Source organism: Oryctolagus cuniculus, chromosome 2 (assembly GCF_964237555.1).
Source record: "Oryctolagus cuniculus chromosome 2, mOryCun1.1, whole genome shotgun sequence".
Classification (NCBI taxonomy): Eukaryota; Metazoa; Chordata; class Mammalia; order Lagomorpha; family Leporidae; genus Oryctolagus; species Oryctolagus cuniculus.
The window spans coordinates 12,501-133,449 of NC_091433.1; the positions used below are offsets into that span (position 1 = coordinate 12,501).

Consider the following 120,949-nt stretch of genomic DNA (forward strand, 5'->3'; position numbering starts at 1 on the left):
CGCAGTCCCTCTGAGTGGTGCAGAACCAGTCCTGGGGGCAAGGTTTGATGAGAAAGAGCACGTCTGACCAGCAGTGGACAAGGCGGCAGCTGACGGGGTCTCAAGAACGGTGCTGCTCAGTGAGTGGCCTGCGCCGGGCTGCCGAGGACCTGACAGCAGGGCAGCAGCACAGCGGCCAAAGTGGGTTGTGCATCCAGTGACGGGTGTCGGGCTGGGGCTCGGGTTCAGGTTTGGGCTGGGGCTAGGGCTAGGGCTAGGATTCGGGTTCGGGATCGGGTTCAGGTCAGGGTCAGGAGTTAGGGGATAGAGGTAGGGTCAGGGGATAGGGTTGGGGTAGGGTCAGGATCAGGGTTAGGGGTCAGGGTTAGAGTTAGGGTCAGGGTTTGGGTCAGGGTCTGCATTCAGATTGGGGCTTGCAAGGGAGTAGGATCTAGGTCTTCCCACTGCTCCTCCTCACCACCACCCCGCCCCTGGCACCCCTTCTCCTGGACAGAGGGCTTGCTGGGTGTGAGTTGGGTCAAATTCTTCCCAGGGTTTATCATCCAGGGTTATCAGGCTGGGCAGCCCCCTGCCCAGCAGAGAAGATTCCTGCCTTGGGGGAAGGCTGTGAAGGCTTTCATGTCCAACTGTCACAAGGTGGTGTTGGCTACGATAGGGAGTTCACTACGCAGCAGGGAGTCACACATTTTAATTCACACAACCACCGGGTAAACCAACCTCTCACGGTTCCCAAAGTACCTCTGGTGCTCCTCACAGCGTGTCTCAGCTGCAGAGGGCGGATTCGTCCGGCGACCACAACCCGAAGGGAGTTCGCTCTGGGAGTCTGCCCCGGTGATGCCGCTGAGCCAGAGAAAGCGGGTCTCACAGGCAAAGTGAAGTGTCCGGCGGCTGGCCGGGAGGCTCGCGGGGGAGGGTCTGAGTGCAACTGGTCAACGCAGAGGGGTCGGGGCAGAGCGTGCGCTCCGCCGCTCTCAGTCTGCCGGGAGGGTCCCTTTGAGGCTGCTCCTGTGGCTTCCCCGCGGCCCTGTCGCCGCGTGCAGTCCTCCCTGGGGGGTGTCCTATCTGTGGGAGCGGGTCAGGCTCTGTATGCCCACTGCACTTCGCAAGGCGGGTCAGGTTTCCTGCGCTCCTGACACAAGGACTTCGGACAGCGGAGCCCCTGGCACCGGGCCGAGGGTTCTCCTGACTTCCCCTGCGGAGGGCTCCTGGGGCCTGGGCGGTGCTTGGCGGGTGGAGTGCCGGACTGCTCTTTCCCTGCCTTTCCGCAGTTTGCCTGTGCCCCGCGCGAGCACGCACACCACTCCTAGCGCGCCGCCCAGCATCGCCATCTCCCCTAACAGTGGGAGCAGATGTTCACGGCCTTGATGGTGGTGGTCTCTGGCGTAGACCAGCACTTACTCTGTGCCTCACGTATTCGGGGCTCTTTGGCTCAGCTGCTGTGCGGCGGCAGCCTAGACTCCAGCTACCAGAGCTCCGGGCGACCGCCTGTTGTGATCACATTTAAAGCAGGGAGCCACAGCACGGTTTTTCTTCAAAAAAAATTTTTTTATTTGAAAGAGTAACAGAGACAGACAGAGGTCCTCCACCCGCTAGTTCGCTCCCCAGATGGGCTGGCCTGGAGCCTGGAGCCGGAGCTTCTTCCGGGCCTCTCACGTGGTTGCAGGGGCCCAAGCACCCGGGCCACCAGCAGGAGCTGGGTCGGAGGTGGGACAGCAGGGACTGGATCCCACGCCCAAGCGAGACGCGGCTTCACCGGCAGCCACAGCGCCGGCCCCAGGAGGCCGCGCCACGGGATCTCCCCGAGCCCGGACGGGGATGTGGGCGCCCGCAACGGACGGAGGCAGGTGCGGGGGCAGCGGTGGCGACAGGCGCGGCCTCGGCGTCGCCGGCTTCATCGGCCCCACGGAGAGCTCCGAGGCCGCGCTCCCGCAGCACCGTCCTCACGCGTGGCCTCAGGGCTTCGCAGCGCCCCGTCTCGGCGGCTTTCCGGAGCATGCGGCGCCGTGGGCGAGCCCGCCGTCACGCCCTGCCGCGGAGGGCGCGTTGCCCCGGGTCGCGGGCGCTGGGCTCCCAGCCGGGCACCAACGGCGCCCTCGGCACGGACCGCCAGAGAACCCAGGGCTTATGGGTGCCGAACTCCGCCGGAAATGGGGCGCCGACAGCTGCCTGGCGCGAGGCACAACCGAGGCAGCGCACGCGGCGGAGCCCCGGCCCGACAAGGCCCGCAGCTCCCAGCCTCCGCGGCGGCGGCCACTGGCGCAGGCCCGAGAACCGGAAGCACCGCCCTGCGTCATTTCCGGGCGCCGCCGGACGTGACGTCACGCAGGCGCCGGCGGCTGTCAGGCCCGGGAGCTCGGGGCCGAGGCGGCTCCCCGGGCCCGGAAGCGGAGCGGCGGGGCGCGATGCGGCTGGGCTCCGGGACCTTCGCCGCCTGCTGCGTAGCGATCGAGGTGCTCGGGGTCGCGATCTTCCTGCGGGGCTTTTTCCCGGCTCCCGTCCGCTCCTCGTCCAGCACCGAGCATCGAGCAGAGCTCCCCGCGCCCGAGCCTTTGGCGGGTACGGACCCCTTCCCGGACGTCTCCGCTCGCAGGACCCCCCTTCTCCCGGAGCAGCGCCTGTGCCCGCCGCCGGCCCCTTCGGCCTCCGCCCTGAGGGCCACGGAGTGGGCTCTGCCCGCCCGGTCCCGCCGCCTGCGGCTCTGCGCGCTCCCGAACGGGCTCAGGGTCACCGCCTGCCCGGTGGGGCGCGGCAGATGCGGTTCCCGCTAGCCCCTGGCTTTTATTCGGGTGCGTCTTCTTCCCTCGAGGCGTCACGCGGCCTCCCAGCCCTCACCCGCGCGGCCCTACAGCGCAGGCTGCACCCGACGGTGGGCGCCCACCCGGCTCTGCCTGCCGAGCTGTTTCGGGTCCGACTCCTCGGTGCTCCGCGCAGGGGCTCCCCTGTCCCAGGAACTCCCGGTCTCCCCGCGCCGCCGCTGGGCGGAGTGCTGAGTTTAAAATTGAATAAATTCAATTTCCTTTTTTTCTCTGTTCAAACAATTTTAGGAGCCACTTCCAACTGGACCGAGCGCCCCTCGCCTCTCTTCAGTAAAGTCGTCGTTGTGCTGATAGATGCCTTGAGAGATGATTTTGTGTTTGGGTCGAAGGGTGTGAGGTTTATGCCTTACACAACGCATCTGGTGGAAAAGGGAGCGTCTCACAGTTTTGTGGCCGAAGCAAAGCCACCCACAGTGACCATGCCTCGGATCAAGGTAAGCTGCACACGGGTAGGCGTTAGAGTCCCGCTTTTAACGGAATGAGTTTGGCGCTGCCACCTGGCTGGAACACAGCGCCAGAGGGGCTTCCCAGGGTCGGGATTTTTGTGAAGCAGCCAAAGCCCATGCCTCACAGGAAGGCTAAGGGTTTGTTTTTCGTTCCAAAGATGTATTTGTCTGTTTGCTTATTTATTTATTTTGAAAGTCAGAGTTACAGAGAGAGAAATCTTCCGTCTGCCGGTTCGCTTTCCAGGTGGGCGCGGTGGCCAGCTCTGGGCCAGGCTCAAGCCAGGAGCCAGGAACTTCCTCCTCACACGTGGGTGGCAGGGACCCAGGTACTTGGGCCAGCCTCCATTCTTTGTCCAGGCCACCAGCAGGGAGATGCATCAGAGGAGGAGCAGCCAGGACACAGACTGGCGCCACGTGGGCTGTTGGCGCAGGCAGGGGCTTCACCTGCTATGCCAGCGCCAGACCCACGTCAGAGGTTAGAGCCAGACTCCAACCTGGAGGCGCCATCCTCCTTGCAGCCTGTTCCCTGTTTCTTTGTTTCTGTTTAATTTACGGAAGAGTCAGAGAGTTCCTGTCCTCTGTCTCACTTCCCAGATGCTTGCAGTGGCAGGGCTGGTGCCGTGAGCTGGGAACTCAGTCCAGGTCTCCCGTGTGGATGGCAGGGACCACAAGTGCTTGAGCGCTCACTGCTGCCTGCGTATCCCGCGTCAGCAGGGAGGTGGAAGTAGGAGCACAGGTTGGAGTTAAGCCCAGCACTGCAGCGTGGGACACAGGCATTTTAATTGGCATCTCAACCCCAGGCCAAATGCCTGCCCCGTTGCTCCCCCCCTTTTTTTTTTTTTTTTTAAGATTTATTTATTTACCTGAAAGTCAGAGTTACAGGGGGAGAGAGAGAGAAAGGGAGGGAGGGGTCTTCCATCCACTGCTTCACTCCCCAGATAGCTGCAACATCCGGGGCTGGGCCAGGCCACAGCCCAGAGCTTGCTCCAGGTCTCCCACGCGGGTGCAGGGACCAAGCACTTGGGCCATCCTCTGCTGCTCTCCCAGGCCATTAGCAGGGAGCTGGATCAGAGGTGGAGCAGCCGGGACACAGATGAGTGCCCATATGGGATGCCGGCATCGCAGGTGGTGGCTTTACCTGCTACACCTCGAAGCTGGCACCTGGTTCCTCCTGTAGTCATCAGCAGGTTGGTTACCATCCTGGAAGGAGCCTCTAGGGTTATCTAGTCTAGTCTCTGGACTTTTTAAGAAGGAATCAAATTCAGATAAGTTAGAATCTTGTCCAAAGTTGCAGTATGTATAATGACCAGACCAGTGCGATCTTGACAGTTACTGCTGCTGCCACCGTTTGAGCCTTCAGGTGTTCAGCCTGCAAGAGCCGTGGGTAAAGAAGACAGTAAAATGCCGACTGGCCCAGCTGCCGTCTGCTGGTCCTTCACTGGGTACAGAGCTGGGGAAACACTGTCTCGGCGGTCATGGGGCTTTCAGGTCAACAGGTTGGCGTCCACACGGTGCACAGTGAGGAAGTGCAGTCAGCATAGGCAGAAGAGGAAAGGGGGTGACGCTCGGTGCCAGGGAGGCCTGGGAAGCTCGGCTGAGGACCGCCCACTCGAGTGGGGCCTAGAGGAGCAGAGGAGTGCAGTGTCTGCTGCTGGCTGGGGCGCCTCCCCTCCTTGGCTCGCCCTGTTTCCTGAGAAGGAGCTACTGCATACGAATTTAAGGCCTTTAAGATGGTCAGCAAGTGCTCACTGGTGAACAGGACAGTCTGGATGGAGGTTCCCTGACACGTTCCCTGACTTCCTGCTCGGCACTTGTGGGCGTGGTGTGTTCCTCGTGTCGTGATGCTGAGCACTGCTGTGTCCCACATGGTATTCTAGACAGGGACGATTTCACTGGAGGACAAGACAGCAGTGTCCTCCTGGACAGAAGGTCCGTAAGTGTGTGAGTCAGCGACCAAGCCACAGACGAGAGGGGGAGCAGACCCAGCTGCGGGAAAGCCAGAACTTGTATGTGGCAAAGATGTGATCCACAAAGCACACTGAAAAGATTACTTACAGGGATGTAACAAACAAGACGTTGACGCCTCGATCCATGAAGAGGACCAGCTGAGGGACAGATCAGTCCCGTGGGAAATGGGCGAAGGACCCCAAGAAGTCCACACAGGGGGAAAGTGCCTGTAACGTAAGAATAAGAACCAGATACAGACGAACGAAGAGCAGCAAGGTCAGGTTATAACACAGTGCAAAGGTTGGTGATGTCCACTCTTCCCAAGAAATGAGCTGGACAAGTGCCCTTGATACCAGGGCATGAGTAGAAGCTGATGAAGCCCCTTGGTCCAGTCTGCCATGCCTTTCCGCCTGGACACCAGCATCTCCAAATCCTGCCTGGGCCCTGCTGCCTCTGGGGACCCACCCACAGCTCGTCTTCTGCCCCGTGTGGATGACGGACTCCCTAGACCCGGTGTGGCCTTGCCCCTGCTCCCCTCTGCTCCCTCCCTCGCTGTGTCCTCGTCTCCACTCTTGGCCGAGTTCGCCGAAAGCCCCACCTCACCTCCACAGCCCTTCTGTGGTACTTCCATAGGAAGCCTTTTAAACTGAGTGTCCGTTGCAGTGGTGCAGGGCACGGGCTGAAGTGCTTGTAGCTTTATGTTTCCTGGTATGTCATTGATGCATAGTAGTTTAATACCATTCTGGTTAAAAAAAGAAAGGGCATCTTTGTGATTATATACATACAGAAGAGTACAAAGATCCTCACCAAAAGTCACTGGTTACCTGGAAGAAGCAGAATTTTGGAGTGAGAGACTCAGTGAAAACATAACCTGAGATACAGTTTTCATGCACTTACCTTTGTGTTCACCGTATGATGAGATCACACATGCAGGCTCCCCACCCCTCTGGGCTCTGATCCACACCCCAGGGTTGTGTGTGTGTGGAATCGTGATGACTGGTGCAGACAGCAAATGATGTTTCCTCTTAGGTGCTCTTGTTTGCGTTTTGAGCCTATCTTTCCTTTCCACCATAGCTTAGCAGTCAGAGGTTTTGTCTCAGCACATCACGTGGGGAGGGACCCACCTTCCACGGGGGACCTGTGGTTGGGACACTCATTCGGTGTGCACACAGTGTGAGGGTCTCCCCTGACTTTCTCCTGTTGGAGCAGGGCCTCAGACTTGTCCAGGAGGAATGAGTGACCAGGGCCCTTCTTGGTCTCCTGAGTGTGCCTTCCAGACTCCCATGAACATGCAGGTGTTTATCACCCAGCTTCTTACCACTGTCACACAATACCTGAGGCTACCTAACTTTATGTACAGAAGAGATTTCTCTTGGCACATGGTTTCAGAGGTATGGATTGGCACAGAGCAGCACACGGCCTCGGGCAGGGAGATTCTGTGTCTGTGTCTGTGTCTGGTTTCTCTGCCCCTTCTTAGAAAGCCACCGGGATCAACCATAGAGGCTCCACCCTAGTGACATAATCCAGCAGCCGCAGCAGAGAGCTTACAGATGTCTCCTACGGTTGCCTCATACCCCCCCCCCCCCTTTTTAACAATGGTTTATTTGAATGACACAGGAAGAGACAGTTTCCATCTGCTTTTTCACTCCCGGGTGGCCTCAACAGTCCCGGCTGGGCCAGGCCAAAAGGAAGAGCTCCGTCCAGGTCTCCCACGTGCCTGGCAGAGGCCCAAGCACTGAAGCCACCTGCTGCTGTCCCTGGCCGTGAGCAGAGTTGGACCGGAAGTGGAGCAACTGGGACATGACCTGGTGCCCATAGTGATGCTGGCGTTGCAGACACTGGCTTGGCCCACTGAGCCACAACATCGTACCCCCCACCCTTTTTTTTCCTTTAAATTAAAGATTTACTTATTTGTTCGAAAGGCTCCTGGCTTCAGTCTGGCCCAGCCCTGGCTAATGTGACTTGGGCAGTGAACCACAGATGGAAGGCCTCTCTCTCTCCCTCCCTCTCTCTATCAGATGAATAAGTAAATCTTAAAAAAGCAAACAAACTAAACAGAAAAGACAAACTCAGGGGGTCAGCGTTGTGGTGCAGCAGGCTCTGCTGCCGCCTGTGACACCCGTGTCGCGTGTCCGAGCAGGGGCTCTGGTCCTGCTGCTGCCACCCGTGACACCCGGGTCACGTGTCCGAGCAGGGGCTCTGGTCCTGCTGCTGCCACCCGTGACACCCGTGTCACATGTCCGAGCAGGGGCTCCATTCCTGCTGCTGCCACCCGTGACACCCGGGTCACGTGTCCGAGCAGGGGCTCCGGTCCTGCTGCGCCGCCTGTGACACCCGTGTCACATGTCCGAGCAGGGGCTCCGGTCCTGCTGCTGCCCCATGTGACACCCGTGTCGTGTGTCCGAGCAGGGACTCCGGTCCTGCTGCTGCCACCTGTGACACCCGTGTCACGTGTCCAAGCAGGGGCTCCGGTCCTGCTGCTGCCACCCGTGACACCCGTGTCGCGTGTCCGAGCAGGGGCTCCGGTCCTGCTGCTGCCTGTGACACCCGTGTCACGTGTCCAAGCAGGGGCTCCGGTCCTGCTGCTGCCCCATGTGACACCCGTGTCGTGTGTCCGAGCAGGGACTCCGGTCCTGCTGCTGCCACCTGTGACACCCGTGTCACGTGTCCAAGCAGGGGCTCCGGTCCTGCTGCTGCCACCCGTGACACCCGTGTCGCGTGTCCGAGCAGGGGCTCCGGTCCTGCTGCTGCCTGTGACACCCGTGTCACGTGTCCAAGCAGGGGCTCCGGTCCTGCTGCTGCCCCATGTGACACCCGTGTCGTGTGTCCGAGCAGGGACTCCGGTCCTGCTGCTGCCACCTGTGACACCCGTGTCACGTGTCCAAGCAGGGGCTCCGGTCCTGCTGCTGCCACCCGTGACACCTGTGTCGCGTGTCCGAGCAGGGGCTCTGGTCCTGCTGCTGCCTGTGACACCCGTGTCGTGTGTCCGAGCAGGGGCTCTGGTCCTGCTGCCGCCTGTGACACCCGTGTCACGTGTCCGAGCAGGGGCTCTGGTCCTGCTGCGCCGCTTGTGACACCTGTGTCACGTGTCCGAGCAGGGGCTCCGGTCCTGCTGCTGCCACCTGTGACACCCATGTCGTGTGTCCAAGCAGGGGCTCCGGTCCTGCTGCTGCCACCTGTGACACCCGTGTCGCGTGTCCGAGCAGGGGCTCCGGTCCTGCTGCCACCTGTGACACCCGTGTCATGTGTCCGAGCAGGGGCTCCGGTCCTGCTGCCACCTGTGACACCTGTGTCGTGTGTCCAAGCAGGGGCTCCGGTCCTGCTGCTGCCACCCGTGACACCTGTGTCGCGTGTCCGAGCAGGGGCTCTGGTCCTGCTGCTGCCTGTGACACCCGTGTCGTGTGTCCGAGCAGGGGCTCTGGTCCTGCTGCCGCCTGTGACACCCGTGTCACGTGTCCGAGCAGGGGCTCTGGTCCTGCTGCGCCGCTTGTGACACCTGTGTCACGTGTCCGAGCAGGGGCTCCGGTCCTGCTGCTGCCACCTGTGACACCCATGTCGTGTGTCCAAGCAGGGGCTCCGGTCCTGCTGCTGCCACCTGTGACACCCGTGTCGCGTGTCCGAGCAGGGGCTCCGGTCCTGCTGCCACCTGTGACACCCGTGTCATGTGTCCGAGCAGGGGCTCCGGTCCTGCTGCCACCTGTGACACCTGTGTCGTGTGTCCAAGCAGGGGCTCCGGTCCTGCTGCTGCCACCCGTGACACCTGTGTCGCGTGTCCGAGCAGGGGCTCTGGTCCTGCTGCTGCCTGTGACACCCGTGTCGTGTGTCCGAGCAGGGGCTCTGGTCCTGCTGCCGCCTGTGACACCCGTGTCACGTGTCCGAGCAGGGGCTCTGGTCCTGCTGCGCCGCTTGTGACACCTGTGTCACGTGTCCGAGCAGGGGCTCCGGTCCTGCTGCTGCCACCTGTGACACCCATGTCGTGTGTCCAAGCAGGGGCTCCGGTCCTGCTGCTGCCACCTGTGACACCCGTGTCGCGTGTCCGAGCAGGGGCTCCGGTCCTGCTGTGCTGCCTGTGACACCCGTGTCGCGTGTCTGAGCAGGGGCTCCGGTCCTGCTGCCGCCTGTGACACCCGTGTCGCGTATCCGAGCAGGGGCTCCGGTCCTGCTGCCGCCTGTGACACCCGTGTCGCGTATCCGAGCAGGGGCTCCTCCGGTCCTGCTGCTGCCGCCTGTGACACCTGTGTTGCGTGTCCGAGCAGGGGCTCCAGTCCTGCTGTGCCGCTTGTGACACCCGTGTCACGTGTCCGAGCAGGGGCTCCGGTCCTGCTGCCGCCTGTGACACCCGTGTCGCGTGTCCGAGCAGGGGCTCCTCCGGTCCTGCTGCTGCCACCTGTGACACCCGTGTCGCGTGTCCGAGCAGGGGCTCCTCCGGTCCTGCTGCTGCCACCTGTGACACCCGTGTCACGTGTCCAAGCAGGGGCTCCGGTCCTGCTGTGCCGCTTGTGACACATGTGTCACGTGTCCGAGCAGGGGCTCCGGTCCTGCTGCTGCCGCCTGTGACACCCGTGTCGCGTGTCCGAGCAGGGGCTCCGGTCCTGCTGCTGCCGCCTGTGACACCTGTGTCGCGTGTCCGAGCAGGGGCTCCAGTCCTGCTGTGCTGCTTGTGACACCCGTGTCACGTGTCCGAGCAGGGGCTCCAGTCCTGCTGTGCCGCTTGTGACACCCGTGTCACGTGTCCGAGCAGGGGCTCCGGTCCTGCTGCCGCCTGTGACACCCGTGTCGCGTGTCCGAGCAGGGGCTCCGGTCCTGCTGCTGCCCGTGACACCCGTGTTGCGTGTCCGAGCAGGGGCTCCGGTCCTGCTGCTGCCACCCGTGACACCTGTGTCGCGTGTCCGAGCAGGGGCTCCAGTCCTGCTGTGCTGCCTCCTGCTGATGCAGCAGGGAAGGGTATGGGGGTGTAAGGACTTGAGCCCCTGCCACTCAGGTGGGAGACCCAGATGGAGCTCCTGGCTCCTGGCTTCAGCCTGGTCCTGCCATGGGTGTTACAAGCATTTGGGGAGTGACCCAGTGAATGAAAGGTCTCTATCACTCTGCCTTTCAAGTCAGTAAATAAGCATGGGCCTCTGTGTGTGGTGTCAAAATCCCCTGTGGGCACCTGTTCGTGGCCTGGCTCCTCTACTTCCGATCCAGCTCTCTGCTAATGGCCTGGGATAGCAGTAGAAGATGGCCCACGTGTTTGGGCCCCTGCACCCGCGTGGGAGACCTGGAGGAAGCTCCTGGCTCCTGGCTTCAGATAGGCTCAGCTCCAGCCATTGCGGCCATTTAAGGAGTGAACCAGAGGGTGGAAGACCTTACTCTCTTGTGCTTGCTCTCTATAAACTGCCTCTCAAATAAATAAATCTTTAAATAAATAAGTAGTTTTTTTTTTTTTAAAGTCCTGCTTAGAGACTGCTATCTTCCTGTGTTTCCACTCTAAGGGACAGTAGCGTTGCTGCATTGTTAAGTGTGGTGTGTGTGTGTCATGTGGTGCAGACTTGAATCACAAGTTGGTGGGAACCTACCTTAGGATTCACACACAGGAGGGTTTGCATGTGCCCCGACCCTGGCCACAGCTGTGATGTAGCTGTCCCAGCCGCCTCCCTTGTCCAGGTCCCCACTGTGGCCACAGCTGTGATGTAGCTGTCCCAGCCGCCTCCCTTGTCCTCTTCTTAGGTGGGAGGACTGCGGTGAGCCCCAAGTGTCCATCTGTGCGGCTGAGTCCTCTTTGCCGAGCTTGCTGTCCCCTTCTGCAGTCTGCAGCTCATACTCCCATGGCTGTCCCGGCGTTCCTGGGGATGTCCTAGTGTCATGCTCGCCTGTGTCATCTGGACAGTGGTCTTCATCACCTTACTCCTGGTGTACGTTTGGATTCCTTGGTCTGATTCTTAAATGTTTCTTCGCACAGGCACTGATGACAGGGAGCCTCCCTGGTTTCATTGATGTTGTCAGGAACCTCAATTCTCCTGTGCTTCTGGAAGACAACGTGATTGGACAGGCAAAAGCAGCTGGGAAGAGAATGATCTTCTATGGAGACGAGACATGGGTGAAGCTGTTCCCAAAGCACTTTGTGGAATACGATGGAACAACCTCATTTTTTGTGTCAGATTACACGGAGGTCAGTCTAACACGAGAGAGGTATGTTGTGCAGGAGAGCCTGGTGTCTCCAGGACTTAGTGAGAGGCAGTGGTGTTTTGTGTGTGGGTTTTAATTTATGTAGTGTGAATTTGTGTTACACAAGTTGTTCAGTCGTGTAACAGGGACGGCCCAGGCTTGTCAGCCCTGGTGTGAGCAAGGCTCTGTGCAACCCCACGAGGGTGTCAGGCAGAGGAGCTGCGGCGCGCCTGGCTGAGTGGACAGAATGTGTGGAGCAGACCCGGGGCCCACCAGGGACCCTCCAGCTGCTTGGTCCTGCTGTGAGGACAGGCGGTGAACCGGGCAGAGCCTGGTCCCTGAGGGGTGCTGGCTGGCGGGGGTGGGGGGGTACAGGCTCCTCCACGTCAGAGTGGCCTGGGCAGAGGCAGGGTGCACGTGGCACATTCGTGCTGGGCCAGGTTGTAGCTTCTCACGCCTTCTGCAGTCTCGCTTGTGCAGACACGGCACTCGGGAGCCCAGAGCTGGGCTGGCTGAGGCCCGCGGCTGCCCCAGCTGATGGCCCTGTCCGGGGCTGCTGCACTGCTAACCTCGGGCATGTTTCTCTCAGAAACCAGTGGTCCTTGGGTCCTCCCCGGAGAACGGTCGTTCTCTGAGGAAATTCGCAGGCGTGCTCCGCGTCGCTGCCTCTGCTGCCTGTCGTTAGCCGACCTCCGCCCGAGGTAGCCTCCTGTCATTTGCTCAGAATCAGTAAAGGCCAGCAGTGATATCACAGGAAAAATGTCACCGGATAACTCTTGTTTGTATTGCCTGTACTGTATATTCTGCCCACAAGCTGATTAGCAAAAACTGAAGGTTAGCCTAGTTGCTGATGTTCATGGTCTTTCACGACAGTTGTTTCTGTCTTTCATCTTCCCAGAATTCTCAAAGCTCTAAATGAACCCCAGATTTGAAAATGACTCTGTTGCTTTGTCTTTGGAAAGTGAAGAAAAGGGAAAATTATTTACATGTGCATTTCCTCCCTTAAAGGTTGATAATAATGTCACGAGGCATCTGGATAAAGTGCTAAAAAGAGGAGACTGGGACGTGCTAATCCTGCACTACCTGGGGCTGGACCACATCGGCCATGTTTCCGGGCCCAGCAGCCCCCTTATCGGGCACAAGCTCAGCGAGATGGACAGTGTGCTGATGAAGATTCACACCTCGCTGCTGGCCAAGGTGAGGCCCACTGTGGCAGGCCTTCCCACGGGTGATGTTTCTAGGGAAGCAGCTGCTGCGAGGACTCGGTGACCCGTGTGAGCCTCACCCCCGTCAGCCTGCCAGCCGCACTTCAAGCTCACTTCCGGTGTCCCTGCAGAGAGTGGCTTTTCCCTGCCCACCTGGAGTTCACTGCCTGACTCCTCCGAAGAGGGAGAAACCAGGTGGCAGCAGTCCCTCCTGGAACTCGCGTTCTAGCCAGGAGACGCAGGAAGCGCACTAGATGAGTCTGCTGCAGAGTTGGGCTCAGGGCTAGGCAGGAGGCGGCACTCCTGGGCGGAAGAAAGGCCGTCATTCTAGTAGGGTGTTCACGGGCGCCCTTCCGTGAGCACCTGTGGGGGAGGGCGGTGCACACCGCTGTGGGTGTGTTCCGGGCGGAGATGCAGCTGGGGTTGGGACACACGCGTGCCTCCAGGTCCCAGAGCGAGAATGGTCGTGGCTGCTGTGTGGGGACCCCTGTGGTCCAGAGCCCTCTCCGTGTGCTGTGTGTTTCTTTGTTCCACAGATGGGGAAACTGAGGCAGGAAGCACCATGTGCCCAGGGTTTCACAGCTTGGAAGTGGCACTTTCAGAAACCAAATACGAATCTTCTCCCAGCAGACGCCATAAATACGGCCCTGCATGGAGCTGCATGCCGCTCGCTTGCCTTGTGAGGTCATTTCTCTGTGACCCTTTGGTCTGGCGGTGAGCTCGCTAGGGGTTGGGAAGACACCCATTCATGAAGGCAGCCTAGGAAGCATTTTCTTCACAATCAAGTGTTCCCTCGGGTCTGAGAGCAGCTGAATCGTCTCGCCTTTGCCTTGCAGGAGAGAGACAGCGTTTTACCCAGCTTGCTGGTTCTTTGTGGTGATCATGGCATGTCGGAGACAGGAGGTCACGGGGCCTCCTCGGCGGGGGAGGTGAACACGCCTCTGATTTTAATCAGTTCTGCATTCCAAAGAAAACCTGGTGAGAACTTGATTAACGTTTTGAAACTGTATTTTACTTCTGTTTTCTTTTGGAAGCTGTGTCAGTGTGAACCATCCTGAGCCAGAGAATGCAGATTGGCGAGATGAGGCGCAGTCAGGATCTGGAGCCCCACCCCTTGCCCTAACCCTAACCTTGGGTCACAGATGTGAATTCTCTGTAGGAGCTTGGTGTGAAGAGTATGACCTAGATACTCGGAACCCTGAAAGACAACTCCGGTAGCTCTGAGACGTCTGAGCCGCATGTGGGAGCTGAAGAGCTGTGGCAGTGAGGGCCGGGGGTCAGTGACAGGCCCTAGCACACACCTCTCCCCACGCCCCGCCCCTGCCTCAGCCGCTGCTCTCCGGCTTCTGCTCCGCGCTGCACGCCATGCTTGTGCTGGGCTGTGTGGTGTCTGCGCCACGGCTGAGCCGGCCGTGAGCTCTGCCCTCACCTACTCTTTAGTACCCTGGCCCCTCTCTCACTGCACTGTCGGTTCTCTCCGGTGGGCTGCTTCTTCGTGTCATTGCATCAGTCCTGAGCTGCTCTTCTTTGCTTTCGTGGTTGCAGTCTCTGCATGAGCCCAGGCACATCAGGTTTGTCCCTCTCTCTCTATGCTTTGACCTCCATACCCGTCCCCTGGCTGGCTACCTGACACCTGCTCGTCGATCTCACAGACAACGTCAGACCCGAACTCTTCTGTGCCACGTATGCCCTCCTGTGTCTGCCTGCCAGCAAATGGCACCACCGTTCCCATGGTGCCCTGCTCCCCGCATTCCCCCGTCGCCCTCTTCAGTAGCTGAACTCAGGAGAGAGAAAAGGTCCCGTGGGAGGTTTCTCGCCTGCCTCTGATCACCTGTGCTTGCTGTGTGTGGCCTCTGGCCTCCTGCAGGGGCTCCAACAGTGGGTGCTTCCTCACCCCTCAGCCTCCTGTGCACTGCACCACCAAGCTTGTCAGTCTGGTAGCTGGCAGCCATGCTATCGGTCGTCATCCCTGCAAACATCTTTTTACGGGATTCCTGGCCCGTGTGCCCCCTCGCTCCACACTGAGCCACAGGAAGCCAGGCCTTATCTGCTCTGCTCCTCCCAGACACCTGGGACCTGAAACGTCAGACTTGCCTGCTGAAGGGCTGTCCCATGTAGGTGAGGGGGCTCCACCTGTGTCTTTTCTTTTTTTTTTTATATTTATTTATGTATTTGAAACGAAGAGTTACAAAGAGGCAGAGGCAGAAGCAGAGAGAGAAAGTCTTCCATCTGCTGGTTCACTCCCCAGATGGCTGCAACAGCCGGAGCTGTGCCGATTCAAAGCCAGGAGCCAGGAGCTTCTTCCAGGTCTCCCACGTGGGTGCAGGGGCCCAAGCACTTGGGCATCTTCCACTGCTTTCCCAGGCCACAGCAGAGAGCTGGATGGGAAGGGGAGCAGCCAGGTCTCAAACCGGTGCCCATATGGGATGCCACACTGCAGGCGGTGACTTAACCTGATATGCCACAGCATCAGCCCCTCTACATGTTTCTATCAGCCTTTTCCTCAGTCTTCCTCCTCCTTTTCTTTTTTTAAAGATATATTTGTTTATTTGAAAGGCAGAGTTACAGAGAGAGAGGGAGAGAGAGGTCTTCCATCCACTGGTTCACTCCCCAAATGGCTGCAATGGCCAGGGCTGAGCCGGGCTGAAGCCAGGAGCCAGGAGCTTCCTCCAGGTCTCCCATGTGGCTTTCAGGGGCCCAAGCACTTGGGCCATCTTCTGCTGCTTTCCTAGGTGCATTGGCAGGGGCCTGGATTGGAAGTGGAGCAGCCAGGTCTCGAGCCAGCACCCATAGGGGATGCCAGCATCACAGACGGGCTTACCTGCCGGCCCCTTTTATGAAGAACGTGTCTGTGAACATGAACGCTTTTGTGTGCAGTGTATTTCTTTTCATCTGGTGTTATGTTCCTTCCTGTCTCCTCCATGCCATCTCCTAAAGTACTTTCATTTTTCCAGGTGGCATCCGGCGTCCACAGCGTGTCCAACAGACCGATTTGGCTGCAACACTAGCAGTAGGACTTGGTTTGCCAATTCCAAAAGACAGTGTGGGGAGTCTTTTATTCCCAGTTGTAGAAGGGAAACCAATGAGGGAACAGCTGAGATTTTTACATTTGAATACAGTACAGCTTAGCAAATTGCTGCAAGAGAACGTACCTTCCTATGAGAAAGGTGAGTCCCTCGACAGGCTCTGACTCTGGGCCCACGCGCCCCACTGAGCCCAGTGCTTTCCCGATGCATTTGTGTGTAGTTTGTGTAGGGACTTACAGTTACCTCTCTTGAATCATACATTTGGGATTCCCGTTTTCTTAGAACCTTAACTGCCACTTATCTAAATGAAGTTTTTTTTTTTTTCTTTTTTAGATATTTATTTGAGAAGCAAAGTTATAGACAGAGAGGGAGAGACAGAGAGAAAGGTTTTCCATCTGCTGGTTCACTCCCCAAAAGGCCACAATGGCTGGAGCTGGGCCGATCTGGAGCCAAGAGCCAGGAGCTTCTTCTGGGTCTCCCACGTGGGTGCAGGGGCCCAAGCACTTGGACCATCTTCCGTTGCTTTCCCAGGCCACAGCAGAGAGCTGGAGCAGAAGTAGAACAGCTGGGATTCGCATAGGCGCCCATTTGGGATGCTGGTGCTGCAGGCAGAGGCCTAACCTCCTACACCACAGCACTGGCCCCTAAATGAAGTCTTATTTGCACTTATCTAAATGAAGTTCTTTCATAAATTTATTCATCCAACAAATAGTTACCAAGTTCTTGTGATGGACCAGAGGGTGTTAAAAGCACTGGAGATCAAGCACTGAGTGGTACAAGGGCTCTGCCCTCATGGAACCTTCCAGAGGGATGAAAGGAAAAAGCACCAGGCAGATGCCAGACGGAGAAAAGCATGAACAGAGAGGGGTGGGCACCGAAGGTAGCCGGGGCCTCCAGAGCAGGCCTGGCCTCTGAGCACCAGGCAGGATAGCCCGTGGCTGTGACAGCAGAGAGGCCCTGGAGGGCTCGCACTTTGCTTCTGGGAAACCTGCAGGGATTCTGTGGAGCCTGAAACCTCCAACCTCAACCTTCAAGACCCTCTCAGGGACCCGTGAGGTGGGCTCCGCCTGGTGCCGCAGGAGGGGAGCAGTCAGGAGGCAGCCGCGGTGCCTTCAGGGGAGGAGGGGGAGGAGAGGGACAGGAGGTTGTGTTCTGAATCTGTGTTGGAGCTCACGCAGACGAGGTTTGCTGGCACACTTCTGTGTCTTGCCCTGGTACTCACCTGGCATGTGGTCAGTGCTCACTGCTGTTGGTTTAGCTATACGACAGCTGCCCCTGGGTCTCTGAATCTGTGGTAGGGACCCTGTGGAGTGAAGACGCTGTGACTTCCACGTCGCTGTGGCTCCATAGTAAAAAGGCCATGTGGTGTAGACGTGGAAGCCCCCTTGTCTCTGACTCCATGACAGAGAGTCTATGGTGTAGACGTGGAAGCCCCCATGTCTCTGACTCCATGCAGAGAGTCTGTGGTGTAGACACAGGAGCCCCCATGTCTCTGTGACTCCATTATATTGTCTGTGATATAGATTCAGGAGCCCCATGGCTGTGTCCACAGTTTAGAGATGCGAGTTATATGAGCAGGTGTCCCCTCTCTGTCATAGTAGGTGTAATGATTAGGCTACTAGTGCTGTCTCCTGACCACCAGAAGTTGACTGCTGCTCCAGCCACCTGTGTGACCGTATGGTGGTTTGGTCTCTGTCTCGGTTTTCTTTCTGGATAATGGACGTGACGCTCATCCCTGCCTCTCGGGATCATCAGGGAGATGAAGTGAATGAGCTACTTGGAGGGCTGCTGGCCACTGATGCTCCCTTACAGTCCCTTAGCGCCCAGCAGCTGGCGTGGCTTCCATGGTCTGTCCTTGCGTGATGGGGAGGCCTGGGCCTGCTAACAGTGTCCCTGGTCAGAGCTGTCAGGAGGGGCGAGGAGGCTGCAGATAGACACCACTGAGCCCACCCTTGCCGCAGCCCCACTGGCGCAGGAAGTGCACTTGAAATACCAGGAGGTTGGGGAAGGAAGTTGTTGGTTTGCAGACCAGTCTAGCCACAATGAGTGTGGTCTGGGCTAAGATGCCCAGAGCAGCCAGCCTTGGAAAGGAGGGACATTGGCCACCATCAGCTAAGAGGGCGGCGGCGGCAAGGCAGGCTGATGCAGAAGCAGAGCGTGAGCGACCTCAGCCGTCGTGAGCAGGGAGGCGCCGGCAAACTCATGAAGGGAGCCCAGGCTGCAGAATGGGTGGGGTCAGTGTGAGGGCGGAAGGTTCCACCCTGCATGAGGGCTCAGGCCTCTGCCTGCCTGGTCCCCACACGTGCTGTGTGACGAGGGTCCTGCAGAACACGGGTCAGCTGCCTGGTCCCCACACGTGCTGTGTGACGAGGGTCCTGCAGAACACGGGTCAGCTGCCTGGTCCCCACACGTGCTGTGTGACGAGGGTCCTGCAGAACACAGGTCAGCTGCCTGGTCCCCACACGTGCTGTGTGACGAGGGTCCTGCAGAACACGGGTCAGCTGCCTGGTCCCCACACGTGCTGTGTGACGAGGGTCCTGCAGAACCACGGGTCAGCTGGTGTGCATTTCAGGATTGTCTTTATATTGCACATTGAAGGAGAAAAGGGCAGAAAGAAGAGGGGAGGAGGTGGGACCGGCTGAGGGAGGCAGAGGAGGCAACCCGGCCTGGGGCTGTGGGTCTTGCTGACCCCGGTCCAGGCAGCGTCCGCAGGGGCAGACACACGTCCTTGGGCCATGTGGTTTTCCTGAGTTGTCTGCATCAGGTACCGTCCTGAAAAGGAAGGCCACGCAGTGTCATGCAGATCCCTGGATACTTTGAGATTAGGTGTGTGTAGGCCTGTGGGTAGGTGGGTCTGTAATCCTGTTTTCTCAATAGATCCTGGATTTGAGCAGTTCAAAATGTCAGAAAGGCTGCACGGGAACTGGGTGAGGCTGTACCTGGAGGAGAACCGCTCAGAAGTGCTCGTCAACCTGGGGACCAAGGTCATCAGGCAGTACCTGGATGCGCTGAGGACGCTGAGTGTGTCCCTGAGCACACAGGTGGCCCAGTACGACGTCTACTCCATGGTGGTAGGGACCATCATGGTTCTGGAGGTACGGCGACTGTGTTGTCATGGCTCAAATTGGTCGGATGACTCACCCAGGTGTTAAGGTATAAAATAGCAGTGGCACCCACCGGTGTCACTAGATGAGTTTCCCTAACTCTTAAGTGTGTCCTGGTACACACGGTATTGTCAGTCATCAAGTGCCTGCCCCCAGCGTTGCTGTGGGTGATCGGAAAGCCCGGCTGTGCACTCCGGCAGATGGTGGGGATAGTCCGTGACCGAGCTTGCTTTCCACTGAGCGGCCCGCCCGGGGCCAGGAGGTGAGCCTGCTGTGAGCGCGGGCTCTGTGGATTCTCTGTTCCAGGTGCTTGCCCTGCTCCTCCTGAGTACCCCACAGGCGCTGCGCACAGAGGCCGAGCTCGAAGTTCCTCTGCTGTCGCCCGCGTTCTCTCTGCTCTTCTATTTGACCTTCCTGGTTCTGTGGGCCATTCACGTCATCGTGTGCACCTCGACCGAGAGCTCCTGCTACTTTTGCAGCCTCTCGTGGCCGGCGGCAGGCGGAGTGATGCTGCTGCTCTCTGCTCTGCTCTGCGCAGCTGTGTCTGCTCTTGCCAAGATGTGCCGTGCCAGAAGCCTCCTGAGGAAGGTACGGGGCGTGCGGCTGGTCCTGGGAGGACCGCCCGGTCTTCCTGGTTTCTGTCATTTCCTTCGTCATGTCGTGGTTGAACTCCTGGTGCGTGCCAGACGCGGTGCTGGCGGGGTGCTGAAGGACACACAAAGCAAAGGGTGCGGCGGGGAGGGGCCTCCGGTGCTGGCTGCAGGTCTGTGACGTTGGGGGCGTGGAAGACGGGGCTCCCGCAGCAGTGACAGGGCAGTCCTGGACCCCCCTGCCTCAGGACTGAGATACAAGTCAGCGGTGGACACTCCAGAGGCTGGAGGAGGCTCGACGCCCTGCTCATCGGTTGTGCCTCCTGCAGTGCAGCTGTCGCAGGCCCAGTGTGTCCACTGGCTCCCAGTCCTCAGCTTGGTGGTGGAGGCGGGGCAGCGAGGAAGAGGCCACAGCTGGGTGCACGTGCCCGGACCCTGGGCTGGAGGGACTGGGGCCGCCTCTCTCACCACTCTCAGCACAGGGCCCTCAGGGTGCCTTTCGTGTCTGTGGGCCGTGAGTTTCTGTAGAACCTGGGTCACTCTTGGCATCTGCGAGGTCCATGATCTCTCTCTTGTACCTCATGGCACACAGTAAATAGGTTTTTTTTTTTTTTTTTTTTTTTTTTTAGAATTATTTATTTATTTGAAAGGCAGAGTTACAAAGAGGTAGAAAGAGAGAGAGAGGTCCTCCATCCACTGGTTCACTCCCCAAATGACTGCAACGGCTGGAGCTGCACTGATCTGAAGCCAGGAGCCAGAAGCTTCCTCCAGGACTCCCACGCGGGTGCAGGGGCTCAAGCACTTGGGCCATCTTCTACTGCTTTCCCAGGCCATAGCAGAGAACTGGATCGGAAGTAGAGCAGCCAGGACTCAAACCGGCACCCACATGAGATGCCGAAACCACAGGCGGCAGCTTTACCAGCTGTGCCACAGCACCGGCCCCAGTAAATAGTATTGAAAGGATAAATTACAGTCTTTGAGTCCTCATCTTTGTTTTTTAAAGATTTATTTATTTGAAAGTCAGAGTTAAAGGAATGGAGAGACAGAGATCTTCCATCTTCTGGTTCATTCCCCAAACAACTGCAATGATTGGGGCTGGGCCAGGCCAAAACCTGGGGCTCCATGTGGTCTCCCACGCAGGTGCAAGGGCCCAACACTTGGACCATCCTCTGTGACTCTCCCAGGCACATTAGTAGGGAGCCGGAATGGAAGTGGAGCAGCCAGGACTCAAACCAGCACCTCTATGGGATGCCAACACTGAAGATGGTGGCTTGACCCACTCTGTCACAACACCGACTCCCTCATCTTCAATTTTTAAATGTTTTAAGTTAGTATATTTAAGAGGTAGTGCTGTGCTACCAACTTTGTCATTTTAACAAAATGAGTCATTTTTTCGGGAACTCGTGCAGAAGTGAGATGTCTGGCTCGGTGGAACGTCAGGAATCTGGTTTCCAGCAGCAAGAGCTGGCAGCTGAGGACTGGGAGGCACGAGGGCTGGGCCCCAGAACCTCTGGGTGGTCACAGCTCACAGGGCCCAGCCACCACCCCACTTGGGACCCAGAGTCCAGGGTGCTGGCTGGGGTGAGGGTGTCTCGATTGCCCCGGGCCTGGCCCAGGAGAAAGGCTGTCGCACGCTGGCAGAAGGGACTGTTCTGGGCGGGGAGGGACCATGGCCGGCGAGCGCAGCAGCTATCTTCCACAAGGAAGCCCATGCAGCAGCATGCATGGGACTTTCCGCGGTTTTCCTTTTACAGAATCCTGCCCGGCCTCACTCAAAGTGGTCGGAGTTGGAGCTTCTCATCGTCTGTGGGACACTGGGCCACGTCTTGAGTCTGGGTGGCAGCAGCTTCGTGGAGGAGGAGCACCAGACCTGGTACTTTCTCATCAACACTCTGTGTCTAGCCCTGACTCAGGAAATCTGCAGAAACTACTTCCTGGACGATGGTGATGAGCCTCCTCGTCGCTTCCCCGTGGAGCAGGGCTTGGACTGTGCTGCCCCAGCGCTGCAGGACTCAGGGGGCTACTGCGTGCCCAGGCCAGACAGAGTATGTAAGAGGCGCCTCCCCTCAGCGGTGCCTGGAGGCCGCCAGAGGTGGATGGTGCTGGCGAGCCCATGGCTGATCCTGGCCTGCTGCCGGCTGCTGCGCTCCCTGAACCAGACCGGGGTGCAGTGGGCCCACCTGCCGGACCTTGGCCACTGGCTGACCAGGTGGGAGCACAAGGCCGTAGAGAAATGAGAAAATAGACCCTAGCTGATGAATCAGTGTTGGAAGTGAATTGATTCTGAGGCTTGTTAGGTTTGATTTATCAGTGCTGATTTACTGAAACTGTTGGATTGAAAATCTGTGTGTAAGGACGCAGTTCAGTGCCTGCCACGGCCCCTGCTCTGGGCTGCCTGACCCCAGGTTCTGTGCCCCATCATCACTCCCTGTGCCCTCACTGCCTGATCCCACGGCGCTGCTCCAAGGGGCGCTGTGTGCAGGGGGGAGGTGGAGCAGCCGCGCCCTCTGCGTCCCGCCTTTCTCCTCTCCTCCTCCTTCTTCCCTCCATCCTGGAAGGGGCAGGACCCTGGGGTGATTGCCAGTCGCCGGGAGCCTTCACCAGTGGCCGGAAGCCCAGTAGAAAGCACAGCGTGTTAACAGGGAGGCTTTGAGGGGGCTGCTCTCTGTTCTAGCTTGTAATTGTTGAAGCCAAAGTGAAACAGGAACAGCAGAAGGAGCCATAACAAGTTCAGTGACGAGGCGTGATCCTGTGACTATTAGGGGGAGAGCTGTGATAACACCCAGCCTCGGTGGGTCACTGGCACGGCCTTTGCCGAAGAATCCTGCACGTTGGAAGCTGCGACTTAGGAATTCCTCTGACCAAGTCGTTCTTGTGGGAAATTTCTCCGAGGGGTTGACTGACTTGGCACAGCCTTGGTAACCCCGCTTACCCCAGGGAGCCTGCACAGCAGCCTTGGAGACAGGACATCAGTCAGTCCACTCTGAATGCTTTGTTTCCTCTTTTCTGAGAGATCAGCGGAGCTCCCATCTGATAGTTCACTCCCCAGATGCCCACAGTGTCCGGAACTCTATCCAGGTCTCCCATATGGGTGACAGGGACCCAGTGACTTGAACTGTCACCTCCACCTCCCACGGTCTGCATGGGCAAGAAGCTGGAATTGGAAAGCAGGGCCAGGAATGGAACCCAGGGTCCCCAGTGTGGGACACAGGTATCCCAGCTGCCAGGCCAAATGCCTGTCCCAGTCCCTGTGAGAGGCCATGTGTGGCCATCCTAGGTGTTAGGGAGCTCCAGGAATCAGAACAGCATGGACGCCCTATTTCTGCAGAAAGTGGAAACGTGAGGAGAAAGTGTGCAGGCATGCGTGCCCATCGTGTCCTCTGGGGCGTGGCCGTGCTGCCTCCTGCTCCCCTGGACGCTCCTGCACCCTGCGTGATTCCAGTCAGTCTGTAAAGAGGCTGTGCCTTCGTTCCTCCCGGTGACTGTCAGTCCTTGGAAGGTTGTGGCCTGCCTCTCTGCTTTCCTTTCCCACTGTGGCATAAAAGTTAAGTTTGATGTACAGAGCAATAGCAGGCAGGCACCGGCAGACCCGCCCAGGCTGAGGGCCCTTCATCCTGGCTCCTCCATCCCATGCTGGCCACATCTCCCTCTGCATTTTCTTTTTTAAAGATTTATTTATTTATTTGAAAGAGTTGCAGAGAGAGAGAGTCTTCCATCTGTTGGTTCACTCCCCAGGTGGCTGCAACGGCCAGAGCTGTGCCGATCTGAAGGCAGGAGCCAGGAGCTTCTTTTGGGTCTCCCACACGGGTGCAGGGGCCCAAGGACTTGGGCCATCTTCCACTGCTTTCCCAGGCCATAGTAGAGAGCTGAATGGGAAGTGGAGCGGCCAGGTCTCGAACCGGTGCCCATATGGGATGCCGGCATGTCATGCCAAGGCATTAGCCTGCTGCACCACAGCGCCGGCCCTCCCTCTGCACTCTCTGAAGCAGCTGTTGCACGTGTGTGCCCTGCCAGACTGTCTGCTCACCTGTTTAGCAACTATGGCTGTGTAGCCTGCCCTTGGGAGCTGTGCTGAGCTTGGCACTGGGAGGAGCCAGCAGCTCCTGCACCCTCCTCCCCTAGGGCTGGGGGCAGTGGCAGCGGATAGGGGCCTAGAGGTCTCAGAGTATCCTGGTGAGCAGGGTGTACCCTGGGGGATACCAGGCTCTCCCAGAAGAGGGCGGCAGAGGGACGAGAGTCTTTTGGAGCCAGGAGTGGGGCCACCTGTGGGCAGGCAGGGAGGGTTCAGGTTGACATCTGCCACGCTTTAAGAACCTTTGGGACAGGCATTTAACCAGTAGTTAAGACACCCCATCCCGTATCACAGTACCTGACTTGAGTACCTGGCTGCAGCTCCTGACTTGACCTTCCTGCTAATGTGCACCCCAGGAGGCAGCTCATGATGGCTCAAGTACTTGTTCCCTGCCGCCACTCAGGAGACCTTGTTTGAGTTCCCAGCTCCTGTCTTCTGCCTGGCCCATTGTGGGCATTTAGGGGGCGAACCTGTGGGTGGAAGCTGTCTGTCTCTCAAAATAAATAAACAAAATTTAAAAAGACCTTTGAATTTAAATAACCAACAATTTTTTTTTTCAAGAAAACCAACTACTTCTCATACAGCTTAAGAAAAAAGATTAATTAATTTATTTGAAAGGCAGAGTGACAGAGAATGGGAGAAACAGCTAGCTCTTCCATCTACTGGTTTACTTCCCCAGTGGCCACAAGGCTAGGGTTGGGCCAGGCCAAAGTCGGGAGCCTGGAATTCCATCCGGGTCTCCCATGTGTAATTGGCAGGGACTCAAGCTCTTGGGCTGTCATCAGTTGCCTTCCCACGTGCGTTAGCAGGGAGCTGGATCGGAAGTAGAGCAGCCGGGACTGGAACTGGCGCTCAGTGTGGGATGTCACCAGTGTGGCTTAACCCACCGCTGCACAAGCTGACCCCCAGTTTTAGTCTGGTTCTTCCAGGACACTTGGTGCAGACTCCCTGGAGCCCTGCCTCCACTTGGTGGTGACTGCTTTTTCCATCTTTTGCAGCTCTGACCACAAAGCTGAGCTGTCTGCCCTGGCCGCCCTTTCCCTCCTTGTGGTTTTCGTGCTGGCCCAGAGGGGCTGCTCCCCCGTATCCAAGGGGGCCCTGGCACTCGGGCTGCTGGGCGTCTACTGCTACAGGGTGGCTGTTGGAAACGTGCTGTTCCCGTGGCGACCAGACAGCAGAGACATTTCTAAGTAAGTGCGCTGCAGACACGGGGTTCTGCTCTTCCGTGTATTCCGCTGTTTTCAGTACTCACAAATTTTCCACCAACAGCTGCTAGAACCCAAGAGAACCCCAGTTGGCAGTTTTGTCAGCAGTCTCTGGTTTGTAAGGAAGACAAATTGCTTCCAAATAAAACCTCAGGATGGAGCACAGGACAGCTGGGGTGTGGACTGGTGTCTTAGCAGCAATGTGCAGCTGCTGGGATTGGGTTTTGCCCAGGGCAGGTGCAACTGCAGTCGTGAGGTGCTGCTGCTGCTGTGCCCAGCAGCCGGGAGATGAAACCCGAGAGCTCTGTGTCCCCGAAACTCCAGCAGGCTCCTGGGGGGGCTGGAGCCCATGCCAGTAGATTCCAGAGGCTCCATCACGGACACTTCCCCATCGGAATGGTGATGTGGTGAGGCAGGTCCACTGCCATCCGGAGGGGTGGGGTGCCTGGAGGCCAGCTGGAAGGCCACGTGTAAAGTGTGGCTGACCCCATGCCACCCGCGCTGCCACTCTTCGTGTGTCTCAAGAGCACAGTGGAGGGGTGGCCTGGGTTTGGGGCACAGGCGTGCTCACTGAGGTATCCCTCACAGATGCAAAGAATACAAGGGTGATGTTCCAGCCGTCGGGCTGTTGCACTCAGCTGTGTTACAGCATTATACGGGAGCAGGCTGCTGCTGGGCAGTGTGTTTTGCGAGTGACCTCAGCTTACCGGGTGTGCTTTTTTATGTTGATAACAAAGACTGAATACTAAAATGCTGGTTGCTGTAGTCTTCCTGTTTTACCATTTTTACACCTTGCTGATGTCTAGAATTAACAAGGATTACTTTTCTTACCAGACTAAGGGGCTGTGACCAGGCTGTGTGGGTGGCTAGGAGCACAAAGGGCTCACCTGGAAGTGTCTGCTGACCAGCACGGGCAGTGGGGGGTCTGAGTGAACTGTCTCTGGGCAGGGAGGCCAGCTGGAGCAGCTGCAGGAGTTGGGGTGCTCTTTGGAGACAGGGGCTTTTGACGTCACAGTCAGACTTTGGGCAGGTGTCAGGGCTGGCATCGTGTTTGTGGGTGTTTGTGTCTCACGGTGCAGTGTAACATCAGTGCCTCATTTCCTCTCAGATCCTTACACCTAACTTCAGCATCATGTGTTGCAAGACTTTAATCATCACTTTCAAAATGTCTTCCTTCAATGTGCTCTGGCTGGTTCACCTTCCTCCTGCCCATCTGTCCTGACCTTGAAGATCATCCTGGCTCCAGGTCTGCTGTGACCAGAGTCATCCAGGATCCTAAAGTCCTTTGCATTCAGCCCCTTCTCTCTTCTCCCACAGAGCCCAGGCTTGGCTGGAATGGGTGTCGAGCGGGGTGGTGCTGGGTGGGCACGTACAGGCTTGGGTGCTTCAGGTGAGGAGGATAGCCAGCCGAGACATCTCACCCCCGGCCACAGCATCTCACGATGGCCCCTCTTGTCCACCCCTGACCTGCCCTCCCCTCCCTTCTGGGTACAGCCCACTCCATGTCCTTCTCTGGGACGTCTCCCTTCTTTGAACTTGCGTGGGGATGCCATTAGCTGTCCCGTAAGTGCACACCTTGACCTATGGCACTGCAGGTACCTGACCCTCGCTCCTCAGCCAGGGCCATGCCTCCGGGCGCAGGGCATGCAATGTTCACTGTTTGCACTAAAAAGGGGAATTTTTTTTAAGTGAATAACCTTTTCTATGGAATCTGATATAAGACAATTCAGTTTTTCGAAACAAATATATTATTATGATGACAATTTATTTAAACTTATTTACTTAGCACTGTTTTAAATGAGGAGCTTTTCCAGTAGATATAAAATATTTTGTTTACAAAATCAATTTAAGATTCTATGTTTTGGGGGTATGTGTGCTTCATAAGGTGCAGTTCCCTAGTGCGGTGTCACACCTGTTTCCGTGACACGTAACTCCAGGTGCAGTGCTCGGGTACCTGACTGCACACCCTAGTGTGGTGTCACACCTGTTTCCGTGACACGTAACTCCAGGTGCAGTGCTCGGGTACCTGACTGCACACACCCTAGTGCGGTGTCACACCTGTTTCCGTCACACGTAACTCCAGGTGCAGCGCTCGGGTACCTGACTGCACACCCTAGTGCGGTGTCACACCTGTTTCCGTGACACGTAACTCCAGGTGCAGTGCTCGGGTACCTGACTGCACACCCTAGTGCGGTGTCACACCTGTTTCCGTGACATGTAACTCCAGGTGCAGTGCTCGGGTACCTGACTGCACACCCTAGTGCGGTGTCACACCGTGACATGTAACTCCAGGTGCAGTGCTCGGGTACCTGACTGCACACCCTAGTGCGGTGTCACACCTGTTTCCGTGACACGTAACTCCAGGTGCAGTGCTCGGGTACCTGACTGCACACCCTAGTGTGGTGTCACACCTGTTTCCGTGACACGTAACTCCAGGTGCAGCGCTCGGGTACCTGACTGCACACCCTAGTGCGGTGTCACACCTGTTTCCGTGACATGTAACTCCAGGTGCAGTGCTCGGGTACCTGACTGCACACCCTAGTGCGGTGTCACACCTGTTTCCGTGACACGTAACTCCAGGTGCAGTGCTCGGGTACCTGACTGCACACCCTAGTGCGGTGTCACACCTGTTTCCGTGACATGTAACTCCAGGTGCAGTGCTCGGGTACCTGACTGCACACCCTAGTGCGGTGTCACACCTGTTTCCGTGACATGTAACTCCAGGTGCAGTGCTCGGGTACCTGACTGCACACCCTAGTGCGGTGTCACACCTGTTTCCGTCACACGTAACTCCAGGTGCAGCGCTCGGGTACCTGACTGCACACCCTAGTGCGGTGTCACACCTGTTTCCGTGACACGTAACTCCAGGTGCAGTGCTCGGGTACCTGACTGCACACCCTAGTGCGGTGTCACACCTGTTTCCGTGACATGTAACTCCAGGTGCAGTGCTCGGGTACCTGACTGCACACCCTAGTGCGGTGTCACACCGTGACATGTAACTCCAGGTGCAGTGCTCGGGTACCTGACTGCACACCCTAGTGCGGTGTCACACCTGTTTCCGTGACACGTAACTCCAGGTGCAGTGCTCGGGTACCTGACTGCACACCCTAGTGTGGTGTCACACCTGTTTCCGTGACACGTAACTCCAGGTGCAGCGCTCGGGTACCTGACTGCACACCCTAGTGCGGTGTCACACCTGTTTCCGTGACATGTAACTCCAGGTGCAGTGCTCGGGTACCTGACTGCACACCCTAGTGCGGTGTCACACCTGTTTCCGTGACACGTAACTCCAGGTGCAGTGCTCGGGTACCTGACTGCACACCCTAGTGCGGTGTCACACCTGTTTCCGTGACACGTAACTCCAGGTGCAGTGCTCGGGTACCTGACTGCACACCCTAGTGTGGTGTCACACCTGTTTCCGTGACACGTAACTCCAGGTGCAGTGCTCGGGTACCTGACTACACACCCTAGTGCGGTGTCACACCTGTTTCCGTGACACGTAACTCCAGGTGCAGTGCTCGGGTACCTGACTGCACACCCTAGTGCGGTGTCACACCTGTTTCCGTGACACGTAACTCCAGGTGCAGTGCTCGGGTACCTGACTGCACACCCTAGTGTGGTGTCACACCTGTTTCCGTGACACGTAACTCCAGGTGCAGTGCTCGGGTACCTGACTGTACTAGTCAGGTCACTAGTCAGTAGTCCTGACACTGCTGAGCGAGTGCTGAGTGTCAGACTTCCCTTGGTGAATTCCTAGCACTAGGGTGTGTGTGGTAAAAAATCCGTTTCTCTTTGCAAATGCTGAAGCCAAGTGTCAGACGTGTCAATTAGCTTGTCCCAAATAGCAGAGTGCAGACTGGGGGTCTGGACCCCGATATGACTGCACGTGCATACGGATAAATGCGCCAGCCCGTGTTTCAGTCTGCTCCGTCCCGAGCACACTGAGTTGCACAGGTGGCATTCAGGAACGTGAGGAAATCCCTGATAAAGTTGGGTCTTCTGGGGCGGTGGCTTTTCACAGCCGCTATGCAAAGCCGGTGGGCAGTTTTCCCGGCATGCCACAAGGGAATGACTCCTGTGTGCAGCCAGACAAGGATTTATTTCTGTCAAGAAGGTGCCCACCGGGAAGTGCCTGTTGGCTTTGCAGGTGCTGTGCAGAGACAGGCACGCCCGCCTGCAGAGCTGCCTGGGCTGGGTGCACCGGCACAGTCGTGTATTTCTTAGGTTTACATGTTTTTCATGGGAAAATGTGTGGGTCAGTTTCTCTAGCTAACATATCTAACTTCTTTTGTTTTTTTTTTTTTTTAGGGGTATCATTGAAGCCCGTTTTGTTTATGTCTTTGTCCTTGGCATTCTGTTCACGGGCACCAAAGACTTACTTAAATCTCAAGTCCTGGCTGCAGACTTCAAAACCAAGACTGTGGGTTTGTGGGAGATATTTAGTGGCCTGGTTCTTCTGGCGGCGTTGCTCTCCAGGCCACATAATCTTCCAGTGTTAGCGTCCAGCCTCCTGATCCAGATGGTCATGACCTCGTTCATCTGGAAGCCGCTGCGACACAGCACCGCCGAGATCACTGTCATGCACTACTGGTTCGGTCAAGCCTTCTTCTATTTTCAGGTAGGTTTGCATTGGCGTCCTGGGTGGAAGGCGGTGAACTTCGTAGGTGTCTGATCTTTTGGTTTTTCTTGGAGAAAATTTCTCAAGTCAGGAAATATACTTGTTTGTTGAAAGAACCGTCAGTCTGGCTTGGTTAATGTCGTGTGTGCTTTGTAGGAGAAGGTGCAGTCGGTCACCAGAGCGTGGAGGCATGGGTGTGTGGGACACTGGATTTGTCTACACGAAGCAGTGAAGGGGTGCACCTGCTTTCCATTTGCTCTGTGTGACAGATGTGCTCCCTGAGCCACAGTAAGTGGGCCGTCCCTACAGGGACCATCTCGTCAGAGACCCCTCGCAGACAAGCCCAGGCCCCTCTCCGGCAGGCGTGGCTAGAACAGCAGCTGGGCAGGGGCAGGCCTGGCGCCCAGGAGTGGGGCCAGGTCCTGTAGCAGTGCAGCACCTACCAGCCGACTCGGTCGCACTTTCTCTTCCCTGCAGTGAGGGTCTGCATTTCTTCTGGGCGCATCCGTGTCTACCCCTCCTCCATCCAGTCCCCGGAAGGCGTGTCCAGCTCCATGTGTCCAGACAGATCGGCCTCCTCCCTGTCCCTGTCTCCTCCTCTGCTGGCTTCCTGTGCCCCTGGCCTGACCCTCGCAGCAGCCCACAGGTGCATGGTTCTTCTCTGTGTGTCCCTCTGACCCTGGAGCCCAGCGTGGTGAGGGTGAAGCGAGAGAAATCCCAAAGCGCTCTGTTCACCTGACCCACCAGGCTCAGCCTGGCTGCTGCTTCCTGGCTGTCCTCACCCACTCAGCCTGCTGTTGAGGGTTCGAGGCACAGAGAGCACTGCCGGTGGCTGCAAGGTTGGGCCCTGCTGTCCAGCACTTGCCAGTGCCTCAGTTTCCTGATCTCTGGAGACAGCACAGAGACCGTCCTTTCGGGAGTTGCTGTGACCTGGGTTAAAAGCAGCCTCTGGCGTTCCCCTGGCTCCTTGGGAGGGTGTGGCCCAGGTTCCACAGTGGCCCCGGGGAGAAGCACTGGGCAGCGTGGGATGCCCCAAGATGGCCATGCACACAACCCCACAAAATGGTGCTGCTGCCTCAGGCACCATTCTGAGTGCTGAGTGTCTGTCCCAGAGCGAGACTGGACCCTCTGAGCTGCTGGAGCCACGTGGCCGTCCCCCTCTGCTTGGCCGAGCCTGCCCGGGGCCATCAGACCCGCTTCCTGTAGGCTTGAGGTTCTGCCCTCCCCCTACTCCACGCCCACTGCTGCCTCTGTGTTTCCTCCTCGGTCTCCCTCGGGGCAGGACGGGGCGGGTGGGGGGGTGGCTTCTAAGCCTGGGAGATCCCAGGGGTGGCACAAAGGAAAGTGGGTTTCAGGGGAGTCACTTAGTGCCAGTCCGTCAGAGGGCTTGGGCGAGGGGTGAGTGTGGAGGGGACACAGCACAGCATGGCGACTCCCTGGGCCCACGGGTGCTGCCGAGCCAGAATTGTCTGGCTCCATGAGAGGGAGACAGAACCCTGGGAGACCCTTTCCTCAGGTACCACACCTCCCACAAGGGTGTGCCACGTGGACACGTCCCAGGGCCAGTCACTGACCAGTCTCAGCGACAGTGCTCGCAGGGATGACACGTAAACAAGTGACCGAGCTCCATTTGTACCCCTCCTCGGTGTCTGCTGCCACAGCTGGGCAGGGAAGCTGTGCCTCCTGGAGCTAGCAGTTCTCGGTCGGGCTCCTTGGGGAGGTCCCTGTGCCGTGCTCGGTCAGCACGCTGAAGGTGGGCAGCTCTTGAGAAGAGCCAACACTTGTGTCACCTCATCTGATCCTCCCAGGCCTGCAGTGACCCAGGCAGATGGACATACAACTCACCCATGGCTGGCCTGGGGACCTGGAGGAGTGGCCGGGAGGCTGGCTCTCAGCACGGCCTGTGGCTCCTGTGGCTGTGTGTCCACACAGTGCTGTGCCCTGAGACCCAGGCGGCCGTGTTCTGTGTTCCAGGGCAACTCCAACAACATCGCCACAGTGGACATCTCTGCAGGCTTCGTGGGCTTCGATGCATACGTGGAAACCCCAGCCATGCTCCTGACGGCATTTGCAACATACGTGGGGCCCCTGCTGTGGGCCTGCCACTTGGTGCACTTCCTGAGCTCGGAGAGAAGCAGGTGAAACCCTCACAGATCCCAGCACAGTCTCACGGCAGGTGCCTGAGCGCTGAGGGCCAGCCATCTTCTCGCTGATTGCCCTGCTTTCCAGGAAGAAGGAACAAGCCTGATGCAGACCTGAGGGTCTCCCAGTCCACACCAGCACAGGCAGCGAAACCCCTCCCCTGCCTCCCCATGTTTTTGTGGCATTCGGGGCCAGGCTGGCAGGGGGTGAGGGCTGGGTAGTTCTGCCCGTCTGAGATAGGAAGACGAGAGACACAGCTGGAGCCTCAGGAAACCATGCTGGAGAGAAGCAGCCCTGAGGGCAGCTGGCAGAGTGTGTGTGTCCTGGGGCTCAGAGGCCGCTGCTGCAGGGTGTGTGTGTCCTGGGGCTCGGAGGCCACTGCTGGAGGGTGTGTGTGTCCTGGGGCTCGGAGGCCACTGCTGGAGGGTGTGTGTGTCCTGGGGCTGAGAGGCCACTGCTGCAGGGTGTGTGTGTCCTAGGGCTCAGAGGCCACTGCTTCAGGGTGTGTGTGTCCTGGGGCTCAGAGGCCGCTGCTGCAGGGTGTGTGTGTCCTGGGGCTCGGAGGCCACTGCTTCAGGGTGTGTGTGTCCTGGGGCTCAGAGGCCGCTGCTGGAGGGTGTGTGTGTCCTGGGGCTCGGAGGCCACTAATGGAGGGTGTGTGTGTCCTGGGGCTGAAAGGCCGCTGCTGGAGCCATCTGTGCTATGTGGAGCTGGAGCAGGGAGGGTGCAGCGCATGGAGGTTGAGCACAGAGACACTGTCCCCATCAGGCTGTGTCTGCTCTGCTGCCCTGGGCCCTTGTTCCTGGAAGCCCCTCCTCCCCGGGGCCACCGGCAGATGTCTCCTCAGGAGATGCCAGAGTCATCCCTGTTTCCTCCCATGCTGTGTGTGTGTGTGTGTGTGTGTGTGTGTGTGTAACAGGGCCAGTCTCCGTGTGTATGTGTGTTACAGGGCCAGGCTCTGTGTGTGTGTGTAACAGGGCCAGGCTCTGTGTGTGTGTGTGTGTGTGTAACAGGGCCAGGTTCCCTGTGTGTGTGTGTATATATAACGGCCAGGCTACATGTGTGTGTGTGTGTGTGTGTGTGTGTGTGTGTAACAGGGCCAGGCTCTGTGTGTGTGTGTGTAACAGGTCCAGGCTCTGTGTGGGTGTGGGTGTGTGTGTGTGTAACAGGGCCAGGCTCTGTGTGTATGTGGGTGTGTGTGTGTGTAACAGGGCCAGGCTGTGTGTGTGTGTGTGTAACAGGTCCAGGCTCTGTGTGGGTGTGGGTGTGTGTGTGTGTGTAACAGGGCCAGGCTCTGTGTGTATGTGGGGGGGGGTGTGTGTAACAGGGCCAGGCTCTGTGTGTGTGTGTGTGTGTGTAACAGGGCCAGGTTCCATATGTATGTGTGTGTGTGTGTAACAGGGCCAGGCTCCGTGTGTGTGTGTGTGTGTGTAACAGGGCCAGGTTCCATATGTATGTGTGTGTGTGTAACAGGGCCAGCTCCGTGTGTGTGTGTGTGTGTGTGTAACAGATCCAGGCTGTGTGTGTGTGTGTGTAACAGATCCAGGCTGTGTGTGTGTAACAGGGCCAGGCTCCGTGTGTGTGTGTGTGTAACAGGTCCAGGCTCTGTGTGTGTGTGTGTGTAACAAGTCCAAGATTGTGTGTGTGTGATGTGTGTAACAGGGCCAGGCTCCATGTGTGTGTGACAGGTTCAGGCTCCGTGTGTGTGTGTGGTGTGTGTGTGTGAGTGTGTAACAGGGCCAGGCTCTGTGTGTGGGGTGTGTGTGTGTGTGTAACAGGTCTAGGCTCTGTGTGGGTGTGTGTGTGTGTGTAACAGGTCCAGGCTCTGTGTGTGTGGTGTATGTGTGTGTAACAGGTCCAGGCTGTGTGTGTGTGTGTGTGTGTGTGTGTGTAACAGGTCCAGGCTCTGTGTGGGTGTGTGTAACAGGTCCAGGCTGTGTGTGTGTGTGTAACAGGGCCAGGCTCTGTGTGTGTGGTCTGTGTGTGTGTAACAGGGCCAGGCTGTGTGTGTGAGTGTGTAACAGGGCCAGGCTCCGTGTGTGTGTGTGTGTGTGTGTGTAACAGGTCCAGGCTCTGTGTGTGTGTGTAACAGGTCCAGGCTCTGTGTGTGTGTGTGTGTGTGTGTGTGTAACAGGTCCAGGCTCTGTGTGTGTGTGTGTGTGTGTGTAACAGGTCCAGGCTCTGTGTGTATGTGTGTGTGTGTGTGTGTGTGTGTAACAGGTCCAGGCTCTGTGTGTGTGTGTGTGTGTGTGTAACAGGTCCAGGCTCTGTGTGTGTGTGTGTGTGTGTGTGTGTAACAGGTCCAGGCTCTGTGTGTGTGTGTGTGTGTGTGTGTGTAACAGGTCCAGGCTCTGTGTGTATGTGGGTGTGTGTGGGTGTGTGTGTAACAGGTCCAGGCTCTGTGTGTATGTGTGTGTGTGTGTGTGTGTGTGTGTGTAACAGGTCCAGGCTCTGTGTGTGTGTGTGTGTGTGTGTGTAACAGGTCCAGGCTCTGTGTGTATGTGGGTGTGTGTGGGTGTGTGTGTAACAGGTCCAGGCTCTGTGTGTGTGTGTGTGTGTGTGTGTAACAGGGCCAGGCTCTGTGTGTATGTGGGTGTGTGTGTGTGTGTGTGTAACAGGTCCAGGCTCTGTGTGTGTGTGGGTGTGTGTGGGTGTGTGTGTAACAGGTCCAGGCTCTGTGTGTGTGTGTGTGGGTGTGTGTGGGTGTGTGTGGGTGTGTAACAGGGCCAGCTTCCTTGTTCTTTGCTCTGCATCTGGTCCTCCCCGATAGAGGCTTCCTGCTGTTCGGCAGCAGCCTGGGCACCTGCGCTTCTGAGACTGGGGTGAGGGTACCCCCAGAGCGCAACAGTGGGATGCCTGCCCGGTTTTCCCACCTGCGGTGAAGGACACTCAGAGGCACTCATGGCTGTCTGGCCTTGGCCAAGAACTCTCCAGCCTGAGTCCCAGTGGCACAGATGTGCTTCTCAGTGTCCATCGTGCCACCAGTGACCAGAGAGTTCGGGAGCAGGGAGAACCGCTTTGCTCTGGTGCACACAGCCTTCCGTGTGTGTAGTGGGGCCACTCCCACTGAGACCACCCAGGCTTGCCAGGCTGGTGGCTGAGTAAAGGGGGAGCCGTGGGCTCCTCACCCCGTAGTTTAGTCGCGTCCTTGGTGGGAAGGGACTTGTCTCTCGTGTGCCCAGCACCCTTCTCTGCTCCACAGCCACTTGTACTTGGGAGAGAGAACAAAGCATTTTGTGGAAAGTGAGCCAAGGCGTGCTCACCAGGTGGAGAACGTTGTGTGACGGTTCCCTCTGTCTCCATTTTTAAAGCCTAAAACGCCGAGTTGCACTTGCAGCTGTGGGCAGGTTGCCCGCGCTGGGGCTGGGGAGTTGGCAAGCCCGCTGGCTGCTATGGTGAGGGGTGCGGCGGTGGTGCCAGGTGCGGGTGGTGCCTCATCAGAGCCCCACCTGCCAACGTGCTGTCTGCCCTGGCTCACGGCAGAGCCCCTGCTTCTACTCCCCGGAGATGAACAGCCAGAACCAGGGCCCTGAGTGGATGAGGGAACTCCCTGGGTGCAGCTCCCCACTGCTCAGTTACCAGGTCAGGGCCAGCAGTGCAGTGTGAGGATCTGAACCCAGAAACCACAGGCCGGTGGGGTACCAGAGAAGCAAAGTGGAGAACCTGGTGCCACCTGCATGCCCGGGCTGCAGATCTGTGTGCATGCTGTGGAGGGAGGGGCCCGTGAGGGCCTGCTGGTGCTGTGCAGGGCTCAGCTCAGGCTGTCCACTAGGGCCAGCCACCCTCAGTGGCTCTTGGTGTGCGTGGCTGGAAAGTGGACACTGAAGCAGGAGACATTTTCAAGGACATCCTGACTGGCACATGGAGGAGGGGCCTGGCCGACAGGCCTGAGGACTGCCGAGTCCAGGCCCTGCAGCCCTGCCCTGCGTCCTGTGTCAGCCCTGCACCCTGTAGCGCTGGTGTGGGCACACACTGCCGGCAAAGGTCACCCGTGAGCACTTGAGGCCACGCTGTGGGGCCAGGCAGGATGTGGTGTGGGCTGATGGTGGGGCAAGGCCACGGACATGGTGTGTCACTTCAAGAAGAAAAAAGCAACTCACAGAGTATGTTCTAAGAATCAGAAAGTGTAGGGTTTCATGCGTAGATCAAAGCTGTGGGAAACTTGTATCTGCTCCTGCAAGTGTCTTGCTAAGGACTTCTATTTTTTAAAGATTTATTTATTTATTTATGAGGCAGAGTTAGAGAGAGAGAGAGAGAGACAGACAGAAAGGTCCTGCTGGTTCACTCCCCAAATGGCCACAGTGGCAGGAGCTGAGCAAATCCTAAGCAAGGAGCCAGGAGCTTCTTCGGGGTCTCCTCTGTGGGTGCAGGGCCCAAGCACTTGGGCCGTCCTTTGCTGCTTTCCCAGGTGTCTCACACCCTCACGTGTGACTGGTCAGAAATGCAGATGTGGTGTGGGAGGTGTCTGGGAGGGTCTCAGGGGGACTCTGGCTTCAGGAATGCCGCTCCTCGCCATGAGTTCAGTATCGGGTGCTGGTGTGCAGTCCCCAGGCCAGATGGAGAGGAGGAAGCCCATGGCTGGAGTCTGTGTTTGTACCTTGCCTTTGGTGAGCATTCGTTGTTTACGTGAAACAGTATGTCATGCATGTAAGTTGTTAGTGAGTAGCTGTGCACTTTGCACAAACTCAGATTGTGGTCTCTGAAGAGAATTAGAGCCGCCCACAGCAACTGCCTCCTTGGCACCACGGTGCCCGCGAGCATTGCAGGCTCCACCCACCCGGGCTGCAGGTCCAGGTTTCCCTGGAGGAGAGGCCCCGGGACGACATTTCTGGCAAAGCCCCTGAGTCACGTTTATGTCCAGTTAGGTTTTAGGAGCATTTCGGGGGAACTCTTCTGTCTACTCTGCTGTTTTTTTCCTGACAGAAGTTGTCACTTCCTGACAGCTGCAGGAAAGCCCAGCGTGGTGTCCAGTCGCTGTGTGAGGACGTGGAAGGAAGGGTGCGGTGTGCTCTCACCCCTGGCGAGTTTCCGCAGTCACAAGCCACATGGGCACGGGCTACCGGGTTTCTTGCCTCACTGGCGTGCGAGGGCACACACTGATGCGCATCTTCCTTTTGATTGACAGCGGCACAGCGCTGAGTCATGCCTGCTTCTGCTACGCGCTGATCTGCTCCATCCCCGTGGCTGTGTACATCGTCCTGGTGTCGTCCCTGCGCTACCACTTGTTTATATGGAGCGTGTTTTCTCCAAAGCTCCTCTACGAGGGGATGCACCTGCTCGTGACGGCTGCCGTCTGCGCCTTCTTCACAGCCATGGATCGAACCAGCATCACGGCCTCGTAGACAAAGTTGGGTGCAGGGAACCAGTCAGCTGCTCAGTCGTGCCTCTGAGTGTCAAAGTCTGTTCAAACAAATGCAGAATTAAAATTTTTTAAAGGAGGGGAATGCTGTGGAGTCGGTGAATAGTCTCAATTTCTTTGACGATTGAACTTAGTTTCACTGTAAACAGTAATGAAAGGCTGCTCTGTGTGCTCAGCAGTGCCCTTGACGGTCGCGGTAGCACCCCTCTGGGCGAGTGATGAGGCGGTCGGCTGTGAAGTGGCTCTGGCTTCGGTCTTGCTGTGGGTTGCGAAGGCCAGGGAGCTCCATGGGAGGAGGCTGCCAGGATCACCTCGCTCAGCACCAAGGCCACCGGGCTTTGGGTTAATGTGGCTTATACTGATACATGTTCACCTATATTAATAGACCATTTTTAAGAAAAATAAGTAGTTCCAAAACAGAAATACTGAGTGTTTGATGTTTTCACAAATCTCTGTAGCGTCTGACTTTCTCGAGGACACCTGGAGTCTACATTCACTCTCCTGTATCGGCTGAGTGGTAAGAAAACTCAGCCCCCTGCACATGCCCAGCTGGAAGAGGAAGGAGTTTTTTTCATCTCCTTTTCTGAGTACTTTGTATGTTGTTTTTTGGTACCAACACCAAAACCTGACAAATGATAGCTTCTTAAACAATAGTTGAACAGGAAGGAAGGAGTGTGCGTGAAAATCAGGGAAACCCTCCTGTGGTGGTTTCCTGGGTTCATGGACTGCGCCCCTCGTTTGCCTGGTCTTGACCATGGACGATGGGAACATAAGGTGGCAGCACTGGGGACAGCTGGGTGAAGGGTACCTGGAATTCTCCCTACTATCTGTGCAACCTAAGCTATTTTTAAAATAAGACTTTAAAAAAAATAAACATTGGTTGCAATGTAGAATCAAAGTATATCAATGTCTGTGCCCTTTTGAGTGGAAACCCACCATCCTGACTCTGAGTTCTATAGATTTCAAATGTAGACAGTTCATTAATCAGTACCAGGAATGACTGTGACATCATCAGTCTCATCAAAAAGTCTGTAGGGGGCCAGTGGTGTGGAAGATTAAGCCTCTGCCTGCAGTGCTGGTTCAAGTCCCAGATGTTCACTTCTGATCCAGCTCCCTGCTGATGCACCTGGGAAAGCAGCAAAGGACGGCCCAAGTGCTTGGGCCCTGCACCCACAGGGAGACCCTGAAGAAGCTCCTGGCTCCTTGCTTAGGATTTGCTCAGCTCCTGCCACTGTGGCCATCTGGGGAGTGAACCAGCAGGACCTTTCTGTCTGTCTCTCCCTCTCTCTCTCTAACTCTGCCTCATAAATAAATAAATAAATCTTTAAAAAATAGAAATCCTTAGCAAGACACTTGCAGGAGCAGATACAAGTTTCCCACAGCTTTGATCTACACATGAAACCCTACACTTTCTGATTCTTAGAACATACTCTGTGAGTTGCTTCTTTCTTCTTGAAGTGACAGTGTCAGTTTATTTCCAAGGAAACATCCCCCACCAGAGACCCAGATCCAAAGGTCCATGAGCTCCTCTGTCCATTTTATCCAGTAGTGTCCTGGCAATGGCAGGGACCAGTCCAGCTGGACTCCCTCCTAGTGCTGGATCTGGAGTCAAGGCTAAAACGGGGGTTGCAGCTTTAGGCACCTCTCCTTTCATGCTCCAGGCTACAGCTGAGTGACATCAGCAAGGACATCCTAGAAGGGCACTTTCTTTGCTGCTGTGTATGGCGGTGACCACCAGGTGGACAGGGCCTGACCTTGACCCACATTCAGGTGCTAACAGTTGCTTTTAAAACTTATGATTCAGGGGCAGAGCTGTGGCGCAGCGGGTTAAAGCCCTGGCCTGCAGTGTCGGCATCCTATATGGGTGCCGGTTAGAGTCCCAGCTGCTCCATTTTTGATCCAGCCCTCTGCTATGGCCTGGGAAAGCAGTAGAAGATGGCCCAAGTCCTTGGGCCCCTGCACCCACGTGAGAGACCTGGAAGAAACTCCTGGCTCCTGGCTTCGGATCAGCACAGCTCCGGTCGTTGCAGCCAATTGGGGAATGAACCAGCAGATGGAAGACCTCTCTATTTCTCTCTCTCTCTCTCTCTCTCTCTCTCTCTGCCTCTCTTCTCTCTGTGTAACTCTTTCAAATAAATAAATAAATCTTTAAAAAAAAAAACTTCTGATTCAGAAAAATTGTGTAATCTAAAAGGCATTAGGAAACTAAACTCAAACATTTAGAATCTCCCCTTTGATGAGCAGCAGTGACATTTACGACTGCACTATTGATCAATCATCTGGAGTCTGAAGTTAACAAAATGAAACCAAAGGAACACTAAGCTTTATATAAATGTTTTATCATTATAATAAATATTAGTTCATAAAATAATCCTATAAAATTAAGGGAATTGATTAAAAATGTTAAGAGATTGGTCATGACTGGAGCATAGGGAGACTACTGATGCCATAGACAGGAGTGTCAATTGGTAAAGTCAACAACAGGAGTCACTGTGCACTTACTCCTCATGTAGGATCTCTGTCCTTAATGTGCTGTGTATTGAGATTTAATGCTGTAACGAGTACTCAAACAATATATTTCACTTTGTGTTTCTATGGGGGTGCAAACTGTTGAAATCTTTACTTAATGTATACTAAACTGATCCTCTGTAAAAAAAAAAAAAAAAAAGAAATTATCAACTCCCAACTTGACTGTCACTGGGATTAAACATGACAATAGGTCTGATCTGATTTCATCATCATTTAAAAAAAAATCATCTATTATTTTTCACTTTATGTTTCTGTGTGGGAGCAAACTGTTGAAATCCTTACTTAATGTATACTAAGCTGATCTTCTGTATATTAAGATAATTGAAAATGAATCTTGATGTGAATGGAAGGGGAGAGGGAGTGGGAAAGGGGAGGGTAGTGGGTGGGAGGGACGGTATGTGGGGGAAGCCATTGTAATCCATAAATCGTACTTTGGAAATTTATATTCATTAAATAAAAGTTAAAAAAAAATGTTAAGAGATTGGAATCATGTTAAATTTCAAAATGTACACGCGTTTCTGTTTTAGCCCGTCTGTTGACCCCCGCTGTGAAGGATGGTGCCTTCCTTTCTTCTCCCACTTGGCGAGTTTTCTGTGGAACAATCGTGATTTATGATGTGTGTTGTGTTCTGCGAGGTAGACTCTGGCCACGCTGGTCACACTGTCCTTTCCTGAGACTGGATTCTTGATTCTCTCTAGGGAGCCGTTACTCAGCTCGGTCTGAATGCTGGGCTTTCTGCGGGCTTCCTCCCAGCCCTCCCCTGCAGTTACCTCTCTGGCAGTTACTGAGGTGCAGCGTCCATTCTTGAGATGCAGTTTTGACAATGGGATATGTCCGTGTGACCTGCCTCTGTCGAGGTGTAGACTACGGCTCTCACAGAGCTCCATCATGGTCTTTCCGGACGTGAGTACTGCTCACCTCTGTCGCCCATGCTAGAAATGCAGCTGGGTGGGTCCACGTACTGTGCACCATTTTGTTGCAAGACCAGTGGGTTCCCCGCAGATGGTGCACTCGGCTCCCTGAATGTCTGATCCGTTCTGCTGCTGGCCAAAGGGATTCTTCCCAGTTTTGGCTGTCAGAATTGAGGATTTCTAGGGGCATGTGCTCTGACGCCGTGCGTAAATCCCTGCCATTGGAAGTCCTGGTTGTGGAGTAAGTAGATGTCGAAGCTGCCGCAGTAGCGAGCCCTTATTCCCTGGCAGTGGGTGACTGTTTTATTGCTCCATGGCCTAACCAGCGCCTGTGTCTTTAATCTTATTTTTTCTGAGAAGCACATGTATTACACAAGTTTAATGTGCATTTTCCTGGTGCTTGTCACTGAGAACTTTCTCTGTGTGCTTCTCGTCCATTTGTGTATCTTTCTCTTTTTGTAAACTGGCTTCTTATCTTTACCATAGGAACCATAACAGTTCTTTAAGTTCTGTGCCACGACTTTTCTGTGAATGTTTTCTCCCATCTGTGCCTTGTTTATCTATTTTCAATGGTGTCTTTTGATAAACAAGTATGTCTTTTATGGTTATTGGTTTTTGTTTTTTTCTCTACAACTTTGTGGATTTTTCTAAAAGTTTTAAATTTGTTTCTATATTTATGAGCCTCCTCAAACTGATGAGTGTTTGGTGTGATGTAGGAGTTGTGTTTGCTATGATATGGAGTTGTATATGCTGGGAGGTAGGAGTTCTGTATGGAATGGTATAGGGGTTGGGTGTGGTGTGAGGCAGGAGCTGTGTGTGGTGTGAGGTAGGAGTTGTGTGTGGTGTGAGGCAGGAGTTGTGTGTGGTGTGAGGGAGTTATGTTTGGTATGAGGTAGGAGTTGTGTATGGTGGGAGGCAGGAGTTGTGATGGTGTGAGGTAGGAATTGTGTGTGGTGTGAGGCAGGAGTTGTGTATGCTGTGAGGTAGGAGTTGTGTGTGGTGTGAGGTAGGAATTGTGTGTGGTGTGAGGTAGGTGTTGTGTATGGTGTGAGGCAGGAGTTGTATGTGGTGTGAGGCAGGAGTTGTGAGTGGTGTGAGGTAGGAGTTGTGTATTGTGTCAGGTAGGAGTTATATATGCTGAGAGGTGTGAGGTAGGAGTTACATATGCTGGGAGGTAGGAGTTGTGTGTGGTGTGAGGCAGGAGTTGTGTATTTTGGGAGGTAGGAGTTGTGTGTGTTGTGATATAGGAGATGTGATGTTGTGATTTAGTAGTTGTTTTGATATGAAGTAGGAGTTTATATGGTGTGAGGTAGAGTTGTGTGCGGTGAGGCAGGAGTTGTGTGATGTAGGAGTTGTGTGTGGTGTGAGGTAGGAGCTGAGCTCTTTTTTCCCTTTTCTTCCTCCTATCTGTCTCTGTCTCATGTAGACGTTGATCTATTTTTACTCTCTTCATTGAGAATACTCTGCTTTTCTCGTTGTGTCTGTCTGGGCTCTCTGTTCTTTTGTCCATGTGACTGGACTGACTTGATGTTCTGGTTTCTGTACATCAGGTTAAGTTCTGATGTGACACAGTACAAATCCTGCAGCTGTCTTTTTCAAGATCGCTTTGTCTCTTCTAGGCCCTTTGAGTTTCCATATACATTTTACAACCAGCGTATTGCTTTCTACTTTTAGAAACTGGATTACGACTGGGGCTCTGTAGACTCCACGGGTGAGTCTGTGAAGAACAGACGCTCTGCGTGCAGTCCTTGCTGCCGTGCCTGGATGTCTTTCTCTGGCTGTGCAGGTCTTCTCCAGCTTTTCTCTGTGGCATTCATGGTGTTTAGTCCAGAGCTGTGCAAGTCCTGTGTTAATTTTATTCCTGGCATTTTCTGATGTTGTTATAAATACACTTGTCTTTTTGTCTAAAATACTTACTTTACTTGAAAGGCCAAGTTATAGAGAGAGAGGGAGAGAGAGACAGATCTCCCATCCACTGGTTCACTCCCCAGATGGCTGCAATGGCTAGAGCCAGGCCAGACTAAAGCCAGGGAGCCAGGAGGTTCATCCCTATCTCCCACATGGGTGCAGGGGCCCAAGTACTTAGGCCATCTTCTGCTGCTTTCCCAGGTGCATTAGCAGGGAGCTGGTTCAGAGGTGGAGCAGCCGGGACTTGAACTGGTGCTTGTATAGGATGCCAGTATCCCAGCTGGCAGATTAACCTGCTGCACCAAATACAGTTGTTTTTCACTTTTATTTTCTGATGGTTTGTTGACAGAACCTGAAAATACAGTGGGTGGGCATTTGGCCCAAGTGTTAAGACACACGCACCTCACATTGGACACCTGGGTTCAGTTCCTAGCTCTGGCTCGATTCCAGCTTGTTGCCCTGTAGACAAAGGCAGGCAGCAGGTGATGTCTCAGTGGTTGTGAGTCTTCTTACATTGCACGTAATTGTGCTCACTTCTTCAGGCAAAGGCAACCTTAAGTTATCAACTAGAATGTTATCGGTGGGCTGGTGTTACGGTGTAGTGGGTAAAGCCACCACCTGCAGTGCTGTCATCCCATATGGATACTGGTTTGAGTCCCAGGTACTCCACTTCCGATCCAGCTCCCGGATGATGCTCCTGGAAGAGCAGCAGCAGACGCCCACGTGCTTGGACCCTGCACCCGTGTGGGAGACCAGGATGAAGCTCCTGGTTCCTGGCTTTGGCTTGGCTTAGCCCTGGCAGTTGCAGCCATCTAGGGAGTGAACCAGCAGATGGAAGATCTCTCTCTCTCTCTCTCTCCCTCCCTCCCTCCCACCTCTGTAATTCTGACTTTAAAATAAATATTTTTTTTTAAAAAGTGTTATTAGCCAGAACGAAAGCCAATGCAGACATAAAACATTTAAACTTTTTGTATTTATTTCTACTTTATGTAGAAGACAGAGACCTCTTTTAAAGACTTATTTATTTATTTGTAAAGCAGAGTTACAGAGAGGCAGAGGCAGAAAGCGAGAGAGAGGTATTGCATCCGCTGGTTCACTCCCCAAATGGCTGCAGGCCAGAGCTGCGCCGATCCGGAGCCAGGAGCTTCTTCCAGGTCTCCCATGCGGGTACAGGGCCCAAGGACTTGAGCCATCTTCCACTACTTTCCCAGGCCTTAGCAGAGAGCTGGATTGGAAGTGGAGCAGCCTGGACTCAAACCAGCACCCATATGGGACTCCGGCACTACAGGCAACGGCTTTACCCACTATGCCACAGTGCCAGCCCCAAACAGAGATCTTTGATCTACTGGTTCACTCCCTGAATGCCCACAACAGCCAGGGCAGAGCCAGGCTCAATCTGGGAGCTGGAACTCCATCTGTGTCTCCCACGAGGGTAGCAGGGACCCTAGGACCTCAGCCATCACCTTGCTGCCTCCCGGGGACTTGAACCCCGGCACTCCAGTATGAAACGCAGTCTCCAGCACCACACCAACACTCATCCCAGAAGACACGTCTTCAGACGACATTCACTTGTTGTATCACATGGCCAATCCACTTACCAGGATTTTCCAGCAAACTCGTTAGGCTGAATGGAAGAAGCAAACTTCTTTGCTGACTCCTTAAAATTCACTTCGAGATGCTGGATCACACCTGCCTCTAGACCTGTCACTTTGGCCCAGGATTCTATGGGAATCCCTCTTCCGGAAAGCCCGTCAGATCTTCCTGCAAGCATTTGTAAAGTGTTTTGCTTTTCCAGCCGTTAACATGCAGGTGAGCAGGTAGGTTCTAGAATTCTGAGATCCAGCAGGGGCAAAATTTCTATTTGGTTCAAAAATTGCAGGGGTATGTCCAGTGCTGTGGTCTAATAGGTTAAGCCTCTGCCTGCCATGCCAGCATCCTATATGGGTGCTGGTTTGAGTCCCGACTGCTCCTCTTCTGATCCAGCTCCCTGCTATGGCCTGGGAAAGCAGTGGAGGATGGCCCAAGTCCTTGGGCCCCTGCACCCACGTGGGAGACCGAGAAGAAGCTCCTGGCTCCTGGCTTCAGGATGGCCCAGCTCCCACTGTTGTGGCCATTTGGAGTGTGAACCAGTGGATGGAAGACCGACCTCCCTCCCTCCCTCTCTCTCCCCCTAACTCTGCCTCTCAAATAAATAAATAAATCTTTTAAAAAAATCATAGATTTCAAAGTGCTATCCATGAACTAAAATGACACACGCACTGCTTTCTCTGTTAGTGATTATACAAAAGCTTTTCATCTCCATCCATACAGGCACACCTGTCTCCACCAATGTACACAAACACACCCATTTCCATCCATGAATACAAACACACACACATCCACTTCCATCCATGAACACACACAGACCACACACCCATCTCCATGTAGCCTGAATCCACAGCTTGCAACCTACCCTGGCATTCTACCCCCTGTACCCACAGCCTGCATCCCACAAGCTGCACCCTACCACTTAGCCCTGCTGCAGCCTGCAGCCCACTGTAGCATCGCAGCATATGCACGGCTGCTTCTGCTGTGCAAAGCTGAGGGAAGCTCAGCCTTGCCCTTAGAGGGTCAGAGGTTACCAGCTGTCAGGCTGAGGGCTCGCCAATTCTGGCTGGAGAAGAGCTGCTGTGATAGCCACGCCTGCAGGCGAACGTGGGCACCCAGGGCCAGAAGGCTCCCAGAAGGCTTGGAGTCTGGATGGGGATGGCTTGGTGCAGGACCTGGGAGCTGGAGTGTGTCTGGGGAGAGGCTTCTGCCAGCAAGGCCAGGCCAGGGCAGAGGACTGGCCAGGAGCACAGGGCCACCTGCTCACTCCCGTCCCAGTCAGTGGCCTGTGCAGCGCCACCAAGACAGGGCCTGGCCTGCAGATGGTCTGCCCACCACTTCATGGCGGGGGGCAGCATTGTGCCATGGTGGGCTGAGCTGCCGCTCGTGATGCCCACATCCCATAGAGTGCTGGTTCAAGTCCAGGCTGCTCTGTTTCTGACGAAGCTTCCCGCTGATGTACCTGGGAAGCCAGAGGAAGATGGCCCAGGCGCTTGGATCTCTGCCACCCGTGTGGGAGGCCTGGATGGAGTTCTGGCTCCTGTTTCAGCCTGCAGCAGCCACCCTTGGAGTGAACCGGCGGATATTACAATCATCATATAATCCCACAGGCTCTGCCTCTACTGAGACCCACGTTCCCACTGTCCACCCTCACGTACCTCCGGGTTCATCTCATTCTGTGACCACTTCCCTCTCAGAGACAAAATGACCCTCTTGCAATGTCCTCTGCTCTCAGTCCATGTGCCCAGACCCAGATGCCAGTGCCCAGCCCTCAGGACTCCCCCACACCCATGGCCTGCTCGTGGCCACCACACAGAGGCCCACAGGTTTAGCTCCCTTCTACAGAGAAGGGGCAGCTCCTGACAGCCCGTGCTGCGCGTAGTGTGTCCACACGCATTGGAGACACCACCTCTGCTGCCTCAGGACGCCAGCCAGTCCGACACTCTGGACAAACGACTCTTGTTTTAGCGTTCAATGCTTGTTCACTGAATTTCCTGCCAGGAGCTCAGCTGTGTGGATCAGATTCCCGTGAGCAGGGCAGAGCGCGGTCGGCAGGGGATTGAGAGAGCCCAGGCCCGGGGCCCCGGCAGCACCCTCGGCTGACGCAAGGAAGCAGGGCTTGCCAACTGCCCTGCTGTGTCCTGCCGGCGCCAGGTCTCAGCTCTACCAGGTGGTTCCCTGGACAGCTCGGCACACACGCCTCCTGGCCCCAGAAAATGCCAGGATCTGCTGTTTGGCTTTGGGGTCTCATCATCCCAGTAATGTCTCAGAAACAGAACAAACCTGGGTAAAGAAAGGTCAGGAACTTGTCTTGTTTTCCAAGTAGCCAAAAGAATCAATTCTGAACCAAGAGGTTCAAAAGAGCAGAACCCTGAATAAAACTGCCGCCAGAGGGGCAAGTGCTCGGCTCAGTGGCGAGGTGACACCTGTGTCCCTGCAGTGAGTCCCAGCTCCTCTGCCTCCCGCCCTGCTCCCTGCCCACGCACCTGGCAGGCAGCAGTGGTGGCCCAGCCACACGGGCCCCTGTTGCCCAGGGGAGACTCAGACATCTGGGGAGTATGCTCTGCCTCCTGCCTTTCAAGTAAGGTGAAAGGAACAGCTGGTGCTGGGAGCAGGGGGCGAGCAGGAGGTCATTCCCATGGAAGGGCAGGGCTTGGTCCACTCCTTTTCCTGAGAACCAGTCTGACTTTAGGGGTGTGTGGGGTTCTATTTCCTTCAATAAGCTTCTTTTTAAAAAATGATTTATTTATTTGAAAGGCAGAATTAGAGAGAGAGGGAGAACACAGACAGACAGACAGACAGACACACACACACACACAGAGGACAGGCAGAGAGAGAGAGGTGTCTTCCATCCACTGTTTCATTCCCCCAAATGGCCACAATGGCCTGTTCTGTGCCAATCCAAAGCCAGGAGCCAGGAGCTTCTTCCTGATCTCCTACGCGGGTGCAGGGGCCCAAGGACTTGGGCCATTTTCCTCTGCTTTCCCAGGCCACAGCAGGGAGCTGGATCAGAAGTGAAGCAGCTGAGATCCGCTCAAACCAGCACCCATATGGGATGCTGGCACTGCAGGCAGCAGCTTTACCCGCTACGCCATAGCGCTAGGGGGAACCCCACTTCAATAAGTTTTGAAACTTAACCTCTGGCACCCCACAGCATTACAGCAGCCTCTGCCAAAGTGGACTGACGCTGACACTGGGCCCCGACCTCCCCCCTTGGGCCTGGCTGTTCCCGCTGCCCTGCCCAGGGTGGTGCCCACAGGGGAACACACTCTGCCCTCCTGGCCACAGGCCGTGCTCACAACACTGCTCTGCCTTCTAGCCCCAAAAACCCGAAACTCGAGGTCACCGGTTTTGGTGGCAGATGCGAGACTCAAAAGGCATCCAACATTTTGAGCTGCATAAAGCGTGAAGACTAAACACTGACGAAAACAGAGGGGCAGGGCCTGCTTCCCAGGTCTTGGCTGTGCCCCACCCCCAGCCGGGCTCGGCCACCTCGCTGAGGGCCCGCTCCAACCAGCAGACACCCGGGGAGCCACCCCGGGAGCTAGTGCTCCAAGGCTCACTTTGTGCCCCACGCCTCACCCTTCTGCAAGGCTCAGGGCAGCAGGCTGGCTGCCTGGGGCGGAGGGGCTGGCAGGTCAGCTGCAGTCTAGTGGGGTCCCACTGTCCCCTGTCACAGCCGGCGTGGGCATCTGAAGACCTGTTCTTGGGCCTGATGGATCCCCACGGGTGACTCCCGAGGTGAGGACCCCGGCCCTCCGCGGGCCACAGCCTGCTCCGCGGTCTGGGGCTTCAGCCCGACGGGTGCGCACCGCCCAGGTCTGGCTTCCTGGAATACAGACTGCTCGCCCAAGCACAGGTCCTGAGGCAGGGGAGCCCACCGGCCAGGGGCGCCTCCGCTGGTCTAGGCTGCAGGGAGCTGCGGCTTCGGGCAGGGCCGAGGCACCGAGCTTAGGGCTGGATCCGGGGCCCACCCCTGGGGCCGCGCCGCAGCCTCCCCCCGGCTGCCTCTGCCACACCCAGAGCCCGCTCACCACCTGCCTCCGCCCGCCCACGGGGTCAGGAGCAGCCCGAGCCCAGCCTCCCGGAAGCACGAACTCACTTCGCTCGAGTGTGGACCGCACACCTCCACTCCCAGCCCCTCCCGGGCTGAGACCATTCAGGGGGAGATTTTACGGGAAACGCTGTCGTCCTCGAAATCACCACAGCAACGACTTAACCAACAGGAAAATCATGTTTGCGGGACAGACGGTGCGGTTTCCCAGACAGGACCAGGCTGCTCACACGTACGAACCCAGAGTAAGCTCGGCTTCGCGGGACACACCCCGCACAGCTGCGAGAGCGGTGCGCGCGTGCGGGGACGGCCTCCGGGAACACAGACCCCAGCTCGGGGCAGGCGCTCGCCGCCGTCCGGCCGCGACCGCTGCACAAACACGTAGTTAAGTGCGGACAGAAGCAGGCACATCCGTGTACAAGGCGTCGCCGCGGGCGCTCCCGCACGTTCGGTCCCCGCGTCGCAGCCGCTGGCTCCGTCCTCCGCGCCGCCCGGGCTGCGGACCCCGCCGCGCACGGCCGACGTGACAACCGCACCCGGCGCGAGCCACGCAGCCACGGAGAGGCACCCCCCGCGCCGCGGGGCTCAGCACGCGCGGCCCGGCTCCCAGGGGCGCGTCGCCTCGCAGGGCGGCCGGCAGCAGTAAGGGTAGGGCGCGCTGAGGTCTGGGTCCGAGGGCGCGTACCCCGGCAGCTCCACCGATGGGTGCCCCCCGCAGCGCACCTCCGCGCCCGCATCGTCTCGCGCAGGGAAAGCGCCCACGGTGATGTAGGATACGGCGAGCGGCGCCGCGAAGCCCGCGCAGTCCCCGGGGCCGGCCAGGTCCGACTCCTCCGCCGCCAGGATGGAGGCCTCGCTCGGCCGTGGCTGCAGCCGCCGCCCCCGCCGGCCGCGCCGGCCCCGCCGCGCCCGGGAAGCCGGCGGCTGCGCGCGGAGCCTCGCCAGGGCCCGGCCCTTCCTCCGCCGGGCGCGCCGGCCGCGCCGGGCCTGCGACGCACGATAGCTCTTGACCAGCAGGAGGCTGAGCAGGCCCAGCAGGCACTCGAGCGCGTTGAAAACGGTGGACAGCACCAGGCCGCGCTGGTAGTCCTTCAGCCGCCGGCACTCGGCGGCCGACGCGCGGTCCGGGGCGGCGCGGGCGCGCGCCGGCGCGCAGTGGTGCGAGTACTTGCGCTCCGCCAGGGCCACGGCGTCGCCGTCGATCACGGCGCCCGCGAAGGCGCTGAGGACGCCGAGCATGAAGACCAGCGCGCCCAGCAGCAGCAGGTTCCGGCGGCCCGCGGGCGCCGAGGGCGCGGGCTCCGGCGCCCCCGGCCCCGCGAGGGGCGCGTCCCGGGGCCCGTAGCAGAGCAGCGCGGCGCCGAGCAGCGAGAGGCCGGCGGCCAGCAGCAGCCCGGAGTAGAAGGCGCCGGCGGCCGCGCCCAGGCGGAACGGCTCCCCGCGCAGCTCGGCGCCCAGCGAGAGGCACTTGAGGCCGACGGCGGCGGCGCTGAGCGCGCAGGCGAGCAGGAGGCAGGCGGAGAGCGCGGCGCAGGCCCCGCGGACGCTCCACTTCATCCTCCGCGCCCGAGCCGGCCCGCGCCCCGCGCGCCCGCCGCCGCCCGCCGCCGCCCCCGCCGCCTGCGCCTCCTCCCGGCGCCGCGCGGCCGGACCGCCGGCCTCCTCCTCATCCTCCCGCGTCCCGCCGGGCCCGCGCCGCCGCCGCCGCCGCCGCCGGAGCCCGCATCCCGCGCCTCCTGCCGCCGCGACCCCGCGCCGGGAACCGCTGCGGAGCCGAGGACCGCAGGGCGCGCGCGCCCCCTCCCCAGCCCGCGGCGCCGCTCCCGGGACGCTCGGCTCCCCCCGCGGCGACCCGGCGCGCCTCGCCCTGGCGCCGCCCTCCTGCGCCCGCACCAGCGCCGCCGCCTCGCCGAGGAGGTGCCCGGGGCCGCGGGCCCAGTGCGGCGCCGGCCGCCTCGGCGTTGCCTCCGTCCCCCGCCGCGCGGCCTCTCTCGGGGACCCCCGGGCCCCACCTCTCGCCCCGCCCACCTCGGCGCCCTGCGCGTGGCCTCGCTGCCTCCCGCTGCCCGGCCGTGCCCGGCGCTCACCCGCCTGCCGGCGCAGGGAAGCCTGGGGAAGCTAGCGGGGCTGGGCGGATGTGCGGGAGAGACCGGGTGAGGAGGAGGAGGAGGGGGCCTGGGCTGGGGGGAGGGGGAGGGGGCCGGGAGAGGGAGGGGCCGAGCGCGGGTCGGGGGAGGGATGGTGCCTGGGTCTCCCGGAGGTGCGGCGTGTGCGCCAGTGCGTGTGGAGCGCGCGTGGGAGGCTGCGCGTGAGCGTGTGTGGGGTGCGCGTGCACGTGGAGTGTGGGGGTCTGTAGTGTGTACACGGAGTGTGTGGTGCACACGCGGTGCAGGGCGTACACGGGGTGTGTGGTGTACACTGGATGCGGGGTGCACACGGCTTGTGGGGCATACACTGGGTGCGGGGTGTACACGGGGTGTGGAGTGCACACGGGGTGTGCGGTGTACACAGGGTGCGGGGTACTGAGCGTATACACTGGGTTGCGGTGTGGTGAGCGTGCATGGGCGTGGCGGGTGTGTGCACGTGGGGAGTGTGGTGCATGAAGTGCGTGGTGAGTGCGCGTGGGAGCCGCGTGCGGCCATGGAGGCACCGGCTCCAGGGACCAAGCTGGAGGTGAAGACCTCGGGGAGTCTCCTAGGCGCTGCGGGGAGCAGGCGCGCGTTGTCCCCAGACGTGGGTGCGCATCGGAAGGCGGTTCCCCGCCTGCGTGGGTGCGCGGGCCGACCTGCGACCCGTGACCGTGACTGGCAGGTGGGCGACGGGCAGGCGTGCCCGCGGCCGGGGCGGGGCAGGAGGGTCTCCGAAGGCCGCTGCCTCCCGCTCGCTTACGCTGACTCACCGCTTGCGGTGGGAGGAGGGGCGGGGGTGCTTGGGGGCCACGCCCGGGCGCCCGTCCGCACCCCAGTGAGTGCCGACCTGGGCCGACCTCCCGCAGCAGGCACCTCTGTGTCCCTGAGGGGCGCGCGGGGCTTGGTGGTGTTGGGCCCCCAGGCCCGCACTCACGGGCCCGTGTGCGCGGAAGCCGCCTGACGCGGAGGCCATGTGCCTGGGGCCGATTTGGAGCGCGGTCTGCGAGCTTCTGGCAGGGAGTTGGGGATGGAAACCCCGGCCGAACGCATCCCGGAGGCGGCCGCGGTGGGGTCGGCTTGCGGGAGCATCGCGGCTCCCACGCGTGGGCCCGGTTGCCAGGAGCCGACTCCCAGCAATGATTTTGGTTTCCAAGGAGACGAGGCAAGCAGCCACCTCGGGATGCGGTGACGCCGCAGCCGCGCGGAAGTGGGGGCGCGCATGGTCCGGGCCCCCAGGCAGAGAACCGAGGCAGGAGGGGGCTCGTGCCGCGGGAGGCCCGTGGGAGGCAGGCAGAGCCTGCAGGCCACCGACTCGGCCTGCGGCCTCTCCCACTGCTTCAGGCCCTCCTCACCAGCTGCGGGGTTCCCCCGCACCCGGCTCCCTTCTCACACCACAGCTTCAGAGCTGAGCCCGCTGCACAGTTCCCATGGGCCTCTCCCTACCCCCCCTCCAGTCTACTGGGGCAGGTGGCCCCGCGCCAGGGTTTGTCCCGCCCGCAGCCCTGGCTGAACGAACAAATGGTGGGGGGGAGTGACCCCAGGCCGGGGCAGCGGAACGCACAAGGAGGTCCCGGCCTGGGCGCAGCTGGGCGCTGCTGGGTGTGGGCCTGGGGTTCCGGGCTGATGCATGGGGACGGGGCCTGGGAGTCCAGGGACGCTCTTGGCCGCCCTCTCCCACAGCCTGGACCAGAGCCCCCGCCCCGCCTGAAGTGGGTTTCCTTGCCCTCGGCGAAGCCCACCCCCTGCACCTGCAGCCCAGCCTACTCTGAGCCTTTGGAGGCGCTGTCCCGTTGGGCGATGCGGGCTGGAGGTGCTCTCCCAGGGCCTGTGGGGCTGTTGTGCCGGCCCACTCCTCCCTCTCCTGCGGGAGCAGTTTGTGAACAATCATCTGGGCTTTTCCTAACTGCAGCAGCAATCTTGTGTGAACTAAAGAACGGTGTTCCTCTCACCTTAAGTATTTTTTTTAAGATTTTATTTATTTATTTATTTGAGAGGTAGAGTTACAGACAGTGAGAGGGAGAGAAAGGTCTTCACTCTGCTGGTTCACTCCACTGATGGCTGCGACATTGGAGCTGTGCCGATCCGAAGCCAGGAGCCAGGTGCATCTTCCAGGTCTCCCATGCGGGTGCAGGGCCCAAGCACTTGGGCCATCCTCCACTGCTTTCCCGGGCAGAGAGCTGGACTGGAAGAGAGGCAGCTGGGACGAGAACCGTGTGCATAGGGGATGCTGGCACTGCAGGCAGAGGATTAACCTACTGCACCACCGCACCAGCCCCATGTATTATTTTAATACTTGCAAATCTATGGGCATTTAAAATTTAGTGTCCTAAAGTATTGACTTCATGGCTCTAATTCTTTTTTCTAATTTCCTTTTCACTTAACTTTTAGTATTTTTATCCTTTATATTTCTTTTTGAAGGTTTGAGGGGCCAGATCTGTGGTGTAGCATGTAAAGCCTTTGACCTCAATGCCAGCACCCCACATGGGTGCTGCTCCTCTTCCCATTCAGCTCTCTGCTGTGGCCCGGGAGTGCAGTGGAGGATGCCCAGGTCCTAGGCCCTGCACCCACGTGGGAGACCGGGAAGATGCACCTGGCTCCTGGCTTCGGATCAGCACAGATCCGGCTGTTGCAACCAACTGGGAAGTGGACCAATGGATAGAAGACCTGTCTGTCTCTCTCATTCTCTCTCTCTCTCTCCCTCCCCCCCATCCTCTCTGCAACTCTGCCTTCCAAACAAATAAATAAATCTTTTAAAAAATATTTACTTGAGAAGCAGAGTGACAGAGAGAGGAGAGAGAGGGAAAGACGGAAAGAGAGGTCTTCCATCCACTGTTCACTCCCCAAATGGCTGCAAAGGCCAGAGCCGGCCCAGGCAGGAGCCTGGAGCTCCATCTGGGTCTCCCATGTGGGTGCAGGGGCGCAGGTACTTGGACCATTCCAGTGCTTTCCCAGGCGCATCAGCGGGGGAGCTGGGTCGGAAACAGAGCAGCTGGGACTGGAACCAGCGCCCACAGGGGATGCCGGTGAGGTCAGTGGTGTTCTAACTGCACTAGCCCTGTCCTTGCTTCTGGAACGCAATACCACAGACCGGGCAGCCGGGCTGTGAAAAGCCGGATCCCACGGTGCCAGCGTCTGCATGGCCTGGGCTGAGGGCCTCATGCCGGATCGTGGCCTGGCTGAGGGTGCCACCTGGGAGACAGAGCTGCAGAGACGCTCCCGGAACGAGCCGTCCCTGGGGCCAGCCCCCGAGCAGGAGATCCGCCGAGGTCTGGCTCCCGACCGCACATGCGACTTTGGGGATTACATCACTGACCAAACGCTGCATGTTCTCTCCCCTCGTGCACCCCTGAGGATCCTCGCTGGTGGAACCAGGGCCAGCGAGTTCCCAGAGTCGCAGGAAGACCCCTGAATTGTGAGCTTAAAAGCGTCGGTCTTCTGCAGCACAGGCCACAGAGAAAATCATGAAAGATGCATGCAGCAGCCGCTGACTTACAGATGAGCGTGTGCACACGGCCCCTCCCCCCAGGGCCCTGCTCTCCTAACTGCCACCGCCGGCCTCTGCCGGTGTGTTTGCCTAGATGTCCTTGCACACAAGACATCCCACCCGCCGGTTCCCTGCCCGAATGCTCAGAGCTGCAACTGAGTCAAGGCTTCCTGCTGGCGGGGACTCGGCCCGGCCCCCCAGTGCAGGTGGGCAGGGAGCTGCACCTGGGAGCAGAGCCGGGCGTCCTGCCTGCTGAGCTGAGCGTCAGCCAGCTCTCAGCGCTCTGTAGATGGAGCCACAGCACGGTCCCCACGTGCCGGCTGTCTTCCTTCAGCTGCCTGTGTGAGGCACAGCTCCCTGCTTCTGCAGCCACCGTGCCTTCCTCACGGTCCCACACGCGTGGCGGGACCGTCTGTGGGGAGTTGTGCTCTGCCTGCACATGCGTGTCTCTGGAGGGTTACTTGACTGTGAGCTGCTGAATCACTGGTGGTGGCTGTCCTGCTCTCCGAGCATGTGCACTGAACTCGTGAGCGTGCCACAGCAGTCACCGACTGTGTGTGCGATGAGGCACTGCCCACCCCCCCGCCCTCGTACAGGACGGTGCCAGCTCGCCCAAGTGCCCTCCGCCTTCCCCGCCCCTCCCTGCCCATGGCCCTGTGTCTGGCCTCATGCTTGCGAGCTTTACCCACACTGGCCCACCATTCAGTGCACCGTTTGCTCTCATCACTGAGCAGAATTTCTCCAGTTTGTTTCCGTTCACAGGACGGTTGACTTCGGGTTGTTCCCTGTCGGGGTTGTTATGAGCAAAGCTGCACTAGCAGCCAAAGTCGGGTCTCTGTGCCGAGGGCTTACTGCTCCCTGGTGGGGAGGCAGGGTTGTGAAGTGTGGGGTGGCGGGATGTGGGGGTTATGGGTGGTGGGGTGGGGGTTGCAGGGTTTTGGGGTGGTGGGGTTATAGGGTGGCAGGGTGGTGGGGTTTGGGTTTGCAGGGTTGTGGGGTGGTGGGCTGCATCCTGTGTCTGCTCAGCTTCTCAGAGACCACAGGTGTGCAGAGTGCCTGCACCACCTCACCTTCCTGGCACTTGGCCTGGGCTACTCTGACCAAACTCCACGGGGACACGGCAGCGGCTCCCATGGGGGCAGTGGAGCTGCAATGGTTTCCCTGTGCCCTCCTAACGACCACCGTGCTGCTGCTTCAGTAACGGGCTGCCCAGATCTGTCGCTGAGCTTTGAACATTTGCCTGTCTTGTAACTGGATTACAAGAGTTCATTGTGTAGGGGCCGGTGCCATGGCACAGTAGGTTAATCCTCTGCTTGCGGTGCCAGCATCCCCTGTACACACCGGTTCCAGTCCTGGCTGCTCCTCTTCCAATCCAGCTCTCTGCTGTGGCCTGGGAAAGCAGTGGAAAATGCACCTGCATGGGAGACCGGGAAGAAGCTCCTGGCTCCTGGCTTTGGATCGGCCCAGCTCCAGCCATTGCGACCATTTGGGGAGTGAACCATCAGATGGAAGACCTCTCTCTCTGTTTCTCCCTCTCACTGTCTGTAACTGTACCTCCCAAATAAATAAATAAAATCTTAAAAAAAAGAGTTCACCGTGTAAAAAGAGTTCACTGTATAATTTGATACAGATTTTTAAATCAGGTAAATGTTTATTTTAAGATTTATTTATTTATTTGAAAAGCAGAGTTCAGAGAAGCAGAGAGAGAAAGCGAGATCTTCCATCCACTGGTTCACTCCCCAAATAGTCAAAATGGCTGGAGCTGGGCCAATCCGAAGCCAGGAGCCAGGAGCTTCTTCCTGGTCTCCCACATGGGTGCAAGGCCTCAATGACTTGGGCCGTCTTCCACTGCTTTCCCACACCATAGCAAAGAGCTGGATCAGAAGTGGATCAGCCAGGACCTGAACCAGTGCCCATATGGGATGCCAGCACTGCAGGCGGCAGCTTTACCCACTACAGCACTGGTTCCTCAGTAAATGTTTTACAGATGTTTTCTCCCAGTTTCTGACTTGCCTGTTTATTTTATCAATATCTTTTTTAAAAGATTTTATTTATTTACTTGGGGGGGGGTCTTCCATCCACTGGTTCACTCCCCAAATGGCTGCAATGGCTGGAACTGAGCCACCGCAAAGCCAGGATCCAGGAGTTTCCTCCAGGTCTCCCTCGCAGGTGCAGGGCCCCAAGAACTTGGGCCATCTTCTACTGCTTTCCCAGGCTGTAGCAGAGAGCTGCAACAGAAGTGGAGCAACTGGGACTTAAACCGGCGCCCATATGGGATGCTGGCGCCACAGGCTGAGGATTAACCTACTGTGCCACAGCGCCGGCCCCTTTATCAATATCTTTTAAAAAACAAGTTTTCAATTTTGATGAAGTCTACTCCTTCTTATGAGTTTTATGCAATGCCTGAAAAATATTTTCCTAAATCAGAATCATAAATATCTTTTGTTTCCCTTTGTCTTTCAGAAGCTTTATGATTTTAGCTCTTACACAATGTCTGTGACCCGGGCTGACTGATTTTTGTGGAAGCATTTTTGTTTTTGCGTGTGGCCATCCCATCATTCCAGCACCACGTGGTGTTTTGTTGAGAATTGATTGGCTATAAAGACATGGCTATTTCTGGACTCTAGCTCTGCCCCACTGCTCGGTTTATCCACACCGATGGATCTGCAGTGTCCTGGTCCCTGTGAGCCATCACTCATGTCTTCCGGCTTTGTTCTCTCTGAAAACTGCTTGACTATTCTGGACCCTGCACGGATCAGTACACATCTTAGAATCAGCTTATCAGATCCCACCTGAGTGCCTGTCAGAAATTTGGTCGGGATTGCATTGAACCTATACATTAATTTGAGGATAACTGCTATGCTAGCAATATTAAATATTTTGATATATATGTGTTCAAGGCTTCATTAATTTACTTCATGAATATCTTGTAGTTTGCAGTGTAAAGATGTTGCACACATTTGTTCGACTTCTCTATAAGCATTTATATTTTAATGCTTTTGTAAATGTTACTTGAGTATTTTATTGCCCAATGGTTTGTTGCTGGTATTGATAAGAATAGTTGACTTTTCAAATTGCCCTTTTCTCCTATGACCTTACTAAACTCAGTTATTCTTTTTTAAGATTTATTTATTTGGCCAGCGCCGCGGCTCACTAGGCTAATCCTCCGCCTAGCGGCGCCGGCACACCGGGTTCTAGTCCCGGTTGGGGCGCCGGATTCTGTCCCGGTTGCCCCTCTTCCAGGCCAGCCCTCTGCTGTGGCCAGGGAGTGCAGTGGAGGATGGCCCAGGTGCTTGGGCCCTGCACCCCATGGGAGACCAGGAAAAGTACCTGGCTCCTGGCTCCTGCCATCGGATCAGCGCGGTGCGCCGGCCGCAGCGCGCCGGCCACGGCGGCCATTGGAGGGTGAACCAACGGCAAAAGGAAGACCTTTCTCTCTGTCTCTCTCTCTCACTGTCCACTCTGCCTGTCAAAAAAAAAAAAAAAAAGATTTATTTATTGGAGCCAGCTCTGTGGCGTAGCGGGTAAAGCCAGCGCCTGCAGTGCCAGCATCCCATATGGGCGCCGGGTCAGGTCCTGGCTGCTCTACTTCTGATCCAGGTCTCTGCTAATGAGACTTCTCCCTATATTTCTGCCTTTCAAATAAATAAATAAAGGTGAAAGAAAGAAAGAGAGAAAGAGAGAGAGAGAGAAAGAAGGAAAAAGAAATAATTTATTTGAAAGCAGAGTTACAGAGAGGGAAGGACACACTGAGGGTGGTCTTCCGTCCGCTGATGGCCGCAATGGCAGGGGCTGGACCAGGCCAAAGCCAAGAGCCAGGAGCTTCTTCAGGGTCTCCCACATGGGTGCAGGGGCCCAGGCACCTGGGCCATCCTCTGCTGCTCTCCCAGGTCACAGCAGGGAGCTGGACTGCGTCTCAGATGCTGCTCAGCCTGTGGCTGTGGGCGTGCTCGGGGTGTTCTTTCAACTTTTCTCTTGTCTTGCTGTCACAGCAATGCTGACTCCATGACTGGACTGGGAAGTGCCCCTCATTTTGTCTCTCCTGGAGAAGTGGGAGAACCCCCACCCCGCCGCTGACTCCAGCTCCAGCCCAGGCGGAGGCTCAGCTGCTCCACAGGGCTCTCCTGGGTGAGCGTCTGTGTCTTGTGTCTGAATTTGTCCGTTTCATTTAAATGTTTAGGTTTGTGGGTGCAGGGATTTGATTTGCTACTTTCACTGTATGTACACCCTAATAAAGCTGACAAGATAAACTGGGCAGGGTTTCCTTTTATTATTTTATCTGGAGGATCTGTAATGAAGTCCCTCCTTTCATTCTTGATATTAGTTGTGTGTCCTCCCTCTTCGTTCAATCAGTGTGATTATCAATATCATTGATCATTTCAAAAAACTAATTATTGGTTTCATTATTTTCTTCTTTTCTTTCTTTTGCTTATGATTCACTTTATCTGCTTACGCTGCCCAGGGCATCGTCCTCTGGGCACTGGGAATGACGGAATGATGTGGCCTGTTTCCTTTCTCTGATTCTAATGTGAAACTTTCTTCTATGATCATTAAATGCTATCACATGGCTCTTTAATTATTGCCTTAATTGTATTCCATAACTTTTCTTGTGTTGTGTTTTCATTAAATATTCTGGTAAAAATATTTTTTCTAATTATGTTTGATTTCTCTTGCAAATTATTCGTTGTTTGGAAGTGAGTTAAGGGCACCAGAATTGTTCACTAGTGAGCGAGTTCCAACTCCATGTGTGTGTACACTGGTAAGTGTGTTCCAGCTCCATGTGTGTGTACACTGGTGAGCGTGTTCCAACTCCATGTGTGTGTACACTGGTGAGCGTGTTCCAGCTCCATGTGTGTGTTCACTGGTGAGCGTGTTCCAACTCCATGTGTGTGTACACTGGTGAGCGTGTTCCAACTCCATGTACTTGTACACTGGTAAGTGTGTTCCAACTCCATGTGTGTGTACACTGGTGAGCGTGTTCCAACTCCATGTGTGTATACACTGGTGAGCAAGTTCCAATTCCATGTGTGTGTTCACTGCTAAGTGTGTTCCAGCTCCATGTGTGTGTACACTGGTGAGCGTGTTCCAACTCCATGTGTGTGTACACTGGTGAGCATGTTCCAGCTCCGTGTGTGTGTACACTGGTAAGCGTGTTCCAGCTCCATGTGTGTGTCCACTAGTGAGCGTGTTCCAACTCCATGTGTGTGTTCACTGGTGAGCGTGTTCCAACTCCATGTGTGTGTACACTGGTGAGCATGTTCCAACTCCATGTGTGTGTACACTGGTGAGCATGTTCCAACTCCATGTACTTGTACACTGGTGAGCGTGTTCCAACTCCATGTGTGTGTACACTGGTGAGCGTGTTCCAGCTCCGTGTGTGTGTACACTGGTAAGCGTGTTCCAACTCTGTGTACTTGTACACTGGTGAGCGTGTTCCAACTCCATACGTGTGTACACTGATGAGCATGTTCCAACTCCATGTGTATGTACACTGGTAGGCGTGTTCCAGCTCTGTGTGTGTGTACACTGGTGAGTGCCAACTGTGTATACATTGGTGAGCATGTTCCAACTCCATGTGTGTGTCCACTAGTGACGTGTTCCAGCTCCATGTGTGTGTCCACTGGTGAGCGTGTTCCGAGCCCGTCTATTTGTCTCCGTGGGCAGCTGGGATGTGTGGTACTGAGCACACTCCGGCCAGGCACTGCTCAGGGAACAGGACTGCTCCTTGGGGAAACACCAGCTCCCCACGCAAGATCCCCACAGGTATGAAGTGTGGGCAACAGGGCTGCCAACCACACAGTGCCCCAGCCTTGACTCACAAGGCTGCAGTCGGTTCAGATGCTGCCCTGGGGCTCCAGGCTAGTCCTGGCTGCCTGCGGGGCAGCTTCCTGGGTGTCTGCCAGGCCCCTCAGCGGAGCACCGGAGACTGGAGGGTCAGCTCTGACCCAGGCCCTGTTGAGCTGTGGGAGACCTCGGCCCTGCGGTGGCTCAGCCACAGAGCCCAGCGCCCACACCCCTGCAAACTCAGGCTCGGCCCGCCCTGTGTCTCCTCCCATGCCCCTGCGCCAGCCTGTCTGCCCCTCCTCCCACAACCCAGGGCACGGCCTCGGGGGCCCACCTTGGGCCCCTGATCTTAGTGCTATTTTTTCCCAGAAACGGTCCCTTTTGTGGTAGAATTTGCGTGTTGCTGCTTTCCTCTCCGCGAGCTCCCACAGACAGGAATTCTCGTCTCTTTTTGTCACTGGTTGTCCCTGTGCCAAGGACAGCGTCCTGTACACAGTGAACATTTGTGGGAGGAATTAACTCATCCTCATGACTAAAGGGATAAATTTGAACTGCAGATTTTTGCCACGATGGCTGCACTGAGCACGCCTCCCGCTCCCAGCTTGTGTCTGCTGCGGGCTCTGGGCGTGGGGAGGCCTTGTGGACGTGCTGGGCGACTCTGGATGTCCGTCTGGAAATGATGGATGGGCGCAGTTGTTTCAGAAAAATCTGCTACTGAGGCCAGCGGCCCCAATAGACACAGGCCATGGTCACTCCAGACACACAGGGGCCATAGTCACTCCAGACACACAGAGAGCCTGTGGTCACCCAAACACACACAGAGACTGTGGTCACTCCAGACACACAGAGAGCCCCTGGTCACTCCAGAGACACACACAGGCCATGGTCACCCCAGAGGCACCCAGCCTTGTTCCTGCCTCTGAAGCCAGGCCCCTCCCCAGCAGGGAGCTGTTCTGCCCATGCCTTGTCAAGCAGCCACAGGGCCCATGAGACCAAACCCCACACACAGATGTGACTGGAGATTCTGTCACCCCAGGCCCTGCCTTTCCCAAGGAGCGAGCATGGGGCTCACCCACAGTGTCCTGGCCAGGCCTGGCAGGGTGATGTCCAGGAGACAGAGTGGGCTCCGAGTCCAGCCCCAGAGCCCATGGCTGGCTGACCTCATCCCCGGAGCCAACTGTAGCAGTGAGTTTGACCCTAGAGGTGGGCAGGTGCCTGGAATGGCGGTTGTGTCTCTGCGTGCAACCCTCGAGTTCCGTATCTGAGTGCCTGGGCTCCAGTCCCAGCCGTGCTCCGGACCCCAACTTCCTAAGAGCACACACCTGGGAAGGGAGGACGGCTCGTGCACCTGCTCACTTCTCATTGCTCTCTCTGAGGTACCTGAGAGCAGGCTCTGGGGCAGAAAGGGTTAATTCCTCTCACAGTGGATGTGCAGGACAGGGCAGAGCGGCAGCAGGGGTCACATCCTGACCCAGGAAGCAACAGCAAGAACCTAAGCTGAACTCCTGGGACGCCCTCCAGCGGCTGCCCTCAGGGACCCAGAGACTCCTGACTGACCCCACCTCCCAACCAAGACTCCCTCTGACCCCACCACTAAGGCTGAGACCCCGGAGTGTGAACACCTGCAGGCGTGTGCGACAGCTGCTGGAACGGCGGAGTGCCACGCTGCCCTCACAGATGGAGAGATCTCACCTGGGGCAGGTGGTCACCTGGGAGGAGAGAATCATGGGATTCGGAAGGATCCAGAAGGCTGCAGGCTCATATCTGTCCCCAGGAGACACCTGTGGTGTCCACGCCACGAGCAGAAGAGGGTTAGGAGGAGGAGCAACCTTGCACGAGTGCGGTGCAGAGGAGGGAGAACGTTTCCAGCACATCTTGACGCAGGGGGACACCGACCCCTCTTGTCCCTGCCCAGCCCACCCTGCCGAGGACGAGACCTCTGGCTGCAAGCTCTCTCCCTGCCGCAAGCTCCCACGGTGCCTGCTGACTGCTCAACCTAACCTCAGGGAGCCCTGCTTCCACAGTCCGAATCAGAACTCTCACGAAGAAGCCTCTCGAGGGCAACCCCTATTCCGTAAACCACTCCCAGGATGCACCTGCTGGTTTCGGACCCCGCGCTGTGATACGGCAAAGTCCATAGGAGCCTGGCACGGAGCAGTCACATTCGTCTTCACCTCCCCCCGGTGCAGTCCCCACAGAGGTCACAGGTGTCTCCCTGCTCCCCCTCCCCCTGGTGCAGCCCCCACAGAGGTCACAGGTGTCTCCCTGCTCCCCCTCCCCCCGGTGCAGCCCCCACAGAGGTCACAGTTTCTCCCTGCTCCCCCTCCCCCTGGTGCAGCCCCCACAGAGGTCACAGGTGTCTCCCTGCTCCCCCTCCCCCTGGTGCAGCCCCCACAGAGGTCACAGGTGTCTCCCCCTCCCCCCTCCCCCGGTGCAGCCCCCACAGAGGTCACAGTTTCTCCCTGCTCCCCCTCCCCCTGGTGCAGCCCCCACAGAGGTCACAGGTGTCTCCCCCTCCCCCCTCCCCTGGTGCAGCCCCCACAGAGGTCACAGTTTCTCCCTGCTCCCCCTCCCCCTGGTGCAGCCCCCACAGAGGTCACAGGTGTCTCCCTGCTCCCCCTCCCCTGGTGCAGCCCCCACAGAGGTCACAGGTGTCTCCCTGCTCCCCCTCCCCCTGGTGCAGCCCCACAGAGGTCACAGGTGTCTCCCTGCTCCCCCTCCCCCTGGTGCAGCCCCACAGAGGTCACAGGTGTCTCCCCCTCCCCCTGGTGCAGCCCCACAGAGATCACAGGTGTCTCCACCTCCCCTGGTGCAGCCCCCACAGAGGTCACAGGTGTCTCCCTGCTCCCCCTCCCCCTGGTGCAGCCCCACAGAGGTCACAGGTGTCTCCACCTCCCCTGGTGCAGCCCCCACAGAGGTCACAGGTGTCTCCACCTCCCCCTCCCCTGGTGCAGCCCCCACAGGGGTCACAGGTGTCTTCCTGCTCCCCTCCCTGGTGCAGCCCCCACAGAGGTCACAGTTTCTCCCTGCTCCCCCTCGCCCTGGTGCAGCCCCACAGAGGTCACAGGTGTCTCCATGCTCCACCTGCAGACATGTTTGCAAGCATGGAGGGAGCCCCACCAGGCACACACCACCCAGTGCTGGGGTCTTCATGCTCTGGTACCCCTGGGTCTCCCACAGGTGAGCCAAGACAGGTGTGGCCTGTGGGAGCTGGGTGAGGGGCAGGGGCAGGTAGGCTCCTTCCATTTCCTGTCCACTCCACACGGAGCCCGACCACGCTCCCTCTGCCAGAGCGGAGGCCACTCCTGGACGTCCGCCCCACACTGCGGCCTCCCCTGTGTCAGGGCTGCCCTCTCTGTGCACCCACTCTGGGGCCTCAGCTCGCTGGACACACAGGTGAGCTCCTCAGCCAGGCAGGAGGGGCCGCCTGCAACCCAGGGGCAAGGTGGGACCGGAGCGGGGCACAGTGGGTGAGGCTGAGCTGGGGTCTGGGAGTGGGCAGTCGCAGGGCTACACGTGGGGACCTACCTCACGCCAGGCAGAGCTGGACTCCGCACCGAGCCTGCGGCCAGCACAGTGGTCAGCTCTGGGAGCTGCTCTGGGCTTCCTATAAAGCAGGCGGCCTGACCGAGGCGCCAGATCCGAGCCGCAGCACCTGCCGGCCCCCACACCGCAGCCCCACTCCCCCAGTCCCCCGTCAGAATTTGCTATTTTTAGGAAATGGGGGAGACCTCCGAGCAGATCGTGACTAAGTGGAGGCGGGGGCGTTGCAGCACAAGGGCTGCCCCACCATGGCTGGGCCCGCTGTGGACAGCAGCTGCCCTCAGATTAGCCTCCTACGCTGGGCCTGTGAGTGGCTTCCCGGGAGCACATGCATATTTGCACAGCCACACATGGGTACACATACGTGTGCACTCAAAACAAGTGCTCAGTTGTATGTGCTCATATGTCACATGTATGTGTGTGCTTGCATGGGCACGCACATGTGCATGCACAAACGGCATGTATACATGTGTGTGCACATCCACACATGTGCACGCTCACATGGGTACACACATGTGTTCACTCAACACAGGCAGCACTTGCACAAGCTCACAAGTCACACACCTGTGCGTGCTCACATGGGCACATTCAGGTGCACGTTCACATACCCACACGTGTGTGGTCACAGGGGCACATGTGTGTGCATGTTTTACCAGCTGAATGCAGTGAAAGAACCACACACAAACCTGCATCCTGGCTCAAGGTACCAAGGCAAAATGAAAAACAAAGGAGTCTTGGTCCCCGTCACAGAGACCCCCGGTGTGCAGATCCTGTCCTTGGCTAGGAAGGGACCTGGACACCATCTGAGGATGAGTCTCTCCCTCGTCATTAGGGGGCAGGCCCAGAATGCCAGGTACCCACCAAGCCTCCACGAGTGACCTGCAGGGCAGGTGCCTTGAGCTGGTTCCCACCAGCCAGGTGCCGAACATGGACAGGTGCGTCCACCTGGCCTGCGGGGTCTGCAGTCCTGTCGGCAGCCTGCAGCCTTCTCCCCACTGTGACTCCGGAAGAGGCTGCTCTCCCGGGGACACCCAAGGCCTGGGCCCTGTGCCACCGCCTGCCTGGCGCCCTGGAGGCCCCGGCTCAGGCACCGACTCTCGGGTGTCCCCACCTGAGGACTTCACAGCAGAAGCATACTCAGGGAAGTCAGAAACGCCAGCACCCGGGCAGCCCCGCACAGCCGTCCATCTCCTTAACCCATCGCCGTGTGGAGCCGGCGCCAGAGTCCTGTGGAGGACAGCCAGGGGCTTGTTGGCCTGGTGCCCGCGTCCAGACACCACTCAGCTCAGTCCTCGGCTGTCAAGGGGGAGGTGGCTTAGACGTCCTCACTGGGGGTACAGGGGACGGTCTGTGAGGAGCCCTCACTTCCTGGCCCACCTCCAGCCTGGCCCAGACACCTTCCTCCAGGTGTGAGCACGTCCACTCCACCCTCCGGCTCTCGGTACTCCCAGGGTCTTCCTCTCTGGGCATTTCAGACTGGGGTAGAGTTGGCTGGGCTTCCCTCTCCCTGCCTTGGGAGGCTCCGCCCTCCTGGGCATACCTGAGCCCAGGTGTGGGCTCCCAGAAGGCCCTGGGGCTGCTTCCCAAGCAAAGGGGCTCATGGTTTTTATGGGGTACCTCCTCCTGGGTGCGTCCTGCTGGCAGCCGAATGCCTGCCCCCCACCAGCCATACCCCTGCGGCAGGTGGAACCCCAGCCATCCTGGCAGCCCTGTCCCCAGGGGTCTGATTTTCTCAGGGGGAGGGCAAAGCCTCAGGGCCTGAGCTGGGGGTGGGGGCAGGCAGGCCCCTCCCCCAGGGGTGTGAGTCAGCTGCCTCCCCGGCTCCCTAATCGGAGCTAAGAAAGACTTTGCTGAGGCAGCGTTTGCCGAGCGCGCGTGCCCGGCTGCGGCGGCTCCAGGAACAGGCGACGGACACCATGAGCCTCAGCGAGGAGCAGGTGCAGGGCTTCCTGGACCAGAACCCCGGCTTCGCCCAGCAGTACTTTGAGAAGAAGCTGAGCCCCGAGGATGTGGGCCGGGCCTGCGAGGACGGGCTGCCCGCGGACTGCAGCAGCCTGCGCGAGCTGTGCCAGGTGGAGGAGGGCATGGCGCTGTTCGAGCTGGTGCAGGACATGCAGGAGAGCATCAACATGGAGCGCGTGATCTTCAAGATCCTGCGACGCCTGTGCCCCATCCTGCACGCCGACCGCTGCAGTCTCTTCATGTACCGGCAGCGCAACGGCGTGGCCGAGCTCGCCACGCGGCTCTTCAGTGTGCAGCCGGGCAGCGTCCTGGAGGACTGCCTGGTGCCCCCGGACTCTGAGATCGTCTTCCCGCTGGACATCGGGGTCGTAGGGCACGTGGCTCAGACCAAGAAGATGGTGAACGTGGAGGATGTGTCAGAGGTGGGTCTGCGAGCTGGAGCGCCTCCTGCACCTGCCCTGAGGTCACCAAGAGTCAGCTGGGCTCACTGGGCCTCCAGGGGCCCTGCACAGGGCTGTCATTCTACAAAGTGGAGTGTGGACTCTGCCCCTGTGAGAGCCTCTGTCCCCCGTGAGGTCCCCTGTCCCCTGAGGGCCTTTGTCCCCTGTGAGGGCCTCTGTCCCCTGAGGGCCTCTGTCCCCTGTGAGGTCCTCTGTCCCCTGTGAGGTCCCCTGTCCCCTGAGGGCCTCTGTCCCCTGTGATGTCCCCTGTCCCCTGAGGGCCTCTGTCCCCTGTGAGGTCCCCTGTGAGGGCCTCTGTCCCCTGTGAGGTCCCCTGTCCCCTGAGGGCCTCTGTCCCCTGTGAGGTCCCCTGGCCCCTGTGAGGTCCCCTGTCCCCTGAGGGCCTCTGTCCCCTGTGAGGGCCTCTGTCCCCTGTGAGGTCCCCTGTCCTTTGTGAGGGCCTCTGTCCCCTGTGAGGGCCTCTGTCCCCTGTGAGGTCCCCTGTGAGGGCCTCTGTCCCCTGTGAGGGACTCTGTCCCCTGTGAGGTCCCCTGTCACCTGAGGGCATCTATCCCCTGTGAGGGCCTCTGTCCCCTGAGGGCCTCTGTCCCCTGTGAGGGCCTCTGTCCCCTGTGAGGTCCCCTGTCCCCTGAGGGCCTCTGTCCCCTGTGAGGGCCTCTGTCCCCTGTGAGGTCCCCTGTCACCTGAAGGCATCTGTCCCCTGTGAGGGCCTCTGTCCCCTGAGGGCCTCTGTCCCCTGTGAGGGCCTCTGTCCCCTGTGAGGTCCCCTGTCCCCTGAGGGCCTCTGTCCCCTGTGAGGGACTCTGTCCCCTGTGAGGGCCTCTGTCCCCTGAGGGCCTCTGTCCCCTGTGAGGTCCCCTGTCCCTGAGGGCCTCTGTCCCCTGTGAGGGCCTCTGTCCCCTGAGGGCCTCTGTCCCCTGTGAGATCTCCTGTGAGGTCCTCTGTCCCCTGTGAGGTCCCCTGTCCCCTGTGAGGTCCCCTGTCCCCTGAGGGCCTCTGTCCCCTGTGAGGTCCCCTGTCCCCTGAGGGCCTCTGTCCCCTGTGAGGGCCTCTGTCCCCTGAGGGCCTCTGTCCCCTGTGAGATCTCCTGTGAGGTCCTCTGTCCCCTGTGAGGTTCCCTGTCCCCTGTGAGGTCCCCCGTCCCCTGAGGGCCTCTGTCCCCTGTGAGGGCCTCTGTCCCCTGTGAGATCTCCTATGAGGTCCCCTGTCCCCTGAGGGCTTCTGTCCCCTGTGAGGTCCCCTGTCCCCTGAGGGCCTCTGTCCCCTGTGAGGGCCTCTGTCCCCTGAGGGCCTCTGTCCCCTGTGAGATCTCCTGTGAGGTCCTCTGTCCCCTGTGAGGTCCCCTGTCCCCTGAGGGCCTCTGTCCCCTGTGAGGTCCTCTGTCCCCTGTGAGGGCCTCTGTCCCCTGTGAGATCTCCTATGAGGTCCTCTGTCCCCTGAGGGCCTCTGTACCCTGTGAGGGCCTCTGTCCCCTGTGAGATCTCCTATGAGGGCTTCTGTCCCCTCTGAGGGCCTCTGTCCCCTGGGAGGGCCTCTGTCCCCTGTGAGGTCCCCTGTCCCCTGTGAGGGCCTCTGTCTCCTGTGAGGTCCCCTATCCCCTGTGAGGGCCTCTGTCCCCTGTGAGGGCCTCTGTCCCCTGTGAGGTCCCCTGTCCCCTGTGAGGGCCTCTGTCTCCTGTGAGGTCCCCTGTCCCCTGTGAGGGACTCTGTCCCCTGTGAGGGCCTCTGTCCCCTGTGAGGTCCCCTGTCCCCTGAGGGCCTCTGTCCCCTGTGAGGGCCCCTGTCCCCTGTGAGGGCCTCTGTCTCCTGTGAGGTCCCCTATCCCCTGTGAGGGCCTCTGTCCCCTGAGGGCCTCTGTCCCCTGTGAGGTCCCCTGTCCCTGAGGGCCTCTGTCCCCTGTGAGGGCCTCTGTCCCCTGAGGGCCTCTGTCCCCTGTGAGATCTCCTGTGAGGTCCTCTGTCCCTGTGAGGTCCCCTGTCCCCTGTGAGGTCCCCTGTCCCCTGAGGGCCTCTGTCCCCTGTGAGGTCCCCTGTCCCCTGAGGGCCTCTGTCCCCTGTGAGGGCCTCTGTCCCCTGAGGGCCTCTGTCCCCTGTGAGATCTCCTGTGAGGTCCTCTGTCCCCTGTGAGGTTCCCTGTCCCCTGTGAGGTCCCCCGTCCCCTGAGGGCCTCTGTCCCCTGTGAGGGCCTCTGTCCCCTGTGAGATCTCCTATGAGGTCCCCTGTCCCCTGAGGGCTTCTGTCCCCTGTGAGGTCCCCTGTCCCCTGAGGGCCTCTGTCCCCTGTGAGGGCCTCTGTCCCCTGAGGGCCTCTGTCCCCTGTGAGATCTCCTGTGAGGTCCTCTGTCCCCTGTGAGGTCCCCTGTCCCCTGAGGGCCTCTGTCCCCTGTGAGGTCCTCTGTCCCCTGTGAGGGCCTCTGTCCCCTGTGAGATCTCCTATGAGGTCCTCTGTCCCCTGAGGGCCTCTGTACCCTGTGAGGGCCTCTGTCCCCTGTGAGATCTCCTATGAGGGCTTCTGTCCCCTCTGAGGGCCTCTGTCCCCTGGGAGGGCCTCTGTCCCCTGAGGGCCTCTGTCCCCTGTGAGATCTCCTATGAGGGCTTCTGTCCCCTGTGAGGGCCCCTGTCCCCTGTGAGGGCCTCTGTCCCCTGTGAGGGCCTCTGTCCCCTGTGAGGTCCCCTGTCCCCTGTGAGGGCCTCTGTCTCCTGTGAGGTCCCCTGTCCCCTGTGAGGGACTCTGTCCCCTGTGAGGGCCTCTGTCCCCTGTGAGGTCCCCTGTCCCCTGAGGGCCTCTGTCCCCTGTGAGGGCCTCTGTCCCCTGTGAGATCCCCTGTGAGGTCCCCTGTCCCTTGTGAGGGCCTCTGTCCCCTGTGAGGGCCTCTGTCTCCTGTGAGGGCCTCTGTCCCCTGTGAGGGCCTCCCTCTGTCCCCTGTGAGGGCCTCTGTCCCCTGAGGGCCTCTGTCCCCTGTGAGGGCCTCTGTCCCCTGTGAGATCCCCTGTGAGGTCCCCTGTCCCCTGAGGGCCTCTGTCCCCTGTGAGGGCCTCCCTCTGTCCCCTGTGAGGTCCCCTGTCCCCTGAGGGCCTCTGTCCCCTGTGAGGGCCTCTGTCCCCTGTGAGATCCCCTGTGAGGTCCCCTGTCCTTTGTGAGGGCCTCTGTCCCCTGTGAGGGCCTCTGTCTCCTGTGAGGGCCTCTGTCCCCTGTGAGGTCCCCTGTCCCCCGTGAGGGCCTCTGTCCCCTGTGAGGGCCTCTGTCCCCTGTGAGGGCCTCTGTCTCCTGTGAGGGCCTCTGTCCCCTGTGAGGGCCTCTGTCCCCTGTGAGGTCCCCTGTCCCCTGAGGGCCTCTGTCCCCTGTGAGGACCTCTGTCTTCTGTGAGGGCCTCTGTCCCCTGTGAGGACCTCTGTCTTCTGTGAGGGCCCCTGTCCCCTGTGAGGTCCCCTGTCCCCCGTGAGGGCCTCTGTCCCCTGTGAGGGCCTCTGTCTCCTGTGAGGCCCTCTGTCCCCTGTGAGGGCCTCTGTCCCCTGTGAGGGCCTCTGTCCCCTGTGAGGCCCTCTGTCCCCTGAGGACCTCTGTCTTCTGTGAGGGCCTCTGTCCCCTGTGAGGGCCTCTGTCCCCTGAGGGCCTCTGTCCCCTGTGAGGACCTCTGTCTTCTGTGAGGGCCTCTGTCCCCCTGCGCAGCCTCTGACCTCACCCTCCAGGATTGGCCTTTTGCACTTTGGGGAGGTACGGCCCCCACTCCAGGCCCTCGGGCCCCAGACCCCTCACTCACAGCTTCCTGCTCGTCAGTCTGTCACAGACTCGCTCCTGAGGCTGCGCAGACTCAGGCCCACGTCTGCACACTGGACAGAGGCCTCCACACTGCTGTGCCAGGGCCACAGGGCCGGAGGACCCAGGGGTTACAGGAGGCAGCTCAGCTGGCTCTGGGGGAGGGGCAGTGGCCAGTGGGAGCCCAGTCTCCGGGTGGCTGAGAAGGTGGTCTAGGCCCTGCTCCGCAGACCAAGGCTCCTGAGGATCTGGGAAGGGCTCGGAGCCAGAGCTGCGTCAGAGGCTGGGTGGGGGGGGACCATGCTGGCCTCTAGGGGAATCAGCTGGGCCTTGGGTCAGAACGGAAGTCTACTCGCTGACAGGCACGCTGGGGGCTGTTGGGTCTGGGGCAGCATAAGCAGGACAGAGCTGTCCACGTGTGACTGGCAGGTGATGTGGCCTGGATGTGTGATGGGCAGTGGCCGGGGAGGCTTGGACCTGAAGGGTGCCCCACGGACAAGGGGGCTCCAAGGAGGAAGGGGGCAGGGAACTGCCCAACAGCCCCAGCTCCCTGCCTTGGGCACCCTCTGCCACATCCAGGGAAGGGAGCCACGGGGTTGCCCGCCTGGAACGGGTGGCTGGGAGGGAAATGGCCGCAATCCTCTTAGAGCACCTGCTATAAACGGAGCAGCCGGGCGACCTGGATATAGTAATCCCAGGATTAGCTCCTCCCTTCCGTTTTAAGAAATGGGTCATCGTGAGTCAAACAGGCAGAGAATTGCCAGGAAACACCCGGCCTCGGGCCCTGGGTGGGGTATCCAACGCCTCCCTCGCACAAGCCCAGAGGCGGAGCCTCGCCCCCACCCTGTCCTGAGCCTGCCTCCCACCCCCAGGGTCTGTTGGCCCCACAGCCGCTCCTGCACTAGGTTTGCACCCTTGTTCTGAGGGTCCGTTCCCTGCTGGGCTGTCCTGGATCAGTCCCCTCCGCATCTTGGTGCACTGCTGGGCAGGGCTCCACATGCAAGAACTGGGCCGTGCATGGCCTACACCATCTCGGCAGAGAAACAGAAACCAGGGTCTGGATCAGCCCCATGCTGTCCTGAGCACGGGCCAGGTGAGCTTCCAGGTCCACACCCTCACTGGACAGAGGGGAGCCTGACCAGAGAGCACCTGTGCCCCTGGCCCCTGGCATGCCCTCCTCGAGGGGGATAGTGGCATGGGGGTGCTGTTTGTGGACAGCAGGGGTCCCTGTGGGGCAGGAGTGTCCACCTCCTCTGCAATAGGGAAGTGTCTGGACAAGGTGGCTGCAAGGGCTCCCCCAGGACCCCCTCAAGCACGGGGTCCCAGGCAGCTAGGAAGCCAGCTCCTGGGCCACCCAGTGTCACCTGCATTAACAGGGAGCTGGACCCGGAGAGGAGCTGGGACTCAGACCCAAGCCCTGTGATGGGGGACGCGGGCACCTCGAGCAGTGTCTTGGGCCGCCCCAGGGGAGGTGTCTAAGGGCACAAACAGGAGCTGAGGGAAGCCGCCTGCATACACAGGTCAGCGGTCTGGAGGTGGAGACAGGGCACGTGGCGGCCCAGTGTGGGGGCCGTGGCGCGCAGGCACTCCGTGCCCGGCTCCCGTCTAGCTCTGCAGCCTTTGAGAGTTCGGAAGACAAAGCACGCGGAGTGGAGAGCGCGCGGCGCCTGTGGAAGGGGAAGCGTCTCCGGTGGAGTTTCAGACACTGTTTGTCTCAGCGACACAGGCACGAGCCCTCCCCCTGGCTCACCTGCGGACTCTGAGTCTTTCTCTGTCTAACAAGAGCCATTTCACCTCAGTACCCGTAACTTCCGCAACCAACAGATGAATGAATGAAGAAACGGGGTGCGGCGGCACCGGCCTCCCCTCCCCGCTGTGGGTATCTCAGGGCTGCCACCCTCCCATCGCTCCTGTGGACTCCCAGAGCCGGGGAGACATGATGTGGACCCGAGGAAGCCGGCAGGGTCCAGCCCAGGCGGTGGCTTCGCAGCGCCTCTGTGCCCATCTCCACCCCTAGAGCACGTGTGCACAGCTCATGCTCCCCCCAGCACCTCTCCCCCGGACTGTCGCAGGGCCCCAGGGCCTCACCACAGGAGCCAGGAGCCCAGACTCAGTGTCCGGTGGGCAGGCGGGTAGCCGGGGGCTGTGGGGCAGAGGAGAGGAGATGCTGGGTTGGGGGCTTGCGGACGTTGCCTGCAGACTCCCCAGGGGCTGCATGCCAGGGAGGCACCTGCCATGTCCTTCCTGGAGCAGGAGCCGCAGAGGTGGCCGGGGCCGGAACAGAGACAGTGCTCACCACTGCACGGTGGCGTCTCGGAGCCCCACTGTGCTCTCTCCAGGGCTGGCTGTGAAGCCTGCCCCACATGGAGTCACCCTGGGGGAGGGGCTGGACCCCTCGGACCAGAAGGATGTGGCAACAGGAGGAATCAAGTGTGCCAGGGTCCCACATTTGCCTGGAGGCTAACACAGGAAGTAGACGAGTCCGGACTGCCACGTGGCCGTGATGAGCCCGGAGATCAGGCCAGGCTGGGCTCCCATGAGGCACTGAGGTGCGTCCCTCCTTGAGACATCAGTCTGGCAGGACGCCAGCATCAGAGGCTCCACCAGGGTGGGTTTTGCCATCCTGTGGATGCCGGTAGGCAGCTGGCCTCCCTCCCTGCTGTTGTCACTGACCGTCCCTCAGCGCTGGGCACCACAGGGCTGCAGGTGGCCCTTGTGCCTCCCTGAACAGGAAGGAGGGGCCAGGGGAAGGTTGGCCCCACACACAGGTTGTGAGAACACTAAGCACTCCCCCAGCCCCGGTGCCCTCTGACCTCCTGGTGGGGCAGATTCCCAGGAATGCCCGTTTGCCATGGGGCCTGTAACCCTGAGTAAACCTGAGAGAGTCATTTTAACAGCAAACAATGCAAGCAAAAGGGCGCTTATAGGCACTTTTTCATCCACTCAGTAGGGACCAAAGCGGCAGCTACTGCTTCTGGTGCCCAGTTGACTGCTGACCCGTGGGGACAGGGAGAGCCATCCTAACTGCTGGAGGTCACCCCATGGGAGCTCCAGACCCCAGCCCCGCCCATCAGAGCCCACAGCCATCCACCCTGGTCGTGGTGCCAGAACCCTTGGCCTCATGAAAAAAAAATGGTAGGGCCCAGGAGGTATGAGGGTGAGGCCAGGGTCAGGCCCCACTCTATGAGGTCATCTGGTGGCGCCATGACCTGCACCTCTGGCCTGAGAAGCAGGACCTCCCAGGAGAGGATGAGGGGCCAGAGGGGGACAAAGCTTCTGTCACAGGAGGAGCAGGCCCAAGGCCCACATACTGACTGTATTTATCCCACTCAAGGGCCCCCAAGAAGCCACAGATCAATAGAGGGTAGAGGGGCCTGGACTGGCCTGAGACAGCTAAGGTGGGAGAGGGGTCTTGGTGACGAGGATGATGGGGCAGGCCCCAGAACCCAGGAAGCTGACCTTGTGGGTGGCCATCAGGCATGGGAGGACCCAGTGGGGAGCAAGGCGAAGCCGGTGACACCTCCACACTCGTGGTTGTTGGCTCAGAGGTGAGGTGAGCCAAGCGGAGCCCAGGGACAGTGACCTAAGCAGGGTCCGGCAGCAGCCCCAGGCCACAGCAAAGCCCTCTCTCCTCCTACCAGTGCCCCCACTTCAGCCCATTCGCCGACGAGCTCACCGGCTACACGACGAGGAACATCCTGGCCATGCCCATCATGAACGGCAAGGACGTCATGGCCGTGATCATGGCTGTGAACAAGCTCGATGGCCCCTGTTTCACCAGCGAAGACCAAGATGTGAGTGCCACCCTCCCGTGCGTGTGTGTGAGTGTGCGTCTCCACAGGCGTCTGCCCCACTCCGCGTGCTGGCTTACCTGTTGCTCTCCCTCCTGGGCACCGTGGGAGCACTGTGCCCACTGTGTGCCCTGTGCTCTGAGCATGGATTCCCTGTGGCAGACTCAAGGGCCAAGCACAAGACCTTCAACCCCTGCTGTTACGGCTCCTGTTTCAGGTTTTCTCCAAATACCTGAATTTCGCCACGCTGAACCTGAAGATCTACCACCTGAGCTACCTCCACAACTGTGAGACGCGGCGAGGCCAGGTACGCAGGCGCCGCCTGCTGGCTCTCCCAGCCCCCAGGCGGGGCTGTCAGACCAGAGGCCTCTCTGACCCGTGGGTTCAGGCCTTGACCGGTGGTATTGTGTTGGCTGGGGCTGGGGAGGGAGTGGCTCCAAGGAGAAGCATCCTCTGGCTTTTGTGGCTGTGCTGCATGGCAGGCGGGGCAAGGTCTGAACCCTGCCAACCTTCACCTTAACCTGCCAGGTGGGCAGACGTGTGTACTGCAGAAAAGCCTGCCTCACTGATACCTCTGAGTATCATTGGAAGCTGCTGGTGACCTGCAAACGAGCTACTGGCACAGAGGTCCTGGCTTCCAGCAGCTAAGTGGTTGGAAATGCAGCCAGGCCCTGGTCATCTGTTACAAAAAGAACAGCAGACCTGCTAAAAACGATGAGAGGCTGCTATGAACCTGGAGGCTGTGGGAGGAGCACCAGGGGCAACCTTCCAGCTAACAGGCTATGTGGTGAACCCCTCAGAAGCGGCGCCTCCCACAGCGCACCTGGCCCTGGTGCAGGGTGCGGCAAGGCCCTGCATCCTGGGGCCCAGTGTGGCCAGTGTAGAAGGGGCACTGGCTGCCTACACCCGGAGTGGGGAAGTGTGTGTCTCAGTGTAAGGGCGGGAGGAAGATCAAAGCCAGCAGGACGGTCGAGCTGGGGCTGTGGACAGGCGACACCAGGAGAGGCCGTGCAGGGCTCTGGAAAGGCTGGGAGGCAGAATGGGAGTGGCTGGAGGCAGGAGGCAGGAGGCCAGGGTCCAGTTGAGGCCCCCAGACAAAGAGAAGGCCGGGGCTCATCCACCAGTGTCAGGACCTAGGGTGCGGCCCTTGCTGGTCCCCCACTAGGGCCATCCCTCCTCCCTCCACTAAAGGCAGATGCACACACACCACACAAACTACACACACCCACATACCTGTGGACGCTCAACCGCCCCTGCTCCCTGGTCTCGGGAGGGGCAGTCCCCTTCCCACCATGGTGCCTAGGTGACCTCAGTCTGCCCCCCGCCAGGAGCTTCTCTTCCGCCAGGGACACCTCCCTCCTACAACTCTGCTCACCACGTCTTCGGTCAAAGGAAGGAGCTGCTCCCCGCTGCGTTCTGCAGCTGCGCTGGAGCAGCTTGCGGCTGCGCTGTCCCTCGTGGCAGATCCACGAGGTGTGGGTCCACACGGCGCAGGGGCTTGCAAAGTACACACAGTGTTGTGCGGCCAGCACCACCCTCACTGTGAGACCATGCTCAGCTGCGAGCGCCGCCTGCGGCCCCTCCTGGGTCCCCAGTGTCTTCTGGCTCTGCAGACGTTGCCTCTCCTGGACGTTTCATCCGGATTTTCCATGTCACTTTAAGAAAAAAGAGTTGGTTGTTTATTTGGAAGGTAGACTTACAGAGACAGAATCAGAGAGCTCAACCTTCCATCTGCTTCTTCACTCCCCAAAGAGCCGCCACGGCCAGGGCTGGGCCAGACTGAAGCCAGGAGCCAGGATCTCCACCCAGGTCTCCAATGTGGGTGCAGGTCCCTGGCACTCAGGCCATCCTCCCCTACTTCCCAGGCAATTAGCAGAGAACTGGATCAGAAGTGCAGTAGCTGGGACTCAAACCAGTACCCATGTGGGGTGAGGAGTCACAGGAGGCTGCTGCAGAAGCTTGGTCTGCTGTGTCATGAGGCTGACACCAAGTACTTTGTAAGCCAACATTTCTTTCACAACATTGGATTTGCAGAAAACACTGGACAGGGCAGAGTCTGCCCACATCACCAGAAAGTTCAGTTTGCTGTTTGGTCTCCTCCACCAGGGCCCATGTGCCGAATCTCAACATGCCCCTCTTCCCCCAGGAGCCTCTCTGTCTCCTCAGGGTCTCTCTGTCTCCTCAGGGTCTCTCAGGTCTCCTCAGGGGTCTCTCTCAGTCTCCTCAGGGTCTCTCAGTCTCCTCAGAGGTCTCTCTCAGGTCTCCTCAGGGGTCTCTCTCAGTCTCCTCAGGGTCTCTCAGGTCTCCTCAGGGTCTCGGGTCTCCTCAGGGTCTCTCAGTCTCCTCAGGGTCTCTCAGTCTCCTCAGGGTCTCTCATCTCCTCAGGGTCTTGGGTCTCCTCAGGGTCTCTCTGGTCTCCTCAAGGGTCTCTCAGGTCTCCTCAGGGTCTCTCAGTCTCCTCAGGGTCTCTCAGGTCTCCTCAGGTTCTTGGGTCTCCTCAGGGTCTCTCAGTCTCCTCAGAGTCTCTGTCAGGTCTCCTCAGGGGTCTCTCTCAGTCTCTTCAGGGTCTCTCAGTTTCCTCAGGGTCTACTCAGTCTCCTCAGGGTCTTGGGGCTCCTCAGGGGTCTCTCAGGTCTCGTCAGAGTCTCAGGTCTCCTCAGGGTCTCACAGTCTCCTCAGGGTCTCTCAGTCTCCTCAGGTTCTCTCAGGTCTCCTCAGGGTCTCTCAGTCTCCTCAGGGTCACTCTGTCTCCTCAGGGTCTCACAGTCTCCTCAGGGGTCTCTCAGGTCTCGTCAGGGTCTCACAGTCTCCTCAGGGGTCTCTCAGGTCTCCTCAGGGTCTCTCAGTCTCCTCAGGGTCTCTCAGGTCTCCTCAGGGTCTCTCAGTCTCCTCAGGGTCTCTCTCAGTCTCCTCAGGGTCTCTCAGTCTCCTCAGGGTCTCGGGTCTCCTCAGGGTCTCTCAGTCTCCTCAGAGGTCTCTCAGTCTCCTCAGGGTCTCTCAGGTCTCCTCAGGGTCTCTCAGTCTCCTCAGGGTCTCTCTGGTCTCCTCAGGGTCTCTCAGTCTCCTCAGGGTCTCTCATTCTCCTCAGGGTCTCTCAGTCTCCTCAGGGTCTCTCTCATTCTCCTCAGGGTCTCTCATTCTCCTCAGGGTCTCTCAGTCTCCTCAGGGTCTCTCTCATTCTCCTCAGGGTCTCTCAGTCTCTTCAGGGTCTCTCATTCTCCTCAGGGTCTCTCTCAGTCTCCTCAGGGTCTCTCAGTCTCTTCAGGGTCTCTCATTCTCCTCAGGGGTCTCTCTCAGTCTCCTCAGGGTCTCTCATTCTCCTCAGGGTCTCTCAGTCTCCTCAGGGTCTCTCTCATTCTCCTCGGGGTCTCTCATTCTCCTCAGGGTCTCTCAGTCTCCTCAGGGTCTCTCAGTCTCCTCAGGGTCTCTCATTCTCCTCAGGGGTCTCTCTCAGTCTCCTCAGGGTCTCAGGTCTCCTCAGGGTCTCTCATTCTCCTCAGGGTTCTCTCAGTCTCCTCAGGGTCTCTCTCAGTCTCCTCAGGGTCTCTCAGTCTCCTCAGGGTCTCTCAGTCTCCTCAGGGTCTCAGGTCTCCTCATGGTCTCTCAGGTCTCCTCAGGGTCTCTCAGTCTCCTCAGGGTCTCTCATCTCCTCAGGGTCTCTCTCAGTCTCTTCAGGGGTCTCTCAGGTCTCCTCAGGGTCTCGGGTCCCCTCAGGGTCTCTCTCAGGTCTCCTCAGGGTCTCGGGTCTCCTCAGGGTCTCTCAGTCTCCTCAGGGTCTCTCAGTCTCCTCAGGGTCTCGAATCTCCTCAGGGTCTCTCAGTCTCCTCAGAGGTCTCTCAGTCTCCTCAGGGTCTCTCAGTCTCCTCAGGGTCTCTCAGGTCTCCTCAGGGGTCTCTCTCATTCTCCTCAGGGTCTCTCAGTCTCCTCAGGGTCTCTCTCAGTCTCCTCAGGGTCTCAGGTCTCCTCAGGGTCTCTCTCAGTCTCCTCAGGGTCTCTCAGTCTCCTCAGAGTCTCTATCAGTCTCCTCAGGGGTCTCTCTCAGTCTCCTCAGGGGTCTCTCTCAGTCTCCTCAGGGTCTCAGGTCTCCTCAGGGTCTCTCTCAGTCTCCTCAGGGTCGCTCTCAGTCTCCTCAGGGTCTCTCAGTCTCCTCAGGGTCTCTCAGTCTCCTCAGAGTCTCTCTCAGTCTCCTCAGGGGTCTCTCAGTCTCCTCAGGGTCTCTCAGTCTCCTCAGGGTCTCTCAGTCTCCTCAGAGTCTCTCTCAGTCTCCTCAGGGTCTCTCAGTCTCCTCAGGGTCTCTCAGTCTCCTCAGGGTCTCGGGTCTCCTCAGGGTCTCTCAGTCTCCTCAGGGTCTCTCTCAGTCTCCTCAGGGTCTCGGGTCTCCTCAGGGTCTCTCTCAGTCTCCTCAGGGTCTCTCATTCTCCTCAGGGGTCTCTCTCAGTCTCCTCGGGGTCTCTCTCAGTCTCCTCAGGGTCTCTCAGTCTCCTCAGGGTCTCTGTCAGGTCTCCTCAGGGGTCTCTCTCAGTCTCCTCAGGGTCTCTCTCAGGTCTCCTCAGGGGTCTCTCAGTCTCCTCAGGGTCTCTCAGTCTCCTCAGGGTCTCGGGTCTCCTCAGGGTCTCTCAGTCTCCTCAGGGTCTCTCTCATTCTCCTCAGGGTCTCTCAGTCTCCTCAGGGTCTCTCAGGTCTCCTCAGGGGTCTCTCTCAGTCTCCTCAGGGTCTCTTAGTCTCCTCAGGGTCTCTCAGTCTCCTCAGGGTCTCTTTGGTCTCCTCAGGGTCTCTCAGTCTCCTCAGAGTCTCTCTCAGTCTCCTCAGGGGTCTCTCTCAGTCTCTTCAGGGTCTCTCAGGTCTCCTCAGGGTCTCTCAGTCTCCTCAGGGTCTCTCTGGTCTCCTCAGGGTCTCTCAGTCTCCTCAGGGTCTCTCAGTCTCCTCAGGGTCTCTCAGTCTCCTCAGAGTCTCTCTCAGTCTCCTCAGGGGTCTCTCTGGTCTCCTCAGGGTCTCTCAGTCTCTTCAGGGTCTCTCAGTCTCCTCAGGGTCTCTCAGGTCTCCTCAGGGTCTCTCAGTCTCTTCAGGGTCTCTCAGTCTCCTCAGGGGTCTCTCTCAGTCTCCTCAGGGTCTCTCAGTCTCCTCAGGGTCTCTCAGGTCTCCTCAGGGTCTCTCAGTCTCCTCAGGGTCTCTCTCAGTCTCCTCAGGGTCTCTCAGTCTCCTCAGGGGTCTCTCTCAGTCTCCTCAGGGTCTCTCTCAGTCTCCTCAGGGTCTCTCATTCTCCTCAGGGTCTCGGGTCTCCTCAGGGTCTCTCAGTCTCCTCAGGGTCTCAGGTCTCCTCAGGGTCTCTCAGTCTCCTCAGGGTCTCTCAGTCTCCTCAGGGTCTCTCAGTCTCCTCAGGGGTCTCTCTCAGTCTCCTCAGGGTCTCTCTCAGTCTCCTCAGGGTCTCTCATTCTCCTCAGGGTCTCTCAGTCTCCTCAGGGTCTCTCAGTCTCCTCAGAGTCTCTCTCAGTCTCCTCAGGGTCTCTCTCAGTCTCCTCAGAGTCTCTCTCAGGTCTCCTCAGGGTCTCTCAGTCTCCTCAGGGTCTCTCTCAGTCTCCTCAGGGTCTCTCTCAGTCTCCTCAGAGTCTCTCTCAGGTCTCCTCAGGGTCTCTCAGTCTCCTCAGGGTCTCTCTCAGTCTCCTCAGGGTCTTGGGTCTCCTCAGGGTCTCTCAGTCTCCTCAGGGTCTCTCAGTCTCCTCAGGGTCTCTCTGGTCTCCTCAGGGTCTCTCAGTCTCCTCAGGGTCTCTCAGTCTCCTCAGGGTCTCTCTGGTCTCCTCAGGGTCTCTCAGTCTCCTCAGGGTCTCTCAGTCTCCTCAGGGTCTCTCAGTCTCCTCAGAGTCTCTCTCAGTCTCCTCAGGGGTCTCTCTGGTCTCCTCAGGGTCTCTCAGTCTCTTCAGGGTCTCTCAGTCTCCTCAGGGTCTCTCAGTCTCCTCAGGGGTCTCTCTCAGTCTCCTCAGGGTCTCTCTCAGTCTCCTCAGGGTCTCTCAGTCTCCTCAGGGGTCTCTCTCAGTCTCCTCAGGGTCTCTCAGTCTCCTCAGGGTCTCTCATCTCCTCAGGGTCTCTCAGGTCTCCTCAGGGTCTCTCAGTCTCCTCAGAGTCTCTCTCAGTCTCCTCAGGGTCTCTCGGGTCTCCTCAGGGTCTCTCAGTCTCCTCAGGGTCTCTCAGTCTCCTCAGGGTCTCAGTCTCCTCAGGGTCTCTCAGTCTCCTCAGGGTCTCTCTCAGTCTCCTCAGGGTCTCTCAGTCTCCTCAGGGTCTCTCTCAGTCTCCTCAGGGGTCTCTCAGTCTCCTCAGGGTCTCTCAGTCTCCTCAGGGTCTCTCATCTCCTCAGGGTCTCTCAGTCTCCTCAGGGTCTCTCAGTCTCCTCAGGGTCTCGGGTCTCCTCAGGGTCTCTCAGTCTCCTCAGGGTCTCTCTCAGTCTCCTCAGGGTCTCTCAGTCTCCTCAGGGTCTCTCTCAGTCTCCTCAGGGTCTCTCAGTCTCCTCAGGGTCTCTCTCACTCTCCTCAGGGTCTCTCAGTCTCCTCAGGGTCTCTCAGTCTCCTCAGGGTCTCTCTCACTCTCCTCAGGGTCTCTCATCTCCTCAGGGTCTCTCAGTCTCCTCAGGGTCTCTCTCAGTCTCCTCAGGGTCTCTCATTCTCCTCAGGGTCTCGGGTCTCCTCAGGGTCTCTCTGTCTCCTCAGGGTCTCTCAGTCTCCTCAGAGTCTCTCTCAGTCTCCTCAGGGTCTCTCGGGTCTCCTCAGGGTCTCTCAGTCTCCTCAGGGTCTCTCAGGTCTCCTCAGGGTCTCTCAGTCTCCTCAGAGTCTCTCTCAGTCTCCTCAGGGTCTCTCAGGTCTCCTCAGGGTCTCTCTCACTCTCCTCAGGGTCTCTCTCAGTCTCCTCAGGGTCTCTCAGTCTCCTCAGGGTCTCTCTCAGTCTCCTCAGGGTCTCTCATTCTCCTCAGGGTCTCGGGTCTCCTCAGGGTCTCTCTGTCTCCTCAGGGTCTCTCAGTCTCCTCAGAGTCTCTCTCAGTCTCCTCAGGGTCTCTCGGGTCTCCTCAGGGTCTCTCAGTCTCCTCAGGGTCTCTCTCAGTCTCCTCAGGGTCTCAGGTCTCCTCAGGGTCTCTCTCAGTCTCCTCAGGGTCTCAGGTCTCCTCAGGGTCTCTCATTCTCCTCAGGGGTCTCTCTCAGTCTCCTCAGACGTCTCTCTCAGGTCTCCTCAGGGGTCTCTGTGAGGTTTCCTCGGGCATCTCTCTGGGGTCCTCTCAGGGGTCTGTGAGGGTGCTCAGACATCTCTTTGAGGTCTCCTCAGACGTCTCTCTCAGTCTCCTCAGGGGCCTCTGGGCTGTTCCATCTCTCAGATTTGCCCCGTGTCTGGGGTCTGGCCTACTGAGTGGTGTTTCCGGTCTTCGGAGGTTTTGCTCCCGATTAGCCCAGGTTCCTGCAGCATCGCGGTGGCAGTGCATAGCCGTGTTTTCTGGGTTCCCCAGCAGCTGCCCCGCCAAGGCACTTGGGAGCTTCATCCAGGTCCCCGACGTGGGCGCAGGGACCCAAGGAATTGGGCTATCTGTGGCTGCTTTCTGAGGCCCATTGTCAGGGAGCTGGATCAGAAGTGGAGCAGCTGGGACTCGAGCCAGTGCCCATATGGGATGCCCATGAACTCTCTGAAGCACCTGGCGTCCCAGCTCTCACATGTGCTGTGTTCACAGTTACTGCCTCATGTGAGCACCTGAACCTCTTCTCTTACTAGATGCGACTTCTTATGTCTTCAGCACTAATTCTCACAGGTCACCTCCGTCTCTTCTTGGTGACATGTGCCCCTGCCTTCCTCCCCTAACTGCTTGATTCTGTGCGTGTGACATGAGTGGCAGTGCCAGGACCGTTAACCTGTTTTCTGTGTCCAGCAGAACACAGTGTCCCTGTCCAGTTCCTCCTACCTCCAGTGTCGCAGGCTCCACTCATTCCCCAAATCATGAGAGTGAGTGCCTCTCCCACTCCCCTCAGTGAGGTTTGTGCCATCTGTGACACAGCTGGCACTGTCCACCTGCACCTGATCTCACACCTGACTCCATCTTTGGGTGAGGGTTCACCTTGCTCTGCAAAGCTCCACAGGCCCTGGGCAGTGCGGGCAGATGTGGACGGCCACACAGGGACACAGCAGCACTGCCCTGGGAGGGCCTGGCGGCCTGGTGTCTCGTGAGCAGCCTGTCTGGACCTCCCCAGGGTGCACTGGTGGAGCACCTGCCCTTGTGGCCTGGGTGCAGATCCTCAGCCCTTTTTTTTTAAAACAGGAGTGCTTTGTTTTTCTCATTATTTAAAACATCTTTGTATATTTGGATGCAAGCCCTTTATCAGATATGGATTATTCTCTTAACTGTATTTTTCTAAACAGAAGTTTCTAATTTTAATTAATCTAGCATATTTTTCCTTCATGGATTGTGCTTTGTATTATATCTAAAAACTCATTGGTGGCTCCAAAGCCACCTAGATCTTCTGCTGTGACCTCCTAGAAGTTTCCATAGGTTCATTTTTGCGCTTGGCTCTGTGGTTCATTTTGTGAGGGGCGTGAGGCATGCATCTGGACGCCTTTGCTTGTGGACATCCTGTTGTTCCCGGGCCGCCCGGTGCAGAGACCAGCTTCTCCCATGAGTGCCCCTGCTCCCGTGGAGGACCAGCCCCTGCTCCCGTGGAGGACCAGCCCCTGCTCTCGTGGAGGACCAGCCCCTGCTCTCGTGCAGGTCTCCGGGCCCTGCTCCCGTGGAGGACCAGTCCCTGCTCTCGTGCAGGTCTCCGGGCCCTGCTCCCGTGGAGGACCAGCCCCTGCTCTCGTGCAGGTCTCCGGGCCCTGCGCGCCGGCACCATCAGTGTGCGTGTGTTCTTTCCCCAGCACCCTGCTGTCCACAGCACTGCACCTCACAGCGCCCTGAACGGGGAATGTCAGCCGCCCAACTGCTTTTGTCTTCTGTAACATTGTGCCGGCTAGGCTAGGTTTTTTGCCTTTTCACATAAACTTTAGAATCAGTTTGTCAATATTGACAAAACACCTATTTGTATTTTAATTGGGATTGTGTTAGAGCTGTAGATCAAACAGGAAAGAATCTGGGTCAGGACAGTCATTTTGCTGAGTAGTGAAGATGACGGTTACGATGCCCGCATCCAGGATCGGGGCGGGGGTGAGTCCTCGCTCTGCTCCTGACCCCAGCTCCTGCTGATGAGCACCCTGAGGGGTGGCAGTGATGGCTCAAGTAGTTGGGTCCCTGCCGCCCACGTGGGAGACAAAGGTGGAGCTCGTGGCTCATGGTTTTGGCCTAGCCCAGCCCTAGCTGTTGCAGGCATTTGAGGCATGAAGGAGCAGATGGGAGAGCTCTGTCTCTCTCCATGTGTCTGCAACAAATAAATAATACACATGTAACAGATCTCCTAAGCATGAGCAGAGTTTCACTTGGAGTATTTTTACTGTATTTACTTGGAGCTTCGGTTTCTTTCATCAGAGTGTGTAGTTCCTGCACATAGACCTTGCATATTTCAGTAGGTTTATGCCAGGTATTTAGGTTCTGGTGCTAGCGTCAGAGGCACTGTGTTCTTGACTTCGAGCTGCAGCTGTTCGTGCCGCTGCGAAGGAAAGCAGACGACTGTGCAGTGTGAGCCAAGATCCCGGGAGCCCACTGCAGGGCTCGCTCTTCCCCGAGTGCTGATTACTGCGGCACTGACCCCGGGCGCTTGTGGACGAAGACCTTTCTTACTTCCCTTCCAATCCGTGTGGCTGTTATTTTGTCTTCTTGAGCCAGTGAGGACTCTGGGTGTGGGACACGAGGGTGGGAGGGGAGTGCACCCAGTTCCTGTTGGCCCCGCTTGGTGCAGGGTGCGGACTGTGCTTCTCACGGAGCGCGTCCCTCTGTTTCTGGCTGCCAAGGGTGCTTGTTCACAATGGTCGGGTTTTGTCACAGGCTTTTCCCTGATGAGAGTGTCAGTTTCCCTCTTCATCCCACGGACAAACAGGCAAACTCGCCTTGCTAACATGTAATAAATACCACTGGCCATGGAGTGTAATTATTTTTTTTAAAGATTTATTTATTTATTTGAAAGTCAGAGTTACACAGGGAGAGGAGAGGCAGAGAGAGAAACAGAGAGAGAGAGAGAGAGAGAGGTCTTCCATCCAACAGTTTACTCCCCAATTGGCTGCAACGGCCAGAGCTGTGCCAGGAGCTTCTTCCGGGTCTCCCACACGGGTGCAGGGACCCAAGGTCTTGGGTCATCTTCTACTGCTTTCCCAGACCACAGCAGAGAGCTGGATAGGAAATGGAGCAGCCGGGTCTTGAACCGGCGCCCATATGAGATGCTGGTGCTTCAGGCCAGGGCGTTAACCTGCTGCGCCACAGCGCCAGCCCCTGAAGTGTAATTATTTTTACACATTATTATATTGGCTGTGCCAATGTTTTGTTAAGAATTTTTACTTCCGGTAAAAACTCCTTTTTGTGAGCTATATAGGTCCGCATTCCTCTTTACTGTAATGCCGTTGTCTGATTTTGCCATTAAGACAATGTGTTAAAGTATTCTGTGTTCTGAAGATGTGGCGGGGGCAGGGAAACAAAGTCCCTTTCTCCTGCTCTCTCATAACACAGAACCCCAAGCAAGCTCTGCAGTGGACACGGTGGACACAGCTGTGTGGCCCCTGTCCCGGAGCCAGGAGCCAGCGTCGCAGCTCGCAGTTGAGGGCTTAGCCCCACAGGACGGCCCCCCACTCTGACACCAATCTGGAGCCCTAGGTGGGGATACCCACAGGCCCTCCTTGGGGTCCATTAATTCACCAGAGCCACCCAGAGCTCAGGGGAACACTTCTGTCCACCGGCTGGTTACAAAGGACGCCATGAGGCCCCGGGAGAAGGGACGCACAGACTGTTGAGGGGCTGCATTACAGAGGTGTGTCCACCACGTCCTCGGCCACTGCGGATCAGCTCAACCTTCAGCCCCTCCTCTCCCAGGGCCTGGGGGTGGGGCTGAGATCCCAACCCTCTCATCACATGGTTGGTTCCCCTGACAACCAGCCCTCATCCAGGAACACCTCACACTGGGCACTTTGGAGGTGTCTGGATTTAGGAGTTCTGTGCTAGGAACCAGAAAGGAAAACCAAGCACACGTTTTATGCTATCATGCCTGCCCTTCAATGTTCTGGAAGAGATCCTACTGAAGTAGCATGATTTGTGCCTAAATACTTGGTAGAATTCACCAGCGAAACCATCGGGGACCGATGCTGTTTTGGAAGGCTGGTCATCGCTGACTTGTTTTCTTCTACACTGAGAGATCTATTCCGGTCGACTGACATCTTAGGTGCCTTTTGGTGCCCCTCAAGGAACTGGTCTTTCTCGTCTCACTTGTTAAATCTGGAGCCACAGAATTGTCACAACACAGTGGCTGTCACTTAGTGATGGAACACGTCCTGAGAGAGGCCGTGCAGCCTCACAGAGCGCCTGGTGCTGGCCGGGGCTGCGCGCTGGCCCCCGTCGTCGGAGGGGCGGAAGTGTCTTCCCTGAGGTGGCTGCTCTCTTGGTGTGGCGTCACTGGTCGTGCTCTGCTCTCCTGAGCTCGGTTACTGGTTTGACTGCTGTGTGCACTCGGCGCTGTGAATTCCCTCCCAAGGGCGCTTTCACTGCAGCCCGCAGATTTGGACAACTGGCATCCTCGTTTTCATTTAGCTTTAAATTTCTCTTGAGCTTTTGGCCCGCCTATTACTTAGAAGTTGTTGTTAATCTGTTGGAATTTTCCAACCACCTGCCGGCAGTGTTCCCGCTGCTTTTCTACTTTAATTCCACTACAGTGTGAGAACACAATTTTATTTTGATTCTTGTTCATCGGAAGGACTTAAAAGGTGCTGTGTCCCAGGATGCGATCCGTCCGGGGAAGTGTCCGTCTGGGAAGAGCATCCACCTGCTGTTGCCGGGAGCAGCTGGCTGCACCATGCCCCCAGGCGCTGCTCGGCCTGCAGTTCCCTCTTGCTTTCTGCCTGCCGAATCCACCCCTCTCTGGTTTTGGCTGTACCTGTGGGCTGACCCGTTCCTCCAGGCGGCGCTGCCTGTCTCCGTCGTGTGGTGTGACGCTCTGGTGCCAGGTGCTTACGTGAAGGACTCCTGGTCTTCCTGCAGAATCAACCCCGCTGTTGCTCGGCAGTGCCTTCCTCCAACGCCAATAATTTTCCTTGTCCTGAAGTCTTTGTCCAAAGTTGATACAGCTACTCTGGTTAGGGTTTTTTTTTTTTCTTTTGAGATAAAAACTAGGGTTGGGCCAGGTCAAAGCCAAGAACCTGGAACTCCATCTTGGTGTCCCACATGGGTGGCATCACCTGCTGCCTCCTGTGGTCTTCATTAGTGGGGAACTGGGATTGAAAGTGGAGCAAGGACTTGAACTCAGGGTGCAGGGATCCCAAACAATATCTTTTTTTTTTAATAATTTATTTATCTATTTGAAAGGCAGAGAGTGATCTTCCATCTACTGGTTCACTCCTCAAATGGCCACAACAGCCAGGACTGGGCCAGGCCAAAGCCAGGAACCAGGAATTTTTTCTGGGCCTCCCACATTTGTGCAGGGGCCCCAGCACTTGGGCCATCCTCCACTGCTTTCCCAGGTGCATTAGCAGGGAGCTGGGTCGTAAGTGGAGCAGCCAGGACTTGAACCAGCACCCATATGGGTGCCAGCACGGCAGATGGCAGCTTAAGCTGCTGTGCCACAGTGCCAGCTCCCCGAGCAATGTCAGCCCAGTGCCCAGCCTCCAGCTGCCCTTCGGTGGGTCAGCACAGCCCTCTCCTTTTAAACTGTCTGCGTCTTTATACTTAGAGGGGCTTTGTGTAGACAGCATGTAGTCTGGCCTTGCCTTCTTACCCTCTGGAAGTCTGTTTAGATCATTCACACATGAGGGGGCTCTCGGTACAGTAGAGCTAATATCCGTCACATTCTTGGCCACCCTCTGTGTGCTGTCCTCGTGTCTTGGTTGTCATATTCCTCTCTTTCTTCTCCCTTTGGTTTTAACTGAGCTCCTTGAATTAGTTCACTGTTCTCCCCTCTTGGGGATCACTTGCTTAGCGCTTGCTACCCATCGTGACCACTCCAAGTCCTCTTCCAAACACAGCACCTCTCAGCCCACAGTGCAGGTGCCTGTGACCACGTGTCCCTGTGTCAATCCCAGTCCCTGCCGACCATGCACGCGCCTTGCTTCTCACTCCTTCCTTGCAGCTGCTGTATTTCCTTTGCTGGCCTTGTGCTGTGCTCACCCGGTTCGCCAGTCATTGCTACTTCTGACACAGTTGTCTGTTAGACCAGTTGACCGCTTCTTGAAGTGGGGTTCGCCTTGGTTCACTCTTCCTCTTCTGGTAGCTGTGAGGTCCGACCTACATCGTTCTCCATCCCAGCGTCTCTTTTCTCTCTCAGAGGCCCCACGTCCCCGCTGCACTGCCATCCGACCCTCATGTCGTCGACCTTTCCCATCGCTGCCTTTGGTGGAGGAATTTCGGTCGCTCACACCCCCACCCGATCGCCCCCCGTGCTGTGTGGGTCCACGTCTGCTTCCCAGGCTTCCTTCATCTTCTCAGAGAGGTGGTGTTTTGTTTTGCCTGTGGCACGCCTGTACCTGTGTGTGTGAAATCAGGAACTGGAGTGGATGCACCACTGGTGGGAGTCTGCATCCATGTGGCGAGGGCTGGCCACGCTCTGCGCCCGCCGCAGCTTCCTGGTGTGCCTGGCTCCCTGGAACAGTCAGTCTGTGGTGCTCATGCTGCAGACGCCATTCCCCAAGGCCCTGGAGGCTGAGCATTCAGAATGGGGGCCTTCCTGTGTGCCCCCTTCTTACGAGCAGGCTGATCCCATCAGGAGGGCCCACTCCCGCGCCCCTCACTGCCAGCTTCACACCCACCACACTGGGCCTGGGGACCTACTCGTGCCTCTGGGGCACGGCCCAGCCTACAGTCCTGCTCTGTCTGTCCTTCGGTTTCCAGGCTTTTTTTTTTTTTTTTAAGATCTATTTATTTATCTGAAAAAGATATGGAAAGAGAAGGAGAGAGAGAGTCTTCTATCCACTGGTTCACTTCCCAAATGGCCATAAGGGCCAGGGCTGGGCCAGGCCAAAGCCAGGAGCCAGGAACCAGGAGCTTCTTCCTGGTCTCCCACATGGGTGCAGGGGCCCAAGTTCTTGGGCCATCTTCCACTGTTTCCCAGGCACATTAGCAGGGAGCTGGATAGGAAGTGGAGCAGCCAGGACTCAAACCAGTGCCCATATGGGACGCGGGCACTGCACCAGCCCCCTGGATGCGACAGGAAGGCTGGAGGGGCTGGGGCCAGCTGCCGCGCTGTCAGGCAGGCATGTCCCAGGACGGTTCCATCCCTGTGCCCACAGGGGTGCCTTTTTCCCAGATCTTCACCCAGATGAGATGGCAAAAAACACCACTGTATAGGGGCTCCCAGACTGGGTCCCAGACGGTTATCCTGGGCGGATGTGGTCATCCTGGGCCGACGTGGTCATCCTGGGCCGACGTGGTCATCCTGGGCCCCAGACGGTCATCCTGGGCCCTAGATGGTCATCCTGGGCCGATGTGGTCATCCTGGGCTGACGTGGTCATTCTGGGCCCCAGATGGTCATCCTGGGCCGACATGGTCATCCTGGGCCCCAGATGGTCATCCTGGGCTGACGTGGTCATCCTGGGCCCCAGATGGTCATCCTGGGCTGACGTGGTCACCCTGGGCCCCAGACGGTCATCCTGGGCTGACGTGGTCATCCTAGGCCCCAGATGGTCATCCTGGGCTGACGTGGTCATCCTGGGCCCCAGACGGTCATCCTGGGCCCCATATGGTCATCCTGGGCTGACATGGTCATCCTGAGCCCCAGACGGTCATCCTGGGCCCCAGATGGTCATCCTGGGCTGACATGGTCATCCTGGGCCCCAGACGGTCATCCTGAGCCCCAGATGGTCATCCTGGGCCGACGTGGTCATCCTGGGCTGACGTGGTCATCCTGGGCCGATGTGGTCATCCTGGGCTGACGTGGTCATCCTGGGCCCCAGACGGTCATCCTGGGCTGACGTGGTCATCCTGGGCAGCAGGAGAGATGGCAGAGTTGGCCCAGCCTCAGAACTGTGCGCTCCTCTCTCGGCTGCTGGGGAGCAGAGGCAAGAAGCAGAGGAGCTGTCCCTGGTACTCACCCTTGCTCCCCTCCCCAGCCCGGGCAGAACTGCAGGGCCCTCCTGGGGCCTGATCCTCTTTGCTGGGTGGTCTCAGTGCCTCCTGAGAAGGACCTCAGCAGCTTGGGCGGGAGCCGATGGAGGCGGGGCCTGGAATGCAGACCCACCAGGCTGCCCGGCCAGTTCTGGGGGAACGACTCCCACTGCCTGGTCACTTGTGTGGCACCAACTGTGGTGCGGAGCTGTGGCCTCTCCACACTAGCTGTCCACCTGTCCTGGACTCAGGGCTCACAGGAAAGACCCGAGGAGGTGCCGGCCCTGGCCCACAGGTGCAGGAAGGCAGCAGTTCTCACACCTATGTTCTGTGAGCCGGCAAACTCACTCCAGGCCAGAGGGCGCAGGCGGGGGCTGTCGCTGACAGAGTAACTCTGGGTAAGCCATGGATCACAGGAAGCAGTGAGTTTGCATACTTGTACCTTTGTTTTTATAAGAAGTTTAAATATGTAGGTTCATTGAGTTTTAATCATAGCTATTGAAGTGCTGGCTCTCAGAACACGAAGGAACACTAAGGCCATCGATGGGAGCTCACCAGGAGCCCATCCCATCTGGCTCTGTACAGAGGTCTCCTGAAATGCCCCCTGGGGCTGGGCCCTCCAGGGCACTGGGACTTGGCTGGCCGCTGCCTGAGGGGTCCAGGGGCTCCGTTCCCAGGCACTCGGCCCAAGTGATCCATGCAGACCACAGCCCAGGAAGATGACTTATTCTCTGGAGAATCCCATAGGCCTGCGCGTGGTGGTTTGGTGTGGTGATGCCTGCATCCCATGTTGGAGCCTGTGTTCAAGTCTCAGCTCCGCTCCCCATCCAGGTCCCTACTAATGCACCCTGGGAGGCAGCAGGCAATGGCCCAAGTACTTGTGTACCTGCCACCCATGCAGGAGACCTGGATGGAGTTCCTGGCTCCTGACTCCAGCTCCCTGCTCACGTGCACCCAGGAGGCAGCAAGTGATGGCTCAGGTGGCATGGGCCCCTGCCACCCACATGGGAGACTAGAATGTTCTCAGCTCCCAACACCTGCCTGGCCCGGGCCAGCTGTTTCAGGCATTTATGAACCAGCAGATGGGAGCACTTTCTTTCTCAAATAGGTAAATAAGTAATTGCTTTATAAATGTCGCTGCAAGTGCCTGGTTGCCTTGGGTCTGATGCCCCGGCCATGTCCCGGCTGAGAGCCTGGGCAGCTGCCCTCCTGGCCCCACCCTCCATGCAGGGGAGACACGTGGCCATGGAACCCTCTTGTACTTCCTCCCACGACCCAGGTGCACGCAGGGTGAATCCCCACAGGGACCCGGGGTTGTGTGGCTTCGGGCGGCATCCATCAGTTGCTGGTTGACATGTGAGAATTCAAATTCCTGTCATTCCTTTGGTTTCTGTTGACCGAGAGTCAGCAGGGACAGGCAGTCGCACCTGGCTTTGCTGGTGGTGCAGCAGACGATGGGTCTGGCCAGGAGGCAGGAGCAGGACGGAGGGCTGGGGGTGCGGGAGCTCCTGGTTACGGAGACCCGGATCTCAGGGGCTGAGTGCTTGGGGTGACTGGGGGCTGGCGTCTCAGAGCAGGGCTGGTGTGAAGGGAAGACTTGCAGTCCACGGGCTTCAGCCACGAACTCTCCAGGACAGCAGGGGCTCAGCTGGGGTGGCGGTGCTGAGACTCCAGGGGACGCTGTCTCCAGGGCCCACCCAGCCCATGGCAGCAACGGGGGCTTCACAGAGCTGAGAGGGGGCAGCTGAAGGGGTCCCCTGTGGGGACCTCATGTTGAGCGGGGGCATCTGGGCAGCCTACACACCCACTCTTCAATGCAGGTTCTGCCTCCCACAGAGAGACATACTAACAGAGTCAGGGAGAAGGAGTAGACACACGTGCACACGTATGGGCCGCCCCAACACAGCCGCCCTGACATTAAGTGTCTAGAGGGAATAGACACAGGTGAACACATGTGGGCCGCCCCACACAGAGACACAGCCGCCATGACAGCGTGTGTCAGGGAGGGAACAGACACACGTGCACACGTGTGGGCCACCCCAACACAGCCGCTATGACAGCGTGTGTCAGGGAGGGAATAGACACAGGTGAACACGTGTGGGCCGCCCCACACAGAGACACAGCCGCCATGACAGCGTGTGTCAGGGAGGGAACAGACACACGTGCACACGTGTGGGCCGCCCCACACAGAGACACAGCCGCCATGACAGCGTGTGTCAGGGAGGGAACAGACACACGTGCACACGTGTGGGCCGCCCCACACAGAGACACAGCCGCCACAGGTGGGCCAGGGAGGGAACAGACACATGTGCACACGTGTGGGCCGCCCCACACAGAGACACAGCCGCCACAGGTGGGCCAGGGAAAGCCGTAAACCAGAGAAAAGAAAATCAAGATGGTGCCTGTGGTTGGGAAGATCTGTCGGGCGTTCTCCTGAGAACGAAAGAGGAAACCAGGGGGCGCGGCCCAGGGAGTGACGAGAACTGGCTCCCCTTCCACCTCTCCTTATAAGGAAGGTGGCGCCCCGCTTGGATGTGCAGTGTGGCACCTTAGGGATGCGCCAGGTGCCTCCTGGAAAGGTGGGCGTGTCACACGCACATTTAAAGAGACAGCATCACTTTGTGGGCATCCAGGAGCTGCAGCTCACCCTCACTTTGCCTGGTCACCCCATGTCAGGGCGCAGAGGCCGGGACGTGGGGCCCTGGGGACTTGTACTCCAGCTGGGGAAGAGAATCCTGGTGTCCTTCCAAGAGTGACAGGAGCCCTGTTGAGGGCCGGGGCCCCAGAGAGCCTGTCGACAGGCAAACCGTCACTCTCAGACTTATGTGGTTGAGGCCACGAAAGGGCCCAGGGCCTTTGGACAGTGCGCTATGTCTTCAAACCCCAGCCCAAACCCCAACTCATAGCAACTTATTTTACTTTTAACTGATTCCCTCATTTCTTAAGATTTATTTATATATTTGAAGGCAGCAATACAGAGAGAGCTCTGCTGGCTCACTCCCTGGATGGCTGCAATAGCCAGGACTGGGCCAGGCTTAGTTCAGGAACCCGGAACTCCCCCTGATCCTACAGGGGTGTGTGGGGCCCAAGTTTTTGGACCATCGTCCACTGCCTTCCTGGGTGCACTAGTAGGAAACGGGATCAGAAGCGGAACAGCCAGACCTTGAAGTGGCACTCCGATGGGGAGGCTGGTGTCACAGGTGGCAGCTTAAGCCATTGTACCACAAAGCCAGGCCCACTCATTCACTCGTTAACCAAACACTAACCACAAGGAGGCTGGAGCCTGAAGGCCTCTCTGCCTGAGAAATTTCAGGGGCCCTTCTGGGTAAGGAAGCAGGTGCCACACGCTCCGAGGAAACAGGGGCTCTGTGCCAGGCAGGTGTGCCAGCTGTGCCTTGGTGCTGCTGTGTCAGGTGGGGGAGGGGCGGTGCCTCTGCTGCAGGTGCTGTGTCAGGTGGGGGAGGGGCGGTGCCCCTACTGCAGGTGCTGTGTCAGGTGGGGGAGGGGCGGTGTCTGCTGCAGGTGCTGTGTCAGGTGGGGGAGGGGCGGTGCCTCTGCTGCAGGTGCTGTGTCAGGTGGGGGAGGGGCGGTGCCTCTGCTGCAGGTGCTGTGTCAGGTGGGGGAGGGGCGGTGCCTCTGCTGCAGGTGCTGTGTCAGGTGGGGGAGGGGCGGTGCCTCTGCTGCAGGTGCTGTGTCAGGTGGGGGAGGGGCGGTGTCTGCTGCAGGTGTTGTGTCAGGTGGGGAGGGGCGGTGTCTGCTGCAGGTGCTGTGTCAGGTGGGGGAGGGGCGGTGCCCCTGCTGCAGGTGCTGTGTCAGGTGGGGGAGGGGCGGTGCCTCTGCTGCAGGTGCTGTGTCAGGTGGGGGAGGGGCGGTGCCTCTGCTGCAGGTGCTGTGTCAGGTGGGGGAGGGGCGGTGCCTCTGCTGCAGGTGCTGTGTCAGGTGGGGGAGGGGCGGTGCCTCTGCTGCAGGTGCTGTGTCAGGTGGGGGAGGGGCGGTGCCTCTGCTGCAGGTGCTGTGTCAGGTGGGGGAGGGGCGGTGCCTCTGCTGCAGGTGCTGTGTCAGGTGGGGGAGGGGCGGTGCCTCTGCTGCAGGTGCTGTGTCAGGTGGGGGAGGGGCGGTGCCTCTGCTGCAGGTGCTGTGTCAGGTGGGGGAGGGGCGGTGTCTCTGCTGCAGGTGTTGTGTCAGGTGGGGCGGGCGGTGCCTTTGCTGCAGGTGCTGCTGTGGTCGGCCAACAAGGTGTTTGAGGAGCTGACAGACATCGAGAGGCAGTTCCACAAGGCCTTCTACACAGTACGGGCTTATCTCAACTGTGACCGCTATTCTGTGGGCCTCCTGGACATGACCAAGGAAAAGGTGAGGCCTGGGCCCCCCACCCGGCCTGGCCCGGCTTCCGGGTGGACAGCTCACCTTGCTCTCCTCTCTTCTGCCCAGGAATTCTTTGACGTCTGGCCTGTGCTGATGGGGGAGGCCCAGCCCTACTCGGGCCCACGCACACCCGACGGCCGGGTGAGTGGAGCAGGGAGCGGCCAGGCCCTGCGACACGTGGCTCCTCAGCCCCAGGGTGGGAGGACCTGGGGAAGGGGGCCAGGGGACCGGAACAGCCCTGAGTGTCTGTTGGCCACTGGCCTTGCTCCCTGGTGTGCTCCAGAGGTGGGGGTAGCCTCAGCTGGCCAAGGCTGGCATCTATTCCCATTGGCTGAGCCCCTGCTTCCCTAAACCACGGGAACATCTTCACACATGTACCCAGGCTGCACATGTGAGCATGCACACGTATGGAGTGCTGAGGGGCACACAGAGAAGACAGCTCTCAATCTGTGTGCATGGTCCTGAGGACAAGTGACATTCCACCTGTGTACACATGCTTGCATAAAACATGCATGCATACCAGAGGTGTGTGTTGGTGTGTACACTGTGTGACTGTGTGGGTGTGGTTGCATGTGTGAGTGCGCCTGGTGTGTGTGACTGTGTGTGTGTCTCCTGCGAGTATCTGGCTGTGTGTGATTGTCCATGTTTGATGGGTATGTGGGCCCTTGTGTGTGTCACCTGCAAATATGTTTGATGCTGTGTGGTTGTGTGTGCATGGTTGGCTGTGTGTGCACATGTGGATTGCCTGTGTGTGGTTGTATGTGACTGCAAGTGTGTCATGTGTGTGCATGCTTGTGTGTGGTGTGTAACCATGTGCATAGTGTGTGTGACCATGTATGCAAGTGTGCCTGAGTGTGGCAGAGTGCAGGTGTGACCTGTGCACGTGTGTGTGTGTGTGTGTGTCTGGGACAGGGCCCTGGTGTCTGCTCACCTCTCAGGGAGAGATCCCATGGAGGAGCTGGGCTAGGAGCCCCCACACCTGATGTGCTTTGCTTCTCAGGAAATTGTCTTCTACAAGGTCATCGACTACATCCTCCATGGCAAGGAGGACATCAAGGTCATCCCGTAAGTGTCAGCTTCACAGGAAGCGCACCGTGTGGCCCAGCCCGTGGTGCCAGCTGCCGTGGGCACAGTGCAGCAGGGCTGGAGACCGTGAGGAGGGTCCTGGGGAGCTGAGGAAGTGTGACCAGCCCCAGGCACTGCGCACATGCGGAGTGGGTGTCCAGAGGGGTCAGTAGACCTGGGGTCCCCATCTGGGCTCAGCCAGCCCAGCCCCGCCAGCTGGAGGCTCCAGAAGCAGGGAAGGGGTCAATTGAGAGAGCCTGGGGGGAGAGTGTCGCCGGCCCCACCCAGAAGCTGCATGGCCAGGCCCCAGATAGGCACTAGGGTCCAGGTGCCAGTACAGGCACGGGTCAGGGCTGGACAGCAGCGCTGGCCACCAGCCTGAGTTCCGGGAGGCAGGCTGGAGCCAGGCGGCCCCCTCTTTAGAAGGACAGAGTGGGCAGAGGGAACAGGTTAGCATAGCCCTCCCCCGCAAACCTCCCACCCATGCCTCCTCTCCCTCCCTCCAGTCCTCATCAGCTCCCACCACCCACCAACCTCTCCTGCCTTCCCCTGCACCTGCTTGAGCTCAGAGAGGGAGGAGACCCGAGGATGCGCACCCCTGCCCACCCAGGTGTCCATCCTCTGACTCTCTGTTCTCTCCCCAGCACACCCCCAGCCGATCACTGGGCCCTGGCCAGTGGCCTTCCAACCTACGTGGCGGAAAGTGGCTTTGTGAGTCCTGTGCCGTCTGGGGCCCCCAAGTCCCTGCCCTGGGCCTCAACCAGCCCTCGGCTCTGCCTAGGGCCATCCTGTGTCTGCCAGGCCCCAGCCCTGACCCAAAGCCAGCCCTCGGCTCTGCCTAGGGCCATCCTGTGTCTGCCAGGCCCCAGCCCTGACCCAAAGCCAGCCCTCGGCTCTGCCTCACCAGGAGCCCACCCCTTGTCAGAACCATGCTGCCCGTGCTGTCGCTGAGGCTGCTTGCTGTCTTCCAGATCTGTAACATCATGAACACCTCCGCGGACGAGATGTTCAAGTTCCAGGTACTGCGCTGCTCACCGACAAACTGGACTCCACTCGGGGCAGAACACGCTGTCTGCCGCTTAAGCGGCAGCCTCCACCTCAGAGGCTGGCAGCAGCCGGGGGAGCTCCGCGCTGTGTCAGCGGGCCTCGGCGGCTCCTGGCTGACCTCGCTGACTCAGCTCACCTGCTCTCGGCTGAGCTCGGCGGGGCCAGGCAGGGCCTCGGCACAGGTTGGCGTCTGCTCCACCACCCTCCGCTGGGAACACCTACATGGGGGGACGGGGTGTCTCTCCTGGGGCAGAAGGGTTCGGAGGGCCTCCCGCAGGAACCGGCCCATTAAGGCCCCAGGACAGAGTGGAAATACGAGACCCCGAGTCGAGCAAGCATCGCAACAGAACATGGCTGAGGCCTGCGCCCCAGGAAGCCAGCCTCGTGGGAAATGTCCCCAGTCCTCCAGGGAGACAACCATGAGGGAGAGCATTCATGCGGCACTCACACGCAAGGAGGGCTGCCCAGGCTGGACCGACAGCCTGACCTCGGCGTGAGGGCTGTGCTGCCAGGGTGGGACCCGGGCCACTCAGCTCTGGACGCCGCTCCACAGGACGGGCCCCTGGACGACTCTGGCTGGGTCATCAAGAACGTGCTGTCCATGCCCATCGTCAACAAGAAAGAGGAGATCGTGGGGGTGGCTACGTTTTACAACAGGAAGGACGGGAAGCCCTTTGACGAGCAGGATGAGGTTATCATGGAGGTAAACACCTGCCCTGGTGTGGACAGCTCCCTGCCTCGGACCCGGGGCTAGGCCGTGCCTCCTAGGCACCCTGGGGACCTGTCCCAGCACTTGCTGCCCCTGGGAGCCGCGGGTGTGGCTTGGGGGGGGGGGGCGGACATGACGAGCAGGATGAGGTTATCATGGAGGTAAACACCTGCTCGGGGGGTGGCTCGGAGTGGGGGGGGTGGGGGTGGACACAGCTCCCTGCCTCGAACTCGGGACTGGGCCATCCTGGGCACCCTGGGGATGTCCCAGCACTTGCTGCCCCTGGGAGCCCTGGGCGTGGCACACAGGACATGCTCGTCCCCCAGTCCCTGACGCAGTTTCTGGGCTGGTCAGTGCTGAACACGGACACGTATGACAAGATGAACAAACTGGAGAACCGCAAGGACATCGCGCAGGACATGGTCCTCTACCACGTGCGATGTGACAAGGACGAGATCCAGGCGATCCTGGTACTGTGCCTGCGTCCGCGGGCCCCTCCCCTGCCCGCGGTCCTTCCCAGAGCCTCGTGTCCCTCCAGGCTCACGTGATCCCTGTGGGGTTTCTGAGGACTGTGCCAGAAAGCCAGGGCCATGCGGGAAGTGAGCTGCAGCACCCACTTCTCTCTCATGTCTGCGCTAAAGGCTACCTGGGCCTGCCCAAGTGCTGCTGCCCACAGCTCTCAGATGGACCATCCACATGCTCACGAGGGCGCGGGGGACGCGGCTCCTCCATGTCACCACAGGAGGATGCAGGGGACGTGGCTCCTCCGTGTCACCATGGGTGTGCAGGGGACGTGGCTCCTCTGTGTCACCACAGGAGGATGCAGGGGACGTGGCTCCTCTGTGTCACCCTGAGGGTAGGGGACGTGGCTCCTCCGTGTCACCCTGAGGGTGGGGGCACAGTCCCTTGGCCTTACACATGTATGCTGTATGCTGCTCCCTTCCAGCCAACCAGAGACCGTCTGGGGAAGGAGCCCGCAGACTGTGAGGAGGATGAACTGGGCCTCATCCTGGTGAGTCCCCCTTCCTGTCCCTGGGCTGCAAACTAGCCTCCTGGTGGTGGAGGGGGGGAGAGTCCTGTGCTGCCCCCTGCCGCCTGCTGGCCATGTGCTGTGTCCACCCTCGTCGGCCTGCTGTGTCTACGTAACTTGGGCTTTGAGTCTGGCCAGTGTGTGAGTTGTCCAGCTAGAGTGGAAGTGACATGTGCTCTTCCAGAACCATCCGTGTCGTCATCTCTGTTTGTCCTGTTATCCTCACTATGGGAGAGGCCAGGACTCATGACACCCAGTACATATGTGTCTGTTTGCATGTGTCGCATACACACGTGTGTCACCCATGCAATATCACCACTGTGTCTGCCGTGTGATTTAGCCAGAGCCACCCCCGGGGCTCGGACAGGGAGCTGCTACTCTGTGATCATTTGCACACATTTGGGGTGTGAGACTGCACTTCTGTGCCTGCGTGTGCACACGTGTGCCTGAGCCATGTGTGCCTTGCCCATGTGTACTTGTTCACATGTGTGCCTGAGTCCACGTGTACCTGTGCACCGTCCTGTGCATAGATTTGTGCCAAGTTCCCTGACGTTTTGGTGAGGACACAGTGGGAAGGGAGGAGGGGACGAGCCGGGCCAGCAGAGGACGCGTGTGCTGGGCTGTGGACTGGAGTGGCCAGCAGGGCAGGAATCTCTAGAGGCAGCCACAGTGTCCGGGCTGGACAGCAGGCTCAGGGAAGAGACACGTGACAAGTGGAGCTGCGGGGCACCTGCCCTCAGCCCACGATCCTCCTCACAGAAGGAAGAGCTGCCAGGACCCAGCAAGTTCGACATCTACGAGTTCCACTTCTCCGACCTGGAGTGCACCGAGCTGGAGCTGGTCAAATGTGGCATCCAGATGTACTATGAGCTGGGCGTGGTCCGCAAGTTCCAGATCCCCCAGGAGGTAAAGGGGCGGGGCCAGAGTCCCGGCCCCCAGAGGTGGGAGGGGCGTGGTCCGCAAGTTCCAGATCCCCCAGGAGGTAAAGGGGCGGGGCCAGAGTCCCGGCCCCCAGAGGTGGGAGGGGCGTGGTCCGCAAGTTCCAGATCCCCCAGGAGGTAAAGGGGCGGGGCCAGAGTCCCGGCCCCCAGAGGTGGGAGGGGCGTGGTCAGGTCCCAGCCTCCAGGAGGTAAAGGGGAGGGGCCAGAGTCCCGGCCCCCAGAGGTGGGAGGGGCGTGGTCAGGTCCCAGCCTCCAGGAGGTAAAGGGGCGGGGCCGGAGTCCCGGCCCCCAGAGGTGGGAGGGGCGTGGTCAGGTCCCAGCCTCCAGGAGGTAAAGGGGAGGGGCCAGAGTCCCGGCCCCCAGAGGTGGGAGGGGCGTGGTCCGCAAGTTCCAGATCCCCCAGGAGGTAAAGGGGCGGGGCCAGAGTCCCGGCCCCCAGAGGTGGGAGGGGCGTGGTCAGGTCCCAGCCTCCAGGAGGTAAAGGGGAGGGGCCAGAGTCCCGGCCCCCAGAGGTGGGAGGGGCGTGGTCCGCAAGTTCCAGATCCCCCAGGAGGTAAAGGGGCGGGGCCAGAGTCCCGGCCCCCAGAGGTGGGAGGGGCGTGGTCAGGTCCCAGCCTCCAGGAGGTAAAGGGGAGGGGCCAGAGTCCCGGCCCCCAGAGGTGGGAGGGGCGTGGTCCGCAAGTTCCAGATCCCCCAGGAGGTAAAGGGGCGGGGCCAGAGTCCCGGCCCCCAGAGGTGGGAGGGGCGTGGTCCGCAAGTTCCAGATCCCCCAGGAGGTAAAGGGGCGGGGCCAGAGTCCCGGCCCCCAGAGGTGGGAGGGGCGTGGTCAGGTCCCAGCCTCCAGGAGGTAAAGGGGCGGGGCCAGAGTCCCGGCCCCCAGAGGTGGGAGGGGCGTGGTCCGCAAGTTCCAGATCCCCCAGGAGGTAAAGGGGCGGGGCCAGAGTCCCGGCCCCCAGAGGTGGGAGGGGCGTGGTCCGCAAGTTCCAGATCCCCCAGGAGGTAAAGGGGCGGGGCCAGAGTCCCGGCCCCCAGAGGTGGGAGGGGCGTGGTCAGGTCCCAGCCTCCAGGAGGTAAAGGGGAGGGGCCAGAGTCCCGGCCCCCAGAGGTGGGAGGGGCGTGGTCAGGTCCCAGCCTCCAGGAGGTAAAGGGGCGGGGCCAGAGTCCTGACCCCCAGAGGTGGGAGGGGCGTGGTCCGCAAGTTCCAGATCCCCCAGGAGGTAAAGGGGCGGGGCCAGAGTCCCGGCCCCCAGAGGTGGGAGGGGCGTGGTCAGGTCCCAGCCTCCAGGAGGTAAAGGGGCGGGGCCAGAGTCCCGGCCCCCAGAGGTGGGAGGGGCGTGGTCAGGTCCCAGCCTCCAGGAGGTAAAGGGGAGGGGCCAGAGTCCCGGCCCCCAGAGGTGGGAGGGGCGTGGTCAGGTCCCAGCCTCCAGGAGGTAAAGGGGCGGGGCCAGAGTCCCGACCCCCAGAGGTGGGAGGGGCGTGGTCAGGTCCCAGCCTCCAGGAGGTAAAGGGGAGGGGCCAGAGTCCCGACCCCCAGAGGTGGGAGGGGCGTGGTCAGGTCCCAGCCTCCAGGAGGTAAAGGGGAGGGGCCGGAGTCCCGACCCCCAGAGGTGGGAGGGGCGTGGTCAGGTCCCAGCCTCCAGGAGGTAAAGGGGAGGGGCCGGAGTCCCGACCCCCAGAGGTGGGAGGGGCGTGGTCAGGTCCCAGCCTCCAGGAGGTAAAGGGGAGGGGCCAGAGTCCCGACCCCCAGAGGTGGGAGGGGCGTGGTCAGGTCCCAGCCTCCAGGAGGTAAAGGGGAGGGGCCAGAGTCCCGACCCCCAGAGGTGGGAGGGGCGTGGTCAGGTTCCCAGCTTCCAGGAGGTAAAGGGGAGGGATCAGAGTCCCGACCCCCAGAGGTGGGAGGGGCGTGGTCCACAAGTTCCAGATCCCCTAGGAGGTGGGAGGGGCATGGTTGGGGGGGTGTCTCAGAGCCCCAGGAGGTGGGAGGGGCATGGTTGGGGGGTGTCTCAGAGCCCCAGGAGGTGGGAGGGGCATGGTTGGGGGGTGTCTCAGAGCCCCAGGAGGTGGGAGGGGCATGGTTGGGGGGTGTCTCAGAGCCCCAGGAGGTGTGAGGGGCGTGGTCAGGTTCCCAGCCTCCAGGAGGTAGAAGTGGAGGCGTCAGGGTCCCGACCCCCAGAGGTGGGAGGGGCGTGGTCCGCAAGTTCCAGATCCCCTAGGAGGTGGGAGGGGCGTGGTTGGGGGGGTGTCTCAGAGCCCCAGGAGGTGGGAGGGGCATGGTTGAGGGGTGTCTCAGAGCCCCAGGAGGTGTGAAGGGCATGGTTGGGTGCGTGTCTCAGAGCCCCAGGAGGTGGGAGGGGCATGGTCAGGGTCCCAACTCCCAGAGGTGGGAGGGGCGTGGCTGGGGAGGGGGTGTCTCAGCACCCCAGGAGGTGAAGGGGACATGGCTGGAGGCTCCAGGTTCCACAAGAAGGTTTTGGGGCAAACACAGCAAGTCTGTCTGGAGTGAACGCCAGGTGGGTAGAGGAGGGAAGACGGGGTAGCAGGAGTGGAAATTTTCCGAGGGGCCCGTCAGGAGGTCCCTGTGAGGCGGACTCCAGGTGGCAGTAGAGCCCCAGGCCTGGCAGGTGGGCTTCCTTGCTCTGCCCCCCAGCCCCTGCCCAGGTTTTCTCCGCCTGCTCCCACAGCTCCGAGCTCAGAGAGGACACCACACAGTGAAGGACATTTTGCTAAACACAAAGAGGAAACAGTACACATGCACAAGTTAGCAGAATGAGAGAAAAGTCTGTTTTCTGACCCTGAATGTTGCACTGGACATAGCTGAGGCCCCCGCTGCCCACACCTGTCTCCCAGCCTTGCCCAGGACGGCTATCCTGTCCCAGTGGGGCTGCTCTTGGCTCCTGCCCGGCCCAGGCCTCTTGCACCCCTCCACGACCCGCTCCCCTAGGGCTGGTGACAGGGTGGGGCTGGGCCCAGAGCCTGTGTGCTCCCCCAGGTCCTGGTGCGGTTCCTGTTCTCCGTCAGCAAAGCCTATCGCAGGATCACCTACCACAACTGGCGCCACGGCTTCAACGTGGCCCAGACCATGTTCACGCTGCTCATGGTGGGTATGCGGGCAAGCAGATGGGGACCCCGAGTCAGACCCAGACCTGCAGTGGGGGGGGGGCAGGTGCAGCACAGGGACCTCCACGGGCAGACGGGGGCCCCAGTCTCACTCGGGCCTTTGGTGGGGGGTGGAGGCAGGGGCCTCTGTCCGGTTCATCCCCACCCACACTGTGGTGGACAGGCAGGGGCCCAGCTCCCCCTCCTCACGTCCCCGTGTGCTGCCCCCACCCCTCAGACGGGCAAGCTAAAGAGCTACTACACTGACCTGGAGGCCTTCGCCATGGTGACAGCCGGCCTGTGCCATGACATCGACCACCGCGGCACCAACAACCTGTACCAGATGAAGTAGGCCCCTGGCTGGGTGGGCTGGGAGTCACCACACCCTGAGGGGGACCTGACTTGCTGCCGATGGCCATACAGCACCCAGGGAGGGCTGGAGCCGGCAGTCCCGGCCGCTCCTCCAAGCTCGTTTTCCATGGCACGTGTGGCAGGTCCCAGAACCCCTTGGCCAAGCTCCACGGCTCCTCGATCCTGGAACGGCACCACCTGGAGTTTGGGAAGTTCCTTCTGTCCGAGGAGGTCTGTGTCTTCACTTCCGGCCATCAGGGTCTGCATGGCCCTGGCCAAGGGAGACCCCAGGGCTCCGTGTGAGGATGAGGCCAGCGGCTAGCTGTGCCCCTCGTGGGGAGGCAGTGGCCTGAGACCACCGGTGCAGGGTGGGCAGCGGGTGTCCTATAGAGCCGGCCCTCCTCGGCCCTGCCCCTGGCAGGGCAGTCACCAGGTCAGGACCCAGAGGCAGCAGAGGGCACCCGGTGGCTGCTGTGGTGAAGAGGCCACGCAGGGTGCAGGCCCGACCCAGGGTCCTGCAGCACGTGTGGGGACAGAACCCGGGGGCAGATCGGGGTCCGCCCAAGCGCCAGGACCGGTCACGGGGACAGTGGGGGCGCCGGCTGCCCCGGCTGACGCCAGCCTCTCGTAGAGCCTCAACATCTACCAGAACCTGAACCGGCGGCAGCACGAGCACGTGATCCACCTCATGGACATCGCCATCATCGCCACCGACCTGGCGCTCTACTTCAAGTGCGCGCCCCTCCCTGCAGGGGCGGGGCCGTGCTGGGGGAGGGGTCACGCTAGTGGCGGGTGGGGGTGATGCCCCGGGCTTTGGAGGCTCTGGGGTCCCTGCGGGGGGCGGGGCGGGACCCCCGGGGTGACTCCAGCCTCGGCTCCCCGCCTCTCCGCCCCCTCCCCTCTCCCCGCCCCGGCTGCGGGCCCAGGAAGAGGACAATGTTCCAGAAGATCGTGGACGAGTCTAAGAACTACGAGGACAAGAAGAGCTGGGTGGAGTACCTGTCGCTGGAGACCACGCGGAAGGAGATCGTCATGTGAGCCACATGGGTCCGCCGCGGTGTCCGGGGACTGGGAGCCGCCGGGAGGGGTCCCCCGCGGCATCCGGGGGGCAGGAGCCGCCGGGAGGGGGTCCGCCGCGGTGTCCGGGGACTGGGAGCCGCCGGGAGGGGGTCCCCCGCGGCATCCGGGGGGCAGGAGCCGCCGGGAGGGGGTCCCCCGCGGCGTCCGGGGGGCAGGAGCAGCCGGGAGGTGTCCCCCGCGGTGTCCGGGGGGGCCAGGAGCCGCCGGGAGGGGTCCCCCGCGGTGTCCGGGGGGGCAGGAGCCGCCGGGAGGGGGTCCCCCGCGGCGTCCGGGGAGCCAGGAGCAGCCGGGAGGGGTCCCCCGCGGCGTCCGGGGGGGCCAGGAGCCGCCGGGAGGGGGTCCCCCGCGGTGTCCGGGGGGGCAGGAGCAGCCGGGAGGGGTCCCCCGCAGCGTCCGGGGGGGCAGGAGCAGCCGGGAGGGGGTCCCCCGCGGTGTCCCGGGAGCAGCCGCCTGCCGTCACGCGTCTGACTTCCCTGCCGCCGCCTCGCTGAGTGTGGGCTCTGCTGTGCTCGCAGGGCCATGATGATGACGGCCTGTGACCTGTCCGCCATCACCAAGCCCTGGGAAGTCCAGAGCAAGGTCAGGACCCCACGTGGGCGGCAGGGCGGTGGTGTTGCGGGTGCCCCCCACCCCAGCCCGACCTGGAGGGGTTGGGCAGGGCAGGGCCGGTGCGGAGGGCTTGGCTGTCCCCCATCTGTCCCCAGGTGGCTCTTCTGGTCGCTGCTGAGTTCTGGGAACAAGGAGACTTGGAAAGGACCGTCCTGGACCAGCAGCCCATTGTGAGTGCTGCAGCTTCTGCCCCGGCCGGGCACTCGGCCTCCACCGGGTCCCTCGGAGCCTCTGACCCTGGCTCCCCGGCCTTGGGTCCAAACCTCACTTCTGGGCGAAGCTGTGGGCAATGCAGGGCTGGGTGATGAATGACGTGGGAGATGCGAGTTGTGGAAAGTGGGGGAGCAGGGACTGCAGCTCCACGCCAGAGCCGCACAGGCCAGCAGAGGGCCTGGCACCCGGCTCTGGGCCGGGCACAAGGCAGCACAGCCTGACCCAGCCCCACATGTGCCAAAGGAAAGGGCTTTGCCTCCCAAGGGCAATGTCGAGGGCCAGAGGCCAGATGCAGGCTGGGCAGCGAAGGGGGCGTGACCAGCTGGGGTGGAGGGGTAGGCAGCCCAGCTCACCCCATCTCTGGCCCCTGGAGCCCTCATATACACATCCCTGGCACCAGGGCACCGTTCATCCGCAGCAAAGACAGCTCCTCAGCTCTGTGGGCTTGTGCAGGCGAGGGCCTGGCCAGCCGGGTGACCGTGCCCCCACCTAGAGCTGAGCACAGTGCCCCGGGGCTCAGGGCACCTGGGACGGAGCCCCCCTTGGACAGCTGACCACAGGGAGGCGGTGTCCTGGCTCTTGGCATCTGAGGACCAGTGCCTGTTGGGGCAGGCGGGGTCCCCTAGGCGAGGTTCCAGCTTCACCCTTGGGCTCTGGTCATGTGCCTCCGTGATCATCAGAGCTGTAGTCAGGGGCCAAGCAAGGTCCCCCAGGACCCAAGGACGTGGCTGTCTGGTCACCTGCCTCTGCTTCCCCTCAAAAGCCCATGATGGACCGGAACAAGGCGGCCGAGCTCCCCAAGCTGCAAGTCGGCTTCATCGACTTTGTGTGCACGTTTGTATACAAGGTACGCAGAGCTGGCTGGGGCAGGGAGGGGCTGTGGGGTCCTCAGGGCAGGGGGGCACAGAGGTGGGCTCCACCCACATCTGAAGCAGGGCTGAGGGGGGCACAGAGGTGGGCTCTACCCACATCTGAAGCAGGGCTGAGGGGGGCCCAGAGGTGGGCTCCACCCACATCTGAAGTAGGACTGAGGGGGGCACAGAGGTGGGCTCCACCCACATCTGAAGCAGGGCTGAGGGGGGCACAGAGGTGGGCTCCACCCACATCTGAAGCAGGGCTTGTGGGGAGCAATCCGGACTGGACTGAGTTACTGGAATTAAGACTTATTCTATGCATCTGCTCTCCCACAATATGGCGCTGGGAGAGAAGTAAACAGCTTCTGCACAGCTGCCTCCAGTTCAACCAATAAACTGTAGGACTTGCTACTGATTGGAGGAGAGCAGCATACTCGGCGTGTGGGCAGCCGAGTTAGGATTGGCGGAGGAGGACTATAAAGGAGGAGAGAGACGGCATGCACCAGGAACATCTAAGGGGAACATCTGAGGGAACACCTGTGCAGCCCCCCAGAAAGCCGGCCGGCGGTGTGCCGCTCCCCTGCAGAAGTGGGGAATGTGGCCAGGGGGAACCGCCCTTCCACGGAGGTGGAAGGGATAGTAGCCAACCCGGGAAGAACCAGCAGCAAACCCGGGGAGGGCCAAGCAGACCAAAGAACAGCGCAGGGTCCTGTGTCGTTCCTCCACGAAGAGGGGGAGCGACATAATGGTGCCGTGACTCGGATAGGAAACCTAGGACGGATAGGAAACTTAGGAGGGAAGAAACGGGAAGAACTGGGAAAATATCGGAGAGAGAGACTAGCAAACAGTCTAGGGAAAATATCGGAGAGAGAGACTAGCAAACAGCCTAGGGAAAAGCCGGACGAAAGAGGTGCCGGAGGAAGCTGTTGAAAGCCTAGGCATAGATTCAGATACGGACTACAGGGGGAAGCTGGGAGAAATCTCTAAGGTCGAAAGCGAAAGTGAAAGCTAGAACAAACAGACTCGGATGCGGACTGTGGGGAGAGGCCAGGAGAAATGAGGGAGGAATATTGTTGGAGGAAAGCTTGGGGAAACATACCGGGTAGAGAAAAATGTTAGGGAAATTGAAGCCGCGGGGGGCAGGCCAAGGCGGAGACGAAAGCCACTTTGGGATTCTCAAGTTAGCCCGGGAATAGGGGGCGAAAAGTTAAAACCAGAAGCGGAAACGTAAGCCTGGTTGGGATCCGTCTGATTAGCCCGGGGAGCAAAGGACGGGAAGCCAGATCGTGGGGCGGAAACGTGAGCTGGGTTGAATTCGCCAGGCTAGCCCGGGGAACTTAGATTGAATGCTAGTGGCGGACACGTAAGCTACGCTGTGTGACTCGTGGAGGCTGCCGCGCGCAGACAGAGCGTGCGGGGCTCAAGTACATAGGGAACGCGGGGCTAGCGCAGAGACCGCGGAGTGTGCGCACAAAGCCGAGCCGCGCAGATGAGAGAGGCGCGGGCTGAAGCGGCTCAGAGCCGGAAAGCTGCCGAGAAGCAGCCTCGGGGCGGGCGCAGCCGGGAAGCCGCGGGGATAAGAGAAACAGAAGTTTAAAAGTAAAATGAGAGAAATAGGAATGCTGGAAGATAGAAGTAAAATGGGAGAAATAGGAATGCCCGGAGATAGAGAAAGAGAGAAATAGAAAGGCCTCCCCTCAACATGGCAATGAGAAAGCTTGGATTCGGTCTGCCTGATTAAGTGAGGCGATGAGCACCTGCGGCGGCTAGCAGCTTATGCGCCGCAGGTCACCGAAGACAGGCACGAATTAACATCAGTAAGGCCTCCCCACAATACAACAATTAGGAGGCTTGGATTCGGTCTGCCTGATTAAGGCGGTAAGCGCCAGCAGGCGGCTCGACCAGAGTGTGAGCCGCAGGTCACCGAACACAGGCACGCATCAGCGCCTAAAAACCTCCTCACAACATGGCGAAGAGAGGGCCCGGATTCGGTTTGCCTGATTGATAGGACTTGTAAGAACCTGTAGCAACTCTAGCAAGTAGAGCAGAGTGTGTGCCGCGGGACACCGAAGACAGGCGCGTATCAACGCCAAAAATAAAAAGAAAGGGGGATCTGTGGGGAGCAATCCGGACTGGACTGAGTTACTGGAATTAAGACTTATTCTATGCATCTGCTCTCCCACAATATGGCGCTGGGAGAGAAGTAAACAGCTTCTGCACAGCTGCCTCCAGTTCAACCAATAAACTGTAGGACTTGCTACTGATTGGAGGAGAGCAGCGTACTCGGCGTGTGGGCAGCCGAGTTAGGATTGGCGGAGGAGGACTATAAAGGAGGAGAGAGACGGCATGCACCAGGAACATCTAAGGGGAACATCTGAGGGAACACCTGTGCAGCCCCCCAGAGAGCCGGCCGGCGGTGTGCCGCTCCCCTGCAGAAGTGGGGAATGTGGCCAGGGGGAACCGCCCTTCCACGGAGGTGGAAGGGATAGTAGCCAACCCGGGAAGGACCAGCAGCAAACCCGGGGAGGGCCGAGCAGACGAAAGAACAGCGCAGGGTCCTGTGTCGTTCCTCCACGAAGAGGGGGAGCGACAGGGCTGAGGGGGGACAGAGGTGGGCTCCACCCACATCTGAAGTAGGACTGAGGGGGGCACAGAGGTGGGCTCCACCCACATCTGAAGCAGGGCTGAGGGGGGCACAGAGGTGGGCTCCACCCACATCTGAAGTAGGATCTAGGGGGGACTGAGGTGGGCTCCACCCACATCTGAAGCAGGGCTGAGGGGGGCCAAAGCCTGCTAGGTTCGTACTCCATCCTCCTCAACACACGTTCACATGTGATGTGACGTATGCAGCCATGAAGCCCGTACCTGTGATGCATACACGCATGTGTGCATACATGTAAAGTGTAGTCGTGGTTTGTGCGAGTACAGGCAGCCACCTGCACAGCTGGTATGTGCAGATCACATGCTCATGTGATGCGTGTACACGTGCAGTGCTGAGTCACGTACGTGTGATGTGGGTGTGTGTGCACATGTGATGCGTGCAGGTGTGGCATGTGGGGTGGGCTCCTCCGCCACATGCCATCTCCTGTCAGGGGACGCTGGGCGTCCTGCCCAGCCCTGCCTGCAGTAACCGTGTCCCGCAGAGCTTCCTCTCACACAAACCGACCGTCCCGCTCACTGCCCCTCCCTCGCCGACAGCTCTGTCCAGAGGGAGGCCCGGCAGTGGGCCAGGCCGGACAGGCCTGCAAGGGTTTGGGCTGGGAAGGCTGTGGCCTCCTGGTGATCGCTCCACCCCCTCCAGGAGTTCTCGCGGTTCCACGAGGAGATCCTGCCTATGTTTGACCGACTGCAGAACAACAGGAAGGAGTGGAAGGCGCTGGCGGACGAGTACGAGGCCAAAGTGAAGGCCCTGGAGGAAGAGAAGAAGAAGGAGGAGGACCGGGTGGCCCCCAAGAAAGGTCCGGGCTCCCTGAGGCCCTGGGTGGATGTGGGGACCCTCCAAGGGGCTCCAGTGAGCCCCGCAGAGGACGTATGGAAGGCCGGCCCCGCAGGGCAGAGCAGCCCTCATGGGCACTGCCAGTCCTTGCAGGGACTCAGGGAGGACGCAGCCCCAGGGAGTGGACACAGCCCAACCAGCACTTGCACTACTCCTGGCCATCAGTTCTCACCAACACTGAGGAAAAGCCCTGCGCCTCCCAGAACCCAAGCCGCAAACCCGAGGGGCACGGGAGCCCTGGCCAGGGGGGCGACTCCCCTAGACAACAGGGCCAAGACTAAGGCAGGCCCAGCCCCGGCTAATCGGCTCATCGGCTCCGGCCAGCCGCCATGCTCCGCCCTCTCTCCTGCAGAGACCGCAGAGGTCACTCCAGCAGTAGGGAAGTGGGGGCAGTGGCCTGCGTGGCCCCCGCTCACGGCCTCCCCTCCTCTTGCAGGTGGCACAGAGATCTGCAACGGGGGCCCGGCCCCCAAGTCTTCCACCTGCTGCATCCTCTGAGCCGCGCCCGGGACCTGGCCTGGGACCTGCAGAGCCCCCAGCTCCGTGTCTGGCCGTCTGGTGTCAGGTTAGGACGCCAGAGGAAGCAGCGTTGAACTGCTCCAAGATTTGTGTTTTCACAAACCTAAGCCAGATGTGACTTGTAAAGTGGACGCAGCCGCGGGAGGCCCGGAAGGGCCTGCACCTGTCCGAGTGCGCGCAGGAGGCCGGCGCACGGAGGCCGCCTCTCTGGGCGTAGACCAAGCAGATCCAGAATAAAGTCAGAGAAACCGAGCTGCTGTCTCCGTGCGCGGTACCGGGTGCGGGAGGGCCCCGGGACGGCGCCACGCGGGAGACTGGAGGCCGCTCCCCGCCCGCCCCAGGCCGCGCAGGAAGGAGGGAGCCAGGCTCGCACCGCACATTCGCTTTATTCCCGCAACGCAGCTCGGCTCCAGGAGACGCTCACTTGAGGATGCTGTCGTCCTCGGCTGCGGGAGGAAGGCCGCAGTTAGGGCGCCCTCGGGAGCGCTTCCCACCCCCAGCCGAGGGCCAGCCGCCCCGCGCCCCCACCCCGGGACCGCGCGGCGCGGTACCTTCCGCCCGCTCCCTCGCGATGCGCTTCAGCTCATCCTGCTTCTGCTTCTCCGCCGCCGCCAGCCGCCTCTCCTCCTCTGCGCGGGGCTTCAGGTAACCTGGAGGGACGGCGGGGGCTCCGGTGAGGCCGCAGAGGGGGCGCCAGGGGCCCGCGCCCGCCCTCCCGCCCCGCACGCCGGTCACTCACTGTGTCGCTTGGCTCCGTAGGCCACGCCGAGAAACAGCGCGGAGTAGCGGCCGAGCTGCGGGAGAGGGCGTCGGGAGGACTCGCACCGCGGGGCCGGGGGTGGGGCGCGGGGACACGGGGGGCGCGGAGGGCACGGGGCCGGGGACGCGAAGAGACACGGGGAGCGCGGGGGACACGATGGGTGCGATGGGACCCCGGGGGTGCGGAGGGCACGGGGTCGGGGGGTCCAGGGTCCTGAGGCCAGGGGACCGGGCAAGGGCATGGGGTCGGGGATCACGGAGTGCGGGAGTCGCAGCCCGCAGGATCGGGGTCCGCAGGCGGCGGCCGCAAAGCTCGGTTCACCTTGATGAGCGGAGAGACCTGCACCGGCGGCACCATCTTGTCCGTGACCTCGCACCGGAAGCACAGCCCCTCGACGGAAGTCACGCGGAGGGCTGTGGGTGGACAGGCGCATGCGCCACAGTGGAAGACGGGGGAGGGGGCGGCCACCCCAGGGATGACGTCAGGGGTGCGGTGCATGCGCAGAAGGGCTTCGATTACGCACGCGCGGCGGCCAGGCCCAGGTGTGGGCGTGTGGAGTGGCAACCCGGGCTGCACCTGTCCGCGTACCCGCTGCGTGCGAGTCACGGCACGAGCGGCGAAGACGCCCCACGGTCTGCTGGGGGGTCCCGGGGTCCGGGCGGGAGGCCCACCCGCCGTGTGTGCGCCCGGCCGGGCGAGGGGACTACGGTCTCCCCGGGGAAGCCGCCCGTCTGTGCCACCCGCGGTCGTCCCCGCACCCGCGGCGGGGCCCCGCGCTGCCCGGCCCGTCCACGGGACCTGGTGAATACGAATCAGCCCCGGAGCGCCGCGGGTGCCCCGCCGTCCGCGGCGGCCAGCCGCGGCCCCCGCCCCGAGCCTGGCCCCAAGCCCTCCTGGTCGCCCCCCGCCCTCAGCCTGACCCCGCTCTGTGGACACAGGCCGACCCCCACCCCCACAGACAGCTCAGCTGTGTCCGTTTGCCTGCACCTTAGAAGCAGCCTCGGCTGGAGAGGAGCCGGGTTTGAGTCAGAAATTAGTGTGGGGCGCGGGGGGGGGGGGCACAGGAGGACCCAAGGTCGGGGGCTCAGGATGCCAGGGCCTGCGGGAGCCCGCCGCACCTGTGGGAATGGCCGGGTGGGCTCCCACCCTCTCGGGCTCATGGGGAGGCGGGGGTCGCCAGCCCCTCTCCCCTGAGTGACCACAAGCCGCGCGGATGCCCGTCCAGGGCTGCCCTTGTTACGGCTGCTGCTGACTCTAATTCGAAATTAAAAAGCTGTGTGGGGGCCAGCGCCGCGGCTCACTAGGCTAATCCTCCACCTGCGGCGCCGGCACAAGGTTCTAGTCCCGGTCGGGGCACCGGATTCTGTCCCGGTTGCCTCTCTTCCAGGCCAGCTCTCTGCTGTGGCCCGGGAGGGCAGTGGAGGATGGCCCAAGTGCTTGGGCCCTGCACCCCATGGGAGACCAGGAGAAGCACCTGGCTCCTGCCATCAGATCAGCGCGGTGCACCAGCTGTGGCGGCCATTGGAGGGTGAACCAACGTCAAAAGGAAGACTTTTCTCTGTGTGTCTCTGTCCACTCTGTCAAAAAAAAAAAAAAAAAAAAAAAAGCTGTGTGGGCTCTTGCCTCGTATTCAGAGAAGAAATCTGAACACTGGCACAAACAGACCGGGCAGCATGGTGAGTTTTTGAGCTTTTTATTCAGGGAGAGACACGCACAGGAGAGTGAGGGGAAGTCTGGAAGTTAAGTGGGAATCCCTACCAGGCAGACCGCAGGCCGAAAGCCACGTGCAGCACGCGTTTTGTGCAGCTGTTAACAGCTTACCACGGGCAGCAGCGTGGACGGCCCAAAGGCCACGCGCCCCAAAGTGGGGTGGGGGGCAACAAAGAGCTCTAGTGGCAAAAAAGGGCCGGGCCACTGTTTCAGCCCTTTAATCCACTGCCAAAGGGGCGTGGTTAATTACCCTGATTGGCAGGTGGGCATACAGGTGTGGTCAGGTAGGGGCTGGTGAAGACGTGGTCTTCTAGCTCACAAAGCTAATCAGGTTAATCCTGTACGCCTGCCTACAACACCCTCAGCACCTGCCAGTTGGGGTCCTGGTCCGGGACAAGAAGCAGGCCGGATGCGCCACCGGACACACCACCCTGCACCCCTTCCCGGCACGCACACACCCACAGAGTGGGAAGGACACGTTTGCCAGTGGACAGCGAACTGCAGGGCCAGCAGACAGGCAGCAAGGGCTGCCTCAGCCTGCCCCAGGCTCATGGCAGCTAACTTACCCTCTGCACCCCAGCAGCCACACCTGGTCACTGGCTGACCCCTCAGGGGCCTCAGGAGCCCCCACTGGGCCTGGGGCTTGTGGGCTACAGCACCTGGGGAGGTACCTGTCTCCATGCCAGCTTGGGCAGGTGTGGTTCAGGGGAGCCCTGCCCAGGTATCACAGCCACACCCCCTGCTCCCTGTAGCCCAAGCTGTGACTGGCTTGGGTCCTGCTCCCTCCAGGCTGTGGCTGCCCTGGGCCCCTCCCTGCTCCCTCCAGGCTGTGGCTGCCCTGGGCCCCTCCCTGCACCCTCCAGGCTATGGCTACCCTGGTTCCCCTCCCTGCACCCCCATCCCCGCTCCCTCCAGGCTGTGGCTGCCCTGGGCCCCTCCCTGCACCCCCATCCCTGCTCCCTCCAGGCTGTGCTGGGTCCCTTCCCTGCACCCCCATCCCTGCTCCCTCCAGGCTGTGCTGGGTCCCTTCCCTGCACCCCCATCCCCACTCCCTCCAGGCTGTGGCTGCCCTGGGCCCCTCCCTGCACCCCCATCCCCACTCCCTCCAGGCTGTGGCTGCCCTGGGCCCCTCCCTGCACCCCCATTCCCGCTCCCTCCAGGCTGTGGCTGCCCTGGGCCCCTCCCTGCACCCCCATCCCTGCTCCCTCCAGGCTGTGGCTAACCTGGTTCCCCTCCCTCCAGGCTGTGGCCACCTGGGTCCTGTTCCCTGGGCCAAGGCATCCCACGTCTGGCACCAGCAGCCAGATGTCACAGTTCAGGCCTTCCAATCAGCCTGATCATCTCCAGGTCTCTTCCACCCCAGAAATCCGACCCCTGTGAGCTGGGCAAGGAGTTGCCCGCCCCAGGCCAGGATGGGTGGCCCCAAGGCAGGGGGGAGGACGGTGGCCTGAGCTCCAGAACCAGCTCTGTGGATGCCTTGTGACCCTGCTGCCGCCGCTCTGCACAGCTCTGGGAAGGGCTCCTCCGTCCCAGGCGGGCATGCAGCCCTCCCAGGCCCTGGGGAAGACTCACAGGGCCTTGCCTGGGCGAAGGGGCAGTCCATGCTCACTGTCCAGTTGTCCACTCTCTGGGGTGGCCCCAACCCTGTCCTTGTAAGGAGTGGCAGCCAAAACCCGAGGTGTCCTGGGGGACCAGGCAGGAGCTGTGGCACAGTGGGTAAAGCCACTTGTGGGAGACCCACAAGAAGCTCCTGGCTTCGGATCGGCCTAGTTCTGGCCTTTGCGGCCATTAGGGGAGTGAACCAGCAGGTGGAAGACTCCCCCCCACCCCCGTGTGTGTGTGTGTGCGCGCGCGCGCGTGCCTTTCAAATAAATTAATACATCTAAAAAAAAAAAAAAAGTGAGACCTGGGGCCTGAGCAGGAGGGACTGACTGGTGATGGCCAGAGCCCAGCATGGTGAGCTGAAGAGGCGTGTGAACTGTGGGTGTGCACGTATGTGCAATTTGAACGTGTCCACGAGTGTGTGGGTGTTAGCATGGCAACCAGGGCAGCATGAGGCAGGGGCTGGGCCCTCAGGAAGTCCTGGTGCCCAGGACTGGCCACCCACAGGGCCTGTTTGCCCCAGGGCCTGGGAGGCTGCCATAGCCATCCTGCTCCCTGGCCCCAGCTCCAGCTGCCCCTCCCCAGGACGCAGGCCTGGGGCCCTTCCAGCCCCATAGGCCATGACAGTGAAGTCTCCTGGACTCTTGCCTCAGGCCAGCAGCGAGACTGGGAAGAAGGGAGGGCAGACCCAGATCCAGGAGTGTGGAGAGGTGAGCTCCCCCCATGTGAGCCTGGGGGTGCTGCACAGTGACCCAGGCCTTCATGCTCACAGACCAGAATGAAGACAGCATCACTGACAAGGAGGACCTTAAGGACGCCTCCACCCCTTGGTGAGTCCCAAGCAGAGTGCGGCACGGCCGGGCCCCTCCCCAGCTGAGCCGGGGGGCCCCTGCCCCACTGTGGCTGTTCCGATCGGGCAGAGGGTGTCCCAGGAGGGATGGGGTAGGTGATGCTGCCAAACAGAGACCTGGTATAGGCTCTGGGGGGCTTCAGGAGGGAGCTGGCACCTCTGTGGGCGGCCTTAGCCAGTCTGAAAGGCAGAGATCGAGCTTCCATCCACGGGTTTACTCCCCAGATGGCTGCAACGGCCAGAGCCGGGCCAGTTGGAAGCCAGGAGCTTCCTCCAGGTCTCCCACGAGGGTGCAGGGGCCCAAGGACTTGGGCCATCTTTCACTGCTTTCCGAGGCCACAGCCAAGAGCTGGATCAGAAGAGGAACAGCTGGGACTTGAACCGGTGCCCACATGGGATGCCAGCGTCACGTCACAGGCTGCACTGTACCCACTACACCACAGCAGGCCCTGGCATTGGTGGCCTGGAAGGTGGGAGGGGAGGGCGCGGGGGGCCTGTCCCTCAGGCCGGGCCCTGCTCTCCCTGCCCTTTCCGAGCAAATGCAGCCAGCACAGGGCTTCCTGCTGCGACAGCCCACCGTGGGCGGCTCTGCTCCTGGCCTGGCCCAAGGCAGGGGCTTCTGCTCCGAGAGCTGGGGCAGCATCTAGTTCCAAAGTGGGGGTGCCGCAGGTGACCAGCCATTCTCAGGCTCTGTCCTCCTCACTCGCTGCCTCACCTAGGCTGAGTGCCACGCAGCACTGTGGGGTCTTCCTGGAGAACCCCCTGCCCGTGGAAACAGCAGACACCCAACAAGGCCGGGTGGGTGTGAGACCCTGCCCCAGCGACCCCATTGCCTAACCGGGGGGCGGGTGAGACCCTGCCCCAGCGACCCCACTGCCTAACCGGGTGGGGGGGGTGGTGAGACCCTGCCCCAGCGACCCCACTGCCTAACCGGGTGGGGGGGTGAGACCCTGCCCCAGTGACCCCACTGCCTAACCGGGTGGGGGGGTGGCGAGACCCTGCCCCAGCGACCCCACTGCCTAACCGGGTGGGGGGGGTGAGACCCTGCCCCAGCGACCCCACTGCCTAACCGGGTGGGGGGGTGAGACCCTGCCCCAGCGACCCCACTGCCTAACCGGGTGGGGGGGTGAGACCCTGCCCCAGCGACCCCACTGCCTAACCGGGTGGGGGGGTGAGACCCTGCCCCAGCGACCCCACTGCCTAACCGGGGAGGGGGTGTGTGAGACCCTGCCCCAGCGACCCCACTGCCTAACCGGGGAGGGGGGGGTGAGACCCTGCCCCAGCAACCCCACTGCCTAACCGGGTGGGGGGGGTGAGACCCTGCCCCAGCGACCCCACTGCCTAACCGGGGGGGGTGTGAGACCCTGCCCCAGCGACCCCACTGCCTAACCGGGGAGGGGGTGTGTGAGACCCTGCCCCAGCGACCCCACTGCCTAACCGGGGGTGGTGTGTGAGACCAGCCCCAGCGACCCCACTGCCTAACCGGGGGGGGGGGGTGAGACCCTGCCCCAGCGACCCCACTGCCTAACGGGGGCGGGTGTGAGACCAGCCCCAGGGACCCCACTGCCTAACTGGGTGGGGGGGATGAGACCCTGCCCCAGCGACCCCACTGCCTCACCGGGTGGGGGGGTGAGACCCTGCCCCAGCGACCCCACTGCCTCACCGGGTGGGGGGGTGAGACCCTGCCCCAGCGACCCCACTGCCTAACCGGGTGGGGGGGATGAGACCCTGCCCCAGCGACCCCACTGCCTAACCGGGGGTGGTGTGTGAGACCCTGCCCCAGTCTGCACAAGGTAACCCCGAGGCCAAGGAGGACAAGCTGGACGCCATGCTCGGGGAGGCCGGGCCCATCCACCTCACCGTGTTCCGAGACCTGTCTGGGGAGAAGCTGAGGGGCGGGTGCCGGGGGCATGGCCCCTCCTCAGCAGCCCTGGGTGTTGTGGTTCTCGACATGCCCGTTTCCCAACTGGAGAAGCCGTGGGCTGGGATGCCAGCTCCCTGCCCACACCCTGGGCTGGCCAGCTGGGGGTCCAGACAGCGGTCACCCCCAGGAGGAACGAGCAGCACCTTTGGGGCTGCTGCTGAGCCCTGGCCCTGCCCTGGAGCTGGAAAGGAGTCCCGAAGTGCCTTCTGGGCAGGCAGCATCAACGAGAACTGAGTGCTGGGCTCCTGGGGGGAGGGGGGGCAGGTCTTGCCCTGCCCCAGAGACCCTGGGTGCTGGACCCTGGCCCACATCCCCCTCACTCCAGCTTCAGGCCTCCAGGGGCCACCCTGAGCCCTCAGACAACTGACCAGGGGTCAGTGTCCCTCTGATGATGGCTGTGTCTTTGGCCCCTTTTGTGGAGGGCGCTGTGTGCCAGGCGCCTCTGACCTGGTCAGAAGCCCCCTGGGAACCTCCAGGGTGAAGATACCAGGGTCCCAGCAGGTGCCACAATGTCCCAGGGCCACAGGCCTGCCCTGTGGAGGGTGAGGGTGCAGGAAGAGCACCCACAGGTCTGCCCAGAGCACCCTACTGGGCGCCCCTCCTGCCTGCAGCATCAAGCACCTGCTGGTATCCCAGGCTGACAAGATGACCACAGAGCAGCCCTGGGCACGTGCCTGAGGGGAGGCACTGGCTGCAAGGGATTTGGTTGGGGCTGGAGGCCACTGAGTGGCCAGGGCCACAGGATTGCCACCCTCAGAGCCTCGCCCATGGCTCGGCACCCAGCACGCCCACTTCCTGGGGCCCCACCTCTCCCACACCCGACACTGCTGCCTCCCCAGGGCCCAGAGGGCTGGACTCTGGCCCCTGCTGACCGGCTCAGCCACGGGGATGGACCAGGGGCTGGGCTCAGGCACACAGCCTGAGCTGTCTGTGCAGCACTGTCGACCCCCCACCGCCACGCCCCTGTGCAGGAATGAACCCAGGCCGGCTTCAGTGTCTGGGATTTACTCCCGCCCCTCGGTGGACAAGATGCTGCACTCACCTCCGTGCACACGGCCGCAAGCTGGGCTACGAGGTGCTGCGCTACATGCTTGGCCTCGGGAGGAGGAGCCTGCCAGCCAGTTCAACCAGCACGGACCCCAGGCTGACCACAATGCCCCACCCTCGGGGCTCCAGCCTGAGGCTCTGGTCACTCGCATGGGATCCTTCCAGCGAGGGCCTCCACACACCGTTCAGGCCGGACTCTGCCCCGCGCTCAACCCCCAACAGCCTTCTCCCCCAGCCGGCACCTGCACCAGCCACCCTGGGTCTGATCTGGCCAGACCCAGGTGTGCCGTGGCTGGCTCTGAGCCGTGGCAGGCACAGCCATGTTGGCCCCCGCCTGCCTCTCCCGCTGCCCTTTCTGAGCCGGCCTGGGCTGCCGTCCAAGTATCCTGGGCCCCCGACTCCAGGACCAACGGTGCCGGAGCCTCAGGGGATGGTTCCAGAGCTGGTGCCCGGTCCTGTGCTGCTGACGTGTCCTGGGCGAAGGTGGACATGTCGGACTCAGCCTGCAAGCGCCGGTACGGGGTGTGGAAGAAGAGCACCAGGATGCAGGTGAAGAGGGTGCACATGCCAGCCATCAGCAGTAGGGACACTGGGGACACAGGTGCCGCTGTCCCCAGAGTCCGCCCAAAGCAGCCCAAGCCCCCTCAGCCACAGCTCAGGCTGTCCATGACTACAGTGACCCCAAGGACACAGTGCCGTTCCCAGTCCCAGGGGAGCAAAGACCAGGGTTCCCCACAGCCCTTCCCACTGCTGGGCCTCCGGGTCTGGGTCTCTCCCTTGCTGTGTGCCAGTCTCTTCCTCTAGGTCTCTGGGTCTCTCTGTCTCTCTCTCTCTGTGTCTGCCTCTTTTTTCTTCTCAGATCTCCACCTTGGAGTCTCTGTCTCTCCTGTTTCCTTGATTCTATGATGCACACCAGAGATTTCAAGGCCGGTTTTGAGCAGGGTCTCTGGCTACACTCACCATGCCTGAACTGCCCAGCCCACCCCGTGGAGAGCCGACAGGGTGCGCGGCCCCCCGGGCTCCAGATCCCCTGGCCTCCATTCCCCAGGCTCGGGACACACACCTGTCCAGTCCAGCGGGTCCTCGCCAAGCCGGCAGGTGGATGAGGAGGACTGTGGGCGCCGCACAGCCAGTGCCGACATCAGCACCATGAAGAGCACACCCTCTGCCTGCCTGGACACACATAGCCTCAGCCCCCACCAGGGACGCCCCTGGGGAGGGGGCTGCATCCTCTCCCCCTGCTGGTTCAGGCCTGCACACAGCCCTGGCCAGGGGCCTGGGGCACTCAGCCCAGGGAGGGCAGGGAGTGGCTGGGGCACTCACCCCAGTATGAAGGCCAGGCCCGCGGCAGCACCCTCGCCCACAGGGTAGGAGCACTCAACCGCCAGCTCCGTGGCCACTGGCGCCACTGCAAAGCCAAAGAGCCCAAACAGGGAACAGACGGTGGCCAGTGCCAGGCGCTGTCCCTGCAGCCGGGACACCTGGGGAGAGGGGGCAGGGCACGGAGGCTGTAGTCGGATACACTGCCCACCCTGAAGCAGCACTGGCCCAGCTGCCACCCAGGGGCCCTGCAGGGCGAGAGGGGCTCTCACCAGCACGAAGGCCACGCAGGCCATGGAGGTCAGGCAGAAGCCCACCTTGATGGCCTCAGTGAAACGCTTGGTCCGATCCACATACAGGCTGAGGACCAGGGCCCCCAGGGTCCCAGACAGGATGAAGAGGGCCCCACAGAGGCCAGAAAACTCCTGGAGGGGGGGGAGGCCATGAGGCCCAGGCAGGACGCTGGGGCTCAGAGCAGCGCGGAAGGGACGGCCTGTGCACCCGGCACCCAGCATCCACGCGGGGGGCAAGGCGTCTGCTGCCTCTGCCGAGCGACTCCCCGGGATTGCCCCACGCTCACGCTGGAGTAGCCGTGCACGCAGAGGATCTGCTCCAGGAGGGCCAGGAAGCTGGAGAAGATGCCCACGCCGCCCCAGTAGCACACAGCCAGGACGATGTAGGCCCTGTTCCAGGCGAGCTGCAGGGCGGGGCCTTCAGCCAGGGCCCTGGACCTGCCCCCGCCCGCCCCGCCCCGGAATCCCCTGCACCCACCAGCTTCAGTCCATCCAGGAACGTCCCTGAGGTGGGGCTGGCAGCCCCGGCAGAGGGCAGGGAGGGGGGCACAGTCCCCCAGAGGCAGGTAGTGGCCAGCAGGCAGGCGAGGCCAGCAGGGACCATGTAAATGCCGAGCTGCGGGAGAGTGTAGGGTTACCGGGTGGCCTGGAGGATACAGCTATGCACACGTTCACTCTGCTCTGGGCGCCCCACATCTTCCTGCCCCTGCCCCTGCCCCTTCCTGTCTCCCCCCAACCCCAGCCTGCCCTGTTCCACCCTCCCCTGCCCTGGGGGATTCCAGGCAGAGCCTCCCTGGGCTCAGCTCACCCACCCAATGGCCACCAGCACACCCCCAAGAGAAGCAGGCCTCACAAGCACCCATGTTGTGTCCCCAGACAGGCATGGCACACAGGGGTACCCACACATGCACACAGAGACATACAGCACAGGTGTGTAGACAACATAGCACAGAAACACATGAGCACACCAAACACACACAGACACACACGTGCACACCACACAGGGACACCCATGAGTGCCTCACCATCAAAGGGATGTCCTCCCCCTTCTTGACCAGAGCAGGCGACAGCACATTGGCCACAAGGATGCCCAGGGGGTTTGCTGTGGGCACAGGGACAAAGAAGCCATCAGCCCAGCTGCGGTCAGGCCTTGGCCCAGACACGGGGAAAACCTCGGGAGAGAGGACGCCACAGCAGAGCCTGGAGCTGAGCCCAGGAGGCAGGCCCTGGGCCGGGCACTCACACATGGTGGCGATCATGTTGGCTGTGGCTCTCTGCCGCTCTGGAAACCACAAGGCGGCCAGCTTGGCCGGAGAGAAGATGACCAGGGTCTGGGCCAGGGCACAGAGGCTCTGCCCCGCCATGAGGAAGGCAAACGGGCGGGGGATCCCGACGGCCACGCAGGGCAAGGCCCGAAGCCCACTCCCAGCAAAGTTCAGCCACGCACCCAGGATAGTCTGCAGCGGGCCAGGAAGATGCCACTGGGCTACGCTCTCCCCTCCCCCACAACCTGCACAGCTGCCCAGCCCACCAGGGTATCCCTACCTCCAACTGCCCCACTGCCTGCCCTGCTGCCCAGCCCACCGGGTGCCTTCCCTCCCCCACAACCTGCACAGCTGCCCAGCCCACCAGGTGCCCAACACTCCACCCTCCCCCACAACCAGCACAGCTGCCCAGCCCACCAGGTGCCCAACACTCCACCCTCCCCCACAACCTGCACAGCTGCCCAGCCCACCAGGGTATCCCTACCTCCAACTGCCCCACTGCCTGCCCTGCTGCCCAGCCCACCGGGTGCCTCCCCTCCCCCACAACCAGCACAGCTGCCCAGCCCACTCGGTGCCCAACACTCCACCCTCCCCCACAACCTGCACAGCTGCCCAGCCCACCAGGGTACCTCCAACTGCCCCACTGCCTGCCCTGCTGCCCAGCCCACCCGGTGCCTCCCCTCCCCCACAACCTGCACAGCTGCCCAGCCCACCAGGTGCCTCCAACTGCCCCACTGCCTGCCCTGCTGCCCACAGGTCCGACTGCACCATGGCTCTGGCACCCATGTGCTGGGGACCTGGCCTGTGCCACGCAGGCTGTGGCGGGGGCCAACTCACCGCCTCACGGAGCCCGACAGAGTCCAGAACCCAGATGGCTGCCACGCTGGCCGGGATGGACACCACAAGGAAGACCATTGAGAGCCAGTTGATCTGCTCCACGGTCAGGAGGAAGTGCGCGGCGATGGTGTCCGCCACGGGTGCAAAGCTGAGCCACAGCTGCAGGAGGTGGGGCGGAAGGGAGTCACCGCCCACCCAGCCCTGTCCCAGCCACCTGCTGCCCCTGCTTGGCCAGCCAGCCAGGGAGTGTGGGGTCAGCAGGTGTGCAGGATCATGTGCGCACAGTGTGGCCTGGACCTGGGGTCCCGGGAGACTGTGGGTGCACAGCACAGCCTGGACCAGGGTCCCTGTGAGGCTGTGGTGTGGACCCAGGGTCCCCGTGAGGCTTGGTGTGGCCTGGACCTGGGGTCCCATGAGACTGTAGGTGTGGTCTGGACCCGGGGTCCCCGTGAGGCTGCCCCGCACCTGTGACCCCTCAGGGAGGGCTGCTGGAGTGGGGTCAGGCCTCGCCCACATGCAGCTGTCGCCCTCTGAGTGGGCGGCGGGCAGGTGGCAGCATCCCCGGCACCTTCCCCAGCCGTAGGCATCCTCACGTCCCAGGCATTCAGCAAACTACAGGTGTACCGCCTCTGCAGAGGGCCCCCAGGCTACGGGAGCGTTGTGGGTGTGCTGCCCATCCAAGTTCAGGTGAGTCATCTCCTGGGCAGGTGCCAATCCAAGTTCAGAGGAGTCTATCTCCCAGGAAGGGGCCACACCCTCCCAGGACTCCTCTTCCTCCTTCAGGACCAGGCTCAGAGCCCGGCCTCCTCCCGGCTTCCCCCAGCACAGAAGGGCCGTGGCTCCTGGGGCTCCTTCCCAGAGCTGCAGCTCCCTGGATGGACAGATCTGCTGCAGCCCCGTACCCGCCCCAGCCTTCTCTGCTGTCCACCAGATGCAGCCTGGGGCGAGTGACCCAGGGCTCAGGGCCACCAGGGGTCACGGTGAGATTCTCGTCCCCTCCAGACAGCTGGCAGCATCGGCGTGTCCAGAGGGTTAGGGTTAGGTTTAGGGTTAGGGTTAGGGTTAGGGTTAGGGTTAGGTGGGCACAGCTCCCAGGCCGACACCCGCTCTGCCCGCGCCTGCGCCAGGGGACCGCGCAGCCCAGCCCCGCGGCGGCAGCCTCCAGCCCAGCCAGCAGGGATGGAGACAGGCCCCAGGCCGTGCCCGCGAGTCCGCCTGCGCGGGCCGGGCTGGACACAGGCGCCGGCTGCCCAGCGTCCCGGAAGCACAGCAGCGCCCGAAGCAGCCGCACGCACCCCACGGCGCCCTACCGTGGCGTTGGAGCCGCTGAGCAGGCTGAGCGCGCCCAGGAAGAGCCAGCGGCGTGGGGTGGGCGCGTGGAAGCCCCGCGGCGCGGCCTCGGCCCCGCGGTCGCCGCCCGCTTCCCCGGTCCTCGCCGGCCCAGCCATCGCCGCACGCCCGCCCCGCGCCCACGGCGGCCTCAGCTAGTCTCGGTGCGTGGGCCCGGGCCTGGGGCGGGGCTCCGGGAGCCCTCGGACCCCTCCTACCCGGCCGGCGGGGCGGGGCGGCTGCACGACCGGTGCGTCCGGCCCCTGGCCCGCGGGCGGGGCGGGGAAAGCCCTCGGCGTGGGCGGCTGAGGAGGGGCCGGGCTCGGCGGCAGGATCCGGCTGGCGCGGGGGCCCCGAGTGTGCGCGAGGCGGGGGCAGGATCCCCGAAGCCAAGGCGCCCTCTCCGGCGCGACCCTGGCGCTTCCTTGTCCTGACCGTTCAGCCCGGCACTCACCTGGGTGCTGGATTGCTTGTGTGCGGTCCCGTCCTTAGTACAAAGTAGAAAGTGGGGCCCGTGTGCGGGGAGCAGCCCCGCGCCCACTCGCTGAGAGCCGCAGTCCGAGTCCTCTCGCGCCTTCCGGCCAGCAGAGGATTCAGACGGGCCGCAGTGGGCGGTGGGCGCGCGGTCAGCCTGACCGGGCAGGGCCGCCGGCTCCGAGGACGCAGGTGGCGCGGCACAGAGCACGCAGTCTGCGCTCAGACGGGGGCTTTGGGGGTGTGGGGGGGCTCCAGGTCTTCTCGCCGCTTCTCCCGCGGGACAGTAGCTTGCTGTGCCCGCAGTCGGTGAAGTTCCTCCCGGCGTGGCCAGACCCCGCAGGCCCCAGGCTGGGCCCACCCGGGAGGTTACCCTAGGTGGCTGCCTCCCGCGCCTGCAG

The 120,949-nt window shown here is 60.0% G+C and overlaps 5 protein-coding genes across 19 annotated transcripts; 2 read left to right on the top strand and 3 right to left on the bottom strand.

Annotated features, from left to right (window-relative positions):
• The first annotated feature begins 2,303 nt into the window (after window positions 1-2,303).
• PIGG (phosphatidylinositol glycan anchor biosynthesis class G (EMM blood group)) lies at window positions 2,304-36,762 on the top strand. Of its 7 annotated transcripts, XR_011386167.1 has the most exons (14): window positions 2,313-2,556; window positions 3,045-3,250; window positions 11,151-11,360; window positions 12,365-12,553; window positions 13,398-13,539; window positions 15,516-15,728; window positions 18,465-18,682; window positions 18,998-19,279; window positions 21,036-21,490; window positions 24,352-24,543; window positions 28,867-29,176; window positions 29,654-29,822; window positions 31,151-31,352; window positions 36,444-36,762. XR_011386167.1 is itself a non-coding variant. In XM_051828301.2 (13 exons), exons 1-12 carry the CDS (start codon window positions 2,403-2,405, stop codon window positions 31,316-31,318), a joined length of 2,739 nt encoding a protein of 912 aa, XP_051684261.2. In that variant the 5' UTR covers window positions 2,304-2,402; the 3' UTR covers window positions 31,319-31,352; window positions 36,444-36,762. The 7 variants fall into 7 exon arrangements, 6 of the variants coding, with proteins under 6 accessions (XP_051684261.2, XP_051684260.2, XP_051684262.2 ...); XM_051828301.2 differs by lacking the exon at window positions 29,654-29,822 and having other exon boundaries at window positions 2,304-2,556; XM_051828300.2 differs by lacking the exon at window positions 29,654-29,822 and having other exon boundaries at window positions 2,304-2,556; window positions 31,151-31,314.
• Window positions 36,763-47,827: 11,065 nt separating this feature from the next.
• On the bottom strand, window positions 47,828-49,223 carry TMEM271 (transmembrane protein 271). Its single transcript, XM_051828307.2, has one exon. It carries the CDS (start codon window positions 49,221-49,223, stop codon window positions 48,252-48,254), a length of 972 nt encoding a protein of 323 aa, XP_051684267.1. The 3' UTR covers window positions 47,828-48,251.
• Window positions 49,224-64,491: 15,268 nt separating this feature from the next.
• Window positions 64,492-107,389, top strand: PDE6B (phosphodiesterase 6B). Of its 2 annotated transcripts, none has more exons than XM_070067931.1 (22): window positions 64,492-64,990; window positions 72,425-72,577; window positions 72,792-72,881; window positions 91,975-92,115; window positions 92,194-92,268; window positions 93,128-93,192; window positions 93,837-93,903; window positions 94,164-94,211; window positions 94,793-94,942; window positions 95,275-95,418; window positions 95,895-95,960; window positions 96,738-96,884; window positions 99,909-100,016; window positions 100,254-100,363; window positions 100,510-100,597; window positions 100,998-101,098; window positions 101,293-101,400; window positions 101,962-102,025; window positions 102,151-102,225; window positions 103,032-103,115; window positions 106,424-106,580; window positions 107,055-107,389. In XM_070067931.1, the coding sequence occupies exons 1-22, from the start codon at window positions 64,523-64,525 to the stop codon at window positions 107,114-107,116; spliced, it is 2,571 nt and encodes an 856-aa protein (XP_069924032.1). In that variant the 5' UTR covers window positions 64,492-64,522; the 3' UTR covers window positions 107,117-107,389. The 2 variants fall into 2 exon arrangements, with proteins under 2 accessions (XP_069924032.1, XP_069924033.1); XM_070067932.1 differs by lacking the exon at window positions 64,492-64,990 and adding an exon at window positions 69,500-69,876.
• A 115-nt stretch (window positions 107,390-107,504) lies between these two features.
• Window positions 107,505-108,372, bottom strand: ATP5ME (ATP synthase membrane subunit e). Its single transcript, XM_051828023.2, has 4 exons — window positions 108,219-108,372; window positions 107,877-107,931; window positions 107,689-107,787; window positions 107,505-107,583 (listed from the first exon to the last, which is right to left on the bottom strand). The coding sequence occupies exons 1-4, from the start codon at window positions 108,252-108,254 to the stop codon at window positions 107,558-107,560; spliced, it is 216 nt and encodes a 71-aa protein (XP_051683983.1). The 5' UTR covers window positions 108,255-108,372; the 3' UTR covers window positions 107,505-107,557.
• Window positions 108,373-109,574: 1,202 nt separating this feature from the next.
• On the bottom strand, window positions 109,575-120,323 carry SLC49A3 (solute carrier family 49 member 3). Of its 8 annotated transcripts, none has more exons than XM_051828018.2 (10): window positions 120,056-120,314; window positions 118,746-118,904; window positions 117,887-118,100; window positions 117,669-117,745; window positions 117,122-117,259; window positions 116,931-117,047; window positions 116,668-116,775; window positions 116,354-116,511; window positions 116,094-116,203; window positions 109,575-115,619 (listed from the first exon to the last, which is right to left on the bottom strand). In XM_051828018.2, exons 1-10 carry the CDS (start codon window positions 120,191-120,193, stop codon window positions 115,216-115,218), a joined length of 1,623 nt encoding a protein of 540 aa, XP_051683978.2. In that variant the 5' UTR covers window positions 120,194-120,314; the 3' UTR covers window positions 109,575-115,215. The 8 variants fall into 8 exon arrangements, with proteins under 8 accessions (XP_051683978.2, XP_051683977.2, XP_051683975.2 ...); XM_051828017.2 differs by having other exon boundaries at window positions 116,623-116,775; window positions 120,056-120,313; XM_051828015.2 differs by having other exon boundaries at window positions 116,354-116,775; window positions 120,056-120,317.
• Window positions 120,324-120,949: the final 626 nt, after the last annotated feature.

Excerpts from the sequence above, each read along its gene's own strand:
- PIGG (XM_051828300.2), top strand. The coding sequence starts at position 2,403 with ATGCGGCTGGGCTCCGGGACCTTCGCCGCCTGCTGCGTAGCGATCGAG. Across the intron at positions 11,361-12,364 it reads TTGTGTCAGATTACACGGAG|GTTGATAATAATGTCACGAG; the intron begins GTCAGTCTAACA and ends CCTCCCTTAAAG. Across the intron at positions 21,491-24,351 it reads CTTGGCCACTGGCTGACCAG|CTCTGACCACAAAGCTGAGC; the intron begins GTGGGAGCACAA and ends CATCTTTTGCAG.
- TMEM271 (XM_051828307.2), bottom strand. The coding sequence starts at position 49,223 with ATGAAGTGGAGCGTCCGCGGGGCCTGCGCCGCGCTCTCCGCCTGCCTC.
- SLC49A3 (XM_051828015.2), bottom strand. The coding sequence starts at position 120,193 with ATGGCTGGGCCGGCGAGGACCGGGGAAGCGGGCGGCGACCGCGGGGCC. Across the intron at positions 117,260-117,668 it reads GGGAGGACATCCCTTTGATG|CTCGGCATTTACATGGTCCC; the intron begins GTGAGGCACTCA and ends ACTCTCCCGCAG. Across the intron at positions 115,620-116,093 it reads GGACCCGCTGGACTGGACAG|TGTCCCTACTGCTGATGGCT; the intron begins GTGTGTGTCCCG and ends CTGTGTCCCCAG.
- ATP5ME (XM_051828023.2), bottom strand. The coding sequence starts at position 108,254 with ATGGTGCCGCCGGTGCAGGTCTCTCCGCTCATCAAG. Across the intron at positions 107,932-108,218 it reads AGGTCTCTCCGCTCATCAAG|CTCGGCCGCTACTCCGCGCT; the intron begins GTGAACCGAGCT and ends CCTCTCCCGCAG. Across the intron at positions 107,788-107,876 it reads CTACGGAGCCAAGCGACACA|GTTACCTGAAGCCCCGCGCA; the intron begins GTGAGTGACCGG and ends CCGTCCCTCCAG.
- PDE6B (XM_070067931.1), top strand. The coding sequence starts at position 64,523 with ATGAGCCTCAGCGAGGAGCAGGTGCAGGGCTTCCTGGACCAGAACCCC. Across the intron at positions 95,961-96,737 it reads ATGAACTGGGCCTCATCCTG|AAGGAAGAGCTGCCAGGACC; the intron begins GTGAGTCCCCCT and ends TCCTCCTCACAG. Across the intron at positions 102,226-103,031 it reads TCCTGGACCAGCAGCCCATT|CCCATGATGGACCGGAACAA; the intron begins GTGAGTGCTGCA and ends TCCCCTCAAAAG.